Source organism: Triticum urartu, chromosome 2A (genome assembly GCF_056163025.1).
Source record: "Triticum urartu cultivar PI428250 chromosome 2A, HENAU_Tu73, whole genome shotgun sequence".
Taxonomy (NCBI): Eukaryota; Viridiplantae; Streptophyta; class Magnoliopsida; order Poales; family Poaceae; genus Triticum; species Triticum urartu.
In genome coordinates, this window is record NC_141874.1 from 763,992,183 (window position 1) to 764,136,361 (window position 144,179).

The following is a 144,179-nucleotide window of genomic DNA, read 5'->3' on the forward strand; positions in this document are numbered from 1 at the left end:
CTGCCACCGAGCTACCGAAAGTTCCTCGATGTCATTCCTGATGCAACCGTTGAAATCCTCGGAAAATTGTACGATGGTAGGATTGCTCGGGATCTGGCACGGTGTCATCACAGGGCCTCTGTAGGGTGCGGTAAAAGTTTGGACGCGTTTCGTGAGAGATGACCCCTGAGGCCGCTTGTAAACCGCACTATCTTTGAGGTAGTATGTGGGTATCAAGAGGGAAGGTGTCCGGTTTGTGCAGGAAGTGCTGGTCCTATTTCTCTGTTGGCCTCGAATCTTCTCGTGCTCTAAGAGGGGGCAACCACGTGCCACAGCCTCGCATTATCCGGGGACACGTGCAATATTTGAGAAATTTATTGCTCTGCTAGGGTTTCATCATCGGGAATTGCAGATCAGCAAGGCGGCACATGAAATCATGCCCAGTAGCGGCATGGGAAATCATTTGTGATGTCCTTGTGGCATGCCTAGGCCCTATATAAACTAGGGAGGATGGGCATTTTCGAGTGTTGCTCTCGCTATGTGTGACATTTTCGAATGCAACTCTCGGCATAACGTAAACTAGATATTAGGTTATATCCTTTACCGAGCGCGACTCTCGGATAAGGTGAAACCCTAGATCTAGGTCTCGTGCCTTTACCGAGATCCACACCGACAGATTCTCGGTAAAGGTCGGCGGACAATTAACCCCGCACGCGGTCTCTTCTTTTTCACTTCTCTGTCTTTCCCACCGGCACCCCCCACCCCGCCGGCGCCCTCCGCCCCGGCCAGCGCCCTCCCCCTCGACCGGCCCCTCACCCCACCGGGGCCGCCCCTCCCCCCGCCCCACCGGTGCCCACGACCCCCCGGGCGCCGCCCGACCCCGCCTATGCCCCCTTCGCCCCAACCACGCCGGCGCCCCCCTCCCAACCCTGTCGGCGCCCCACCCAACCCTGTCAGCACCACCTCCCCCTCTCAGTGAGCTTCGTCTTCCCCTCCCCGATCTTGTATGTATGCATGAGTGTATGTATGGATGCATGGATTTTTATATGGATGCAAGGATTGATGGATGCATGGATGTATGAATGTATATATGTATGTATTATTGCATGGATTGATGCATGGACTTTTTTTGTAGTACATTTTTTTGTAGTTATTTGTATGTATACTTGTTAACTTTATTGTATAGAAAATTGTTGATTCATCCGTTAGTTCTTGTTGTTTGAATGGATGCTATGGAGGTCACCCCGATGATATTTGACAGGTGCCGATTGTTGTCGTAGGGGGTCGCGCTTCCTCTGTTCCTCCTCTATGGTCTTTTCATAGTAGGAGAAACAAAGGAAGAGCAGCGATCTCTGATAGTCGATGAGAGTTGTTTTTGGAGGAAGAAAATCGACTTTTGACGATGGCTGCCAATCTGGGCGAGTTCTTATTGAAGGAAACATGCCCTAGAGGCAATAATAAAGTTGTTATTTATATTTCCTTATATCATGATAAATAGTTATTATTCATGCTAGAATTGTATTAACCGGAAACTTAGTACATGTGTGAATATATAGACAAACAGGGTGTCCCTATTATGCCTCTACTTGACTAGCTCGTTAATCAAGGATGGTTAAGTTTCCTGACCATAGACATGTGTTGTCATTTGATGAACGGGATCAAATCATTAGATAATGGTGTGATGGTCAAGACCCATCCGTTAGCTTAGCACTATGATCGTTTAGTTTATTGCTATTGCTTTCTTCATGACTTATACATGTTCCTATGACTATGAGATTATGCAACTCCCGAATACCGGAGGAACACTTAGTGTGATATCAAACGTCACAACATAACTGGGTGATTATAAAGATGCTCTACAGGTCTCTCCGATGGTGTTCGTTGAGTCGGCATAGATCAAGATTAGGATTTGTCACTCTGATTGTCGGAGAGGTATCTCTAGGCGCTCTCGGTAATGCACATCACTACTAGCCTTGCAAGTAGTGTGACTAATGATTTAGTTACGGGATGATGCATTACAGAACGAGTAAAGAGACTTGCCGGTAATGAGATTGAACTAGGTATGATGATACCGGCGATCGGATCTCGGGCAACTAACATACCGATGACAAAGGGAACAACGTATGTTGTTATGCGGTTTAACCGATAAAGATATTCGTAGAATATGTAGGATCCAATATGAGCATCCAGGTTCCGCTATTGGTTATTGACCGGAGATGTGTATCGGTCATGTCTACATAGTTCTCGAACCCGTAGGGTCCGCACGCTTAACGTTCGATGAAGATTTGTATTATGAGTTATGTGATTTCATGACCGAAGTTTGTTCGGAGTCCCGGATGGGACCACGGACATGACGAGGAGTCTTGAAATGGTCGAGACGTAAAGATCGATATATTGGAATGCTATATTCGGACATCGGAAAGGTTCTGAGTGGTTCTGGTATTTTTCGGAGTACCGGAGAGTTATGGGAATTCGCCGGGGGAAGTATTGGGCCTTCATGGACCTTAGTGGAAAAGAGAGAAGGGCCAAAAGGGGAGGCCACGCCCCCCCCCCTTGGGCTAGTCCGAATTGGACTAGGGAGGGGGCGGCGCCCCCCTCTTTCCTTTCCCTCTCCTCTCCTTCCTTCTTCTGCTACTTGGAGTAGGAAAGGGGGAAACTTACTCGTACTAGGAGTAGGAATCCCCCCTTTGGGCGCGCCCCTTGTGGCCGGCCCTTCTCCTCCTCCCCTCCTTTATTTACAGGGAGGGGGGCACCCCATAGACACACAAGTTGACCTTTAGTCGTGTGCGGTGCCCCCCTCCATAGTTTTCCACCTCGGTCATATTGTCATACTGCCTAGGCGAAGCCCTGTGTCGGTAACTCAATCATCACTGTCACCACACCCACTAGTAGAAAAAGGGTCAAACGTGAAGCACATTAGTGCCGGTTTGTATTTGAGCAGGTACTAATGGTACCATTAGTGCCGGTTTGAACGGATTTGCATTAATGCCGGTTCGTGTTGAACCTTTAGTACCGGTTCGTGGCACGAACCGGCACTAAAGGGGTGGTGGCAGGCTAGCGTCAGGCCGGGGCCCCACGATCACCTTTAGAAATGGTTCGTGGCACGAACCGGTGCTAAAGGTCTAACCTTTAGTACGGGTTCGTTCCACGAACCGGTACTAAAGGGGTCTAACCTATAGTACCGGTTCGTGCCACGAACCGGTACTAAAGGTCCCATTTTCAAACTCTACCCCCTACCCCCCCCCCCGGTGGATCGCCTTTTCAGTTTAAAAAAAATAAAAGAAAATAATGGAAATGTCGAAAAAATAAAAGAAAATAAGTTTCTCATGTGATATGTGGTCTAGTTGTTGGGAAAATTTGCAAATGTGAATTTTGACTTTATTTGCAAAATCTCTCTGAAATTTGTAAAAATGGGCATAACTTTTGCATACTAACTCGGATGAAAAAGTTTTTTATATGAAAAATCATCTACTCGAAAAGTTACATCCAAATTTAACCGGGGTACCCCGTTAAACATTTGCAAAATCCTCAAAAACCTAACAGAAAAAAAGTTACGGGGCTTTTAAGATCTAGAGTGGAAAAAATTGAAAAATATTCAAACAGTGGGCAAACTGTGGTCAAACAATGGTCAAACTAATTATTCTAGAATATTAGTGTTACTAAATAATTATTTTAGTTATTTCAATTTTGGTCAAATCTGGTCAAAATGTGGTCAAACAATGGTCAAACTAATTATTCAAGAAATATTAGTGTTACTAAATAATTATTGTTTTTAAAACAATAGTTTCAAACTCAAACAGTGAAATGTGTCACTTCATTCTCAAGCAAAATTCCTGAAGGTTAATAGGATTGACATCTTACTATTGTCAGGAAAACAACAAGTGCAGACTCAGAAACGAAGGAGAATAGAACCTGAAAGTTAAGCGTGCTCGGGCTGGAGTAGTGAGAGGGATGGGTGACCGGTCGGGAAGTTAGATGATTTGGAATGAGTGATCCACACTTGAGCAGTTAAGAGAGGTGATTAGAGACTAAATCATCAAATAATTCAGAAAAATTAAAAATCAAAAAATCAAAAAAATTCCAAAATTTTCAAAAAAAAGTTTCAAAAAAAAAACCTTCAGTACCGGTTGGTGTTACCAACCGGTACTAAAAGTCCCCCGTACCAGGGCGCGAGCTCACGCCACGTGGTGGCACTTTAGCGCCGGTTCGTGCCGAACCGGTACTAAAGGGGGGGGGCCTTTAGTGCCGAAATGTTAGTGCCGGTTCCATAACCGGCACTAAAGGCCCTTACAAACCGGTACTAATGGTTCGTTTTCTACTAGTGACCATCATGCTAACAAAACTCCCCCTCGACCTCAGCTGGATCTAGAGTTCGAGGGACGTCACCGAGATGAACGTGTGCAGATCGCGGAGGTGCCATGCGTTAGGTACTTGATCGGTTGGATCGCGAAGACATTCGACGACATCAACCGCATTACTCAACGCTTCCGCTTTCGGTCTACGAGGGTATGTAGACATACTCTCCCCCTCTTGTTGCTATACATCTCCTAGATAGATCTTGCATGATCCTAGGAAATGTTTTGAAATACGGCATTCCCCAACACTTGTGATATACATTTGTCACATCTGATGGACTCGCCCAGCTTGACCATCACAGAAAGTCGAAATATCTGTGAGATAGTGTCGACCATATATACCACCACCAGAGAGAGTTCCACCATATTGTTGGGAAACGTAGTAATTTCAAAAAAATTCCTACGCACACGCAAGATCATGGTGATGCATAGCAATGAGAGGGGAGAGTGTGATCTACGTACCCTTGTAGACCGACAGTGGAAGCGTTAGCACAACGCGGTTGATGTAGTCGTACGTCTTCATGGCCTGACCGATCAAGCACCGAAACTACGGCACCTCCGAGTTTTAGCACACGTTCACCTCGATGACGATCCCCGGACTCCGATCCAGCAAAGTGTCGGGGAAGAGTTCCGTCAGCACGATGGCGTGGTGACGATCTTGATGTTCTACCGTCGCAGGGCTTCGCCTAAGCACCGCTACAATATTATCGAGGATTATGGTGGAAGGGGGCACCGCACACGGCTAAGAAAACAATCACGAGGATCAACTTGTGTGTCTAGGGGTGCCCCCTGCCCCCGTATATAAAGGAGCAAGGGGAGGAGGCCGGCCGGCCCTATAGGCACCCCAAGGAGGAGTCCTCCTCCTAGTAGGAGTAGGACTCCTACTAGGAGGGGGAAAGGAAGTGGGGAGAGGAAAGGAAGTGGGGAGGGAAAAGGAAAGGGGGGCGCCGCCCCCCCCCCTCTCCTAGTCCAATTTGGACCAGGGGGGAGGAGGCGCACGGCCCACCCTGGCTGCCCCTCTCTCTCTCCACTAAGGCCCATATGGCCCATTACTTCTCCCGGGGGGTTCCGGTAACCCTTCGGCTCTCCGGTTTTCTCCGAAATCACCCGGAACACTTCCGGTGTCCGAATATAGCCATCCAATATATAAATCTTTATGTCTCGACCATTTCGAGACTCCTCGTCATGTCCGTGATCACATCCGGGACTCCGAACTAACTTCGGTACATCAAAAACTCATAAACTCATATAACTGTCATCGAAACCTTAAGCGTGCGGACCCTACGGGTTCGAGAACAATGTAGACATGACCGAGACATGTCTCCGGTCAATAACCAATAGCGGAACCTGGATGCTCATATTGGCTCCCACATATTCTACGAAGATCTTTATCGGTCAGACCGCATAACAACATACGTTGTTCCCTTTGTCATCGGTATGTTACTTGCCCGAGATTCGATCGTTGGTATCTCAATACCTAGTTCAATCTCGTTACCGGCAAGTCTCTTTACTCGTTACGTAATACATCATCTCGCAACTAACCCATTAGTTGCAATGCTTGCAAGGCTTATGTGATGTGCATTACCGAGAGGGCCCAGAGATACCTCTCCGACAATCGGAGTGACAAATCGTAATCTCGAAATACGCCAACCCAACATTTACCTTTGGAGACACCTGTAGAGCTCCTTTATAATCACCCAGTTACATTGTGACGTTTGGTAGCACACAAAGTGTTCCTCTGGCAAACGGGAGTTGCATAATCTCATAGTCATAGGAACATGTATAAGTCACGAAGAAAGCAATAGCAACATACTAAATGATCGGGTGCTAAGCTAATGGAATGGGTCATGTCAATCACATCATTCTCCTAATAATGTGATCTCATTAATCAAATGACAACACATGTCTATGGTTAGGAAACATAACCATGTTTGATTAACGAGCTAGTCAAGTAGAGGCATACTAGTGACGTTTAGTTTGTCTATGTATTCACACAAGTATTATGTTTCCGGATAATAAAATTCTAGCATGAATAATAAAAATTTATCATGATATAAGGAAATAAAATAATAACATTATTATTGCCTCTAGGGCATATTTCCTTCAGTCTCCCACTTGCACTAGATTCAATAATCTAGATTACACGGTAATGATTCTAACACCCATGGAGCTTTGGTGTTGATCATGTTTTTGCTCGTGGAAGAGACTTAGTCAACAGGTCTGCAACATTCAGATCCGTATGTATCTTGCAATTCTCTATGTCTCCCACCTGGACTAGATCCCTGATGGAATTGAAGCGTCTCTTGATGTGCTTGGTTCTTTTGTGAAATCTGGATTCCTTTGCCAAGGCAATTGCACCAGTATTGTCACAAAAGATTTTCATTGGACCCGATGCACTAGGTCTGACACCTAGATCGGATATGTACTCCTTCATCCAGACCGCTTCGTTTGCTGCTTCCGAAGCAGCTATGTACTCCGCTTCACATGTAGATCCCGCCACAACGCTTTGTTTAGAACGGCACCAACTGACAGCTCCACCGTTTAATGTAAACACGTATCCGGTTTGCGATTTTGAATCGTCCGGATCAGTGTCAAAGCTTGCATCAATGTAACCATTTACGATGAGCTCTTTGTCACCTCCATATATGAGAAACATATCCTTAGTCCTTTTCAGGTATTTCAGGATGTTCTTGACCGTTGTCCAGTGATCCACTCCTAGATTACTTTGGTACCTCCCTGCTAGACTTATAGTAAGACACACATCAGGTCTGGTACACAGCATTGCATACATGATAGATCCTATGGCTGAAGCATAGGGAACATCTTTCATTTTCTCTCTATCTTCTGCATTGGTCGGGCATTGAGTCTTACTCAATTTCACACCTTGTAACACAGGCAAGAATCCTTTCTTTGCTTGATCCATTTTGAACCTTTTCAATACTTTGTCAAGGTATGTGCTTTGTGAAAGTCCAATTAAGCGTCTTTATCTGTCTCTATAGATCTTAATGCCCAATATGTAAGCAGCTTCACCGAGGTCTTTCATTGAAAAACTCTTATTCAAGTATCCCTTTATGCTATCCAGAAATTCTATATCATTTCCGATTAGTAATATGTCATCTACATATAATATCAGAAATGCTACAGAGCTCCCACTGACTTTCTTGTAAATACAGGCTTCTCCAAAAGTCTGTACAAAACCAAATGCTTTGATCACACTATCAAAGCGTTTATTCCAACTCCAAGAAGCTTGCACCAGTCCATAAATGGATCGCTGGAGCTTGCACACTTTGTTAGCTCCTTTTGGATCGACAAAACCTTCCGGCTGCATCATATACAACTCTTCTTCCAGAAATCCATTCAGGAATGCAGTTTTGACATCCATCTGCCAAATCTCATAATCATAAAATGCGGCAATTGCTAACATGATTCGGACAGACTTAACCATCGCTACGGGTGAGAAGGTCTCATCGTAGTCAATCCCTTGAACTTGTCAAAAACCTTTTGCGACAAGTCGAGCTTTGTAGATAGTAACATTACCGTCAGCGTCAGTCTTCTTTTTAAAGATCCATTTATTCTCAATTGCTTGCCGATCATTGGGCAAGTCAACCAAAGTCCATACTTTGTTCTCATACATGGATCCCATCTCAGATTTCATGGCTTCAAGCCATTTTGCGGAATCTGGGCTCACCATCGATTCTCCATAGTTCGTAGGTTCATCATGATCTAGTAGCATGACTTCTAGAACAGGACTACCGTACCACTCTGGTGCGGATCTTACTCTGGTTGATCTACGAGGTTCAGTAGTATCTTGTTCTGAAGTTTCATGATCATCATCATTAGATTCCTCACTAATTGGTGTAGGTGTCACAAAAACTGGTTTCTGTGATGTACTACTTTCCAATAAGGGAGTAGGTACAGTTACCTCATCAAGTTCTACTTTCCTCCCACTCAGTTCTTTCGAGAGAAACTCCTTCTCTACAAAGTTTCCGAGTTTAGCAACAAAAGTCTTGCCTTCGGATCTGTGATAGAAGGTGTATCCAATAGTTTCCTTTGGATATCCTATGAAGACACATTTCTCCAATTTGGGTTCGAGCTTATCAGGTTGAAGCTTTTTCACATAAGCATCGCAACCCCAAACTTTCAGAAACGACAACTTTGGTTTCTTGCCAAACCACAGTTCATAAGGCGTCGTCTCAATGGATTTTGATGGTGCCCTATTTAACGTGAATGCGGCCGTCTCTAGAGCATAACCCCAAAATGATAGCGGTAAATCAGTAAGAGACATCATAGATCACACCATATCAAGTAAAGTACGATTACGACGTTCGTACACACCATTACGCTGTGGTGTTCCGGGTGGCGTGAGTTGCGAAACTATTCTGCATTGTTTCAAATGTACACCAAACTCGTAACTCAAATATTCTCCTCCATGATCAGATCGTAGGAATTTTATTTTCTTGTTACGATGATTTTCAACTTCACTCTAAAATTCTTTGAACTTTTCAAACGTTTCAAACTTATGTTTCATTAAGTAGATATACCCATATCTGCTTAAGTCATCTGTGAAGGTGAGAAAATAACGATATCCTCCACGAGCCTCAACATTCATCGGACCACATACATCTGTATGTATGATTTCCAACGAATCTGTTGCTCTCTCCATAGTACCGGAGAACGGTGTTTTTGTCATCTTACCCATAAAGCACGGTTCGCAAGTACCAAGCAATTCATAATCAAGTGGTTCCAAAAGTCCATCAGTATGGAGTTTCTTCATGCGCTTTACACCGATATGACCCAAATGGCAGTGCCACAAATAAGTTGCACTATCATTATCAACTCTGCATCTTTTGGCTTCAACATTATGAATATGTGTGTCACTACTATCGAGATTTAATAAGAATAGACCACTCTTTAAGGGTGCATGACCATAAAAGATATTACTCATATAAATAGAACAACCATTATTCTCTGATTTAAATGAATAAGCGTCTTGCATCAAACAAGATCCAGATATAATGTTCATGCTTAACGCTGGCACCAAATAACAATTATTTAGGTCTAATACTAATCCCGAAGGTAGATGTAGAGATAGCGTGCCGACCGCGATCACATCGACTTTGGAACCATTTCCCACGCGCATCGTCACCTCGTCCTTAGCCAATCTTCGCTTAATCCGTAGTCCCAGTTTCGAGTTGCAAATGTTAGCAACAGAACCAGTATCAAATACACAGGTGCTACTGCGAGCATTAGTAAAGTACACATCAATAACATGTATATCACATATACCTTTGTTCACCTTGCCATCCTTCTTATCCGCCAAATACTTGGGGCAGTTCCGCTTCCAGTGACCAGTCTGCTTGCAGTAGAAGCACTCAGTTTCAGGCTTAGGTCCAGGTTTGGGTTTCTTCTCTTGAGTAGAAACTTGCTTGCTGTTATTTTTGAAGTTCCCCTTCTTCTTCCCTTTGCCCTTTTTCTTGAAACTAGTGGTCTTGTTGACCATCAACACTTGATGCTCCTTCTTGATTTCTACCTACACAGCTTTCAGCATTGCGAAGAGCTCGGGAATAGTCTTATTCATCCCTTGCATATTATAGTTCATCACGAAGCTCTTGTAGCTTGGTGGCAGTGATTGGAGAATTCTGTCAATGACGCAATCATCTGGAAGATTAACTCCCAATTGAATCAAGTGATTATTATACCCAGACATTTTGAGTATATGCTCACTGACAGAACTGTTCTCCTCCATCTTGCAGCTATAGAACTTATTGGAGACTTCATATCTCTCAATCCGGGCATTTGCTTGAAATATTAACTTCAACTCCTGGAACATCTCATATGCTCCATGATGTTCAAAACATCGTTGAAGTCCCGATTCTAAGCCGTAAAGCATGGCACACTGAACTATCGAGTAGTCATCAGCTTTGCTCTGCCAGACGTTCATAACATCTGGTGTTGCTCCAGCAGTAGGCCTGGCACCCAGCGGTGCTTACAGGACGTAATTCTTCAGTGCAGCAATGAGGATAATCCTCAAGTTACGGACCCAGTCCGTGTAATTGCTACCATCATCTTTCAACTTTGCTTTCTCAAGGAACGCATTAAAATTCAACGGAACAACAGCACGGGCCATCTATCTACAATCAAACATAAACAAGCAATATACTATCAGGTACTAAGTTCATGATAAATTTAGGTTCAATTAAACATATTACTAAAGAACTCCCACTTAGATAGACATCCCTCTAATCCTCTAAGTGATTACGTGATACAAATCAACTAAACCATGTCCGATCATTTCGAGACTCCTCGTCATGTCCGGCTCTCCGGTTTTCTCCGAAATCACCCGGAACACTTCCGGTGTCCGAATATAGCCGTCCAATATATAAATCTTTATGTCTCGACCATTTCGAGACTCCTCGTCATGTCCGTGATCACATCCGGGACTCCGAACTAACTTTGGTACATCAAAAACTCATAAACTCATATAACTGTCATCGAAACCTTAAGCGTGCGGACCCTACGGGTTCGAGAACAATGTAGACATGACCAAGACATGTCTCCGGTCAATAACCAATAGCGGAACCTGGATGCTCATATTGGCTCCCACATATTCTACGAAGATCTTTATCGGTCAGACCGCATAACAACATACGTTGTTCCCTTTGTCATCGGTATGTTACTTGCCCGAGATTCGATCGTTGGTATCTCAATACCTAGTTCAATCTCGTTAACGGCAAGTCTCTTTACTCGTTACGTAATACATCATCTCGCAACTAACTCATTAGTTGCAATGCTTGCAAGGCTTATGTGATGTGCATTACCGAGAGGGCCCAGAGATACCTATCCGACAATCGGAGTGACAAATCGTAATCTCGAAATACGCCAACCCAACATTTACCTTTGGAGACACCTGTAGAGCTCCTTTATAATCACCCAGTTACATTGTGACGTTTGGTAGCACACAAAGTGTTCCTCTGGCAAACGGGAGTTGCATAATCTCATAGTCATAGGAACACGTATAAGTCATGAAGAAAGCAATAGCAACATACAAAACGATCGGGTGCTAAGCTAATGGAATGGGTCATGTCAATCACATCATTCTGCTAACAATGTGATCCTCTTAATCAAATGACAACACATGTCTATGGTTAGGAAACATAACCATCTTTGATTAATGAGCTAGTCAAGCAGAGCCATACTAGTGACGTTTAGTTTGTCTATGTATTCACACAAGTATGATGTTTCCGGATAATACAATTCTAGCATGAATAATAAACATTTATCATGATATAAGGAAATAAAATAATAACATTATTATTGCCTCTAGGGCATATTTCCTTCACATATATACGTCAGAGAGCTGAGAGTTGTTGGAGGAAGAAATTCGACTTTTCACGATGGCGATCGATCTGGGCGAGTTCGTCCTATGATATACATTTTTCACGCACGATGGACTCGCCCAACTTGACCATCACCGGAAGTCAAAATATCCGTGAGATAGTGTCCATCATGATTAATTTGCTTAGAAGTAATCTTTGATGTTTGCTTCTTATGCTATTTTTCATTGTGTGATGAAAGGTGTTAGCACCAATCGATTTCGCGGCTATGGATTCCTCCGACGGTGCATCTTCCATTAGGGTCGACTACTGGTCAAGGAGAAGCTCGCCGACGACCTCTTGGCAGCACTCATTGAGAAGCACATGCACCTGATCCTAATAAAGTATTTTGAGGATCCGGGCAAGAAGAATCCGCCACCTAAGGAGAAGAAGGCCTCACCAGGTAAGGAGTGTGACGACTCGATGCCACTGAGTCCACTGACGTACATTCGCGACGATGCTTGGTCCTCCACCGTGGGGGATGCCCCGACGTGCTCTGACTCCACGATAACCGGTTTCACCGACTACACCACCAAGTAGTCCACCTAGATAGTTTGGCATTGATTTAGTGATATAGTCATGTAGGTGTTGAAATGGACTTCTTAGATTGCCACATGCGATGATTTTGATTGTATTAGTGATGAACGCTTTACGTGGATTATGTATGATGTGATATTTTTAACCTTGCATTCCTTCTCTGCCTTTTTTCTCTATCTTTTGTAGATGAAGTGGTCTACGGTGTGCAGAGGTATATGTCCAGGAGTCTACGATTCATGGTCTGATTGCAATGAAAAATTGATTTACTATGAAGGTAGCTCCCACGACTCATTCAATAGCAGAGAGAAGGCAGGGTATCATTACAATCAGTATTTGCTTAAGCAGAAGAGAAAATCTGAATTAGTGGGTTCAGTGGATGGGTTCACTGGATGTGCTAGCCAAAAACGGCTTAACGGGTTCGGTGGATGGAAGAACTTGATAATTCTTCTTCAGTTTTTGATAATTGTGGTGTTGCTTTTATCTTGATGGTTCACTGGATGTGCTAGCCAGAACTTTATTGTTTAGTAAGTAGGCATTTGTACTAAAGAGCTACCTTATGATCTCAAAAGAAATTTGTGTGAACTATTTTATGTAATGGTTATGTGATTTTTTTGTTAGACATTGAGACTTGAAATGCTTGCTTGTATATTGTATATATACTTTTGCGGCGGGGATCCGAAGAAAAGGAGTAAAAAGTTGTCTGGGAATGTATCTTTGTTGAGAGCAGCTCTCGTCAAAGTGGCACGCTGATAGTTGGTTGTGGCATGTTTGCCGAGAGACACTCTCGGCAAAGTGGCATGCGCTGGCGGTTGGCTATGGCATCTTTGCCGAGAGTTACTCTTGGCAAATAGCTAACGGAACCAGTCGACGTGAAAGTCACTTTATTTTGCCGAGTTATACTGTTTGGCTCTCGGCAAAGTTTTTGCCGAGTGCCCGTATCGTAGCTCCGGGCAAATTCCTGTTTGCCTGAGAGGTGTACGCCGGGTGGCTTTTGCCAAGTGTAGCACTCAGCAAAGGCTTTGCCGGCGTGGATAGGCCCTTTGCCGAGTGTCGGTGTCAAAACCGGCGGATCTCGGTTAGGGGGTCCCGAACTGTGCGTCTAGGCCGGATGGTAACAGGAGACAAGGGACACGGAGTTTTACCCAGGTTCGGGCCCTCTCGATGGAGGTAAAACCCTACGTCCTGCTTGATTAATATTGATGATATGGGTAGTACAAGAGTAGATCTACCACGAGATCGAGGAGGCTAAACCCTAGAAGCTAGCCTATGGTATGATTGTTAATGTGTATGTTGTCCTACGGACTAAAACCCTCCGGTTTATATAGACACCGGATAGGGTTAGGGTTACATAGAGTCGGTTACAATGGTAGGAGATCTTCATATCCGTATCGCCAAGCTTGCCTTCCACGCCAAGGAAAGTCCCTTCCGGACACGGGACGGAGTCTTCAATCTTGTATCTTCATAATCCAGGAGTCCGGCTGAAGGTATAGTCCGACTATCCGAACACCCCCTAATCCAAGACTCCCTCAGTAGCCCCTAAACCAGGCTTCAATGACGACGAGTCCGGCGTGCAGATTGTCTTCGGCATTGCAAGGCGGGTTCCTCCTCCAAGTACTTCATAGAAGATTTTGAACACAAAGATAGTGTCCGGCTCTGCAAAATAAGTTTCCACATATTCCCATAGAGAGAATAACATTTACACAAATCTAATCTGCTGACATATTCTATAGTGTGACATCACACCACGGCCAAGCTTTTATTCCAACCATTTTACTGTCCCATCTTAGCGCGTTATGCGAGGCGATTTCCTTGGCACGTCTTGTTAGAGCAGAGATTGTGTCCCCTTATTCCGGGATTCTCATCAATATGGGCGTGGGTAACCCAACCACGCCATTGATTACGGCGCTTGGAGATAAGCGAGTTTTACCAGGCTGGTGGGGACACGTAGTTGCGTCCACCCATATAAGGGGATAAGGTTCCACCTTTTCACCTACACCTTCTTCCTCCTTCGCCTATCCATTCTTGCGCACTCGAGCTCCAGCACCCAAGTCCGCACTCCCCACCTCAACCTTCTCCAGCCATGTCCGGAGCGGGAGGCAAGTGGATGGTCTCTTCCGTCATGGAGGGACACATCAAAAAGCTGAGGAAGGTCGGATACCTGTCTAACGACATCGCGTACCAGCTTCCCGAAAAGGAACAGCTCATCCCCACCCCTAGGCCCCATGGGAGGGTGGTGTTTCTCCCCCATTTCCTCCGCGGACTGGGCTTCCCTCTCCACCCATTTGTCCGAGGGCTCATGTTCTACTACGGCCTGGATTTCCACGATCTGGCCCCGAACTTTGTCCTCAACATCTCGGCGTTTATCGTCGTGTGCGAGGCCTTCCTCCGCATCCGCCCCCATTTCGGCCTATGGCTCAAGACTTTCAACGTCAAGCCGAAGATGGTGTGCGGTAGCCAGGCGGAGTGCGGAGGTGCCATGGTGGGCAAGATGGCCAACGTCCTCTGGCTCGAAGGCTCCTTTGTGGAGACCCTGAAGGGGTGGCAATCGGGGTGGTTTTACATCACCGAGCCGTGCGACGCCGAATGGGTCGCACCCCCCGAGTTCCGGTCCGGACCCCCAATGCGGCTCACGTCCTGGAAAGAGACGGGCCTGTCGTGGGGTAAAAAAGGAGAGCTGACCGGACTCCAAACATGCGTCAAAACCCTGGTGGACAAGAAGCTCAAACTTGTCAATGTAGTCCAGGTTATGCTCATCCGCTTGATCCTCCCATGCCAATAACGGGCTTTCAACCTGTGGGAGTTCGACCTGGCGCGGCACCAGACTCTGAACAGGCTCTTCGACACGACGTACGAAGATGCCTGGAAGGTGATTTTCAAGGGCGCCGAGGCTCCCGCATCCGCTACTGAGGATCGCGGATTCAGTGCGCAGCGTCACGCTCTCTCGGTAAGCTGTTTTTTCCTTTTACAGGGTGTCAGTTTTTCATAGTTTGACTCCATGCGGGATCTAAACTCCCTTACCTTTGATAGGATTGGCAGGTGACGTCCAGACAGATCAACTGTCCAGCTCCTTTGCCCGAAGGCCCAGCGGACGCTCTCTTGGCGAAGCTGCCGGTTCCGGCACCCTATGTGGTGCCGGAGAAGAAGGTCAAGAAGAAGGCCACAGGGACTCAAAAGAGTGCCCGACACCCGGAGGTGTCGGATTCATCATCCGACGAATCCAAGACGCACTCCTCCCATGAAGACGAGGAGGAGGAAGAAGAGACCCCTCCCCCTCCAGCGGGGGAAGGGAATAAAAGGAAGGCCGCCCCAACTAGGGAGGCCGAAGGGTCCAAGAAGGGGAAAACCCTTCCTCCGGACTGCTCCACCGACGCCGACGGCGGCGGAGAGGAGTGGGCGCCTAGGGCCAAGCCCCTGGCAAAATCGTAAGTATCCGGATACCAGAGTAATTCATAGTATTCATTTATTGCACAGCTTCCCCTTATGTCGAATATGTTTATGCAGCCCACCCAAAGACCGGCTCGACGCGTCGTCGAGCGGCTCACTGGACTCGTCGGATGTGAACTCGCTTCCGACGGCTTCCTCCCCCCGCCCTGCGGACGACACCAAAGTGTTGTCCCAACAGGTCCCAATCCGGGAGGAGGTGGTCTTGGAGGCGCCGCGAGGCGACCTCCAGGACTCCACGAGTAAAGGGGATGAAACCCCTCATGGCTCCAAGTCCGGCTCTAGGACGGACACAGCTCCGGAACCTTCAAAGGTTCCAAAGTCCGGCGGGGGACCTCCTTCCAAGAGGAGCAAGTCCACCGTGCCGGCGGCCCCCGTCCAACCGGAGGCGCCGGACAATATGTTGGAGGCGCTCCAAGGCGCCTCCATCAACGAGGAGCACCACACTATTATGCGTGCGGTGGTCCAGAAGGTTCAGTCCGCCAAGAGCGGACTGACTGAAGCTTGTACTGGCCTTTTGACAGGCTTTGAGGTAAGTAAAGAATGTGTAAATAATAGTACCACATAGATAGTAGCCCCTGATGCTCTGTTTAGCGTTCGGGAAGAAAAGCCGAATAGAGGATCAAATATAATTCGTAGGAGTCTAACAAAAATGAGTCATATGCAGGCGTGCCTGCTTGCGTCCACCGCACTGACTGTGGAGGTGGACACGCTAAAGCAGAACCTCGAGCGGTTCGAGCAAGAGCTCGGTCGTGCCAAGAAGCAGCTCGAGGACAATGAAGGTAAGAAATACCTTGTTTTTGAATATATATAAAAAGGTGCAATTGCAAAAAAAATGACAGGATTATCATGGCTAATGTAGGGGCCACGTCTGAGGTGGCGACCCTTAAGCAAGCGATGGTCGAGGCCGAGAAGAGGGCGGCCTTGGAGCGCACCGAGCGGGAGAAGTGTGAGGCCGAGGTTGGCAAGGTGCGGCAAGAGCTCCAGGCTCTCATGGAAAAACATGAGAGTTTGGAGCTTGACTCAAAGACGCGAGCGTCCGAGCCCGCGGTGGCTATTGAAAATGCCAGGTCTGCCAAGGCCAAATCCCAGAAGACCCTCCAGGAGTTGGATGAGGTGAAGAAGTTAGCGGTGGGTAAGGCATTCTTTATGCAAAGCAAACACATAAACGTGAGTTATTTGTTACTTACCCGAATCCGGAGCCCTCCAGGAGCGTTCCCAGATCTCCCCCGGAGTGTGTCCGATGCCGCCGCATTCTATCGAGCCGAGGAAGGCAGCTCGACAGAGAAGGTATTCTGGTCTCAGTATGCTGAGGCCGGACACCCCGTTAAACATTTGCAAAATCCTCAAAAACCTAATAGAAAAAAGTTACGGGGCTTTTAAGATCTAGAGTGGAAAAAATTGAAAAATATTCAAACAGTGGGCAAACTGTGGTCAAACAATGGTCAAACTAATTATTCTAGAATATTAGTGTTACTAAATAATTATTTTAGTTATTTCAATTTTGGTCAAATCTGGTCAAAATGTGGTCAAACAATGGTCAAACTAATTATTCAAAAAATATTAGTGTTACTAAATAATTATTGTTTTTAAAACAATAGTTTCAAACTCAAACAGTGAAATGTGTCACTTCATGCTCAAGCAAAATTCCTGAAGGTTAATAGGATTGACATCTTACTATTGTCAGGAAAACAACAAGTGCAGACTCGGAAACGAAGGAGAATAGAACCTGAAAGTTAAGTTTGCTCGGGCTGGAGTAGTGAGAGGGATGGGTGACCGGTCGGGAAGTTAGATGATTTGGAATGAGTGATCCACACTTGAGAAGTTAAGAGAGGTGATTAGAGACTAAATCATCAAATAATTCAGAAAAATAAAAAATAAAAAAAATCAAAATTTTAATCCAAAATTTTCAAAAAAAATTCAAAAAAAAAAACCTTTAGTACCAGTTGGTAACACCAACCGGTACTAAAAGTCCCCCGTACCAGGGCGCGAGCTCACGCCACATGGTGGCACTTTAGCGCCGGTTCGTGCCGAACCGGTACTAAAGGGGGGGGCCTTTAGTGCTGAAATGTTAGTGCCGGTTCCATAACCGGCACTAAAGGCCCTTACAAACCGGTACTAATGGTCCATTTTCTACTAGTGACCATCATGCTAACAAAACTCTCCCTCGACCTCAGCTGGATCTAGAGTTCGAGGGACGTCACCGAGATGAACGTGTGCAGATCGCGGAGGTGCCATGCGTTCGGTACTTGCTCGGTTGGATCGCGAAGACATTCGACGACATCAACCGCATTACTCAACGCTTCCGCTTTCGGTCTACAAGGGTATGTAGACATACTCTCCCCCTCTTGTTGCTATACATCTCCTAGATAGATCTTGCATGATCCTAGGAAAAATTTTGAAATACTGCATTCCCCGACACTTGTGATATACATTTGTCACATCTGATGGACTCGCCCAGCTTGACCATCACAGAAAGTCGAAATATCTGTGAGATAGTGTCGACCATATATACCACCACCAGAGAGAGTTCCACCATATTGTTGGGAAACGTAGTAATTTCAAAAAAATTCCTACGCACACGCAAGATCATGGTGATGCATAGCAACGAGAGGGGAGAGTGTGATCTACGTACCCTTGTAGACCGACAGTGGAAGCGTTAGCACAACGCGGTTGATGTAGTCGTACGTCTTCACGGCCCGACCGATCAAGCACCGAAACTACGGCACCTCTGCGTTTTAGCACACGTTCACCTCGATGACGATCCCCGGACTCCGATCCAGCAAAGTGTCGGGGAAGAGTTCCGTCAGCACGATGGCGTGGTGACGATCTTGATGTTCTACCGTCGCAGGGCTTCGCCTAAGCACCGCTACAATATTATCGAGGATTATGGTGGAAGGGGGCACCGCACACGGCTAAGAAAACAATCACGAGGATCAACTTGTGTGTCTAGGGGTGCCCCCTGCCCCCGTATATAAAGGAGCAAGGGGAGGAGGCCGGCCGGCCCTATAGGCACCCCAAGGAGGAGTCCTCCTCCTAGTAGGAGTAGGACTCCTACTAGGAGGGGGAAAGGAAGTGGGGAGAGGAAAGGAAGTGGGGAGGGAAAAGGAAAGGGGGGCGCCGCCCCCCCCCCCCCCCTCTCCTAGTCCAATTTGGACCAGGGGGGAGGAGGCGCACGGCCCACCCTGGCTGCCCCTCTCTCTCTCCACTAAGGCCCATATGGCCCATTACTTCTCCCGGGGGGTTCCGGTAACCCTTCGGCTCTCCGGTTTTCTCCGAAATCACCCGGAACACTTCCGGTGTCCGAATATAGCCATCCAATATATAAATCTTTATGTCTCGACCATTTCGAGACTCCTCGTCATGTCCGTGATCACATCCGGGACTCCGAACTAACTTCGGTACATCAAAAACTCATAAACTCATATAACTGTCATCGAAACCTTAAGCGTGCGGACCCTACGGGTTCGAGAACAATGTAGACATGACCGAGACATGTCTCCGGTCAATAACCAATAGCGGAACCTGGATGCTCATATTGGCTCCCACATATTCTACGAAGATCTTTATCGGTCAGACCGCATAACAACATACGTTGTTCCCTTTGTCATCGGTATGTTACTTGCCCGAGATTCGATCGTTGGTATCTCAATACCTAGTTCAATCTCGTTACCGGCAAGTCTCTTTACTCGTTACGTAATACATCATCTCGCAACTAACTCATTAGTTGCAATGCTTGCAAGGCTTATGTGATGTGCATTACCGAGAGGGCCCAGAGATACCTCTCCGACAATCGGAGTGACAAATCGTAATCTCGAAATACGCCAACCCAACATTTACCTTTGGAGACACCTGTAGAGCTCCTTTATAATCACCCAGTTACATTGTGACGTTTGGTAGCACACAAAGTGTTCCTCTGGCAAACGGGAGTTGCATAATCTCATAGTCATAGGAACATGTATAAGTCACGAAGAAAGCAATAGCAACATACTAAATGATCGGGTGCTAAGCTAATGGAATGGGTCATGTCAATCACATCATTCTCCTAATAATGTGATCTCATTAATCAAATGACAACACATGTCTATGGTTAGGAAACATAACCATGTTTGATTAACGAGCTAGTCAAGTAGAGGCATACTAGTGACGTTTAGTTTGTCTATGTATTCACACAAGTATTATGTTTCCGGATAATAAAATTCTAGCATGAATAATAAAAATTTATCATGATATAAGGAAATAAAATAATAACATTATTATTGCCTCTAGGGCATATTTCCTTCAGTCTCCCACTTGCACTAGATTCAATAATCTAGATTACACGGTAATGATTCTAACACCCATGGAGCTTTGGTGTTGATCATGTTTTTGCTCGTGGAAGAGACTTAGTCAACAGGTCTGCAACATTCAGATCCGTATGTATCTTGCAATTCTCTATGTCTCCCACCTGGACTAGATCCCTGATGGAATTGAAGCGTCTCTTGATGTGCTTGGTTCTTTTGTGAAATCTGGATTCCTTTGCCAAGGCAATTGCACCAGTATTGTCACAAAAGATTTTCATTGGACCCGATGCACTAGGTCTGACACCTAGATCGGATATGTACTCCTTCATCCAGACTGCTTCATTTGCTGCTTCCGAAGCAGCTATGTACTCCGCTTCACATGTAGATCCCGCCACAACGCTTTGTTTAGAACGGCACCAACTGACAGCTCCACCGTTTAATGTAAACACGTATCCGGTTTGCGATTTTGAATCGTCTGGATCAGTGTCAAAGCTTGCATCAATGTAACCATTTACGATGAGCTCTTTGTCACCTCCATATATGAGAAACATATCCTTAGTCCTTTTCAGGTATTTCAGGATGTTCTTGACCGTTGTCCAGTGATCCACTCCTAGATTACTTTGGTACCTCCCTGCTAGACTTATAGTAAGACACACATCAGGTCTGGTACACAGCATTGCATACATGATAGATCCTATGGCTGAAGCATAGGGAACATCTTTCATTTTCTCTCTATCTTCTGCATTGGTCGGGCATTGAGTCTTACTCAATTTCACACCTTGTAACACAGGCAAGAATCCTTTCTTTGCTTGATCCATTTTGAACCTTTTCAATACTTTGTCAAGGTATGTGCTTTGTGAAAGTCCAATTAAGCGTCTTTATCTGTCTCTATAGATCTTAATGCCCAATATGTAAGCAGCTTCACCGAGGTCTTTCATTGAAAAACTCTTATTCAAGTATCCCTTTATGCTATCCAGAAATTCTATATCATTTCCGATTAGTAATATGTCATCTACATATAATATCAGAAATGCTACAGAGCTCCCACTGACTTTCTTGTAAATACAGGCTTCTCCAAAAGTCTGTACAAAACCAAATGCTTTGATCACACTATCAAAGCGTTTATTCCAACTCCAAGAAGCTTGCACCAGTCCATAAATGGATCGCTGGAGCTTGCACACTTTGTTAGCTCCTTTTGGATCGACAAAACCTTCCGGCTGCATCATATACAACTCTTCTTCCAGAAATCCATTCAGGAATGCAGTTTTGACATCCATCTGCCAAATCTCATAATCATAAAATGCGGCAATTGCTAACATGATTCGGACAGACTTAACCATCGCTACGGGTGAGAAGGTCTCATCGTAGTCAATCCCTTGAACTTGTCAAAAACCTTTTGCGACAAGTCGAGCTTTGTAGATAGTAACATTACCGTCAGCGTCAGTCTTCTTTTTAAAGATCCATTTATTCTCAATTGCTTGCCGATCATTGGGCAAGTCAACCAAAGTCCATACTTTGTTCTCATACATGGATCCCATCTCAGATTTCATGGCTTCAAGCCATTTTGCGGAATCTGGGCTCACCATCGATTCTCCATAGTTCGTAGGTTCATCATGATCTAGTAGCATGACTTCTAGAACAGGATTACCGTACCACTCTGGTGCGGATCTTACTCTGGTTGATCTACGAGGTTCAGTAGTATCTTGTTCTGAAGTTTCATGATCATCATCATTAGCTTCCTCACTAATTGGTGTAGGTGTCACAAAAACTGGTTTCTGTGATGTACTACTTTCCAATAAGGGAGTAGGTACAGTTACCTCATCAAGTTCTACTTTCCTCCCACTCAGTTCTTTCGAGAGAAACTCCTTCTCTAGAAAGTTTCCGAGTTTAGCAACAAAAGTCTTGCCTTCGGATCTGTGATAGAAGGTGTATCCAATAGTTTCCTTTGGATATCCTATGAAGACACATTTCTCCAATTTGGGTTCGAGCTTATCAGGTTGAAGCTTTTTCACATAAGCATCGCAACCCCAAACTTTCAGAAACGACAACTTTGGTTTCTTGCCAAACCACAGTTCATAAGGCGTCGTCTCAATGGATTTTGATGGTGCCCTATTTAACGTGAATGCGGCCGTCTCTAGAGCATAACCCCAAAATGATAGCGGTAAATCAGTAAGAGACATCATAGATCACACCATATCAAGTAAAGTACGATTACGACGTTCGTACACACCATTACGCTGTGGTGTTCCGGGTGGCGTGAGTTGCGAAACTATTCTGCATTGTTTCAAATGTACACCAAACTCGTAACTCAAATATTCTCCTCCATGATCAGATCGTAGGAATTTTATTTTCTTGTTACGATGATTTTCAACTTCACTCTGAAATTCTTTGAACTTTTCAAACGTTTCAGACTTATGTTTCATTAAGTAGATATACCCATATCTGCTTAAGTCATCTGTGAAGGTGAGAAAATAACGATATTCTCCACGAGCCTCAACATTCATCGGACCACATACATCTGTATGTATGATTTCCAACAAATCTGTTGCTCTCTCCATAGTACCGGAGAACAGTGTTTTTGTCATCTTACCCATAAGGCACGGTTCGCAAGTACCAAGCAATTCATAATCAAGTGGTTCCAAAAGTCCATCAGTATGGAGTTTCTTCATGCGCTTTACACCGATATGACCCAAACGGCAGTGCCGCAAATAAGTTGCACTATCATTATCAACTCTGCATCTTTTGGCTTCAACATTATGAATATGTGTGTCACTACTATCGAGATTTAACAAGAATAGACCACTCTTTAAGGGTGCATGACCATAAAAGATATTACTCATATAAATAGAACAACCATTATTCTCTGATTTAAATGAATAACCGTCTTGCATCAAACAAGATCCAGATATAATGTTCATGCTTAACGTTGGCACCAAATAACAATTATTTAGGTCTAATACTAATCCCGAAGGTAGATGTAGAGGTAGCTTGCCGACCGCGATCACATCGACTTTGGAACCATTTCCCACGCGCATCGTCACCTCGTCCTTAGCCAATCTTCGCTTAATCCGTAGTCCCTGTTTCGAGTTGCAAATGTTAGCAACAGAACCAGTATCAAATACACAGGTGCTACTGCGAGCATTAGTAAAGTACACATCAATAACATGTATATCACATATACCTTTGTTCACCTTGCCATCCTTCTTATCCGCCAAATACTTGGGGCAGTTCCGCTTCCAGTGACCAGTCTGCTTGCAGTAGAAGCACTCAGTTTCAGGCTTAGGTCCAGGTTTGGGTTTCTTCTCTTGAGTAGCAACTTGCTTGCTGTTCTTTTTGAAGTTCCCCTTCTTCTTCCCTTTGCCCTTTTTCTTGAAACTAGTGGTCTTGTTGACCATCAATACTTGATGCTCCTTCTTGATTTCTACCTCCGCAGCTTTCAGCATTGCGAAGAGCTCGGGAATAGTCTTATTCATCCCTTGCATATTATAGTTCATCATGAAGCTCTTGTAGCTTGGTGGCAGTGATTGGAGAGTTCTGTCAATGACGCAATCATCTGGAAGATTAACTCCCAATTGAATCAAGTGATTATTATACCCAGACATTTTGAGTATATGCTCACTGACAGAACTGTTCTCCTCCATCTTGCAGCTATAGAACTTATTGGAGACTTCATATCTCTCAATCCGGGCATTTGCTTGAAATATTAACTTCAACTCCTGGAACATCTCATATGCTCCATGATGTTCAAAACATCGTTGAAGTCCCGATTCTAAGCTGTAAAGCATGGCACACTGAACTATCGAGTAGTCATCAGCTTTGCTCTGCCAGACGTTCATAACATCTGGTGTTGCTCCAGCAGTAGGCCTGGCACCCAGCGGTGCTTCCAGGACGTAATTCTTCAGTGCAGCAATGAGGATAATCCTCAAGTTACGGACCCAGTCCGTGTAATTGCTACCATCATCTTTCAACTTTGCTTTCTCAAGGAACGCATTAAAATTCAACGGAACAACAGCACGGGCCATCTATCTACAATCAAACATAAACAAGCAATATACTATCAGGTACTAAGTTCATGATAAATTTAGGTTCAATTAAACATATTACTAAAGAACTCCCACTTAGATAGACATGCCTCTAATCCTCTAGGTGATTACGTGATCCAAATCAACTAAACCATGTTCGATCATCACGTGAGATGGAGTAGTTTCATTGGTGAACATCACTATGTTGATCATATCTGCTATATGATTCACGCTCGACCTTTCGGTCTCCGTGTTCCGAGGCCATATCTGTATATGCTTGGCTCATCAAGTATAACCTGAGTATTCCGCGTGTGCAACTGTTTTGCACCCGTTGTATTTGAACGTAGAGCCTATCACACCCGATCATCACGTGGTGTCTCAGCACGAAGAACTTTCGCAATGGTGCATACTCAGGGAGAACACTTCTTGATAATTAGTGAGAAATCATCTTAAAATGCTACCGTCAAACAAAGCAAGATAAGATGCATAAAATATAAACATCACATGCAATCAATATAAGTGATATGATATGGCCATCATCATCTTGTGCTTGTGATCTCCATCTTCGAAGCACCGTCATGATCGCCATCGTCATCGGCGCGACACCTTGATCACCATCGTAGCATCGTTGTCGTCTCGCCAATCTTATGCTTCCACGACTATCGCTACCGCTTAGTGATAAAGTGAAGCATTACAGCGCAATTGCATTGCATACAATAAAGTGACAACCATATGGCTCCTGCCAGTTGCCGATAACTTGGTTAAAAAACATGATCATCTCATACAATAAAATTTAGCATCATGTCTTGACCATATCACATCACAACATGCCCTACAAAAACAAGTTAGACGTCCTCTACTTTGTTGTTGCAAGTTTTACGTGGCTGCTACGGGCTTAAGTAAGAACCAATCTTACCTACGCATCAAAACCACAACGATAGTTTGTCAAGTTGGTGCTGTTTTAACCTTCGCAAGGACCGGGCGTAGCCACACTCGGTTCAACTAAAGTTGGAGAAACTGACACCCGCTAGCCACTGTTGGGAAACGTAGTAATTTCAAAAAAAATCCTACGCACACGCAAGATCATGGTGATGCATAGCAACGAGAGGGGAGAGTGTGATCTACGTACCCTTGTAGACCGACAGCGGAAGCGTTAGCACAACACGGTTGATGTAGTCATACGTCTTCATGGCCCGACCGATCAAGCACCGAAACTACGGCACCTCCGAGTTTTAGCACACGTTCAGCTCGATGACGATCCCCGGACTCCGATCCAGCAAAGTGTCGGGGAAGAGTTCCGTCAGCATGACGGCGTGGTGACGATCTTGATGTTCTACCGTCGCAGGGCTTCGCCTAAGCACCACTACAATATTATCGAGGATTATGGTGGAAGGGGGCACCGCACACGGCTAAGAAAACGATCACGAGGATCAACTTGTGTGTCTAGGGGTGCCCCCTGCCCCCGTATATAAAGGAGCAAGGGGAGGAGGCCGGCCGGCTCTATAGGCGCACCAAGGAGGAGTCCTCCTCCTAGTAGGAGTAGGACTCCTACTAGGAGGGGGAAAGGAAGTGGGGAGGGAGAAGGAAAGGGGGGCGCCCCCCCCCACTCCTAGTCCAATTTGGACCAGGGGGAGGAGGCGCACGGCCCACCCTGGCTGCCCCTCTCTCTCTCCACTAAGGCCCATATGGCCCATTACTTCTCCCGGGGGGTTCCGGTAACCCTTCGGCTCTCCGGTTTTCTCCGAAATCACCCGGAACACTTCCGGTGTCCGAATATAGCCGTCCAATATATAAATCTTTATGTCTCGACCATTTCGAGACTCCTCGTCATGTCCGTGATCACATCCGGGACTCCAAACTAACTTTGGTACATCAAAAACTCATAAACTCATATAACTGTCATCGAAACCTTAAGCGTGCGGACCCTACGGGTTCGAGAACAATGTAGACATGACCAAGACATGTCTCCGGTCAATAACCAATAGCGGAACCTGGATGCTCATATTGGCTCCCACATATTCTACGAAGATCTTTATCGGTCAGACCGCATAACAACATACGTTGTTCCCTTTGTCATCGGTATGTTACTTGCCCGAGATTCGATCGTTGGTATCTCAATACCTAGTTCAATCTCGTTACCGGCAAGTCTCTTTACTCGTTACGTAATACATCATCTCGCAACTAACTCATTAGTTGCAATGCATGCAAGGCTTATGTGATGTGCATTACCGAGAGGGCCCAGAGATACCTCTCCGACAATCGGAGTGACAAATCGTAATCTCGAAATACGCCAACCCAACATTTACCTTTGGAGACACCTGTAGAGCTCCTTTATAATCACCCAGTTACGTTGTGACGTTTGGTAGCACACAAAGTGTTCCTCTGGCAAACGGGAGTTGCATAATCTCATAGTCATAGGAACATGTATAAGTCATGAAGAAAGCAATAGCAACATACTAAACGATCGGGTGCTAAGCTAATGGAATGGGTCATGTCAATCACATCATTCTGCTAATAATGTGATCCTCTTAATCAAATGACAACACATGTCTATGGTTAGGAAACATAACCATCTTTGATTAATGAGCTAGTCAAGCAGAGGCATACTAGTGACGTTTAGTTTGTCTATGTATTCACACAAGTATTATGTTTCCGGATAATACAATTCTAGCATGAATAATAAACATTTATCATGATATAAGGAAATAAAATAATAACATTATTATTGCCTCTAGGGCATATTTCCTTCACATATATACGTCAGAGAGCTGAGAGTTGTTGGAGGAAGAAATTCGACTTTTCACGATGGCGATCGATCTGGGCGAGTTCGTCCTATGATATACATTTTTCACGCACGATGGACTCGCCCAACTTGACCATCACCGGAAGTCAAAATATCCGTGAGATAGTGTCCATCATGATTAATTTGCTTAGAAGTAATCTTTGATGTTTGCTTCTTATGCTATTTTTCATTGTGTGATGAAAGGTGTTAGCACCAATCGATTTCGCGGCTATGGATTCCTCCGACGGTGCATCTTCCATTAGGGTCGACTACTGGTCAAGGAGAAGCTCGCCGACGACCTCTTGGCGGCACTCATTGAGAAGCACCTGCACCTGATCCTAATAAAGTATTTTGAGGATCCGGGCAAGAAGAATCCGCCACCTAAGGAGAAGAAGGCCTCACCAGGTAAGGAGTGTGACGACTCGATGCCACTGAGTCCACTGACGTACATTCCCGACGACGCTTGGTCCTCCACCGTGGGGGATGCCCCGACGTGCTCTGACTCCACGATAACCGGTTTCACCGACTACACCACCAAGTAGTCCACCTAGATAGTTTGGCATTGATTTAGTGATATAGTCATGTAGGTGTTGAAATGGACTTCTTAGATTGCCACATGCGATGATTTTGATTGTATTAGTGATGAACGCTTTACGTGGATTATGTATGATGTGATATTTTTAACCTTGCATTCCTTCTCTGCCTTTTTTCTCTATCTTTTGTAGATGAAGTGGTCTACGGTGTGCAGAGGTAGATGTCCAGGAGTCTACGATTCATGGTCTGATTGCAATGAAAAATTGATTTACTATGAAGGTAGCTCCCACAACTCATTCAATAGCAGAGAGAAGGCAGGGTATCATTACAATCAGTATTTGCTTAAGCAGAAGAGAAAATCTGAATTAGTGGGTTCAGTGGATGGGTTCACTGGATGTGCTAGCCAAAAACGGCTCAACGGGTTCGGTGGATGGAAGAACTTGATAATTCTTCTTCAGTTTTTGATAATTGTGGTGTTGCTTTTATCTTGATGGTTCACTGGATGTGCTAGCCAGAACTTTATTGTTTAGTAAGTAGGCATTTGTACTAAAGAGCTACCTTATGATCTCAAAAGAAATTTGTGTGAACTATTTTATGTAATGGTTATGTGATTTTGTTGTTAGACATTGAGACTTGAAATGCTTGCTTGTATATTGTATATATATTTTTGCGGCGGGGATCCGAAGAAAAGGAGTAAAAAGTTGTCTGGGAATGGATCTTTGTTGAGAGCAGCTCTCGTCAAAGTGGCACGCTGATAGTTGGTTGTGGCATGTTTGCCGAGAGACACTCTCGACAAAGTGGCATGCGCTGGCGGTTGGCTATGCCATCTTTGCCGAGAGTTACTCTTGGAAAATAGCTAACGGAACCAGTCGACGTGAAAGTCACTTTATTTTGCCGAGTTATACTGTTTGGCTCTCGGCAAAGTTTTTGCCGAGTGCCCGTATCGTAGCTCCGGGCAAATTCCTGTTTGCCTGAGAGGTGTACGCCGGGTGGCTTTTGCCCAGTGTAGCACTCGGCAAAGGCTTTGCCGGCGTGGATAGGCCCTTTGCCGAGTGTCGGTGTCAAAACCGGCGGATCTCGGTTAGGGGGTCCCGAACTGTGCGTCTAGGCCGGATGGTAACAGGAGACAAGGGACACGGAGTTTTACCCAGGTTCAGGCCCTCTCGATGGAGGTAAAACCCTACGTCCTGCTTGATTAATATTGATGATATGGGTAGTACAAGAGTAGATCTACCACGAGATCGAGGAGGCTAAACCCTAGAAGCTAGCCTATGGTATGATTGTTGATGTGTATGTTGTCCTACGGACTAAAACCCTCCGGTTTATATAGACACCGGATAGGGTTAGGGTTACATAGAGTCGGTTATAATGGTAGGAGATCTTCATATCCGTATCGCCAAGCTTGCCTTCCACGCCAAGGAAAGTCCCTTCCGGACACGGGACGGAGTCTTCAATCTTGTATCTTCATAGTCCAGTTGTCCGGCTGAAGGTATAGTCCGACTATCCGAGCACCCCCTAATCCAGGACTCCCTCAGTAGCCCCTAAACCAGGCTTCAATGACGACGAGTCCGGCGCGCAGATTGTCTTCGGCATTGCTAGGCGGGTTCCTCCTCCAAGTACTTCATAGAAGATTTTGAACACAAAGATAGTGTCCGGCTCTGCAAAATAAGTTTCCACATATTCCCATAGAGAGAATAACATTTACACAAATCTAATCTGCTGACATATTCTGTAGTGTGACATCACACCACGGCCAAGCTTTTATTCGAACCATTTTACTGTCCCATCTTAGCGCGTTATGCGAGGCGGTTTCCTTGGCACGTCTTGTTAAAGCAAAGATTGTGTCCCCTTATTCCGGGATTCTCATCAATATGGGCATGGGTAACCCAACCACGCCATTGATTACGGCGCTTGGAGATAAGCGAGTTTTACCAGGCTGGTGGAGACACGTAATTGCGTCCACCCATATAAGGGGATAAGGATCCACCTTTTCACCTACGCCTTCTTCCTCCTTCGCCTATCCATTCTTGCGCACTCGAGCTCCAGCGCCCAAGTCCGCACTCCCCACCTCAACCTTCTCCAGCCATGTCCGGAGCGGGAGGCAAGTGGATGGTCTCTTCCGTCATGGAGGGACACATCAAAAAGCTGAGGAAGGTCGGATACCTGTCTAACGACATCGCTTACCAGCTTCCCGAAAAGGGGCAGCTCATCCCCACCCCTAGGCCCCATGAGAGGGTGGTGTTTCTCCCCCATTTCCTCCACGGACTGGGCCTCCCTCTCCACCCATTTGTCCAAGGGCTCATGTTCTACTACGGCCTGGATTTCCACGATCTGGCCCCGAACTTTGTCCTCAACATCTCGGCGTTTATCGTCGTGTGCGAGGCCTTCCTCCGGATCCGCCCCCATTTCGGCCTATGGCTCAAGACTTTCAACGTCAAGCCGAAGATGGTGTGCGGTAGCCAGGCGGAGTGCGGAGGTGCCATGGTGGGCAAGATGGCCAACGTCCTCTGGCTCGAAGGCTCCTTTGTGGAGACCCTGAAGGGGTGGCAATCGGGGTGGTTTTACATCACCGAGCCGTGCGACGCCGAATGGGTCGCACCCCCCGAGTTCCGGTCCGGACCCCCAATGCGGCTCACGTCCTGGAAAGAGACGGGCCTGTCGTGGGGTAAAAAAGGAGAGCTGACCGGACTCCAAACATGCGTCAAAACCCTGGTGGACAAGAAGCTCAAACTTGTCAACGTAGTCCAGGTTATGCTCATCCGCTTGATCCTCCCATGCCAATAACGGGCTTTCAACCTGTGGGAGTTCGACCCGGCGCGGCACCAGACTCTGAATAGGCTCTTCGACACGACGTACGAAGATGCCTGGAAGGTGCTTTTCAAGGGCGCCGAGGCTCCCGCATCCGCTACTAAGGATCGCGGATTCAGTGCGCAGCGTCACGCTCTCGCGGTAAGCTGTTTTTTCCTTTTACAGGGTGTCAGTTTTTCATAGTTTGACTCCATGCGGGATCTAAACTCCCTTACCTTTGACAGGATTGGCAGGTGACGTCCAGACAGATCAACTGTCCAGCTCCTTTGCCCGAAGGCCCAGCGGACGCTCTCTTGGCGAAGCTGCCGGTTCCGGCACCCTATGTGGTGCCGGAGAAGAAGGTCAAGAAGAAGGCCACAGGGACTCGAAAGAGTGCCCGACGCCCGGAGGTGTCGGATTCATCATCCGACGAATCCAAGACGCACTCCTCCCGTGAAGACGAGGAGGAGGAAGAAGAGACCCCTCCCCCTCCAGCGGGGGAAGGGAATAAAAGGAAGGCCGCCCCAACTGGGAGGCCGAAGGGTCCAAGAAGGGGAAAACCCTTCCTCCGGACTACTCCACCGACGCCGACGGCGGCGGAGAGGAGTGGGCGTCTAGGGCCAAGCCCCTGGCAAAATCGTAAGTATCTGGATACCAGAGTAATTCATAGTATTCGTTTATTGCACAGCTTTCCCTTATGTCGAATATGTTTATGCAGCCCACCCAAAGCCCGGCTCGACGCGTCGTCGAGCGGCTCACTGGACTCGTCGGATGTGAACTCGCTTCCGACGGCTTTCTCCCCCCGCCCTGCGGACGACACCGAAGTGTTGTCCCAACAGGTCCCAATCCGGGAAGAGGTGGTCTTGGAGGCGCCGCGAGGCGACCTCCCGGACTCCAGGAGTAAAGGGGATGAAACCCCTCATGGCTCCAAGTCCGGCTCTAGGACGGACACAGCTCCGGAACCTTCAAAGGTTCCAGAGTCCGGCGGGGGACCTCCTTCCAAGAGGAGCAAGTCCACCGTGCCGGCGGCCCCCGTCCAACCGGAGGCACCGGACAATATGTTGGAGGCGCTCCAAGGCGCCTCCATCGACGAGGAGCACCGCACTATTATGCGTGCGGTGGTCCAGAAGGTTCAGTCCGCCAAGAGCGGACTGACTGAAGCTTGTACTGGCCTTTTGACAGGCTTTGAGGTAAGTAAAGAATGTGTAAATAATAGTACCACATAGATAGTAGCCCCTGATGCTCTGTTTGGCGTTCGGGAAGAAAAGCCGAATAGAGGATCAAATATAATTCGTAGGAGTCTAACAAAAATGAGTCATATGCAGGCGTGCCTGCTTGCGTCCGCCGCACTGACTGCGGAGGTGGACACGCTAAAGCAGAACCTCGAGCGGTTCGAGCAAGATCTCGGTCGTGCCAAGAAGCAGCTCGAGGACAATGAAGGTAAGAAATACCTTGTTTTTGAATATATATAAAAAGGTGCAATTGCAAAAAAATGACAGGATTATCGTGGCTAATGTAGGGGCCACGTCTGAGGTGGCGACCCTTAAGCAAGCGATGGTCGAGGCCGAGAAGAGGGCGGCCTCGGAGCGCACCGAGCAGGAGAAGTGTGAGGCCGAGGTTGGCAAGGTGCGGCAAGAGCTCCAGGCTCTCATGGAAAAACATGAGAGTTTGGAGCTTGACTCAAAGACGCGAGCGTCCGAGCTCGCAGTGGCTATTGAAAATGCCAGGTCTGCCAAGGCCGAATCCCAGAAGACCCTCCAGGAGTTGGATGAGGTGAAGAAGTTAGCGGCGGGTAAGGCATTCTTTATGCAAAGCAAACACATAAACGTGAGTTATTTGTTACTTACCCGAATCCGGAGCCCTCCAGGAGCATTCGCAGATCTCCCCCGGAGTGTGTCCGATGCCGCCGCATTCTATCGAGCCGAGGAAGGTAGCTCGACAGAGAAGGTATTCTGGTCTCAGTATGCTGAGGCCGGACACTCCGTGCCCTTGAGCGACCAGCTGAAGCAACTGGTCGAGCTCCACAAGGCGACCGAACAGGCCATGAAGGGCCTCATAGTTCGGCTATGGCCTGGAGAGGCTCTGCCTGGGAGCTATTTCGGGCTGGTGCGGCGGCTGGTGGAGGCCTGTCCGAGGCTTGAAGGTGCCCGTAGGGCCCTTGCCCGTGCTAAGGTGCACTGGGGCAAGCTAGATGCGGAGAAGCTTGTGAAGGACAGGCCACCACTGGGGAAAGAGCGTCGCAAGCCCGAGAATTATTATAAGGATGTTCTGAAGGGTGCCCGCCTTGTGGCGGATGAATGTTCTATGGATGTAATTTTTGAGTAAAACTCGCTCGTTTTGTCCTGTGCGCTGAAAACTTGTTCATATGCGCTAAGCAATGCTGTTTGGAATTTAAAATATTACCTTCTGTGCGGCTGTTTATCAATTCTAAGAGATGGCGAGTTGTCGGCTTCTGCCCCCGTGCCGCTAGTGCTGGGGTGTTCGGGGATAAACCTGAGCACTCTTTTTCCCATGTTTGCGTCCTTCGAGGGAGGCGCTCAGCCCAACGAACAAGGCAATCGGACTATAATGCGTGAACACTCTCACTTAGCCATAGAATTCTATAATTATAAATTTCGGCGAAGCCCCTAGTATTCGGAACACCGAGTTCGGGGCGCTATCCACGCCTTGGCCGGACAGAGCCGGCTCCTCGCCCTAAGCGGCATAAGTCTTTAGGGACTCGAAAAAACCTCTCGAACAGCGACCAGCTCTTGCTTCATCATGACAGTCAGTTTTAGCTTTCTCCACTGAGGTGCTCAACCCAGCTCAACCGGGGCACAATCGCAGTGGTTCTCCTAGTGCTACCATAGCCGATATAGCGGAACGTAGGAGCCGGGCAAACCCAACTATTGACCCAAGACATGATTCGGAGTCGATGCATATAATGCTATAAGTTCGGGGTGCCGCACTTGTTAAAGTGTTTGGACTTCTCACACCATATTGAGGGGTACGAAAGCCCCTGGCGTATTTTGGCCGTACCAACGTGTACGGGTGCAACATGTCGTTAAGGAACATATAAAAAAAGGTAATGCAAAAATAGATGAAAGCTATGCATTGTTTATTAAAGAGGACTGCAATCAAAGCAGAACGATACAAATAATGCGATAAGCAAAAGGTTGGACTATCTAACATGTCCGTTCCAGGGGCAAGCTGCGGAATAGTATGCGGAACGGGTATACTGCTCGTGATAGAGACCACCTGGGAGTTCCATAGTGCGGCGTGGCTTGTCTGCTTCCCTGGTTCTTGTATTGGTTGTGCGGCAATTGAACTACCGAACAGGCCTTCCGAAGGATGAAGTCTTGAAAGTAAGAGAAAATTACAAAATCGACAGCCCGTGCTTCGGGCGTGCCGTGATGGTGCCCGTCCCCCTGTACCCATGGTATCTCTAGGGCGTAGTTATGTACGCGAAGTACTTGCGTGGCCTTTTTGCGAGGGTTGGGGTTGGGGCCGCATTGCTACGCCTGCTCGGATCGTGCCAGGCGGTCTTGTTGTAGGTTACTCTGGGCGCGCTTGACGGTGTCCAGTCGTTTAGTGGCCGGACTGGAGAACTGCCTGGAGAGGCTGCTTTGTACTTCCGCTGCAAGGGCCGTCGTGTGCTCCTCCGTTCGGAGGGAGCGTTCGGTGTTTCCATTGACCGTAATTACTCCTCGAGGTCCTGGCATCTTGAGCTTAAGGTATGCGTAATGTGGTACCGCATTGAACTTAGCGAATGCGGTTCGCCCGAGCAGTGCGTGATAGCCACTGCGTAATGGGACTATGTCGAAGATTAACTCCTTGCTTCGGAAATTATCCGGAGATCTGAAGACCACTTCAAGTGTGACTGAGCCTGTACAGTTGGCCTCTACACCTGGTATTACGCCTTTAAAGGTCGTTTTGGTGGGCTTAATCCTCGAGGGATCTATGCCCATTTTCCGCACTGTATCCTGGTAAAGCAGGTTCAGGCTACTGTCGCCGTCCATAAGGACTCTAGTGAGATGAAATCCATCGATAATTGGGTCTAGAACCAATGCGGTGAATCCGCCATGATGGATGCTAGTGGGATGGTCCCTTCGATGAAAAGTGATCGGGCAGGAGGACCATGGGTTGAACTTTGGGGCGACTGGCTCTACCGCGTATACATCCCTTAACGCACGCTTCCGCTCCCTTTTGGGGACATGGATTGCGTATATCATGTTCATCGTCCGCACTTGTGGGGGAAAACCCTTATGTCCACTGTTGTTCGGCGGCCGGGGCTCCTTGTCGTCATCGCTATGCAGCCCCTTGTCTTCATTTTTGGCGTTTAACTTGCCTGCCTGCTTGAACACCCAACAATCCCTGTTGGTGTGATTGGCTGGCTTTTCGGGGGTGCCATGTATCTGGCACGAGCGGTCGAGTATTCGGTCCAAACTGGACGGGCCCCTAGGATTCCTTTTTAATGGCTTTTTCCGCTGACCGGATGTAGAGCCTCTGAATCCGGCATTAACAGTCGTATCCTCAGCATTGTCGCCGTTAATGCGGCGCTTCTGCTTGTTGCGACGCGACCTGCCACTACTGTCCCTGGTGCCCGAATTACCAGGGTTCTTGGTCATATTGTTGCTACGAGCAAGCCAGCTGTCTTCTCCCGCGCAAAAGCGGGTCATGAGTGTCATGAGTGCTGCCATAGATTTCGGTTTTTCCTGTCCAAGGTGCCGGGCCAACCACTCGTCACAGATATTGTGTTTGAAGGTTGCTAGGGCCTCAGCGTCCGGACAGTCGACTATTTGATTTTTCTTTGTTAGGAACCGTGTCCAGAATTGCCTGGCCGATTCCTCTGGCTGCTGAATTACGTGACTTAGGTCATCGGCGCCTGGGGGTTGCACATAAGTGCCCTGGAAATTGTCGAGGAATGCGGCTTCCAGGTCCTCCCAACAACTGATTGATCCTGTTGGCAGGCTGTTAAGCCAATGCCGAGCTGGTCCTTTAAGCTTGAGTGGGAGGTATTTGATGGCGTGGAAATCATCGCCGCGGGCCATGTGGATATGAAGGAGATAATCCTCGATCCATACCGCAGGATCTGTTGTGCCATCATATGATTCGATGTTTACGGGTTTGAAACCCTCGGGGATTTGATGATCCATTATTTCGTCTATAAAGCAGAGTGGGTGTGCGGCGCCTCTGTACTGGGCTATATCGTGACGTAGCTCCAATGAGCCTTGTCTACTATGTTCGGCTCCGCCGAATTTGTGGCCGGCATGACGGTTACCGTCTCGAGCCATGGGGCGCCCACGCAATCCGTAGATCGATCTTGTTTGCCTTGCCTTGTCCTCCAACATATCTCGTAAGTCCGGCGCATATTCCCGTGCCTTGGTACGGGGTGCGGCTTGAGTGGAGGGCCGAGAGGCCTCTCTGTCGCAACCACGAGGTGGCCGGTTGGCCGCATCAAGTGCTTCCTCCTCTAATCGGGGTAGCAACCTGCGCTTTGGGTAGCTCTTGGAGGGGCGTTCGAGTTTATGCTCTTCGGCCGCGAGGACTTCAGTCCATCTATCGACTAGCAAATCTTGATCAGCCCTAAGTTGTTGCTGTTTTTTCTTGAGGCTTCTTGCCGTGGCCATAAGCCTGCGTTGAAAACTCTTTTGCTCGACGGGATCCTCTGGCACGACGAATTCGTTGTCGTCGAGGCTTGCCTCGTCTTCGGAGGGAGGCATATAATTATCGTCCTCGACCTCTATGTCTGTCGCTCTCTCATGAGGGCTGGTTTCTCCATCCTCCTGTGCTAAATCTTGTTGGAGGGGGTTTTCTTTGGCGCTTTGTGGAGTATTATTATCTCCCGTGCTGGAATCACCTTGTTTGTTTTGGTGGGATTTTGAGCGGCGCCGCTGACGCCGGCGCTTAGGCTGTTTCTTGGAGGGGTCATCCTCCGCTGTTCCATCGCCATCTCCCTCTTTTGGGGTGTCCACCACGTATATGTCATATGATGAGGTGGCTTTCCAAGGCCTGATAGGCGCTGGTTCTTCATCGGCGTCCATACCGTCGATGTCTTCGGAGTCGAAGTCGAGCATGTCGGTTAAGTCGTCGACAGTGGCTACAAAGTGGGTGGTGGGTGGGCTTTGAATTTCTTCATCGTCCGAATCCCAACCTTGCTGACCGTAGTCCAGCCAGGGCTCTCCTGATAAAGAGAGAGACTTCAGTGTCTTCAGAATATCGCCGAAAGGCGAGTGCTAAAATATGTCCGTGACAGTAAACTCCATAATCGGCGCCCAATCGGATTCGATCGGCAGGGGTGCGGAGGGTTCGGAGTCCGGAGAGGAGTCCGGCTCCTTGGAGTCATGAGTCTCGCAGAGTGCGGGGCTGGTGTTCGGCTCGATCGCCATTGGGATCGCAGCCCCCGAGGCGGCGTCCAACCACCCATCCTCGATCGGCGCAGTTGGCTCCAAATTAAGGGTCGAAGCCGATGCGAGCGCGGCCTCCAGGGCACTGTTCGGCGGCAGAGCTAGATCATGCTCGTCGTGACAGTGCGGCGCGCTCGGCAGTGGCTCGAATCCGTCAAAGATCGAGTCCCCGCGGATGTCAGCCGTGTAGTTTAAACTTCCAAATCTGACCTGGCGGCCAAGGCATAGCTTTCGATCTGCTCCAGATGGCCAAGTTAATTGGCCCGCAGTGCGAAGCCGCCGAAGACGAAGATCTGTCCGGGGAGGAAGGTCTCACCCTGGACTGCATCGCTATCGATGATCGTAGGAGCCATCGAGCCTGACGGCGACGACACAGAGGAACTCCCAATGAAAGCACCAATGTCGGTGTCAAAACTGGCGGATCTCGGGTAGGGGGTCCCGAACTGTGCGTCTAGGCCGGATGGTAACAGGAGGCAAGGGACACGAAGTTTTACCCAGGTTCGGGCCCTCTCGATGGAGGTAAAACCCTACGTCCTGCTTGATTAATATTGATGATATGGGTAGTACAAGAGTATATCTACCACGAGATTGGAGAGGCTAAACCCTAGAAGCTAAACCCTAGTAGGCGCTGGTTCTTCGTCATCTCCTTCATCGGCGTCCATACCATCGATATCTTCGGAGTCGAAGTCGAGCATGTCGGTTAAGTCGTCGACAGTGGCTACAAAGTGGGTGGTGGGTGGGCTTTGAATTTCTTCATCGTCTGTACCCCAACCTTGCTGACCATAGTCCGGCCAGGGCTCTCCTGATAAAGAGAGAGACTTCAGTGACTTCAGGATATCACCGAAAGGCGAGTGCTGAAAGATGTCCGTGGCAGTGAACTCCATGATCGGCGCCCAATCGGATTCGATCGGCAGGGGCGTGGAGGGTTCGGAGTCTGGAGTCTCGCAGAGTACGGGGCTGGTGCCTGGCTCAATCGCCGTTGGGATCACAGCCCCCGAGGCGGCGTCCAACCACCCATCCTCGATCGGCGCGGTTGGCTCCGAATTAAGAGTCGAAGCCGACGCGGGTGCGGCCTCCAGGGCACTGTTCGGTGGCATAGCTAGATCATGCTCGTCGTGACAGCGCGGCGCTCTCGGCAGTGGCTCGAATCCGTCGAAGATCAAGTCCCCGCGGATGTCAGCCGTGTCGTTTAAACTTCCAAATCTAACCTGACAGCCAGGGGCGTAGCTTTTGATCTGCTCCAGACGGCCAAGCGAATTGGCCCGCAGTGCGAAGCCGCCGAAGACGAAGATCTGTCTGGGGAGGAAGGTCTCACCCTGGACTACATCGCTATCGATGATCGTAGGAGCCATCGAGCCTGACGGCGACGACACAGAGGAACTCTCAATGAAAGCACCAATGTCGGTGTCAAAACCGGCGGATCTCGGGTAGGGTTTTACCTCCATCGAGAGGGCCCGAACCTGGGTAAAACTTTGTGTCCCTTGTCTCCTGTTACCATCCGGCCTAGATGCACAGTTCGGGACCCCCTACCCGAGATCCGCCGGTTTTGACACCGACACCGAGTGTCCGTGGCACTCGACGTATAACTCGATTCCAGTAGTGCAACATCCATAATCTCTTTTCAACATTAGCACTACTAGATAAGTAGTAATTCTGAAAATCTTTGTAGCTTGCAAAAACCATATTGCAATTAATCCTGATGAACATCTTTGTAGCTTGCAAGAACCAGACTGTTGCTGGATCTTCATCGCTGTGTAACCCTATGCTCTTACAAAAACAACATCCTAGTAAATGCTAGCCTTTTTATAAATATTTGGGCTTGCAATTCTGCTATATTTCAATGAACGAATGCTCATGATCCTGCTATATCTAGATATCTACAATACTAGTTCTTTTGTAGAGCAAGTAGTTCTTTTATTGTTCATTTTTATTGATTTATGCTGAAATGCTAATTGAGGCTTAGCACACTATAGCTGGCATTTCATATCTTTTGGCCGAGCCACCGTTTAGGGCATCTCCAATGGTTGTAAGATAGTTGTTGGTAGATTTTGCCACATAGGATTTTTGATGATGTGTCATACTGTCAGGACCCCGACTCCAAGTCACATCGGTCTAGCCGGTAACACCTCATATCACTTTGCGGCCTCACGCACGGTATTCCCATGGGTGTCGCATTACCATGGCCCGGGACAGGTTGCGCCTTTTGGCTCACGTATATGATAGTGTCGCTAGCATCCATATGACAAAGAACCCGGGCCGACATGACTAGTCATGAACCCAAAGTGGCACTAACTTACAGGGACAGGCATACATGAATCAACATCGAGCATGTTGGTCAGCAGCGTGCGAATCTGGGCTGTAGCAATGGGCTAATAGGACTCCGGTGAACCAGGCTGTAGCAGGCTAGGCAGGACTCCGGATGTCACCACGTGACATTTCCCCGAAGGGACAGACACAGGAACGAAGTGAATCACATGCCGGCCAGTCAAGTGTTCCAGAGCAGTAGTGCTGGGCTAGCAGGACTCCGATGAACCGGGCTGTAGCGGACTACTATGGCTCATGGAAGCACAAGACTACATTTCCCCATAAGAGAGGCTACCAAGGATAAACAACTAGGTTGTCGGATCCCACACATACCAAGCATTTCAATCATACACACAATATGCTCGATATGTGTAAATACAACATGGCATCACAACATAACTCTATGACTGAAGTATTTATTCATTAAGCTCCGAAGAGCCAGATAATACAAACATGGGTCTCATGACCCAACATTTAGAGCATACAAGTCAAAGCACATGCGGAAGCTTAACATGTCTGAGTACAAACATCTACAAATGGAAAAGGCTTAGAAGCCTGACTATCTACCAGATCTTGCCGAGGGCACAAGATCGTAGCTGAGGTATCAAGCTAAACGTCGAAGTCCACACGGAACTACTAGCGAGATTGATGTCTCTCTCTGCAAAACATAAAATAGGCAAACGTGAGTACAAATGTACCCAGAAAGAATTACATCAGAACTAGCTACATATGCATCAGTATCAACAAAGGGGGTGGTGGAGTTTGACTGCAGCAAGCCAGCTTTGACTCAGTGGCTATCCTAAACTATGACTGCAAGTAACTCTTTGAGGTGGCGCACACGAGTCCACATATTCACCATATCAATACACCACTATGGATCTGCTCCCGTCTCCCTACGAGAACGCCATCCATAGCACTCACGCTTATCTTGCGCATTTTAGAGTATCCACTTTCACTTGTCTATGAACTATGCAAGGGGTCCAAGTTTCCATATCCGAGGAATCCGGCTATTCGAATAGATAATGATAACCCTGCAGTCGTGTACTTCTTCACACACGCTCTCACCACTTACCACCATGCACACGTCGTGTATCTCGGCAACCTTCAAGCGGAAGCCTGGTGAGGGAGTCGGCCACGACCTGACTAATCACACAAGTCTCTCGTCTAGGTTTATCGCCTATTCGGGTTCCATCCGCAAGGAGATCCGTGCGGGGTGTCGCTCACGGCCCCAAACGATGTGTACAGGGTTCCCAAGTCCACCATCTGGGTGCCACTTGGTACACCGGGCCACTGTGCCTAGTCTGTCCCAAGCCCACCTGTACCGGGTGCCACTTGGTAGACTACTAACACTACCTACAAACACTAGAAATTAGTTGCAACTCCTGGACAGAGATCAGGTTGATTAATAAGTCGAGAGGGGCACTTAAGCATTCCAATGCGTGGTAGTAGATGTTCATGGATCACAAACACAGAACTCAGTTCCTAAGGACGGCTGCAATGAGACAACCCAACATGTACTCCTGCATGGCCTCTCACCGCTACCTTTACCAAATCATGTTCACACACTTAGCTCTCAACAGTAGGACATGTTCACCATGTTCCAATTCACTCCCGATGAATCAGACCTGACTCAACTCTAAGCAGTAGCAGGCATGACAACAAGCATGAATGAGTAGGCACATCAGGGCTCAAACAACTCCTACTCATGCTAGTGGGTTTCATCTATTTACTGTGGCAATGACAGGTCATGCAGAGGAAAGGGGTTCAACTACCACAGCATGTAACAGTTGAATCGGTGTTGTCCTAATGCAGTAAAAGAGAGCAGGAGCGAGAGAGTGGGATTGTATCAGAATGAATAAGGGGGTTTTGCTTGCCTGGCACTTCTGAAGACAGTATAGTTCTTCATCGGTGTCATCGAACTCATCGTCGGAACGTCGTCTAGTGAGAGGGGACAAATACCGGCAACACAGAAGGAAATACAATCAATGCAAATGCACAATATGATGCATGATCAAGACATGGCAAAATGCTGGTGTTTGGGCTAATGCATCTAGCAACCAGATTAAGTGAAGTTGGTTTGAACCAAAGGTTCAAATTCAAACTCCATATGTGAAATTCAAATGCCATTTAATTGATTTGACCTGATCAGCAGGTATAAGTTGATCAAACATGCATGAAAATAGTACAGATGGATAGATTGGATTTTTCTGATAATTTTTCATATATAAATTATTTCATTTGGAGTTATGGTTTATTTTCTATGATTTTTTGAAGTTTAGGATATTTTCTGAATTAAATAAATCATTTCTGATTTATTTAAAATCTGGAAAAGCATTACTGCGTCAGCATGACATCGATGTGACGTCATCAGGTCAACAGCGGCTGACCAGGGTCAAACCTGACCCATGGGTCCCACACGTCAGTCTCATAGTGCTGGCTCGAGTCACAGACAGGTGGGACCGATCAAAAGCCACGTCAGCAAAGTCAATACTGACAAGTGGGTCCCACTGGGTTATGAACTAATCTAAACAAAAAATTAAACTAAACTAAACAGGCACAGGGCCCACATGGCAGTGGCACTAAGGGTGTTTAGCCGGGTCATTAGTGCTAACTAATCTAGCGCCACGTCAGCAGTTGACGCCGGCGACCAAACGCACGGCGGTGGCACGCCGGAGTTGCTGGGAACGGCGCTACAAAGCACCGTTTCGCGCGTGGTTTGCGGCTATGGCGAGCTGGGGGTGTGGCGCATCTTCTGGGGCAATCTCCAGGAGCCGGGGTGGCCTATAGAGACGGCAGCGACGACGGAGGCGGCGGCCGGAGTTCGGCCTCCAGCGGGCGCAGCGTTGCAGCTGGCTAGCGAGCGAACGGAGGGGCGTGCGGGGTTCCTAGACGCTCCAGAGGGACTCTAGGCAGCACAGAGCGACTAGGGGAGCTTGGCGACGACGCGGTCGTCGGCCATGGCGGACGGCAGCGCGGGAGCTCGGTGTGCAGCAGCTACGGGACGAGCTAGAGCTTGGAGGCAGGGGTAAACGTAGAGGAGCTCACAGAATCTCGAGGGCGTCGTCATCGGGCTCGGGGAAGGTCTGGTGCGGCCGGAATGACGACGGCGATCTCGGGCGGCCGACGATGAAGACGACGGCGGTGGCGACGTTCCAGGCCCTCCCGGCTCGCGTGGCTCGTCGAGGACGAAGAAGACGACGTAGCGGAGCTCTCAAACACGACGGGCGGTCGAGGGGACGGCGGGGAGCGCGTGGCCAGTGAACGGCGGCGACGGCGACGTTTGGTGGTGCGCGCGAGAGGGACAGCGGAGGGAATGAGCACGGGGGGAGGAGTGAAAGGGGCCCGGGGTGGCGTGTGGCGTCGTCCAGAGGGGTCGGGGAGGCCAACCAAGCAGGAGGTGGCGCGCGCGTGTGCGCGCACGGCGGGCACACGCCCTCCTGCCCACTGGCAGGAGGTTGAAGACGGTGGAGGGCCTGGTGTGTTGGGCTGGTCAAGCTGGGCCGGCTATAGGTAAGATTCTGCTCTATTTTATTTTTCTGTTCTGTTTTCTTTATTTATTTATTTACCACTGTTTAAATTCAAAATAGAACTTAAACTCATGCCAAATTTTTCTGAAATATTTTATGTTGCAGAAATGGACCTAGCCACATGCCCATAAATTATTTCAGGAGCATTTGAAGATATATTATAGTTATATGAATATAAATTCAAGTTCAAAATACAATATGATTTACAATCAGTGCCCAAAATTATTCTTCAAAAATGTTCATTATTTTTGTTTTGGATCAAGACCATTGCCAAATATATTAAACATCATTGAAGAGCATTTTGGGTTCATTGAATGCAATTTTTAGGGTTATTTGCCCTTCTTTTAATTAAATTTTTGAGGCTTTAAAATTTCCTCAGTTCAAGTTTCAAAAATTTAAACATGATACAAGCAAGATGCAAACACTAGGCAGCACCAGAAGCTAGGGATGTGACACATACAATAAATGAGGGAAGAGAGAAAGGTTGTATGTGCATGAACCAAAACCCTTTGCACAAGCTCTAATGTAGAATGAGAGAGCACCTTATTTATTATTTCACATCCTACTGGGCAAACTACATACAACACATTGGAGTTGTTATATGTTAAGATATTGGTTGATGACATGGCATATTTTACCAATAAGCTAACATATAAATTGTTGGAGATGCCCTGAGAGGCTTAGTGCGTTATTTAAAGCTTTGGTTCTTATTGTACACACGTGAAACCAACTCATGGCCACGGGTAGCTTTGCTATCTTCGCCTCCTCTCCATTCGTTGCACTGCTCGAGGATTAGACTTCTTGCTGCTTTCTCCGAGGTGAGGAGACTGAAGGACCCGGAGCGGATCAAGGACGTCAGTTTGAGGACCCCAACTAGTCGCAGTGATCGTCCGTCGATGGGGGACTTCGTGGGGCACGCGCTGCCGGGCTCGCTGCTGCTGCTGGTGGGCCTGTGGCGGGTCTGGGCGTCCATCGTGCGCTTCGCCGCCGACTCAACGGTGTTCCATGTCCGTGCCTGGAGCCCCTTCTCAGCGGGGCCGCAGCTCCTGGAGCTGTACGTGGTGACCGGGGGCGCCTTCCTGGACATGTGCATTGAGCTGTTCTACTCCAACCCGCTCCGCGTCCTGACCGGTCGCGGGGTCGACCCGGCGCACCTCAACGGCCTCGAGCACTCCGGCATGCTGCTCATGTTCTTCCTCTTCGGCGCGCTCGCCCTCCTCTCCCACACGACGAGGTCAGTTAGTCATCTTGGCACACTATTCGAGGTAGCATAAGCTCTCAGCAATGGAAATCAGTGCAGGTACCTGCCGCTGTCGGACACCGCACTGGGCCTGGTGTTTGCAACCGCTTTCACGTCGGAGTTCCTGCTCTTCTACTTCCACTCCACCACCCACGTTGGCTTGGAGGCCTACTACCACCGCCTCCTCCTCCTCCTCATCGGCCTCTGTATCGCAGCCATTGTCCTCGGTGCGCTCCTGCCAACCAGCTTCCCTGCGGACCTAGGCACGGGCGCCCTCATCGCGGTCCAGGGTATGTGGTTCTTCCAGACTGGGTTCACTCTCTACGGTCCTACGCTCCCTGCTGGTTGTGCCCGCAGCTTCGCCGCCCCTGGCGCCGACGCCCACGTCGAGTGCCCCGACGGCGCCGTGCTGGAGCGTGCCGAGCAGCTGGCAAACTTGCAGCTATTCGGACTCGTGTTCCTTGTGTTTGTGTATGTGCTCGGGTGCTACAGCGTCGCCACGGCGAGGTTTGGGGTACCCGGACTTGAAAACGACGACGAATGACAAGCACGTCGGGGATATTGAATGCTGCCGCTGAGGAGAGCAAGATTTAGTGGGCAATGCTGCTGAAGTTCTAACTTTTGGATTTGGTGCACGAAACAAAGAGCAAGTATAATAAGATGATATAAGCGGGCCACAAGGATTTATAATATTTTTTTGAGTTAAAAGAGAGATGAGTATAGAGAAAAGAAATGGGTCGTAGATTTACAGCCGGCTATAGAACAGACTCCGAAAAAAATTAGGAGAGTAAAATGTACGCCATATCTTAATAGAGTAGTATTTCCTTATAACTAGCTAATACTATACATGCTGATATTAAATCGGCTTTGTTTATACTCCCTCCGTTTTTAAATATAAGTTTTTTTAGACATTTCAAATGGACTATAACATACGGATGTATGTAAACATATTTTAAAATATAGATTCACTCATTTTGCTTCGTATGTAGTCATTTATTGGAATCTCTAAAAAAAACTTATATTTGAAAACGGAGGGAGTAAATGACATGACAACATGCTATATATACGACTAGCCACAGTGGGAGTAAGTTCATCAGTAACATCGAGTCCAACTCAGCAAATTTGCTTACGTGGCAATGAGTTAATGAGGAGAGAGATAGTTACAGTAACTTAGCTAGTTACTGTAACATCACATGTCCCAAAGCAATACGAGTCTATAACCTAATAACTGAATGTTTGCACGTTATCACACTTATGTTACTACCCACTATAAAGATAGTAATATAGTCTAGGGATATGTGTATGTTACTAGTGTATATTACTCTACATTGTGGCTAGTCTACATGCTCTACGTACATGCCAGAAATGAATGGGCGGGCTGTTCAAGAACTACAGGCTGGATCGCAGCATCTGGACAAGTGTATATATTTAATTACTTGACTGGCGACTAAGTAAATTATTTTGGACTCGACTCATTCCACCATTGAACTGGAGAATATTGTGGTTATATTTCCTTTTGATTCTCCTGTCCAGAAGTTCTGTCGCTTGGGTTTGTTCATCTTGCATGTCCAGATCTTAGTTGAGTATATGATCGCAATACCCTCCTGCCGCATGCACCGCTTGCAGGCAACCTAGCTAAGAGCTAAAAACTAGTGACAAAAATCAAGGCCAAACCAGCAGCACAGAGGATTTATCTTACAAGAGGGATAACCACAACACAGTCATCAGCACACGCAGGCGCAAACCCCAAGGTAAAGGCTGAAGTTCTTCCTTGATTTGGTGTACGAAACAAAGTGCAAGTATAATATGGTGATATAAACGGGCCATAACGATTTAAATATTTTTTTTTGTTGAGTTGGAAAAGAGACGAGTATAGAGAACAGAAGTGGGTTGTAGATTTACAACCGGTTATAGAACAGGCTCCAAAAATCTTTATGAGAGTAAAATGTACGCCATGTCTTAATAGAGTAGTACTTCTCCTTATAGCTAGCTACGATACATGTTATTACATCGGCTTTATTTATATATGACATGACTAGTCATACCTACTTATTTGGCGACCAGACACTAGTAGAAAAGGGGGCTTTGGTCCTGGCCGGGTAAGCCCATTAATCCCGGTTCAGTCCAGAACCGGGACCAATGGGTGCATTTATCCCGATTCGTGCGGCTAAGGCATTAGTTCCGGTTCACCTGGACCCTTTAGTCCCGGTTCGTGCCACGAACCGGGACTAAAGGATGCGATGCCCATTAGTCCCGGTTGGTGGCACCAACCGGGACTAAAGGGACCTTTAGTACCGGTTGGTGGCACCAACCGGGACTAAAGGGACCTTTAGTACCGGTTGGTGCCACCAACCGGGACTAATGGGCTTTGAGGCATTAGTACCCGTTCATGGCACGAACCGGTAGTAAAGGTCCCATTTTCAAACTCCCCTCCCCCCCGGACCGCCTTTTCAGTTTTCGAAAAAACAAAAGAAAATGATGGAAATGTCAAAAAAATAAAATAAAATAAGTTTTCCATGTGATATGTGGTCTAGTTGTCGGGAAAATTTACAAATATGAATTTCGACTTTATTTACAAAATCTCTCTAGAATTTGTAAAATGGGCATAACTTTTGCATACGAACTCGGATTAAAAAAAAATTTATATGAAAAATCATCTACTCGAAAAGTTACATCCGATGGAGACTGCCTATAGCCTGTTTGCAAATTTGTAGAATCCTCAAATTCCAAAAGGAAAAAAAGTTATGCTCAAATTTCAGTTTTTTTAAATTTTCATTAAATCTGGTCAAACTATGGTCAAACTACTTATTCAAGAAGTAAGTGTTACTAAATAATTATTCAAGAATATTAGTGTTATTAAATAATTATTTCAGTTTTTTGAATTTTGGTCAAATCTGGTCAAACTATGGTCAAACTATGGTCAAACAATGGTCAAACTACTCAAGAAATATTAGTGTTACTAAAAAATTATTGTTTTTTAGAACAATAGTTTCAAACTCAAATAGTGAAATGTGTGACTTCATGCTCAAGCTAAACTCCTGAGGGTTAATAGGATTGACATCTTACTATTGTCAGGAAAACAACGAGTGCAGACTTGGAAACGAGGGAGAATAGAACCCGGAAGTTAAGCGTGCTCAGGCTGGGGGAGTGGGAGGATGGGTGACCGTCCAGGAAGTTAGATGATTTGGAATGATGAGGGGTGATTAGAGATTAAATTGAGCAGTGATGAGGGGTGATTAGAGATTAGAGGTTAAAATAATTCAGAAATTTGAAAATAAAAAAAATTCAAAAAAAATTCAAAAAGAAAATCAGAAAATTTCCTTTATTACCGGTTGGTGTTACCAACCGGGACTAAAGGTGGACCGGCCACGTGGAGGGCCTTTAGTCCCGGTTCCTGAACCGGGACTAAAGGGTCGGCAACCGGGACAACAGGCCCTTTTTCTACCAGTGATATCGTAATGGTTAGCTGACTTACAGTGGCTAGTTGTCAGCCAACCCAAGTATCCGGGACAAACACATTAATTCATTTTTGGTCTGAGTAAGGTATCATCTCTTCATGAAATGCTCCTTAGCCAGAATGTTGTGAAATATTATAAAATGTGCTTTCAATTTGATTGATATTCCTTATAATGCTGATGCTTTGCTCAACACTTGGATAAATAGATTTGGAGTTGATGATAAACATGTGATCTTTACTAGAGTAGCTGTGGTCTTCTGGAACATTTGGAAAATTAGAAAAAAAAGTACTGTTTTAACAATGCTAAAACTACTAACCGTTGTGTCCCTGTTAATATGATCGCTAGATGGCTAAGTGATTGGAGTGTTTTCCAGAAAAAAGCATGAAAAATGAAGAAAGTTTAAATGTGCGTAGAAGTGCTAGAACAAAGTGATGGAGCTTTATTGCAAGGTCTTATGGAGAAGAAAAAGTTGTTCATAGCCTTTCTGTTGTTCTATAGTTATCATTGAACTGTTTATAAGCATAATAGCTAAAACCTTTGGTCTTATAAGCAGTGTCTCAAAGATTGCTTCTCTTTGCCTGCTGAAGATAATATGAAATTCCAGGTGGATTTCATTAGTGAATCATGGTTAAGTTTGCCATAGTTTAGGGTGTTGTAGGCTATGAATTTTTCTCTTTTTTTGTTTAGTAATTTGTAAAACTTGATGGTTTCTGTTAAATGAAATCGGAGGGAGCCCCCTCATTATAAGAGAAGGTGGTGCTCCATGGAAAAACTTGTATGTAGCTACTAACTTAAGTACTAGAAGGGTTGGGCGCGCTTTGCCGCGCTATCGTTGTTGTTGGGTTTCTTAACAAAATTACTCACTATGTACAAAATATAAGGTGTATTACTAATTTTAAAACTCAGACATCTCAGCGTTTGATCATATTTGTAGATAAGTATATCAAAATTCATAATATCAAATCGGAATTATTAGATTCATCATGAAATGAATTTCCAGTTTTTTTATATCGTGGATGTCAATATTTTTGGCTCTGAACTTGGTTAAAGTAAAAGAAATTTGACTTCCCAAAAACTAATACCACATATATTTTCAAACTAATGAAATATTAAGTTTGGCGGGTGGGGGAGATGATGCAGTTGTTTTATTTTTATTTATAATGCGGTGATTTTTTGGGCCTTTCACGGTGTGTTACTGTGTTATCCGCTAATTAATTCATACTTATTTGGCAAAAATTTCACGTCAGTGGCTGCATGTACTACATTGGTGCTAGAGTATCATATGGCGGTGTTTCTTTTTTCTAGATGGTGCGAAGGATTGATAAGTTCTTATAGCCCGGTTGCTGCTGATTGATTTTAAAAATCGTTGGCCCGATCAAACTCCTGAACCAAATTCAAAATTTAATACCTCAATGAAATGGAAGAGGAACTCTTAGAGAAATTGTTGACCTAGTCAAAATCGGATGACCTAAATTCAAATTGAAGACCTGAATTAATTGTGACATTTAAAAAATTAGAAAACATAGTCTATATTATAAAAATATTGAGTGAGAGAACTTTACAAATTGTTGACCCAGTCAAAATAAGATAGATGATCCCGCTCTAATTGGAGAGCTCAACTAAATAGATATATATGTATCCCTTCCCTTCTGCTCCACTCGGGAGAACAAACCAAAAGCAGGCTGTACGTTCTCTCCATCCAAGAGCAAGCTCGTCTATTTTGAGCTCCCAAACGCCGGCCGGCCGGCCAGGTAAAATCACATAATGGAGGTCACTGTGCACTCGTCCATGCCCGTGAAACCTGACTATGGTGACCACGGCGGCCCCTCCACCGACGTCGTCCCACTCAGCGTATTTGACAAGGTGAGCTACGACGAGTACGTCACCGGCCTGTGCGCCTTCCACCCGCCTGCACCGGCCAACGACGTCCTCGTGGCGGGGCTTGCCAAGGCGCTGGCCGAGTACCGCGAGTGGGCCGGGCGGCTCGGCGCGGATGCCGATGGCAACCGTGCCATCGTGCTCGACGACGCTGGCGCGCGGTTCGTCGAGGCGACGGCCGACGCCAAGCTCGCCAGCAGCCTCATGCAGCTGACCACGGGGGACAAGCTGCTTAGCATGTTCCCGCGCTGCTACGGCGCCGACGAGCTGCTGCTGGCCCAGGTCACGCAGTTCCAGTGCGGCTCCATCATTATTGGCGTCAGCATGCATCACAAGGTGGCCGATGGGCACGCCATCTGGACTTTCCTGTTCGCGTGGGGGCAGGCCACCCGCGGCGTCGCCATCAGCCCCGTCCCCGTGCACGACCGGACGTCACTGTTCGCGCCGCGGGACCCGCCGCAGATCGAGTTCGACCACCGCGTCAACGAGTTCAAGTCTCACGGCGACAAGTCGGGAACCCACGCCGGCGATGAGGCGGTGCTGATACACAGGGTGCACTTCAGCCGGGAGTGGATCATGGCGCTCAAGTCGAAGGCGTCGGAGGGCGCCGCCAGACCGTGCACCACGCTGCAGTGCCTGGCGGCGCATCTCTGGCGGTGCATCACCAAGGCGCGCGGGCTGGACGCGGGCGCGACCACCAGGATGCGCATCGCCGTTAACGGGCGGACGCGGATGAGCGGCCCGCGGGTGCCCGCTGGGTACACGGGCAACGTGGTGCTCTGGGCGTGGCCGACGACCACCGTGCAGGACCTGGTGGGCCGGCCATTCCGGGACGCCGTGGAGCTCGTTTCCCGGGAGGTGGCCCGCATGGACGACTCCTACTTCCGGTCGTTCATCGATTTCGCGAGCTCCGGGGAGGTGGAGAAGGAGCAGCTGGTGCCGACGGCGGACTCGCTGGAGGTAACGCTGAGCCCGAACGTGGAGGTGGACAGCCTGCTGGGGATCCCGTTCTACGAGACGGACTTGGGCGGCAGCCGGCCCTTCTTCTTCTTGCCCGGGTACAGCAACGTGCCGGTGGATGGATTCATGTATATCGTGCAGTCCTTCGAGGGTGATGGGAGCGTGGACGCCTACGTGCCCCTCTTCGGCCGCACCATGGAGGCCTTCAAGAAGTGCTGCTACTCCTCCATGCCGCCCATGGCCGACGAAGAAGGTGCTTATTAGGTGCATGCATAGGCGCCGGTTGTGTTACGTTGTACTTTGTCAATCCCGGCGGATCTCAACAATTGTTTTGTACTCTATCTATTGCACGAGCAATTGGTAGATGCAAATTCAGAATATATGTTGGAGAAGCTTCTTTATTGAAATGTACTCCCTCCGTTCCGAATTACTCGTCGTGGATGTATCTACTTCTAGATACATCCATTTCTGCGACGAGTAATTCGGAACGGAGGGAGTATCTTCTTAATCTTTACATGTGGCGAACACGGGTGCGTCAGACAGCGTGAGCAATGCTATACTTACGTAAATAATGTTACGTGTTTTACATAAAGTGCAACGTGGGTAATTAGTATTGGAGAAGGAGGAGGAAGGGGGCCCTACCCACCTAAAAATCACGGGAACAAAGAATGAACTTCGCAGTGTAAAAAAGGAGATGGAGGAGGTCTCGAGGCAAGAACTGTCCAGTGAAAATGTAGCGAGGCAGGAGGAACTAGCAATGGAGATAGAAAAATTACTAGAGATGGAAGAAATGTATTGGGCTCAACGAAGCAGGCTGAATTGGCTGCGGTTTGGAGACCATAACACGGCGTACTTCCAGAACTTTGCCTCAGCAAGACCTCTGAGAAACCGTATTAAAAAACTAAGGAATGCCCAGGGTGTTTGGCAAGAAGGTACGGCATATTTGAATCCTCTAATTTCAGATTATTTTGCTGGTCTATTCTCTACAGAGATTGAGGAACCGGACCCGGTTTTCATAAATCATGTCATGCCTTGTGTTACAGAAAACATGAACAATGAGCTTCTGAAACCATACTCTGCGGAGGAGGTGAAAAAGGCTTTATTCTCTATAGGTGACACAAAAGCACCAGGTACGCATGGATTGCATGCCGTGTTCTTTAAAAAATGTTGGCACGTTTTTGGAGATTTACTTACAAGTGAAGTGTTGAGCGCAATAAATAATAAAGTTATTCCTGATGGTTAGAATGATACTGTGATAGTTCTAATACCTAAAGTGGATTCCCCAGAAAATATATCACAGTACAGGCCTATCAGTTTATGCTATGTCTTGTATAAAATCATCTCTAAAATGATAGCTTTTCGTTTAAAGGCTATTTTGGATGAAGTAATATCTCCTGTCCATAGTGCTTTTGTACCTGGGAGATCAATCTCTGACAACATTCGCTTTGCCTATGAAAGTATGCATACTATAAAAAACAAGAAGAAGGGCAAGATAGGATATTGTGCAATAAAGCTTGATATGCACAAGGCATATGACCGCATTGAATGGATCTTTTTGGAAAGAATGTTGAGTAGGCTCGGCTTTCATGGTGATTTTATTGACTTGTTGATGGCATGTGTCAGTTCAGTTAAATACAGAGTTAGATTTAATGATCAAGAGACAGATATGTTTGTGCCAAGCAGGGGCCTCCGTCAAGGGGACCCGTTATCACCTTATTTGTTTCTCTTATGTGCAGAAGGGCTTTCAAGTGCTCTAGCTCAACAAGAGGAGGTTCGTGGCATAGAGGGTGTTCGGGTGTGCAGAAATGCACCATCAGTATCTCATTTACTATTCGCTGATGATTCCCTTATACATATGAAGGCAGATATGATTAATGCAACCTCGTTGAGATCAGTGCTTGATGCTTATTGTGCTAATTCAGGCCAGCTTATTAGTGAAGCTAAATGCAGTATTTTTTTCAGTCCAAATGTTGATGTGGAAATAAAAGCCCAGATGTGTACTGAACTTAATATCCACATTGAAGCAATTTCTGAAAAGTACCTGGGCCTACCCTCTATGGTGGGGCTGGATAAAAGTGATAGTTTTGTTTATTTGCTTGAAAGGATCATCGAAAGATTGAAGGGATAGAAGGAGAAGCTACTTTCCACAGGGGCGAAAGAAATTCTCTTGAAGGCAGTAATTCAGTCCATTCCAGTGTTTGCCATGGCTGTTTTCAATATCCCCAAAACATTATGCAAAGAGATGAATGATGCTATGTCTGCCTTTTGGTGGGGAGATTCTGAGGATCAAAAGAAGTTGCACTGGTTTTCTTGGTGGAGAATATGTGTTCCAAAAAAGTTGGGCGGCATGGGATTTCGAGATCTATTTTCGTTTAACATGGCTATGCTCTCAAAACAGACATGGAGATTGCTAAATAATCCTGACTCACTTTGTGCTCAAGTTTTGAGAGCGAAATATTATCCTTATGGGAAATTACTTAATGCAGGTCCAAAAAAAGGCTCTTCTTACACCTGGCAGAGCATTTTTGCAGGACTATAAACTTTTAAGCGTGGACACATTTGGAGAGTTGGCTCAGGAGAAAAAAATTAACATTTGGGAGGACCATTGGATCCCAAATAGTCATTCCAGGAAAGTTTTTACCAGGAGGGGAAACTGTATTTTGCGTACTGTTGATGAGTTGATTGATCAACATAATGGTAGCTGGGACGAACAACTTATCAAAGATATTTTCTTACCCATTGATGCAAACAATATTCTTGCAATCTCGTTGAGTCCACTTCTACAGGAAGATTTTGTGGCATGGCATAAGACAAAAAACTTTTTGTTCTCTGTCCGTTCTGCCTATCACATTGAATGGGATCATCAGTTCGGCGCACGAACCAGAAGAGAAGACGGGCAAGGCTCTGCTGAACCGAACCCGGTGTGGGACATTTTATGGAAGCTAAAAATTCCAAGTAAGATTAAGGTGTTTCTATGGAAGGCTCTGCATGGTACATTTCCAAGCATGGCGATCCTTGCTTCGCGACACATACCCGTCTTACCACAATGCTCTATTTGTCGGTCGGGTCCGGAGAATATCCGACACTTGTTATTTACATGCACTCGTGCACGGAAGGTTTGGTCTGCGCTCGGGCTCCTGGATATCATTGATGATGCATGGATTGCAGACATGTCAGGATCAGTAGTACTTGAGCATATTATTTGCAACCCAAACAGGAAGTCGCCGGTCCTGGGTATGTTAGGATTGCAGGAGTCAGTAGCCGTTGCGTGTTGGTATGTATGGTGGCAAAGGAGGGAAGCAAAGGGCGAAACTGTAGCGGATTCCCATTCCAGTAAACCACATGAAATAACGTGGGAAAAGCCAAGCCGACGATGTTATAAATTAAATACAGAAGCTGCTTTCCGTCAAGATGGTTCGGGTGCAGTTGGGGTCGTCATACGTAATAGCGCAGGTGAGGCTGTGGCAGGAGCTGCAAGTCCTTTTCATACGGCCTTTGATATTGCCTCGGCGGAGGCCCTTGCACTGCTAAAAGGACTAGAATTAGTTGAGAAGTTGGGCTGCACCCATATCACATGTGAGTCCGATTCATTGGAGCTCATTCAGGCATGCAATGGGGAGCTGGAGATGATAGCTGACTGCTTTGAGAGAGCCAAGATGATTGATGGAGTTTCTTTCTCCCACTGCCCTAGGGAAGCCAATCAAGTTGCTCACCATCTGGCGAAGCACTCTTATGATACTCAGTCTGCTTTTGATTGGGATGGAGATCCACCCAATTTCATTCTTCCTTATGTAATAAATGATGTAACTCTTTTGCCCATGAAATAAAACACCGATAGGCTTTCAAAAAAAAGAAGTCTTTGTAGGCCTTACGTAGATGTAGGATTATCGGAAAATTACCGGTGCAAACAGGAGGAGTCCGGTCACCACGGCAAAGAGGGCAGCCTATCCACATCAAATTTGGAAACTGCCTAGAGCCTTCGGTCGCTACACCCCTTGCCGTCCACACAATCAAGAGTAAAGCCACCATGGAACCTGTCAGAAAGCAAACCGGGAAGCTCGACATTCGGGTTCGCCGCACCAGCATCCCCTAGACACCGTCAATCATCCACTTCACTGCCACACAACCATAGCAGGAGGAGTGAGAAGCACCTCCTTCCACTCCTTGCCCAACTTTAGCCATTGGGTCTGGGTCGGCGCTTCCATGAAAAAAGTGCCTACACATGAGTCTCTATCAGGGACGGTGGACCCGGATGATACAACCTAGTGACCACCGACAGCCGCCACGTAGCATGCTCGAATGCCTTAGTGGTCAAAGGCTTTGATCCGGTTGACGAACGGGCCACACGCAAGGAAAGCACAACGCGAAGGAGAGCACCAACATAGACAAGTCGGCCCCCATACTTGCGCGATGCCGGACGTCGTCCATGCTGCCCGCCTCAGCCAGCGGGCCTCCACTCTGATATAATTCCATATTAAAGTTATGAATCCACACGGATTAATAAAATAGCCGGCCTCAATACGTGGATATTCAAGAGCCTCCCCTCGTCGTGAAGTGGATTATTGGATGGCCCTTTTGTCGGGCCCTGTTATGTTCTTCTGAAAGCATGATTCTGGACCATGGCAACAACTGGTCTGGTCAGCAGAAGTCTACATGTGTTGAAATCAAAAGGTGTAAGAAGCTTTGTATGTGGTGGCTCGACGTGCCGTGTTAGCTTGGCTGCATGCGCTGTAGCTCTGTCCGCAGCGCCGGCAGGCCATGGCCCTTCGAAGATGCTGAAGCTGGCATCTTAGATTTGGACATGCATGTGATGTTGACGTATTGATCTTCCTCTCAATGGCTTCGGTGGCCGGCCAAAAATTGCCAAACAATTCCAACTCACCTTCTACCTACAAGCTGTCGCCGGTGTCACGCTCTCTGTGATGGTCACTCGGTGGTAATAAAAAAACAGTGCAAGCATGTATACATGTTATTATTGTCAGAGGCTTACGGTCGATCCTACAAAAACAAACAATCACAACACGATGGCAATATTTGTTAACGAGGTTCAACAATCCTGCCTACTCTTCGAAGCATGCTTAACGGGTGCTTCTCCACATATATACTAATCAACATAGTACAACTAGCCGGCGACAAGCCCAGGGAGGCTAACCATTGTTTTAAATACCTACAACTGTACATGAATCCTATAAACCCCTATAGCGAGCTATAGCCGGCTATTTAAAACTTTAAAGCTAATAAACGCATCAAATCTACACGACATGCCGGTCCGGCCGCCGCTGCCGCCTTTTTGATGCCAATAAATCAAACGGCAACGCAAGCATATTCCCTAGATCCCATGTTGATGACCATATTTGAGTTTATTATAATGAAGCGGCCAATACATATATCATCCTACTCTGTGATCACCGTGGAGTAGTTAGTAATGAAGATCACCGTGCAATCATCGAAGTCCGTGAAGCCCGACTACGGCAAAGATGGTAGCGCCGGCGGCAACGTGATCCCACTGAGTGTGTTCGACAGGGTGAACTACGACGAGTACATCTTCTACGTGTACGCCTTCCACCCGCCCGCGCCACCCAGCGTCGCCCTCGAGGCGGCGCTCGCCAGGGCGCTGGCTGCGTACCCCGAATGGGCAGGCCGCCTCGGCGCCGGCCCCGCGATCGTGCTCTGTGACGCTGGCGCGCGGTTTGTCGAGGCTATGGCCCACTCCGAGCTGGGCAGCGGCGCCGTCGCGCTGCTGGCCGCTGGAAGCAAGGTACTGAGCCTATACCCTAGTTGTGACGGCGTCGAGGAGCTGCTGCTGGTTCAGGCCACGCGGTTTCTCTGCGGCTCCATGGTCCTGGGCTTCACCATGCACCACAAGGTGGCCGACGGGCCCGCCATGTGGAATTTCATGGTCGCGTGGGGTCAGACCACTCGCGGCGTCGCCATCGACCCTGTCCCGGTCCATGATCGTATGTCGCTCTTCGCGCGACGGGCCCTGCCGCAGATCAGATTCGAGCACCGTGGCGTGGAGCTCAAGCCTCGTGACGAGAAGCCGGGAACCCGTGGCGACGGCATTGTCCACGCCGGCGACGAGGTGGTCGTACACAAGGTGCACTTTAGCCGGGAGTGGATCATGGAGCTGAAGTCGCTGGTATCGGACGGTGGCCCCCGGTCTTACACCACACTGCAGTGCCTGGCGGCGCACTTCTGGCGGTGCCTCACGGAGTCGCGTGGGCTCGAAGGGCGGCAGACGACCAGGATCCGCATCGCCGTGAACGGGCGAAGGCGGATGCGCCGCCCACGGGTGCCGGAGGGATACACTGGCAGTGTGGTGCTCTGGGCGTGGCCGACGACAACGGTGCGGCAGCTGCTAGACCGGCCTTTGCGGTACGCCGTGGAGCTCATATCACGGGAGGTGGCCCGGATGGACGACGCTTATTTCAGGTCGTTCATCGACTTCGCGAGCTCCGGGGCGGTGGAGGAGGAGAAGCTGGTGCCGACGGCGGACGCGGTGGAGGTCCGGCTAGGCACCAATGTTGACCTGGACAGCCTGCTAGCGATCCCGTTCCCCAGGCTGGACTTTGGCTGTGGAGCACCCTTCTTCTTCAGGCCCTGCTACAGTCCTGCGCCGGTGGACGGCGCCATCTACGTCGTCAAGTCCTTGGTGGGCAACGGGAGCGTGGACGCCTACGTGCCATTGTTCAGCCGCACCATGGACAACTTCAAGAAGTGCTGCTACTCCCTGCCGGTGCCGCCGCTGGAGGCCGCACGGCTTTAGGTGCATGCGTGTCTCTACCGTATCATAGGGCAATAGCGGTATTAATTTGCATGGTAACGTTGTTAATCCGTTGCTAGACTTGACATGGGCACCAGGGCATTCTGATAGACTTATTCTTGCATATGTTATAATTTGTTCAGAAATATGTGTGCCCATGCGTTGCCACATAATACCAAACAATATATACATATTTCTCAAAAAAAACAATATATACATACATGTGACTATTATTCTAATTCGGAATATGTGTCGAGCATGTACATGATTTCCATTTGTATAAGGACAAATGCAGATTTAGATTTGTTGGTAGTCATCATGACTCCATGCAATTGTAAATGCCACCCTCTTCTTGCAATTTTATTGTTATTATCTGCTGGCCCTCTAGGCAAGCTGCCCATGCAACACTTTCTTTTTCATGTTAGATTGAATAGCACTACTTTCACATTGTGAATTGGATCTCATCACCCTCATGAGCTTCACATTTGTTCTATATATCCAAAGAGAATGAAATATTGAAGGTGACTACATCTGCTCTTTTTGTCATACAAAACATAATCAAATTCATGTTTTTGCTCATACAACACGAAACTATTTCAAATACATAGAAAGGAGAAATTATAGTTGATTGAATTGCTATTCGGAGAGAAAAGATTTGTTGCACAACCATGTAAAATAGCACTACGTTTGGCTGAATCTGCATAACAAAATACTATTGTAGGCTCAAACCACGAAGATAATGATTCTGAATAGGACTAAAATAAGAATATATCTGCCATTCGTGTATTTGACTGACTAGCCAATATTTTTTTAACTAATGATATTATTATGCACCCATCTTCTGAAAATATAGTACTATCAATTTGCGGATTGATATCAATGGACCAATATTCACTCAAACTTGAAAAACAAAATCATGATAGAAAAATAGAAATAAAAGTAGTCCAAGTTATCAAGAGATTATCAAAGAAAAAATCTCTGCAATTTGAGTATTCCTTAAATAAAGTGATTTGTAGCCTTCATCTGAAGATATATACTACATTTACCAGAAACTTATGAAGATAGTAAGCACTCTCAGATTTGAGGTATGGATGACTGAAGAAGAAACAAAACATCTGCATTGAGTACTCAAAACTAAGGAAAGGAAGCCACGTGATCTTAGTAATACAAAATTATTATATGCAGATCTAGAGCATGTATGTTCACACGCATGCCACCAGAAATTGTTTTGCATCTTCTTGTACAAATTTTCACTATGCATAATTAGCACAAATTAAGCTAGCTAGGAAGGAAGCCACATGGTCTTAGCAATACAAAATTATTATAAACAGATCTAAAGCATGTATGTTCACACACTGGCTATTTGAAATTACTTTGGATCTTCTTGTAACCCATGTGGAGCTTGACGCCAGCGACCAAAATCCGCAGCACAGTCCACATGGGTGGCCATGACAGCAAAGGGGTTGAGGGCATCAGGGGCTATCCCTAGATCTACCGCCTCTTGGGAGACCAACAAGGAGGTCGTGAGCCGGCCGCAAGCGTTAGGGACAAGGAGCCCCACGGCGGTGTAGCCATGGCCTTGACCGGATGGTGCATACAACATGACACGGGGAAGTAAATAGTGGGGAGCTGGTGCTCCTAGGAACACGCGGAGTTGCACCTCCACAACGGCGAGGAGGCACACCGACGACATGAGCGACGGTTGGCGAGGGCAAAGGGGTGGCAGCTAGGGATTTTAGGGTGATTGAGGAATTTGGACAAGCCCCCTGCACCCCCCCCCCCCCCCCCCCACACACACACACACACTACTGGAATTATGGAATTTGCCATCAGCCAGTTCTTTGCCGTCAAGCTGATGGCAAAGACCGCTAGCGGACGGCAAAGAGTTGGGTGGGGTCCAGTGGACGACACTACTGTAACGGCCCACCACCCCCACCTCTTTGTAAAGCCTCTTTGTGATACGACCAATTCTAGTCTTAGTCTTAGTGACTATAGCAAGGATGTACAAGACACGACTCAGGATCAAGATACCGCAATTCCTATAGTCGTTATTGGCGATGCATTTATTCTAAGAGATTTATGCATGAACTACAGTGATAAGATGGCACTAGTCAATGTTACACGCATGCATGTTGATGCATTGCACATGCAATGTATGGACGTGGGATTTCTTGTACTTAACCAATCAAATAAGGAATTTGCATGCTCAAATATGTACGGGAGAGGTAAGAAGGCAGTGCATCAATTTAAAAAGGAAGTCCATCAAGGTAGCTACGCTGATCAAGGGTTTTACTTTAGCTGGTCACGGACACTAGATTCTTGGACGCGCAGTTGGAAGAAGTTTTCAACATGGACGTCAAGATGCATGCACCCTTATGTGTTGAGCCAGATGCAACTAATTAAAAGGAAGCATATGATTTGCTTCTACTTCTTTGGACGACCACGACCACCAGAGAGACGCGCGTGAGAAGGTTTCTCACGTGGGCTTATAGATGTTTAAAGGAGAATGGATGGGGCCCACCAAGCTTGCCGGTAATTTAGTTAATTAGTTTAAATCTACAAAGAGTCCAGATTAAAAGAAGTATTTGTACGTGCGTCTTTAGGAAAGATTTTAATTGTGCGTGTCTTCCAAGTCGGCTACTTCTATAAAGCCTATGTGTGCGTCGTTGTAAAAGGAGGTTATTTTTTGAGATGAAATAAACAGATGTGTTTTCGAGGGTAGACACCCGTATCAAGTTTTTGAGGTAACTTTAGAAAACCTCTTTGTTGCGATTTCTGCGAGGAAATTGTTTTGCGCGTGAGGTGCCGTCATCCAGATTGTTTCTCTCGTGCTGAGCCGCAAGGTTCAAAACCCTCTACTTCGTGTGCATCGCGTGCGCGGGTGAGAGGCTACTACTACTAGAGGTGGAGTACCGTGAAAGATCGGGCCGCAACAACCGATCGGATCTCACCACGAGGTTCGGTCTACATCACTTTGTCGTCCGTTAGCAGACAGTAAAGAGGTTAATACATAATGGCTAATAATGACGCACCCCCACGCCTCTCTCTTCTCTCTCTGCTCCTCCGACCCAACCGCACCGAGCCCCACCGCCGACCGACCACCGCCCCGCCTTCGACCCCCACCACGCCCCCGCCAGTTCTGACCCCCCCCCCCGCCCCGCCCCCGACCCCCACCACGCCCTGACCCCCACCGTGCCCCCGCCGCCTCGTCCCCGGCCCCCATCATGCCCACGCTGCCCCTACCCTCCCACCGCCCCGCCTCGCCGCCCTGCTCCCGACCCCCACCGCGCCCCCGCCGCCCCGACAACATCGCCCCACCGCCCCGGCCACGACGCCCCTCCCCTGCGGTGGCCGCCCGAGCCCCGCCGTGAGGAAGGTCGCGTCGCCGCCCCCTCCCCTGCGGCGGACCTCCTCCACCGGGCCGCCCCCCTCCTCCACCGGCCACCCCCTCCCCTGCGGTGAGCTCCTCCTCCTCCTCTTTTTTCGGTTTTTTAGTTCTAGGTTTATATTTAGTTTATATTTAGTTTTAGTTTCAGTTATAGTTTTAGGTTTATGTTTAGTTTAGTTTTAGGTTTAGTTCTGAAAAAAAGAAGAAAATAAGAAGAAAATAAGAAGAAGAAGAAGAAGAAGAAGAAGAAGAACAGCTGCAATAGCAACAGAATAGGTAAGAGGAAGAGGAAGATGAGGGATGATGAACTTTCCCCATTCATCCATTTAGCTCTTAATGATGTGTACTGTCATTTGATAGTAGCTAGGATGAACCTTACTCCCTCCGTCTAGTTGTGTAAGTCACATTAGGAAGAGCACCGCGACCTAGGTGGATTGAGATTGGACGAGAAGAAGCACGACAAGCAGGGAATCTTCCTATCACAGCGCCGGTTTAAAACAGAAATAAAATCAGCATTGAATACATGAGTGCATGCAAAACAACCATCAATCCCTTGCCTAATCAAAGTCCAGCCGCGATGCATGCACTGGCTGGCACCTCCTCTTCTCTCCTGCACTTATTCTACGTGGGCAGTAGTACGAGGCTGGGAGGGGAACGAGAAAGAAATTTAATGCAATGCGCCTAGGATTTTTGGGAATATTTGATTTTTGTAAGATGACTTACACACCTAGACAGAGGGAGTAATTTGTTTCGTAGCTAGGAGTGAACACGTGGGTGAGAACCGACCGGTGGTGAAGAAAGAGAAACATGGGTGGAGAAGAAAGACAAACATGAGAGAGAGAGAGAGAGCACGGGGGGCGATGCCAAGGTGTAATGCTCGTGTGGTATTTCTACCATAAGTAATCACAACTTTAGGTCTGTAGAGACATACCCTTCGATTTTAAGTGAAGAATCCGCGGAAGCCAACCTTGGGTAGATTTCCCCTACTAGCGGGGTTGGTGATACTAGCAAAAGGTCCCGTGCATTGCAATGGGAAAAAATCATCAGCTCCAATGGCCATGATCACATTTTGCTGCACCACCAAGATACACTATCACTCTCAATTTCGTGAAATCAAAAACATTTTTTAAAACTCATGTACATATTTCAAATCATGAACATCTTTCAAATTAATGAACACATATTTACTAATTTTCGAATATTTTCTAAAATCAAGAACATTTTTTGAATTCATGAACATTTTATACTATTTGCAAACATTCTTTTTAAAATTTTAACAATGTTCTTGAATCGCGAACATTTATAGAATGGACGAACATTGTTTTGGAAATTGGTGGAACAATTTTTGAAATTCATGATTTTTTTTATTTAATGAACATATTATGAAATGATTGATCAGTTTTTGAATCAACGAACATTTTATGAGTGAATAAACTATTTTGTAAGTCACAAACAGTTTTTTAAATTTTTAGGATATTTTTCCATTCATGAACAGTTTTTGAACTGGTGAAACTTTGTTCAATTTCATTAACATTTTTTAATACATGAACTTTTTAAAAATTATAAACATTTTTATTTGCTGAATATTTTTATATACAATTTTTTTATAAAATCGCATAGTTTTTGAATCCATAATCATTTTATGATTTATTAAATATTTAATTCCAAAATTTCCAGTTTTTTTTATTTTCCAATCTTTTTTGAAGTCCCAAATTATTTTAAGTAGAAAAAAATAAAAACAGAAAAAAAATGAAAGGTAAAAATGAAGACAGGCCGCCTGGACATGGGCCGGCCCAAACAAGCATGCTGCATCTTTTCCCAAGGCACAGAACGCAGTATAGGCGGGGGATTCCTCTGTGTGAAATGATGTTTATCACTTACATGTGGCATTGATGGGTAATATTTTACAAGTCTGGGGGCAATTTCCGTTATGTACCGCAAGAAGCAATAGCCCTTTTATTATTAGGTATAGATATAGATATAGATTAGCAGAGAAAAAAATCTAGAGGGATGGTTTATTGTCAAATAAGGTTGAAGAAAAGCTACTGTTTTTGTTAGCTTTCGGTTATTTCTATTTATAGCTCTTTATTTTTTTTTACAAAGAAAATTTCTAACTCTTTTCAGAAAAGAGCGAGATGTCTACCTATATAGATTTCAAATTTTGTGAAGCAGCCTTTTTTAGGGGCGTGAAGAAACCTATATATACATATGGTTTTAGACAAAAAACTATGTTTTTTAGAAATACCTGTAACTTTATTCATACTCGTAACAATTACAAATACACTGATTTGGACCTAAAATCCAAGAAAATACAAAATAATTCTTATAACTAAAAATTACAATGAAATCTCTTGAAAACACCTTCTTCATGGTGTCAATCTCTGCTCGAAGAAATACTCTAAATATTCTATAAAGAGTGTGCAATTTGACTGGAGCAACGATGTTGTCACTTTTTTACCCGCACGAACATTAGCAATAATGGGTTTTGAAAGCGCCTTGAGTCGCCCATTCAAAGAGATGGGAAGCCTTGATCGATGAACGTACTTGGGTCGGGATTGATCCCCTAGAAGTGCTGGCCGTCGAATCACTATATCTTCACCATGTTGTCGATGAAAGATTTCACCTCCACAAAGAATCAGATCAACAAAAAAAGCTTGACACAACAACATAAACTCATCAGATCTGAATAATTGGATCTGAGATGAAAGAAAACTATCTAACCTCGTGCACCGCCAAAAGAACGAGAGGAAATGTATTCTCACAAAAACTATGATGATCACTAGATGATGATGAAGAACGTAGAGGTCTTGAAGATCCGAGGTCCCCCCAGCTCTCAGTACCAAATGGCAGCCGGAGGCGAGTGGGCCTAAATTTCTTAGATCACGACGGTGGCCACGCAAGAAACCCTAGTTTGGGAAAAGAAGGAAGGACACAAACTGGGCCATACTTGGACTAGCACACTTCAAACGCAGGCCCGGCCACAATGTGTCGGCCTATATGACATAAGTAGTATTTCTCCGGGCTGGGCCAGGGCCGCTCATCGCACTTTGTGTGGAACTATTGTGCTGATCGACCGGTTGCTCTTTATTCTCAGAAACAAAAAAAACCCTAAGCTAGGCGGCGGCGGCGGCGGCGGCGAGCCCTTTTCTTAGCCAGATCTCAATACGGGAAGGCGAGTGGCGGCGGCGGGCGGCGAGCGGCGAGCCCTTTCTGCCAGATCCCAACAAGGAAAGGCGAGCGGCCGGGGAGAAGGCGAGGCGAGGACGCCAAGTGAGATGGAGGCGGAAGGGGATTCCGGCAAGTCCCAAGTTCTCCCTGGCCCTGGGAACCCCGATTCTCGTGGCACCAAGAATCCCAGAAGGGATCAAGCTCTGCTCAGAGAACTCAGGAAGGAGTAGAAGGAACTCAAGGACGAGGAGAGACAGCTGATGCAGGAGAGGTTAGATTTGTCCAGTTCGATTAAGCAGAGTCGAGATTTGTTGGATAGGATCGAGCGCAACGCACAGCGGCAACTGGTTGTTACGAATGAAATCAGGCGCTTGAGCGAGCAGATGAGGGCTGTCAAAGCCCGCAGCCTGACGGATATTCAGGGCGTGGAGCACAAGACTGAAGAAACTGCAGCAGCCTTGAATGGGCATGAGGCTGCTAATGGCGGGGAGCACAAGATGGAAACTGACGCCTTGGATGAGCATGGTGATGCAGCTAATGGCAGGGAGCGGATGGTGGAAACTGCCGCCTTGGATGTCGACGGCGGTGGTGATGAGGAGCACATGGACTGCGACATTTCATCCATGGCGGACCAGGTGCCGAGGATCGACTCCAAATCAGAGCCAGAGGCAGAGGCGGCGACAGGTCCAGATACCAATGTGACGACGATTGAATCAAATCTCTCAGCATCAGACAAGTCAATACCCAAACCTGCAGATCATGTTCCCATCAACAGAGGCGATGATGTTGTTGAGAAGATGGACAGAGGCAAATCTGCCCAACAATTAGCCAGTGAGGCTGAGAAGATGGCCGCCAAACAGAAGGAATTTGCTCAGTACGCTGATGCCTGGGATGCTAAATGGGGTTCGGCAGGGTTCGGTCTCTTCCATTACATGAGTGAGTAAACATACATGCATGCATCTTGTTTATCTTACTCAATTTTGTTTAGTTAGTTTCCTTACTCTCTTTTCTTACCTTGGGTCCTATGTCTTTCTATAAGGGAAGGGAAGGGAAGGGAAGTGAAGGGATTTACTTTGCTGCTTATCTACTACTTGTTCATGTTACCAAAATTTTAACACCTGCTTCCATTGATCGATTTCTGCAGCGACGGTCAGTTCCATGCAATATACACACTTGATACCCGGGAGCGCCCCAAGGCAATATTGTCGAGCCGCGCCTAGCCTCCAGGTCGTCTCCATCAGACTGGCAGAAATTCAAGGTGGTCTGGAATGGCCGTTGCCAGTGTATGGTATGATTGCTGTCAGAGACCACGTGGATCACAATCGCAACCTTCTGTTTGCCTGCTATAGGAGCAGGTGTCAGATACTCAAGGAAAAGGTATGTATACCATCTTAATATACATACCTTTGTTAATAAGGTGATATTGTTTGCCTTCCTGGGCCTTCATATTTGTCAGTAGCTAATAAGGTGATCGATGATGCTTGCAGGAGCCCTTTTTGGCCTTGACTGGCCCCTCCCGTGCAATTGTGTGCGAGGAATCGGTTGACTTTGAAATCCAACTGAAAGTAAGAGGTACAACAGAGTCTGAAGATAGAGCATTGATCACTGGTGTGTGCACTTACAACAGAGGGGATGATACTGTTTGCTTTACCAACTGCTTCTGCACCGTAGAGTTTAGATTGGAGGTACTTCAGGAAGCAGTCCAGGCCACTGTTTTGGGCGTCCGTGTCAAAGACGGGTCATGGCCTTCTGGATGGGGAGGCCGAGTCGCTTGCTCAGTCATTGATGGTGAAATTGACATCACATCCGGGCAACTTGAGCTGCTTGTTTCTCGTGGAAGTGCCATGCCCGTGACTTCTGAGGGTTACCTTCTTCTGTCAAGGAATGTCGTTTCTGTAGATGTTAACAGGAGCCTGAATTTTCTCCTAGAGGCCTGCTTACCATCTGGTGATACCATTGCACAAAAAGAATTGTCCTTCGAACCCAAACTTTGCAACATAAGTCAGGATAGTTGTGAACTTAAGGGTATTGAGTTGGAGATCACTGTTGCTTGGTCTAGTCTTGTTTCTGAGAAGCGGGGTATTTCGGTACAAGGATGTGTTGGTGACGAGGAGCAGGACTGGGACGTTGCATCAATGGAGCAGCAAGTGCCGAAGATAGACTCCAAATTGACATCGGAGATGAGTCTGGATACCAGTGAATTGGCGAATGAATCGAATACCTCCATGTTCGTACCAGACAAGTCAATACTTGAACCTGCAGATTCTGTTGCCACCAACACAGGTTATGATGTTGAGAAGATGGATAGAGGCAAATCAGACGAACAATTAAAAATTGAGGCCAAGGAGATGGCTGCCGAACGGAAGCGTTTTGCCATGTATGTTGATGCCTGGGAAGGGACATGGGGGGGTTCTGATGGGTTCGGTTGCTTCCGAGACATGAGTGAGTAAACATGCATGCATCTTGCTTATCTTACTGAACTTTGGTTAACTAGTTTCCTTCCTCCTTTTTACCTTTGGTCGTACTTGTTTGCATAAGGGAAGTGGAGGGAAGGAATTACTTTGTTGCTTATCTATTAGTACCTGTTCATGTTACAAGATTTCTAACAGCTGCTTCCACTGATCTTGTTCTGATGCATGCAGCGGCAGTGAGTTCCATGCAATACACACACTTGATACCAGGGAGCACCCCGTTGCACTATGGTCGAGTCGGGCCTAGCCTGCAGATCTTCTCTGTCAAACTCGCAGAAATACGAGGTGGTCTGGAATGGCCGTTGCCAGTGTACGGCACGGTCGCTGCCCGAGACCATGTGGATCACAATCGCAACCTTCTGTTTGCCCGCAACAGGAGTGAGTGCCAGATACTCAATGAAGAGGTATCTATCTCTACCATCTTAATCTTATCAATATGCTCTTCGTTTGATTTTGGGGATATTGTGGACATGCCTGCCTGGCCTGGGCCCTCTTGTTTATCAGTTGCTAATAAGGTGATTGCCGATGCTTGCAGGATTCCTTTTTGACCTTGACTGGCCCCTCTCGTGCAATTGTCAGCGAGGAATCTGTTGTCCTGGAAATCCAACTAAAAGTAAGAGGTAGAACCAAGTCTCAAGATAAGCCACTGATGAATGGCGTGTGCAGTTACTACAGCAGAAGAGAAGGCCCCGTTTGCTTTAGGAACTGCTTTTGCACCCTAGAGTTAAGTTTGGAGGGACTTCAGAGAACAGTCCAGGCGACTATTTTGGGCGTCCGTGTCAAAGAGGAGGGGTCATGGCCTAAAGCATTCGGAGGTCGAGTTGCTTGCTCAGTCACTGGACCTGACGCCAGTCCTCAGGAAATTGAGCTGCTTGATTCTCGTTATACAGCCATGCCGATGACTTCTCAGGGTTACCTTGTTCTATCAAGGAATGTTGTCTCTGTAGACTATCGTGGAAGCCTGAATTTTGTCTTGGAAGCCTACTCAGATTCCGGTAATAAAGTTGCACAAAAAAATGAGACCTTCGAGCCCAAGTTTTCCAACATAAGCCAGCAAACATGTATACTCACTGGAGGCATTGAGTTGGAGATTACTGTTGCATGGTCCAGTCTGGTTTCTGAGAAGTGGGACATCTCGGTACAAGGATGTGTAGTATTATAATAAGATATATGGTCCTTTTGATTTGTTGTATTTTGTGAATTTAGTATTTTCTGTACCAGTCCAACTATATTTGGTGGACTTTAAGGATATATCTCGTGTGAGTTGTTGGTGTTTGTTTGGTTTTGTGAATTTAGTATTTTCTGTACCAGTTGCTGTGCTGTCGACTAAAGTTTTGTGAATGTATTTTCTGTACCAGTTATGCTGTACTCGTGTGGTGTTTGTTTTGTGAATTATTTTTCTGTACCAGACAGATATGCTGTCCAACTATGTTTCTGTTAATCTGGTAAGATGTTTCAATGGCACTCAAAAAATATTTGAAATTGCTCTTATGTGCTTGTTTCACGATCAAGCATACCAATTACACAAATTTGCACGATTAACAGAATTTCGTGCCAGTTTGTGTCTGTTTCTGTTAATCTGATAAGATGTTTCAATGGCACTCAAAAAATATTTGAAATTGCTCTTATGTGCTTGTTTCACGATCAAGCATACCAATTACACAAATTTGCACGATTTAACAGAATTTCGTGCCAGTTTGTGTCTGTTTCTGTTAATCTGGTAAGATGTTTCAATGGCACTCAAAAAATATTTGAAATTGCTCCTATGTGCTTGTTTCACGATCAAGCATACAATTACACAAATTTGCACGATTACAACACATGGCGATTGCAGCAAAGGAAATCAACCGCATCATGAGGGGACAAAAGACGCAATGCATATTCAGTTAACAAACTCAGATTAACAGAAACAGACACAAACCGACACGAAATATAGTTGGACAGCATATCTGGTACAGAAAAATAATTCACAAAACAAACACCATGGACAAAGGAAAGCAACATATTCAGTCGGCAAATATGTCAACCGCATCATCAGGGGACAAAAGACGCAATGCATATTCAGTTAACAAACTCAGAGGGAGAGCACCAAAATTCACACCCACACCTAAGACAAAGCTCAGAGGGTGGGTACATGGATTTGGATTGAGCACAACCAGTTATACACATATGTTACGGTAACTCACTCCCATGTTGCTTAGTAGCTCTGCTGTTCGAAGGTTTGAGTGGTTTGCCAACGAAGCCGACAAGTTTGTTAGGGACATGGAATCCGGATGTTCACTTTCTCACTATAGGTTTCTCAATCCTCTCATCAGGCATCTTCTTGAAGGCAAGGGTCTCTCCTATGAAGTGGTGCGAGGAAGCCAAACCTGTTCTCTTTGTATATTGCCGGCTTATGCAGAAGGATATGGTAGTGTCGCAATCATGGTTTTCAATTTCAGTTTCAGAAAAATTTCAGCACCAACCGAAATTACTGAAATTCAGTGAATTTCAGTGATTTCAGTTTCCATTTCAGCCAAATGACCGAAATATTCACTTGAATTCAATTCAAAATTTGATAATTTTGAAAAATATTTTGAAAAATATTGAAATGGTTGTGCTATACTGAAATTGCTGAAATATTTTGGCCGAAACGTAATATTTCAGTGTCTGCTGAAATTACTGAAATTCAGTGGATTTCACCGAAATCTCACTGAAAGTGAAAACCATGGTCGCAATGCTAGAGTTTTGATGAGAAGACCACCAGGCACCACTTAAAAGTTTTGTTCTACCGTTGACTCTAAGACTACAAGAAAGCACAAACATAATTGGAGTTATCGCAAAATGTCTGACTTCACTTGGACCTCAATTTAAGTCTGCGGCTGAAGTCGCTATGGGACAACTCACTCAAATACCTACACAGGATGTTTCATATTTTGATTCACTAGCCATGCCAGTATTGTTGGAAAGCATGGTGCAATTTATTACAAGCTGGAGTCCAGATCCATTGTGTTGCATATCAAATGGACTCGGCAAGCCTTGTGCAGACAATATCATCGCATCTGACTTAACAGGAAGATTTCCACAAGAAGTCATGGCCGTTGCTTTTCATTACCTTTTTTCAGCTTCTGACTACTGCTTGCGCAGCTTAACTAGTAAAGCCCTGATGCACACCATACAAAGTTGGCCACCTCTAGAGATGGCAGTTGTCTTCGGACCTCATCTTTCGCTCCATTTGAAGGGTAGCTTACACCAAAGAGAGACGGTAATACAAACAAAGGCAATAATTTATTTCCTTATTTGTCAACCCAACAGAACACAATATGATATGTCTTGGGACTCGGCACATGGTTTTGCTACCTTTCATGTTTCTAAGCCAAATCCGATCACCAAAGATAGCAGAACGCCTTCGGTTTGGGAGCTCAGGCTTTGGAGCAGAGAAATGCCTTCTGTTTTCGAAAAGAGTCCTTATTAGATGGTTTGTTGAGGTACTATATATCCTCGTCTTTGTGCTTAGATACTAGTCCCATATATCGGATGTAATAATGTCTTATAGGAGTATTATGGGACGGAGGGCGTATTACTACTTCGTTAAACACTGTGATGTGGCTTGTAAACAAGGATATGCTCAATATTTGGCTATGTTTTGTAAGCCTGCCGGCACAGGATCATGTACTACTAAGCATTCAACCCATCTTTATCTATTTTCTTTGGAAGCATGGCTTGCAATTATTCTGAACTGGAACTAAGATCAGTCAATTCTTGCCTCTGACAGATATGAATGTCACAGTAGGTGTTGTGTTGTGTTAAGGATCTCTGTTTGTACTCTGAATTTGTTGTCATCATCGTCAAAATCTAGTTAATACACATACTCTGTCAGCTCTGCTCTTTATGGTAGATATACATTGCATATGTTCGGACAGAATCATGCAACCCCCTGTAATGGAGGATTCAGCAAGAGATGGCCTCGCCTCGTGGAGTAAAGCATGTTCAGAAAATGGGCGCCGCAATAGGATTATGATTGCAAGTTCTGTTTTTTTAGCAATACGGGTTTTCCCACGGTCCCATTAATATGAAACCATAGAGTTAGGCAAAACTTAAGTAGCATGTCCGGCAGATTGCAAGCTCTGTTAAATGAATGAATAGTGGATGCATTTACCTTGAGCAGAGCAGCAAGTGCAGACTTGAATTTGGTCCTCACGGCATGAAGATCATCCATTGCGGATTCATCCGGCCGCCCACGTGCACTTTCTCTCGGATGCCAACTGCCAAGGCTGAGGTTGGGTTTCACCGTGTTTACCCATTCCGCATGGTTTGCTTTCAATTTGGACCCGAAAATATTGAGTGGTACACACCTTTCAAAAAAAATAGCCTTGTTTTGAAATGACTACTATCAATGTTAAACCGAAGAACGAACCTTTGGAGGACTCACATGACGTGCAAGATGGCCGATAGATGATGATGATGCAGACGAACCGTCATTCAAGAACATCCCAATGCTCGGAACATGCTGGACACGAATTCACACAGGTTACTATCGTCTACTGCATCGCCTGCCAGTCAGTCACCAAACAAAAGCAGAGCTTCAAAAAACTTATACTCCATGTAATCTTGCTCTGTTCCACTCTGCAATGATGGTGAGTTGGAACAAAACATACCCCCCGCTCCCCTGTGGGAGACCGAGGGAAATCCCTAGAGCCTCACCGCCAATTTCCCCTCCCCTTCTTCACCGCCACCGCCTGGCAAAGCCCAATCGACGTAGGTGGCGGCGGGGCTCTGGCTCCTTTCCACTCGAGGCACAACTAGCACGGGATAGCTTCACAAGCAGGGGCGGACGGCTGGCGCGGGCGGATCTTTTGCGCGTGCGGCGAACGGCGGCGCGGTGGTGAGCTGCTGCTTGGCCGAATTGCGGCGGCCGCGAGGATGTGTGCTCGGACGGGTGTGCGCGCCTTGCTCCTTACCCTAGTCCGGCCGGCTTTGGTGCAGGGCGGCTGGACCGTGGCGCGCGAGGAGCATGGCCTCTGTGGGTGGTGTGTTGCGTCGAGCTTGGAGCGCCGGGGGTTGGCTTGTGGTGGTGGAGGCCGGCTGGTTCTGCCCAGATCCAGGTTTTCTGTACAACGGGGCCTCGTGGTGGCTACTAGGCCGGCTGATGGTGGCAGGGGCACTCCAGTGGTGGAGGCAGGGGGCCTAGTCGTTGAGTTTCGGTGAAATTAGATGGCTCTTCACGATGGTCCTTGTCACTGGGGGTGTGGTGGTGTGGCTGCGGTGGCCTCGGCAGCTTCTGACGACCTTCCTTGCTAGGACACCTCCCTGTCAAGGGGTGCGTTTGGGGTGGAAGGATGGACAGTCTTGGATGTCAGGAGACGGCCTTGGTGTTGGGAGCTGTGGTGCTCTTGGGCGATGCTCTTGGCTCGGGTGTGAGTTAGTTTCCATGGTCGTCTCGACAGCGTGGTGGCTAGTGTGCGATGTTCGATGACGGTGGTGCAACAGTGGCTGTAAGCCGTCTTGAAGGTGAAGAGTTCCGATCGTGGTCAAAACTCGCTCTAGTTCTGCAAGACCGACAATGCCGACACTTATGGGATCATCCCATCTCAGGCATTGTCGTGGTTCTTCGTTGTCCACTGTGCGACTCCGCCGTAAACGCTAATCCTGTGATCGGGCGGTGGCGGCACTCAGGTGTTGTCTGCTTCTTGAAGGCGCCTTCTTGGAGTCCATGATCCATCGTGCTTCAGCATCCATTGTATCTTGCTCTAGGTACGTGTGGTGTGGTCAAGTTGTATGATGGTTGTTGCTTTACATATAAAAGGGGCACGAGCCCTTTTTGAAAGAAAGACACAAACTACAGCTGCGGTTCTAGCTGGGAGAACACACACACACACATACACTAGGTAAGTTCACTCGTAGTAGTACTTTCCTTTGAAGCATGAATGCATTATTTACAGCGATGGGTGTGATTTCTTTACATAGGATCTTGAACCGACTTGGACCTAAAATTGACTATACAAATAGTGCTAGTACGTAAGTGTGAAAATGGACTTTCTTCAGCCCAAAATGATTTACAACGATGGATCATGTATGAAGTCGTAGAGGAGATCGATGTGCTTGCTGCAGTCATGAAGTACCTGATTCTTGCATACTGAGATGGGAGATTTGTTTTCTATGTAGAGGATCATGGGGCAGTGTCTCGATTTAGTAGCTTCCAGAGAAGGCGAGCTAGCAAGATCCCATGGCACAGCTGCAATGTACTCTGCTTCACATGATGAGGTGGCAACAACATTCTGCTTCAGTGACTGGCAGCTGTTGGACTACTCCTGAGGAGAAAGATCATGCCTGAGGTGCTTTTCCTGGAGTCCACGTCGCCGGTGTGGTCGGAATCGCTGTAGCCGTCTATGGACTCGTCGTCGCTACTATTGAAAATATGCCCTAGAGGCAATAATAAACATGTTATTATCATATTTCCTTGTTCCTGATAAATGATTATTTTCCATGTTATAATTTTATTGATCAAAAAATTAAATACACGTGTGGATACATAAACAACACCGTATCCCTAGTGAGTCTCTACTAGACTAGCTTGTTGATTAAAGATGGTTAAGGTCACTGGCGGAGCTAGGATTGGAGCAACCCCCGGGCTCCATTTTTTATGGCCGCGAGAGAAAGGCTTACCGTCCATATGGCCTTTAGCTATCCTAAAAGACACCCATCCAAAATATGGCTCAATTGCATGAAATATTTAGAATTTAAACTCTTTGCTTAACGATACAACAAAATACATAAAAATATGACAAAACTACAAAGAACAGTACATGATAAAAGATTACCAAATCAATGGTTTGCTTAATCAGTACCTTGCATAACCACTTATCAACGATGGAAGAAGAGCTAGTACCTTCGAAACATCAAAAGCAAAAATTCATAAATGTAAATGCCCTCTGCAAGACCTATATGATTAAAAGTGATATGAAATATCATCATCATCATCATCATCATCATCATCATCATCAATACTTGCAAATACAACACGCCCAATATAGCAAACCATCCTATAATTCAGCAATCGGTGCCCATCAGTGAAACACATCTTTTCATCGTCTTTTTCTACAATATGAAATAAAATGAGCAATTACATCAATTTAAGTTCAATAATACCCTAGATATATGACTGGATACATACATACACACACATTATTCAATTAAATTTCAAATTGGATCAGTTGATACATTGATACAAGTAGAACAAGGTAAAAGTGTAAATCAGCAGGGCCAGGAAACAAGAAAAATATCAAAGAAAAATACATGGCCCTATAGCTGGCAATGAAGCAGCCAGCAAGTGATGGCGCGCCACACAAGGTCGCGGGCGCACGATGCATAGGAGGAGGGCGGCGTCCGGGAGCCGGGGAAAATTGGGGGCGGGCGGAGGCTGTTGATGGATGACGCCATGGCAGCAGACAGTGGCGCGAGCACTGGAGATTGATCGTGCCGTCCTGCGTGTGTGCGACTCGGCGGCGGCTGCGCTGGCACTGCGTCTCCTGTGCCTCGAGTTCGTTTTGGGTTTTTTGTTTTTTGAGAAAAAGTTCAATCGTGGGGTGGAGCACTGTGTCTCCTGCATGTTGTGCATGTGTCCGTTTCCACTAAGACAACCCAAGACTTTGGGCCTCATTCCCTTTGCTACCCTGCATCCCTGGCTTGCAAAAGTACACACATAATAATAGCCTGTTAGGTTTTCCATGCGCCCTGGGTGCCCGAGGCCCAACTTTGCCCCTAGTTAAGGTTTACTAACCATAGATATGAGTTGTTATTTGATAACGAGATCATATCATTAGAAGAATGATGTGATGGACAGACCCAATCATAAGCTTAGCATCTGATCATATCACTAAGTTCAATTTGACGTTGCTTTCGTAATATCAAAGTATCTGTTCTTAGACTATGAGATCATACCACTTTCTGATACCGGAGGAATACTATGTGGGATATCAAACGTCACTCCGTAACTGGATGATCATAAAGGTGCTTTTCAGGTATCTCCGAAGGTATTTGTTGGTTGCATGGATTGAGACGGTGATTTCTCACTCCGTGTGACCGAGAGATATCTGTAGGTCCTCTAGATAATACAACATCACAAGAAGCATGCAAGCATGTGATTAATGAATTTAGTCATGGGGAACTTGTATTACGGAACAAGTAAAAAGGCTTGCCAGTAAAGAGATTGAACTAGGTATGGCGATACCGACGATGGAATCTTGGACAAGTAACATATCGTCGGACAAAGTAAATTGCCTATGGGATTAACTGAATCATTAACATCATGGTTCAATTGATAAAGATCTTCATTAAATACGTGGGAGTCAATATGAGCATTCAGGTCAGCTATCCGGTTGTCTAGATAGGGATTGCTGGGGTGGGGTTGCTGGTGTATCTTTTGCTTCATTTAGACGTCCGCCCACTCGAAAGTTTTCTAAAAAATAATACTCTCACTGTTCACGTTTACAAGTCCTTTCAGTCAACTGATATTGAGTTGTTCTACATGTTATCTAAAATATCTACAACACCTTATAAAAATGAACAAAAGGAGTAGTAGTTGGACACCACTCTCCATTATGTCAGTATTGAGACTGAACAAGATTCACGCACAAACATAAGACAGCAAGATTCAACGCCCATATATACACGCACGCGCGCGCCAGACCTCTCCGGTACAGACTAGTCAGTCAATGGGTGAGATGGCGGTGGATGAGCACGGCAAGGAGCCGGAGGAGGAGACGTCCCCGATCGAGGAGGTGCGGCTGACGGTCCCCCGCGGCGACGACCCGACGCTGCCGGTGTGGACGTTCCGGATGTGGAGCATGGGGCTCTTGTCCTGCGCGCTCATGAGCTTCCTCAACCAGTTCTTCTCCTACCGGACGGAGCCTCTCATCGTCACCCAGATCACCGTGCAGGTGGCGTCGCTGCCCATGGGCCACTTCCTGGCCCGCGTGCTGCCGCGCCGGATGTTCCGGGCGCCGGCGATGCTCGGCGGCGGGGAGTGGACCCTCAACCCGGGGCCCTTCAACATGAAGGAGCACGTGCTCATCTCCATCTTCGCCAATGCCGGCTACGCCTTCGGCAACGGCCATGCGTACGCCGTCGGGATTGTCGACATCATCCGTGCCTTCTACGGCCGCTCCATCTCCTTCCTCGCCGCCTGGCTCCTTATCACTACCACCCAGGTATACGTACTACTCTCATTCACGCCCGGACTGGATTTCTTTCTTGTTTCGTGTGGCATCCAAAATAAACCAAATCGATCCAGGTGCTTGGGTACGGGTGGGCCGGGCTGATGCGCAAGTATGTGGTGGAGCCGGCGCACATGTGGTGGCCGGGTACGCTCGTCCAGGTTTCGCTCTTCCGGTGAGCACCGCACTGCCCACTATACTCCTCTGTCCTTCCCTTGGACTGGTTGCTTTCTAGCGTTGTTAAATTTTGGTTGGATTGCTACTATATTTGTCATTCCGGTGACCAGCGAACAAAGTGTTGCGATCATAAAATTTCCCTACTGCAATTTCCATGTTTCCTTCGTTCTGATTTTTTCTTTCTTTTTAGCCCATCACACCAAAGCGTATTTCGTTATGATTTTTTCTCAGAAATGTAGGGGCCCTTTCTTCATGTGCATTTATTTTAAGAATTTTGTTAACATCAAAATGATATTTTTGTTTTTTTTTCAAAACCCGAGCTGACGGGAGCAAGAAATCCACTCTCCTTTGATAGGGGTTATCTATGCCGACTGATTGCGGTGCTCTGGAAAACTAGTATAGTAGGTTATGGGCTTATTTGATTCCAAAGGGCAAAAATAGGAAGAAATGATCGTAGCGCCACACCCTCAGTTTTTACCCTCAGATTCTCAGAGGGTCTCTTTGATTCAAAAGATTTCCAAGGAATTTTTGAGAAATGTAATTCTTACCAATTTTCTTAAATTAGTTGTTTGATTTGTCTGCTTGTAACACATAGCAATTTTTCCTTAGGATTGATTCATTTGTACTAGATTTATAGAAAATTTTCCGACCTCATTAGAAGAATCCTACGTTTTTCTTTCTCCGCACAATTAAACAAGCTTTTAATAGTTTAATATGTATTAAAGATGATGTACCAGTCTAATTTTAGGGTTTTCAAATTTTGAGAATCATTTGAATCAAATAGGCCATAATGAAAATGTCGATGGATGTTGAACTTTGATTTTCAGATGATTGCATGACAGATACAGTTAGGACTTTGGGGGCATTTAGATTCCGTCGAGTACGTCCACTGAGATGAGACGGATGGTGATGTTTGGATGCATCCATCCGGACAGAGGAATCGCTCTTGCGTTGCATTCAGATTCAGACGGAAAATTGGCGATATGCGACGGGCGTGATGTGAACGGGTGTTCAAAATTTTTTTTTTGAAACAGAGATAGTAGTAAATGTGATATGCCATTGAATCTTGTTTTGTTTGTGAATCATGTGAATCAAAGAAGCCATCTAGAAAAGGTTGATCGATGTCCATCTTTCATTTAGATTATTCGAGCGATTACATGACAGGTACGATGAATATATATACTAGTCAGGCCCTACGCGTCATTTCACCTTTCTAGACAGTTTGGACTTGGGAGCACATTTAGATTCTGTCGAGTACGTCCACTAAGATGGGACGGACGGCGACATTTGGATGCATGGTTGTGTTTTGTCCTCCTCAAGCGTGGACAAATAAAAGTCGCTCTTGCACTGCATCCAGATTCACAAGTTGTGACGGAAAATTGGCGGTACGTGGCGGGCGTGATGTGAATGCATGGCTAGTCGGCTGCGACACATAGCTTGCATCACATAGTTTTAATGGAGAGGGAGAGGGGGACCGCACGCGCTTGAAATTTGTGTCCAACTAGATGGATGGATTAGTATTGTATTCCCGTGGTCCAGGTTCACAAAAGACGTGATCCTGCCATGACGACTACTACCTCACATAACGAAATATAAGACGTTTTTGCACTTCAATTTAAACTACAAAATTGTCTTATTATTTAGTAATGAAAGGTATAGTTAGTAACAATCAATTGTTATCCCGTAAAACAGCAGACACAAAACAACCTGTAAAAATAAAATAAAATTGTCAATCATATCGGTCGTCTTCTTCCTTCGCTTGCTCGCCTCTCGTCTGAAGTGATGAATCAATTCTTTTACATGTCAACCATTCGAATCCATAAAATTATGAAACTTCTTCTGTACTACTAGGGCACCCTTATGTATGTATGTATGTATGTACGTACCAGGGCACTGCACGAGAAGGAGGAATCTCCCAAGGACTCATGGCAGATCTCCCGCTCCAAGTTCTTCCTGGTGGCGCTCATCTGCAGCTTCGCGTGGTACGTCGTCCCGGGCTACCTCTTCCCGACGCTGACCTCCATCTCATGGGTGTGCTGGGTCTTCTCAAAGTCTGTGACGGCGCAGCAGCTCGGCTCGGGCTTGAAGGGACTGGGCCTTGGAGCTTTCACACTTGACTGGTCGGCCGTCTCCTCCTTCCTCTTCAGCCCGCTCATATCGCCATTCTTCGCCACTGCCAACATCTTCGTTGGCTATTTCTTATTCCTTTACGTTTTTGTGCCCACGGCGTATTGGGGAATGAACCTCTACAATGCCAAGACGTTCCCCATATTCTCCTCACACCTCTTCATGTCTAATGGATCCGCCTATCAAATCACTGACATTGTGAACCAGAAGTTCCAACTTGATACGGATGCATACGCAAAGCTCGGAAGGATAAACCTCAGCACCTTTTTTGCACTCGCTTATGGGCTCAACTTTGCCACCATCGCCTCAACCATCACACACGTCGGCATCTTCTACGGAAAGTAAGGACTATTCTCAACTCTGTAAGCTATGAATACATGTGGTTCTGAGCTGAAAATGCAAAATTGACATCTGCATGCAATGTGACACCAATGTACAGAGAGATCTACCACCGGTTCCGTGCTTCACAGACGGAGGTGCCTGACATCCACACAAAGCTGATGAGGAAGTACGACGACATACCAGCGTGGTGGTTCTATTCGCTCATGGTATTGTCGATGACAGTGTCCCTCATCCTCTGCACCGCCCTCAAGGACCAGGTTCAGCTCCCATGGTGGGGCCTCCTCTTCGCCTGTGGCATGGCCTTCGTCTTCACACTCCCCATAAGCATCATTACTGCAACCACTAACCAGGCAAGAATATTTTAGAATTTTAACATTTCTCCTTTTTCATGATTTCTGCAAGAAAAACTGACAAAATCCTTAAATTATGGATGTGCAGACTCCTGGTCTGAATGTCATCACCGAATATGCTATGGGTTTAATAATGCCTGGATACCCAGTAGCCAATGTGTGCTTCAAGGTGTACGGCTACATGAGCATGTTGCAGGCAGTTGCCTTCCTTTCAGATTTCAAGCTCGGACACTACATGAAGATACCTCCAAGATCAATGTTCATTGTTCAGGTAATTAAACCACCAAATCTGCTCCCGTTGTAAGCGAATGAGTGATATGCAAGGAAATAAATTTACTGACATTCGCTCACTATTTATCCAGTTTGCCGGTACACTAGTGGCCGGGACTGTCAACCTCAGCACGGCATGGTGGCTACTTGGCTCCGTCGAGAACATCTGCCAGGACCAATTGCTGTCACCAGACAGCCCATGGACGTGCCCCGGTGACCGTGTCTTCTTTGATGCATCGGTTATCTGGGGCCTTGTTGGCCCGAAGCGCATTTTCGGCACACATGGTAACTATGAAGCTGTCAACTGGTTCTTCCTCATTGGCGCAGCAGGCCCTGTCATCGTGTACATCTTCCACAGGATATTCCCCAGCCATAAGTGGATACTCATGATAAACCTGCCAGTGCTCATCGGCGCTACAGCCCAGATGCCAGCAGCAACAGCCATGAACTACAACTCGTGGCTGCTCATAGGCACCATCTTCAACTTCTTTGTGTTCCGGTATAGGAAGATGTGGTGGCAGAGGTACAACTACATCCTCTCTGCTGCACTTGACGCAGGTGTCGCGTTCATGGCGGTGCTGCTGTACTTCACACTTACCATGGAGAACCGGACCGTCGACTGGTGGGGCACAGGCGGTGAGCACTGCCCTCTAGCCTCATGCCCAACTGCAAAAGGGGTAGACTTGGGCCCGGATAGTGTGTGCCCTGTGTTCTAAGCTAAATCTCTTTCATCCTCAAGGTACAGGTACAACTACAAGATTAGTCATGATCCATTCCAGTTGTGTTAGCGCCATATTATGATCATAAATTTGTATTGTACTGTCCACCAAAAGAAATATCCATATGTGTAAACTGTAAAGGTTGTATCAGCCACACAAATTAAAGAGAAAAGACAAAGACTATCTCAGCATGCAGCAATGGTGCGATAATCAGTTATTTAGGCAACACAAAATGCATGCTAGTTCTGGAATCCTATAAACTTTGACACTTGCTGCAAAAACACCTTGTAGAGCAGTATTGAACATCTCAATTGAATTGGAGAGTAATGACACAAAGAGCTGTTCATCAACAGCATTCAGTGATAGCAAAGTCAAAAGGTAGAATTTGAAGTCATGCGGAGAATTTTTATTTGTTATGGTCCTGTAATATCTGTATGGTTTTGAGCTACCCGCGGCGAGGTTAGGACTTTGCTACGTACTTCCTCTCTAAGGGAGGTGGACGATACTGAGGCGGTCCTGGCTGTTGAGCAGCTACCTCTCCTCGGTGGCGAAGAGGAAGAGCGTGCAGCACTCCACCTTCTTGGCCAGCCATGCCGCATGGCCCAGCGGCAGCGCCGGCCAGTTTACCGCTTGCAGGATCTGCATGTACATCTACAGCACAGCCCATTTCGTGCCAAATCCTATACCGTCGCCAAGATCCGGTCTTCGCCATCCTCCACCACCTGGCCTTGCGGACCAACCCTGTTGTATCACACTGAAATGAGAGACGCTCTGGCGCGGCTGGAGGCCGGAGAGAGAGCTCCTATGTGACGCCTTCTTGGAGGCCGGACCATTACGGCACACCATTGTTAAACGTGACATAATATTGTGCGCATTGCCCTTAGTGTGTACGGCAAGGGGATCTTCGCTATGTCAACCGAAGAAGGAGTAGTTAGACAGGATACTCATGTAATCTTTATATTTTCTTATCTCTTGTATTCTTTTCCTCCAAGATGTACTCCTCAACAACCTGTACGCGTATTTGGGCACGCACCCCATCTATATAACAAGAACCACGTCGGCCAGGATAGGCAAGACGTTTCCCGTATAGTCGCACATGGTATACAGAGCAATCTTCTTCCATCAATCTAGCTAGTCCATCTCCACCAAAAGTGCGCAGCAGGCAGCAGCCATGTCTTCATCAGCCTCCTTCCAGCCGACGCTAAGTGGTGGAGTCCCGGAGAAACTCTCCCGCACCAACTACGTTCTGTGGCGAACACAGATCACGCCGCAGCTGCTGGGCGCCGGTGTCTTCCACTACGTCGACGACACGGCTACCGAACCGGTCAAAGTCCTTGTCACCAAGGACGCCGCTGGGAAGGAGACCTCTAGGCCGAATCCTCTCCATCCGATCTGGGTGAGGGAGGACCAGCAGGTCCTTGGATACCTGCTCCAAAACCTCTCCAAGGAGGTGCTCGTCATGGTGACCATGATCACCACAGAGTGGGAACTCTGGGTGGCACTGGCGAGCATGTTCTCGTCGCAGTCACTCAGCCGCGTCAATAACACCCGCACATCGCTAATCAACGCGCACAAGGGAAATCAATTGGTGGTCCTCCTACTTCGCCGCCATGCGAGGTCTCGCCGCGGCCGGCAAGGCCATCCCGGATGACGAGCTCATGTCCTACATCATCCACGGGCTGGACCAAGATTACTAGCCCCTGATCTCTGCTCTGGACGCCCACGCTACTCCGGTAACCCTTGATGAACTTTTTGACATGCTCAGTAACTTTGACCAGCGCATGGCTGCTTCCAGGGGCCGCGGTGGCGGCCCTCATTCGCGTGGCTCTCCCCGTGGCAAGGGGAAGTCTGAATTCGGCGGTGGTGGCTACTCCAACAACCCTCGCGACGGCGGACACTCTGGCAGCTCCAAAGGACGTCGCGGTGGCGGCTCCAACAAATCCCGTCCGGACATGCCTTGCTGCCAAATCTGCGGCAAGCCTGGTCATATGGCGAAGGACAGCTGGTACTGCTACGAGGAGGATGATGACTCCTCACAAGATGAAGAAAAGGTTGCCGCGGCGGCCGATGGCTCCTATGGAGTTGACACAAATTGGTACGTCGATAGTGGCACCACCAACCACATCACCAACATGCTCGAGAAGGTTACCATGAAGGAGAAATACCATGGCAAAGATCAAATCCACATGGCCAGTGGTGAAGGTATGGGTATACGTCACATTAGCCATTCAATTTTTAATACCCCTAGTTGAAAAATTCATCTCAAAAGAATCTTGCATGTTCCTAGTCACAAAAATCTTCTTTCCGTTCATTGAATTGCCATTGACAATCATGTTTTTCTCGAGTTTCCTCCTTATTTCTTTTTGATCAAGGATCAGGCAACGAAGAAAATCCTCTATCGAGGTAGATGTGTTCGAGGGCTCTACCAGTTGATTCTGGAGTTTAGAAGATTCAATAAACAAGCTTGTGGTGCTATATCAAGCTTTCGTCCACACGATGGCACAATCGTTTAGGACATGCCTCTTTTTCTTTGGTTGAAAAATTGCTTAGGAAAAATAAGCTCCCGTTTGTTGGTGAGCGCAATATTGAAACTATTTGTGATTCATGTCAGTGTGCTAAGAGTCGTCAATTACCTTATCACATATCTACTAGTGTCTCCACCAAACCTTTGCAATTGATTTTTTCTGATGTGTGGGGACCTGCTCGCTCCTCCGTCGGCAGACACACATATTATGTGAGTTTTATCGATGACTACAAATTTTTTTCATGGATCTACCTTATTAAGAAAAGGTCCGATGTGTTTCAAGTTTTTCAAAACTTTCAAGCACTCGTTGAAAGAAAGTTTGACAGCAAGATTATAGTTGTCCAATCCGATTGGGGGGGGGGGAATACGAGAAACTCAATTCCTTCTTCCAAAATATAGGCATATCTCACCATGTATCTTGCCCACACGCTCACCAACAAAACGGGTCAGCCGAACGCAAGCATAGGCATATAGTTGACGTCGGTTTGGCTCTCCTAGCAGGTGCCTCCTTGCCTCTCAAATTTTGGGATGAGGCCTTTATTACAGCCGTTCACATCATCAATATGTTATCTAGCCGTGTCATCCACAATGAAACACCCATAGAATGTCTCCTCCACGTCAAACTAGACTACATATCTCTCTGTGTCTTTGGCTGTGCTTGTTGGCCAAATCTCCATCCTTACAACAATCGCAAGCTCATGTTTAGATCGAAGCAATGTGCTTTCCTTGGGTATAGTGCTCAACACAAAGGTGTCAAGTGCCTTGACATCTCTACTGGTCGGGTATACATCTCTCGCGATGTTGTTTTCGATGAGACCAAGTTCCCCTTTGCGGATCTCCATCCTAACGCCGGTGCCCTCCTCCGCAAAGAAATCTTGCTTCTACCATCTCATCTCTCTGGCAATGACCAAGGGGGCATTAATAATTGTGATGATCATATGTTGACTAACCCTCTTACCAGCCTTCATGAGCCTTTTGATGATGCAGAAAACAGCAGTGAAAAAATTGCAGAAAATGGTGCGGCAGAACGATATTTCATGTGCCCTGGCCCGGGGGACAAATATTCCCCGGGATCTGGTCAGGAGTTGCAGCACAGCCGATCTCCTTCGGGATTTGCGCCTGGCAGCGAATCAGCCGTGACAGGCACAGGCGGGCGTGCGGGCACGACAGCCGCAGGTGGGCATGCGGGCGACTCCGCGTCAGCCACGCGGCAGGCCCTGGCGGGCCGCGGCACCTCTCCTCGCGCACGCGAAAAGCCACTCAACAGGTGGCAGGCCGGCGCTGGCTCGAGCCGCGCACAGCTTGAGGCCTAGCCGCGGGTGTACAAGCGGCGCACTGCGGTTCACCTGACGGATGCGGGGCCAGATCATGCCGATGACGGGCCCAGGCAATCACGGGGGCATGATGACGCACTCCAGCCCAGATCTTCTGTGGCCCAAACACCATTCGCGCAACCGTCGGCGGCCGTAGAAGATCCGGCCTCGACTGCGAACGCGCCAGCTACAGGCGACGCGGATTCTGGCGTGGTGGACGGATCCTCCTCGGGATCAGGAGAGGATCAGCCTGGCTAAGGCTTGGGATCTTCTGTGCCGACGGTCTCTGCAGAAGCTCCTATTATTGCTACTCTGCATCGTACACGGCTACAACAAGGGGTAATTAAACCTATTGATCACAAACATGTTACAAAATATGGGCTGGTATGTTCGACAGGTGAACCAGGAGAACCCAACACTCTTGAAGAGGCTCTTGGTGATGCAAGTTGGAGAAAGGAAATGCATGATGAATTCGTGGAACTTAAGAAAAACAAAACATGGCTACAAGGCTTCAGGATGAAAAGGAAAGCTGATGGAACCATTGATCACTACAAGGCTGACTTGTTGCAAAGGGCTTTAAATAATGGTATGGTATTGACTATGAGGACACGTTTAGTCCATTTGTTAAAGCTTCCACCATCCATCTTGTTCTGTCTATTGCTGTGTCCAGGGGATGGAGTCTACGACAGCTAGATGTACAGAACGAGTTCCTCCATGGTGTTCTGGAAGAAGAGGTTTACATGAAACAACCTCATGGGTTTGTGAATGCACGTGCACCTACTCATGTGTGCAAACTTGACAAGGCCTTGTACGGACTGAACAGGCTCCAAGAGCATCGTATTCTCGTCTCAGTAAAAGGTGCAAGCACTTGGCTTTGTTCCTTCAAAGTCTGACACCTCGTTATTTATTTACAACAAGTCAAATATATCTATATTTGTTCTCATATATGTCGATGATATCATTTTGACAAGCTCATCTGATGAAGCAATAACAGGACTGTTGAAGGATTTGAGTGCAGAGTTTGCTCTCTAGGATCTAGAAGATCCACACTATTTTCTTGGTATTGAGGTCAAGCAGCACAAGGATGGCCTTCATCTCTCTCAAGAAAAACACAACAAACCTAGTAACAAAGGCTGGTTTGCAAAGTTGTAAGCCTGCACCCACTCCTTCATCTAGCACAGAAAAGTTATCTCTTGCTGAAGGAGAGCTTCTGGACTCAAAAGATAGTACAAATAAGCCTAGTAGGTGCACTTCAGTACTGACACTCACCAGACCAGGCATTTCATTTGTTGTTAACAAAGTATGTCAGATCCTCCATGCACCTACTACTGTTCACTTAACTGCTGCAAAACGCATAGTAAGATGTGTGAAAAATACCTTGAGCATTGGCCTAAATTTCAGCAAGTCATCTTCTACACTTATCAGTGCTTTCTCTGACTCAGACTGGGCAGGATGTCTGGATGACAGACGGTTAACTAGTGGTTTTGCAGTATTCTTTGAACCTAACTTGATATCTTGGTGTGCAAGGAAGCAAGCCACTGTTTCCAGGTCCAGCACAGAAGCAGAATACAAGGCATTGGCCAATGCAACAACAAAGATCATATGGATGCAGTCTATTTTGAAGGAACTAGGCATGAAAAGCACTAGAGCTCCATGCCTATGGTGTGATAATTTAGGTGCTACCTATCTATCAGCAAATCCAGTCTTTCATGCTAGAACTAAACACATTGACATAGATTTTCACTTTGTCCGAGAAAGAGTTGCAAATAAACTCTTAGACACTCGGTTAATTCACTCCAAAGACCAAGTTGCAAATGGTTTCACCAAGGCTCTACCCACAAGAAGTTTTGTAGACTTCGATCATAATCTCAACTTGATAAAGTTGTGATTAAGGTAGAGTGTTAAACGTGACATAATATTTTGCGCATTGCCCTTGGTGTGTACGACAAGGGGGATCTTCGCTATGTCAACCGACCGAGGAGTAGTTAGACAGGATACTCATGTAATCTTTATCTTTTCTTATCTCTTGTATTCTTCTCCTCGAAGATGTACTCCTCAACAACCTGTATGCGTATCTGGGCTCACACCCCATCTATATAACACGAACCACGTCGGCTAGGATAGGCAAGACGATTCACGCATAGTCGCACAACCATAGGGTCTGTGATACTGTAGTGGCTTGGTCTGGTTTAATATAGCGACTCAGTCCGTGATACTGTAGTGACTCTGTCCATGATACTGTAGTGACTCGGTCCATGATATTGCTCGTAACGACTAGGAAACTGACCTTAGTGCCCAATCTTTAGCCCCCCACTGCGTGCCAGGAGGATGAAATACCATTCAGGGAGGATCTTCCTGCTGTCAGGAATGAATTCAAATCTGCACTAGCCGCGCTGCTCAATGTAAATCCATTCACCATAATTCTTCAGGAGAAAAGTCCACATGTTTACAATTCTGTAGTTGCCACCATGTTTAAGATTCAACCCTCAACTAACCACTAAGTTCATAAATGAATCCCCGCCCGGTTTTGACTCACAAAAACGGTTTTGACTACTGAGCCACGTCAGCTTTGCATCCTTACATTTGGAATCTACCCAGAAAAGCAACCCCCCCCCCCCATCTGTCTCTAACCAGAGCTCCTCCCTGACATTGGTGCCGTCAGAGATAAGGTCACCACCCCTGGAGATCAACGGTGCTTCCCATTGGAACCGCGACTACCGCAGGAATGCCAGGAGTGGCGGACGCTAAAATGCCATCAGTGGTGGGTGAAGCTATCAGCAGCACCCGCCACAGATCTCCCGCCGCCGCTAGTAGGTCAGACATGGAGCCAGGGCAACCTCCACTAGTAACTAGGTCTCAAAATCAGTATGTTCCGTCCAAAATGTGTGTAGGGGTCTTACTAACCCGAATGGAGGAAGTGACTTGCTATGTGGAGGCAAGCACTTAAAATTCATTGGAAGTTAGAATGGCAGCCAAGGTTGGCGAGTTTTGATATCTATGGGAAGTTTATTTTATTTTATTTGGTAACCTCAGCCAATAACGCATAGCCATTACACCTCCGACTAGACAGAGAAGGGATCTCATCGCCATATGTGGGCGACTTAGCTCCCAGTCGTCGGCCCATAGGTCGCCCCAGGTTCGGCGACGTTCCTTACAGAATATATGCAAACTCGGTGTTTTCTGCATGAACTCGGCGAAACTACATTGAAATTTGTACAAAAAACACGAAACATGCAAACTACGTCTGAACTACGCCTAAACTACGCCAAACTAAGCCTAGCCGCCACCGCCGCCACCGTCGCCGTCGTCTACATGCCGAGAAGCCTGTAGAAGCGGGTGTAGTCGCTGCAGTCGCCATCGTCGTCGTTGTCGTCGTCGTCGGGCGGCTGGCTTGGGCCGACGCCGTCCCTGCTGCAGCCCTGGCCAGGGTCGCCGAGGAGCGGGGGCGCGCTGGACGACCCGGCCTGGTCCTCCTTGTTGCTGTCGAGGACGATGGTGCCGCCCTGCTCGCGCCCGCGGTGCCGGGCCTGGAGCTCCGCATATGCCCGACGCTGGCGGCGTACCTGCTCCCGGACGTAGTCCTCCTTCTCCCACTTGAGGGAGGACTCGTCGTCGGGGGCCGCCATCTCGACGTGCTCCGGCTTCACTGGGAGCAGCCCCGCCTCCGGCTTCAGTCGGACCAGGCGGAAGGAACCGCGCGGGGAGGGCCGGGCACCCTAGTTGATGACGAGGGCACCGTTGCAAGTGCGGCGCCCGAGCGGCGTCTCCTCCGGCTCGGGCTTGACGGGGCGAAGCGTGGCCGGCGAGCTAGAGCACGACAACGAGGACGACCCCGGCTCCATCCGGCGCGGCGTCCAGGAGCTACCACGGCGGTGAGAGAAGGACGACCGCGGCGGGTACTCGAGGCGTGGCACGTTGCTGGTCTCGATGTGGTTGACGACGGCCTCGAGAGTGCGGCCTGGCACGCCCCACCACTCGCGCCGCCCATCGGCGTTGAGGCGGCCCCGCGGGATGACGTCGTTGGTGGAGGCGATCTGCTCCTCGCGACGACGTTGCAAGTACATGGTCCAGAGGCCGTGGCTGTCGGCGGCGTAGCGCAGCTCGTTCCGCTGTTCCTCCGTCAGGGACGAGCGAATGCGGGTGATCTCAACCCGCCACGCCGCCCCTTCGGGCACCCGGTGGCACCAGGCCGCTGCCGGCGGTCAGCCTCCACGTCCCCGGCACCCAGGAGCGAAATTGGGCATGGGGCAACTGGGGCTGTAGCCCCAGGAGTTACCCAACTAGCCCTTATACATATAGCAGCAAATATTAGGATGGTGTGCCTCTCCCACCCTCCCCTTCCCCTTCCTCGGGCGACGATAATAGAGTGAGACAAAATCCCCAATCCGCTCGCCCCCTCCACCTACCCCGCATCAATTCGAGCTCTCCCCACCCCCAGCTTCCACCTACCAACTCTCATGGTGGGGGCGCGTCGCCGAGGGTGCAGCTGCCCCACCGTCGTCAGTGAAGGACCCGACACCTCTGCCCATCCTACACCAGCGTCGCGCCATCGATCCCCCTCGCCGGGTGAGGGAGGTTTGCATTCGATCCGCCTGTCCTCTGCATTTCGTTCTCGCTTGTTTGCTTTGCATTCACGGAGGATTCAGTCCAAAGTTTTGAAGGAGAGTTCAGCAATTCAGTTAGTTGATTTGGTTAAATCTAGGGTTTCCCCTGATGTGTTGATTGATTCTACTGAAGCTGTTGTTGTTTCTACGGCATCTAAGTCTGAGGTTAATTCGAATTCTGGTGATAGCCTGTTGAACAACAAGGCGACGATAAGTCAAAAGCCGTCCTCTCTGCCCAATCAGGTCGTGACAGGTCTCGGTTTCAAAATTCATGACCCTGGTAGGAAAACGCATTCTCAGGTTACGCGTCCGCGTAGACAAGGTGACCTAGAAACTAGAGAAGAGCACTTTGGCCAACTCTGGCTCATTCCTTCCCCTCCCCGCCGCCGCCTACCTCCACCACCACCACCCCCTTGAACTACTCCTCCTTCCTCTGGATTCACTTGTTGGATCCGGAAGGATTTGATCGCCTCTCGTTCGTTCACGGCCGTTGATTTCCACCCTGCCTCTGCCGCGTCTTTGATCCAATCCCAAGGACCATCAAGGTTTCAAGGGAGGGTATGTGCCCTGGATCCCTCTCTTTCGCAGCCGTTGTGAAGCGAGGATTGGCGATGTCTGACCGTAGGAATGCTGTTGCGGGATCTGGCGCAAGCGGCCCTTCGAAGGCTGCCACTTAGAGAGCCAGCTCGCAGGGAGGGAGGAGGCAGCCATCTGCCCCGACCTCTAAGGATTTGGCACCGACACCAAAGCCTACCAGGTCCACAGCCTCTATGGCTGCCTCGTCCGAGGTACAATCTTCTCAATCCGTGGAGGTGGAGATGGAACAAGTTTTAGATCCTAGGTACAAGGACATGATCTGTTTCGACTGTGGAGGTCCAGGGCATTATGTTGGAAATTGTATCAAGCCAAAAAACATGCTTTATCTGTCAGCAGAATCACAACGTGAATAACTATGCTGCCTGGACTAGGGTTCAGCCAACTGGTGCCTTTTTTGGTAGTGGTGCAAATGGACTTGGTTTTTACCCTGTGGCCTGTTGCTAATGAATCCAATTGGCCGAATTTCCAAAACTGTGCTGTAGTCAATATCCTTAAAGGTGATGTGGAAAAAGAGATGTTGCTGAGTCTTTTGACTGCTACTTTCTGTAAGACTAGACAATGGCCTTGGCAGATCAGGGGCCTATCCAGCAAGACATTCCTAGTGAGATTTCCTCCTTGGAAAAAAAGTTGAGGATCTCATTGAACTGCCTGGTTTTTCCCTGCCCCAGGATGTGTCTATTACACTAACTGAGTGGAAAGGGGCATGTGAACCTTTTGGGGAACTTATTGAGGCTTGGGTGTTAATTAAAGGAATCCCTCCTAAGTGGTGCACATGGAAAGTCTTTGCTCAGATTGCTTGTTTGTTTGGTGTGCTTACTGATGTGGACTGGAATGGTATGTTTAGGACTTTCTTTGAGAATGTTAGAATGAAAATTGCCTGCAGGGATCCTACAAAAATTCCATTTGAGAGACTCATTGAGATGAAGAATAAGTTATTTTTACTCGGCTTTACTGTTGAAGGTTTTGAGCAAGTGGGTGGTGTTGATTCTGTTAATGATATTGAGGATGATGAAGATATAGAAGGAGAAGGTGCAGCTGAGGGACAGGAGGATGAAGGTGTGAATGCTCAGAAGGATGGCCTATCTGAAGACTTGCTAGATAGTGAGGAGGCAATTGATGAGTTTGATAAGGCTAATTTAGCTAATCAGGAAAAGAACAAACAGAAGGGGCCCCAGTCTGGCATGTTTTGCTCTGATTCTGATCATGAAAACTTTATCCTAGAGTGTGCTGCTGCTGATAAGGAAGATCAACTTATAGATGAGAAAGGAAATGACTCTGAGGATGTGTATCCTTCTGGATTTCTAAGCTTCACTCCAACAAAACCCCTTGTGGGGAATGCTGAGGGGACAACCAACTCTAGTGGTAAACTTGAAAGTATGGAGTATTGTGAGAGTATTCTTAGATCTGTAGACTTTTGTGAGTCTGATGAAGAAGAATCCAAGGGTGATGAACTAGAGACTCTTCCCCCTGAAGCTGTCCAGGCCATACAAAATATCTCTTTGAAGAGATCAGTGCTGAAAACCCTTGATCATGCTCGGGATCAGGGTCTGCTCACTTGGAAAAACAAATGGGGGCATGTTCTGGTTCAGAAACCTGCTACTAGGGGACATGGCAATGTGAATATCATGGAAAAAGCTGCTGCTTACAAGAGGAAGCAGAATCAGTAAATCCTTCACTAACACTGATCATAACACTTTGTTTGACCAAATGAGTAAAATTGATTTATGCATTGGGGGTGATGATGCTAATAAACATGAAACGATTCATGATTAGATTGCTGGGGAAAAAGAGAGATGCTTGGCTTTTGCCAAGAATAACCCTGAAATTGTTCTTCCAGATAATCTTGCATTAAACTAAGATGATTTGTTTGGGACCCCTTTGGATGGTTGCTCTCTCAAGCCAATGGGCACTGCTGATGCCTTGACGAGAACTCCAAAGGTCTTAACACAAGTTAGGCCTTTTGGTTTGTCTCACCCTTTCAAAGTTTCTTAAATGATAGGACTTATTTGGAATATTAGAGGTCTTGGTCAATCTGGGAAAGTTCAGTGCCTTTGTGATACTATTGCTCGAACTAATCCTGATTTTATTGGGTTTCGAGAGACTAAGAGAGAAATTATTTCTGAGGGTTTCCTCAAGGCTATTGGTAGGACTAGTAATTTTGAATGGCATTATTTACCTGCTATTAAAACTGCTGGTGGGATCCTTTTGGGTCTTAGAAAAAGTTTATTTGAAACCATTGGTTTTGTTAATCATGAGTTTTCTATTAAGGCCACTATTAAAAACAAGGAGGATGGTTTTGTTTGGAACTTGGTGATAGTGTATGGCTCTACTTACCCGGAGTTGAAAATGGATTTTGTGGCTGAACTTCATGATATCTTAGGCTCTGCATCCTATCCTATTTTAATTTGTGGTGACTTCAACCTCGTTAGGAATGAGAGTGAGAAGAGTAGTGGGTTAGTTAACTAGCATATCACCTTTCTTTTTAATGATTGGATTAATAGATGGGGACTGCTGGATATTTCTATCTCTAATAGGGGCTATACTTGGTCTAATAATCAAGATAACCCTATTTTTGCTATGTTGGACAGAGTTGTTGCCTCTGTGGATTGGGATTCTCACTTCTCGATGTCTTCCCTAACTGCTCTCCCTAGAGTCGGGAGTGACCATACTCCCTTAGTACTAGACACTGGAGGGAGGAAATCATCTAGTCCTAAGATGTTCCATTTTGAGAAATGGTGGATGCCACAAACTGGCTTCCACCAGATGGTTCATGAGACTTGGTCGACTGCTTCTTCCACTATCTCTTCTCTAGATAACTGGTTATCCAAAACCAGACTGCTTAGGAAGAAGACAAAAGGCTGGGCCATTAATATTGAGGCTGCTTTAAGAAAAAAAATAAAAAAGCCCTCCTTATGGAGTTTGACCTGCTTGACGTTCTATCTGAATCCTAGCAGCTATCTGCTGCTGATCATGATAGAATGAAAGATGTGAAAACAGAACTGGAAGAGATCTGGAAAAAAGAGGAAACGACCTTGTGGAGGAAATCCAGAGACAGAAAAATTCTTGAAGGGGGTTGTAACAATGCTTATTTCCAAGCCCTAGCAAATCACAGGCATAGGAAGAACCATCTTTCTGAATTACTAGGCCCTTCTAGACCTGTGACCTCCACTGATAGCATGCTGGGAGTAGCTACTGAATTTTACAAAAATTTATTTGCTTATGAACCTAAACCAGATTTACACTTAGGAACTGGTTTTTGGTCTGAGACAGAAATGATTAGTGAGGATGAACGGAGAGACTTAGAGAGATCCTTTTCTGAGGAAGAGATTAAAGAAGCAATTATGAGCTCATATGCTAGTGGGGCTCCTGGCCCTGATGGGCTATCTTTCCTTTTTTATCAAAACTTTTGGGATCTAATTAAAAATGACTTTATGTGAATGATCAGGGATTTTGAAAATGAGGATTTGGACATCTATAAGCTTAATTATGCCATTATCACCCTTATCCCTAAAATTCCCCAGGCCAGAGAGATGAAAATTTTCAGACCTATTAGTCTTAGTAATTGTGTTGTGAAAATTTTCTCCAAATCCATGAATACTAGGGTTTCCCCTACTTGTGCTAAAATCATTTCACACAACCAGACTTCTTTTATTAAAAGGGAGGTTTATCTTAGAGAGTGTGGTAATTCTAGTAGTTTGATTCTTAAACTTGATTATGAGAAAGCCTATGATAGAGCCAGCTGGGATTTTCTACATGAAATGCTTCTTTCTAGAGGCTTTGGGGTTAAATGGGTTGCCTGGGTTCTCAGCACCTTGAAACTTGGGACTTTCCAAGTTAGAATTAATGACACTAATGGGACACACTTTGTGGGAAAAAAGGGCTGAAACAAGGTGACCCTCACTCCCCCCTATTATTTAACTTGGTGGCTCATGTCTTTTCTAAGATGCTGGTGAAAGCTGTCAATAATGGGTTAATTGGTGGGCTCCTCCCACATGCCATCCCTGGTGGGGTGGTTAGTCTGCAATATGCTGATGATACCATTTTGTTCATCCAGGATTCTGTGGAATATACCAAGAATTTGAAATGGATTCTGACCTGTTTTGAAAAGATTTCTGGCTTAAAAATCAATTTTCATAAGAGTGATTTACACACCATTCATGTTTCTCATGCAATGTCCAGAGAATTTGCCCAGATTTTTTCTTGTTAATTTGATGATTTCCCCTTCAAGTACCTTGGTGTGCCCCTGCACTATAAAAAACATAGAAGCGAAGACCTGCAACCTATCATTGATAGGATTATTAGGAATATTGATGGCTGGTTAGGGAAGCTCTCTTGGCTTCATGGGGAAAAAGATTCTATGATGGGAGGGTGGGAGATTGGAAAAAACTTCTATGCTTTAAATATGCTACTGACAAACCAAATATTTTCTATGCTAAACCTGCCTTGGGATCTCCATTTTGGAGAAGCATCTCCTGGGCTTTTGCTGCTGCAAAAAACTTTTGAAGAGGGAACCCTGGGAATGGTGAACATATTGCTTTCTGGCATGATACTTGGGTTGGGGAATGTTCCCTTAAAACTGCCTTTTGGGATTTGTATGCTATCTGTCAACAACAGGATGCCACTCTGTCCCAGGTTTGGGATGGGGTACAACTGCGTCTCACCTTCAGGAGATGCGTGGATGAGTCCATGTTACGCAAATGGAACATGTTAGTTGACCTGGTTAAACAAACTACTTTATCCGTCCAATCAGATAGCCCCGTCTGGGGCTTGGAGTCGAATGGTCAATACTCTGTTAAATCCTTTTACAAGTTGATTAACTTTGGTGGGGTTCCCTCTGATATTAGAGATTTCATATGGAAAATTAAAGTCCCCCGAATATCCATGTTTTCTTGTGGCTGATGTATAATAACAATAGCTTGACTAGAGATAACCTTGCCAAAAGAAGACATGTAGAAGATAAAACTTGTTTTTTTTGTGCTGAACCAGAATTCATTCAACACCTATTGTTTGATTGCATTGTTGCGACCGAGATTTGGGCTGTGATTGCTGAAGCCTTTAACACAACCCCTCTTGTGTCTTTTGAATCTTTATCTTCCTTCTGGAAGAAGAAGAAACAATGTGAAGCTATTAATACTGCCACATCTGCTACCTTGTGGTGCTTATGGAGTTTGCGCACTGGTTTTGTCTTTTAGGGAAGAAGCTGGCGAGATATGCGATGTGTGTTGGATCAGGTGGGGGAAACAATCAGGCAGTGGAAAATCTTATGTTCAGAGGTCCAGGGTGCTCTACTTCTCCGGTGCTTAAGGCTTTTGGATCGGCGAAGAGGGGAACTGCTTAGAATCGCCTGGATTAGCTAAATGAACAAATAGACTATCTATCTTGCAATGGAAAAACTCTCTGTGAGAGATGTAATAGGGCTGTAGCTTTAAGACCTTGATGTATGTTCTGTGGCAGCTACTTTTGGTTGTCGCCTGGAGGTGTTAAACAGTCTGGTTCTATCGTGGTTGCCTTGGCTTTAATAAAAATTGGGGCGGGGGCAACCCCTTTCTTTAAAAAAAAATAGACGATTAGCCCCAGGCTTCACGTAGATGTGCAAGGCTTCAGCCCATTAGCCCGACTCAAGTGGATCGATCAGAACAGAAAGAAGGAAGTATACTTTTCCCAATCAAATCTGCCTCCATGGATACCGCTCAAAAAAAATATCTGCCTCGATGGATCAAATTCCCCCTGAACTCTAAAACCGGATCAATCACTCCCTGAACTTTGCAAAACCGGATAAATGTCACCCCTGAGCGGTTTTGAAAGGAACTGAAGGTGGTTTTCTTACCAATGATCTGACTGGGCAGCGGCAAGGAACGGTTTGGGGTTAAATTTCCCCATTTGCTCGACCTTCTTTTTTGCCTCTGTTCGCCGGCGGCGGACGTCAAATTCCTAACCACCGTTGCTTCCCCGACCGCCTTGACTTCGCCTACGAGCTCCTGGTGAGCGGGCGCCCCTCTTACTTTCTTCCCCGTCCGATTCCCTCACAGCGTCGCCCCGCTCGAGCTCGAGCTCGGCCGGCATGGCCATGGCCGAGATCGGCCGTGCACGCGCCCGCCCAGCCACACCGCGCGCCTAGCCTGCAACCGCCCTTGGCCGACCCCGCAGCTTCACAAACGCGCGCGCCCTCCCCTGGCCGGTCCTGTCGCTGCGCCGGCCGTGCTCGGGCGAGCGTTGCTTTCCTGGCAACTCGTACGGTGCCGGGCGGAAAGGAACAAGGATGACTACATAGTGAACAAGTGGGACTCTGCAAGTAGTAATAGCACTTGGAATTGGTTGGGATCAAAATCGCATGATGAAAATTACGTGAATCCTAGACGCCTCACATGAACAACAAAATTAACAGGGAAGCAAAGACCGGATTAATAGAATGACAGTGCTCAGATTGGTCAGAGAATCCCAGCTAACTTAGCTCATAGGCTCGAGGAGTTGAAAGAAGGGAAGGCGGAAAGATGCAAGTAGCGGCCGGAAGCACGACCGGGGTGGGCGCCGTACGAGTTCCTCCCGGCAGTGTGCGACCTCTGCCGCCGCTGTCGTGCGCGAGAAGATTTACAAGGAGGCTGTCGGCGACAAGATGCAGCAAGACAGTGGCAAGAGTGACGACAACGGCGACGTCTGTGTTAAACAATGTACATACGGTATATCTATAAACCGTATATTGTATGTGTGCGTGTAGATGTTGTGCTTGTGTTAGGTTGTTGCGATTGCATCTTATCCTAGCCTATGACTTGGAGATCAATCCGTGACCTAACAGACTTGTAATCCTTGTAATCTCGCAGCCCTTCGTGGCTATATTAACACGCACGCGTCCCTGCTGATAGGTATACGCTTGAGCCTCTCTTTCTACATGGTATAAAGAGCCTAACCCTTCCAACACATCTAGGTCATGTCTTCTTCCTCCGCTCCCATCGCCATGGCCTTCCCTTCCCTCGCATCGCTTGGACACACGATCACCGAGAAGCTCACCAGGGAGAACTTCCTGGTGTGGAAGGCGCAAGTCCTGCCGCATATCAAAGCGGCAGGGATGATGGGCTACCTCGATGGCTCAATCAAGGAGCCGAACGCCGCCCTCCTCTCTGAGAAGGAGATCGGTGATGGGAAGAAGGAGACCGTCACCACGCCCAACCCGGAGTACGCCGTCTGGGTAACGCAGGATCAACAGGTTCTCACGTTCCTGATTGCCTCTCTCTCCCGCGATGTTCTCATGCAAGTTTCAAATCACACCACTGCTGCTAGCATCTGGCAAGCCTTGTGCCAGAGTTTTTCTTCGCAGTCCAGGGCACGCACCATCCAGCTCCGCTCAGCCCTGGGGAACACACGCAAGGGGGATCTCTCGGCCGCTGCCTACTTCACCAAGATGAAGGGCATCGCCGATGAGCTCGCAGCCGCCGGCAAGCCCCTTGGAGAAGATGACCTCGTCGACCAGATTCTCCAAGGCCTGGTGCATGAGCCGGAATACAACGGCTTCGTCTCCGTGATCTCCACCCGTGCTGCCATGGACCAACAGATTGGGCTCACTGAGCTCTTCTCGTTGCTCTTGGCAGCCGAGTCACGCATCCTCGCCCAACAGGCTGCCTTCTCCCCCAACCACTCCGCCAATCTTGCTTCCCGTGGTGGTGGCCGCGGTGGTCGTGGAGGTGGCAGCAGTGGCGGACGAGGTGGCTACAACAACAACTCCGGCCCTCCTCGCTACAACGACAACTCTGGTGGTGGTGCACCGCGCAAGCAAGGTGGTGATCGCGGCGACCGCGGTGACCGCGAACGCTGTCAGATCTGCAAAGAGGACGGCCATGGAGCGTGGCGATGCAGGAAGTGCTACGACAAGGGCTACAACAACAATGTCCGAAACCCTGCAGGAGGCGGTGGTGGCGGCAACAATGGTGGCGGCGATGGTGGCAATGGCAGCCAACACCGGTCTGCCAACGCTGCACACTCATATGGTGTAGATACCAATTGGTATCTTGACACCGGTGCAAACGATCATATCACCGGCGAACTCAACAAACTTGCTGTTCGGGACCGCTACACTGGCAACAAACAGATTCATACCGCTAGCGGGCAAGGTATGGCCATTGCACACGTTGGACATTCAGTTTTATCTACTCCCTCCGGGTCATTGAACTTGAATAATATTCTTCATGTCCCTAAATCTGAGCAAAGCCTTCTTTCTGCCTATCAACTCATGAAAGATAATGACGTGTTTATTGAACTTCATCCTGAAACTTTTCTTGTCAAGGATCAGGCTTCCCGGAGGGCCATACTTCAAAACAAGAGTAGATGGTGTTTGTTCCCGGTGACCGGGCGCCACAGTGCTCCCCAACGACAAGTCTTTGGAGCAATCAAACCATCTACATCCCGGTGGCACAAGCGTCTAGGACATCCCTCTCTTCCGGTAGTACAGAAAATTGTTCGAGATTTTAATCTTCCCGTGTCCAATAAACAAGATCACCTTCTAGTGTGTGATGCATGTCAGATGGCCAAGATCCACCAACTTCCCTATACCCGCTCAGTTAGTGAATCCAAAGCTCCTTTAGAGCTTATTTTTTCAGATGTTTGGGGTCCTGGACCCATCTCTGTAGGCAGACAAAAATATTATGTCAGTTTCATTGATGATTTTAGCAAATTCAGTTGGATCTATTTGCTTAAGAACAAGTCTGATGTGTTTGAAAAATTTCATCTCTTTCAAGCTCATGTTGAATGCTTGTTTAATCGCAAAATTATTGCTATGCAAACAGATTGGGGTGGTGAGTACCAAAGTCTGAACTCTTTCTTTAAACGCATTGGTATCACTCACCATCTCTCTTGCCCTCATGCACACCAACAGAATGGATCTGCCGAGCGGAAACATCGCCACATAGTGGAAGTTGGCCTCTCCCTCCTGGCTCATGCTTTTATGCCTCTTAAGTTTTGGGATGAAGCATTCCTCACAGCGGTATATCTCATTAATCGTGTTCCTAGTAGAGTTATCAAAAATCAAACTCCACTAGAATGCCTCTTTGGCACCAAACCCAACTATAATTTTCTCCGTATTTTTGGTTGTGTTGTTTGGCCTAACCTGCGCCCGTTCAACAAACACAAACTTGAGTTCCGCTCCAAGCAATGTGCCTTCTTGGGTTATAGTAGTCTCCACAAAGGGTACAAATGCCTAGACATATCCTCTGGGCGTGTCTATATTTCTCGCGATGTCGTCTTTGACGAACAAGTTTTCCCTTTTGCTAGTCTTCATCCCAATGCCCGCGCACAACTCCGCAAAGAACTTGTTTTGTTACCATCCCATCTTTTTGTTGGAATTTTGCTAATAGGCCTTTGGCCCAAAGCCCAACTAAAATTCTGAAATTCTCTTGGCCCATTCATGCACACATGTGAGTGGAGTGAGTGAGGCTAAAGTTTAGTCCCACCTTGGAAGTTGAGAGAGAGTTGCACCTCTTTATAAGGTGAGCTCTTCTACCACTTGTATGAGCATGAGAAGAGGAGACCTACACGCGCGCTCCTCCTCCTCGCTCGCCTCGCCAGGCCAGCGCCGGCGCCGGGGGTTGCGGGATTGAGCCGAGCCGAGGACAGAGCGATGCACGTTGTATATATTTTTGCTGCATGGAAAAATTAGCGACGACTTCGCGAACGACGACTTCTTCCCCGACCTCGGCAACCTCATCCTCGACGACATGGGCGACAACATCAACGCCGGCGGTGCTGCACCCACTGCACCGTATGTGATTCTATCCTTCCTGTTCGAGATCGTGGTAGAATTCATGTTTCTAGTATGTGCCATAGATGTGATATGTTCATCTGCTATGCTAGTTAGCATGATTAGTTTAATCTCTGCTGCTGTGGTCATGATTTATATTCTATTTATTCGGATTAAATCTCGTAGTAATTTGCTCATATTTCCAACAATCCAAAAACCTGATTATAGGCAATTTACTCCGAGTGGTTTTGCTACGCATCTGAAACCGCCTGCCTTTAAGGGGGCGCAATATAAGAGGTGGCACACGAGAGCAGTCTACTGGTTTCAGACCATGGGCTGTTATGATGCCACCAAGGGCAAGCCTGAGGGCGATGTTAATCCAGCACAGCTGGAAGCTTTTGAGAAGATCGATACCCTCTTTAAAGGCGCTCTTCTGAGTGTTCTTGATGACTCCATTGTGGATTCGTATATGTCGTTTGACAACGGCAAGGACATGTGGGCTGCGCTCGAGGCCAAGTTTGGTGCCTCGGACGCCGGCAGCGAGTTGTACGTCATGGAGCAATTCTATGACTACAAGATGACTGATGAGCGCCCTCTTGTACAGCAGGCTCATGAGATACAGTCACTCGCAAAAGAACTTGAGTACTTCAAGTGTGTGTTGCCGGACAAATTTGTTGCCAGAGGCATCATTGCCAAGCTTCCACCTTCGTGGAACAATTTTGCTACTTCTCTGAAACACAAGAGACAGGAGTTTTCCGTTGCGGATCTCATTGGTACTCTTGATGTTGAAGAGAAGGCGAGAGCAAAGGACACACGTGCTCGAGTTGCTGAGGGAGGTTCTAGTGCCCACATGGTACAGAAGAAGAACTCCCAGCCCAACAAGTACAAAAACAATAAGAACAAAACTCAGGGCAAAGGCAAGTTTGATACAAAGAACAAGCCATCACATTCTACCAACTTCAAGAAGAATTCTCATAAGAAGGGGAAGGGACTTTGCCATGTCTGCGGTGATCCTAATCACTGGGCTCCGAAGTGTCTTAACCGCTTTGAGGAGCGCGAACATGAGAAGAGCGGCAAGTCCGCTAATGTTGTCATCGGTGATACTGATATGAAGGAATCAGGGTACGGTATTTTTCCTACCATCCTTTCAGTATTTCAATCCCCTGATTGGTTAATTGACACCGGTGCCAATGTACATGTTTGTGCTGACGCCTCCATGTTTTCTTCTTACCAGGCAACAGGGACCCGTGCTGATGGGGAACGGGTCACATGCCATCGTTCGAGGTGTTGGTACGGTCGATCTGAAGTTTACTTCGGGGAAGACTGTGCGTCTGAAGAACGTTCATCATGTGCCGTCCATCAATAAAAATCTCGTTAGCGGTTCCTGTTTATGTCGAGATGGTTTTAAGTTGGTTTTCGAATCCAATAAAGTTGTAATTTCTATGTGTGGACAATTTGTTGGAAAAGGCTATGAGTGCGGAGGCTTGTTCCGCCGATCTTTGTCAGATATTTGCACTAAAGTTATTAATAATGTTTGCCACAATAATGAGTCTGATATTTGGCATTCACGACTCTGTCATATTAACTTTGGTTGCATGACGCGGTTAGCCAATATGAATTTAATTCCGAAAATCTCTACTGTCAAAGGCTCCAAGTGCCAAGTATGTGTGCAAGCTAAGCAACCTCGCAAGTCCCATAAGACTGCAGAGGCAAGAGACTTGGCGCCACTAGAGCTTATACATTCTGATCTTTGTGAGATGAATGGCGTGTTGACGAAAGGTGGAAAGAGATACTTCATGACGTTGATTGATGACTCCACTAGATATTGTTATGTGTATCTTCTGAAATCAAAAGATCAGGCTTTGACTTTCTTTAAAAACTATAAAGCTGAGGCAGAGAACCAACTTGATCGAAAAGTTAAACGGCTTAGGTCCGATCGTGGTGGAGAGTATTTTTCCAATGAATTTGATCTGTTTTGTGCGGAACATGGTATAATCCATGAGAGGACGCCTCCCTACTCACCACAGTCAAATGGGGTAGCCGAAAGAAAGAACCGAACTCTAACTGATATGGTTAACACCATGTTAGACACTTCGGGTCTATCCAAGGAATGGTGGGGGGAGGCGCTAATGACTGCGTGTCATGTCCTAAACCGAATTCCCACAAAGCATAAGACCATGACTCCGTTTGAGGAATGGGAAAGGAAAAGGTTGAAACTCTCTTACCTACGTACTTGGGGTTGTTTGGCGAAAGTCAATATACCAATTCCCAAGAAGCGCAAGCTTGGACCAAAAACCGTGGATTGTGTTCTTCTGGGCTATGCTTTTCATAGCATCGGCTATAGATTTTTGATAATAAAATCTGAGGTATCCGACATGCATGTTGGTACGATTATGGAATCAAATGATGCAACTTTCTTTGAGGACATATTTCCTATGAAGGATATGTCGAGTTCATCAAATCAGGAGATACCTACTCCATCTAGCGAGGAATTCACTGTAATTCCTGAACCCACCATTGCGATGGAACACGTTGAGAATCCTGTTGAGGGTAACAATGGAACTCCTATGAGGAGTAAGAGACAAAGGACTGCAAAGTCTTTTGGTGATGATTTCATTGTGTACCTCGTGGATGACACACCCAGGACTATTTCAGAAGCCTATGCATCTCCTGATGCTGACTACTGGAAGGAAGCTGTACGTAGTGAGATGGATTCCATCTTAGCTAACGGTACCTGGGAGATCACTGACCGTCCATATGGGTGCAAACCTGTAGGATGTAAGTGGGTGTTCAAGAAGAAGCTTAGACCTGATGGTACGATTGAAAAGTACAAGGCACGGCTTGTGGCCAAGGGTTATACCCAGAAAGAAGGTGAAGACTTCTTTGATACTTACTCACCCGTGGCTAGACTGACCACAATTCGGGTGCTACTATCACTGGCTGCCTCACATGCTCTTCTCGTTCATCAAATGGACGTTAAGATGGCTTTCCTTAATGGAGAGTTGAAGGAGGAAATTTACATGGATCAGCCAGATGGTTTTGTAGTACCTGGTCAGGAAGGAAATGTGTGCAAGTTATTAAAGTCTTTATATGGCCTTAAACAAGATCCTAAGGAGTGGCATGAGAAGTTCGAAAGAACATTAACTGCTGCCGGATTTGTAGTAAACGATGGTGACAAGTGCGTGTACTATCGCTATGGTGGGGGTGAAGGAGTTATTCTTTGTCTGTATGTCGACGACATATTGATCTTTGGAACCAAACTTGATTTAATCAAGGAGGTTAAGGATTTCTTATCTTGTTGTTTTGAGATGAAGGATCTAGGAGTAGCTGATGTTATCTTAAACATCAAGCTGTTGAGAGATGAGAATGGTGGGATCACACTGCTTCAGTCTCATTATGTGGAAAAGGTCTTGAGTCGTTTTGGGTATAGCGACTGCACGCCTTCTCCAACTCCATATGATGCTAGTGTGTTGCTTCGAAAGAATTGACGGATTGCTAGAGATCAACTGAGGTATTCTCAGATTATTGGCTCGCTTATGTATTTGGCGAGTGCCACGAGGCCTAACATCTCTTTTGCTGTGAGCAAGCTGAGTCAGTTTGTGTCAAAACCGGGAGATGATCATTGGCATGCGCTTGAGAGAGTTATGCGCTATTTGAAAGGCACCGCGAGCTATGGGATTCACTACACCGGGTATCCAAGGGTACTGGAGGGTTATAGTGACTCGAACTGGACATCTGATGCTGATGAGATTAAGGCCACAAGTGGTTATGTTTTTACACTTGGTGGTGGCGCTGTTTCCTGGAAGTCTTGCAAGCAGACCATCTTAACGAGGTCAACTATGGAAGCAGAACTCATAGCATTAGACACTGCCACTGTTGAAGCAGAGTGGCTTCGTGAACTCTTGATGGACTTACCTATGGTTGAAAAACCAATACCCCCTATCCTGATGAACTGTGATAATCAAACTGTGATCGTCAAGATAAACAGTTCTAAGGACAATATGAAGTCCTCAAGGCATGTGAAGAGGAGACTAAAATCTGTCAGAAAATTGAGGAACTCCGGAGTTATTACGTTGGATTATATCCAAACGTCGAAAAACTTGGCAGATCCCTTCACAAAGGGTCTATCACGTAATGTGATAGATAATGCATCGATGGAGATGGGTTTGAGACCCACCGCATGAGTTGTCCATAGTGGTAACCCACTCTATGTGATCGGAGATCCCGTGAAGTAGAAGTGGGAGACAAGCTGTTGGTCAGCTGGGAGGAGAGTATCCCTATATTAATTATCCCACTCCATGAAGATGCAATACTCTCCTGATCTGCATGGAAGGTTGATACTTATCTTAATGTGTTCCAAGTGGCTTATTCGGGTAAGCAGAGATGTTGTCCTGCAGAACATCTTCTGAGGAACACACCTATATGAATTTGACTGTCAACGTCGCAGTCTGTGAGAATTGGGTGTTCTCTAATAAATTCATGAAAGGCCCTGGAGTATGACGTATACGCTCCACCCACGGGGAAGCCTTGCGGCAGCCCAGTATCGGTCAAGAATTTGTGTGAAACTAGTTTCACAGAAAACATGTAGTTCAAGGCATAGTCCATTATTTAAGTTGTGATCTAGTGTAGCATAAATTTCTAAGTGGAAGTTCAACTTCACAGTCTCCACTAAGCACCCATATATAAAACAATGTTTTGGAACTAAATGATGAGATGTGCCAATGAGACTTTGTGGGGGATTGTTGGAATTTTGCTAGTAGGCCTTTGGCCCAAAGCCAACTAAAATTCTGAAATTCTCTTGGCCCATTCATGCACATATGTGAGTGGAGTGAGTGAGGCTAAAGTTTAGTCCCACCTTGGAAGTTGAGAGAGAGTTGCACCTCTTTATAAGGTGAGCTCTTCTACCACTTGTATGAGCATGAGAAGAGGAGACCTACACGCGCGCTCCTCCTCCTCGCTCGCCTCGCCACGCCTCGTCACGACGCGCCGCGCCGCGCCGTGCCGCGGGTTGCGGGATTGAGCCGAGCCGAGAACAGAGCTATGCACGTTGTCTATATTTTTGCTGCATGGGAAAATTAATGAGTCATTAATTAATAATTAACGGACGCGTTAATTACTGAACCATTTCCGATTCTTTTGGATCGTGACGACTCGGACGTGGGGTTTACTCCCACGACCTATCCGGCCCACAATATATAGTCAGGCAGACGTCTACCCTAGCCGCCGCTTCGTATGGTTTCTCATCACCGCGTCTACCCTAGCCGCCGATTCGTATGGTTTCTCATCGCCGTTCCAGATCATTGCGCCGCCAAGCTAGTCTTCTCCATCCCTCCTTCCGGCATGCACCGCGAGAAGGGACACTAGGCCTCCGGAACCCCGCCTCTCGTGATCCTGTACGGGAGAGGGGCGATCAGGTTTTTGGGGAGCGCACTCGCGCGACTGCTGGCAGCGACGACTTCGCGAACGACGACTTCTTCCCCGACCTCGGCAACCTCATCCTCGACAACATGGGCGACAACATCAACGCCGGCGGTGCTGCACCCGCTGCACCGTATGTGATTCTATCCTTCCTGTTCGAGATCGTGGTAGAATTCATGTTTCTAGTATGTGCCCTAGATGTGATATGTTCATCTGCTATGCTAGTTCGCATGATTAGTTTAATCTCTGCTGCTGTGGTCATGATTTATATTCTGTTTATTCGGAATAAATCTCGTAGTAATTTGCTCATATTTCCAACACTTTTGCCTTCACCCAATTTTGTTCTAGGGGGAGTCGATGCTACTGGTCCTGTGTCTCTGGCTAATACGTTTGATGAAGGGTCTGCTAATAGTGTGCAGGAAAAAGGGCTGGAAATTCATGAAGAAACTGGTGAAAATTCGCATGATTTTATGCAGCACACAGATGATCCAGGCGCAGCTCTCGATGCTGATTCTGGCGGGCGAATCCCATCGGGATCAGGCGCTGCAGGCGCGTCAGGCGGATCCCCCGTGGGATCGGAGCCCGCAGACGTGCCAGGCGGTCGGCCAGGCGGGCCCTCTGTCGCGCTGTCCCCTGGTCGGGCTACCCGCGCCCGGGCGGATTCCCCTTCTGCGGTCGAGCGCGCTCCACATGGCCGGCCTGACACGCGCACTGGCCCGGGTGAGCTGGGCGCACGCACTAACTCGGGCGGGTCGGGCTCCTCCCAGCCAACCGCGTCGAGTCCACCACGACCAAGTGGCGGGTCTGCACCAGGCGTTGCGGCTGGATCGGCCGAATCCCCACAGGAGTCCTTCCTCGGATCTGGTGCGGCTGACTCCGGATCTTCTGTGGCTCCTTCGGACTCTGCAATTTCTGCTTCATCCAACAGACTGCAAATTCAGGTTGCTCGACCACCTCCGCCCCCTCCTGCTCGTACACACACCAGGTCTCAAAGTGGTATTGCTACACCAAAAGTTTACAACGATGGGTGTGTTCGCTGGGGGTCTTTTGCTGTTGCAGGTGAACCTAGGAACTTGCAAGATGCCCTTGATGATCCGAAGTGGAGGAAGGCGATGGACGCGGAGTACTCTGCTCTCATGGACAACAAAACTTGGCGCCTAGTTCCACCTGTCAAAGGGAGGAACGTGATTGACTGCAAATGGGTTTACAAGATAAAGAGGAAGTCTCATGGCACCATTCACAGGTATAAGGCACGATTAGTTGCCAAAGACTTCAAGCAAAGGTATGGAGTTGACTATGAAGACACTTTTAGCCCTGTGGTAAAAGCTGCTACTATCCGGTTAATTCTTTCCATTGCAATCTCTCGAAATTGGTGCATGCGTCAACTAGATGTAAAGAACGCGTTTTTGCACGGTGTTCTGGAAGAGGAAGTCTTTATGAGGCAACCTCCTGGGTATGAGAGCTCAGTCTCACCACGACACGTCTGCAAGCTTGATAAAGCACTATATGGTCTGAAACAAGCGCCAAGAGCCTGGTATTATCGCTTGTACTCCAAACTTCGGTCACTTGGTTTCTTTGCCTCAAAAGGAGACACCTCGTTGTTTTTCTATCATCGGCATGGAGTCACCACTTTTATGCTCATATATGTTGATGATATTATTGTTACAAGTTCCTCGCCTAAAGCAGTTGCAGCTCTTCTTAAGGATCTGAGTTTGGATTTTGCATTAAAAGATTTAGGTGCATTGCACTTCTTTCTTGGTATTGAGGTGAAAAGTGTTGCAAGCGGAATTCTTCTGTCACAAGAGAAATATGTGCAAGAGATCCTTCAACGGATGGGAATGACAGGATGTAAACCTTCTCCTACACCTCTGTCCACATCTGAGAAGTTATCTCTTTGAGATGGAGATCTTCTTACTTCTGCAGACTCCACTCGGTACAGGAGTATTGTGGGAGCATTACAATACCTCACATTGACTCGTCCATATATTGCATATGCTGTTAATAAGGTTTGTCAGTTCTTGCATGCTCCTACTACTGTTCATTGGACTACTGTAAAGAGAATACTCAGATATCTTCAAGGAACACAGAGTCATGGACTTAAACTTTATAAGTCAGACTCCATGCTTGTTAGTGCGTTTTCTAATGAAGATTGGGCATGCTGTCCTGATGACAGGAGGTCCACAGGTGGTTTTGCAGTTTTCCTTGGAGGTAATCTGATTTCATGGAGTGCTCGCAAGCAGGCTACCGTCTAGCACAGAGGCCGAGTACAAGGCCTTAGGTAATGCCACTGTTGAAGTAATCTGGGTGCAAAACATGTTGAAGGAATTGGGTGTTCATCATCCCAAGGCAACATCATTGTGGTGTGACAACTTGGGTGCTACGTATTTATCTGCCAATCCTGTTTTTCATGCTAGGACAAAGCATATAGAGATAGATTATCACTTTATTCGAGAACGGGTAGCCAACAAGCTGTTGAATGTTCGCTTTGTTCCTACTGGTGATCAAGTCGCAGATGGATTTATTAAACCGCTTTCTTTGAGGCAGCTGGAGGCATTTCGACACAACCTCAACTTAGATAAGTTGTGATTGAGGGGGAGTGTTAAACAATGTACATACGGTATATCTATAAACTGTATATTGTATGCTTGCGTGTAGATGTTGTGCTTCTGTTAGGTTGTTGCGATTGCATCTTATCCTAGCCTATGACTTGGAGATCAATCCGTGACCTAACAGACTTGTAATCCTTGTAATCTCGCAGCCCTTCGTGGCTATATTAACACGCACGCGTCCCTGCTGATAGGTATACGCTTGAGCCTCTCTTTCTACAGTCTGCATCGCGAGATCACCATGGGACTTGCAGCATTGATCTGAACCTGTACGACGTGGTGGAGCTTGATGGATTGCTCAAGGACCGGATTTCATGGCGAATCTTTCACTGCCACGTCAACATCATTACTTGCCTAGTTAGTGATTATTATCAGCCCAGTCAGCATCCTTAATAAGAAAACCACCTTCAATTCTTTCCAAAACCGCTCAGGGGTGAAATTTATCCGGTTTTACAAAGGTCAGGGGGTGATTTATCCGGTTTTGGAGTTCAGGGGGGATTTGATCCATCGAGGCAGGTTTGAGGGGGAAAAGTATACTTTTTTCGAACAGAAAATAAATCGCGCAGCCAGAAAATCTATCGATCAGAACACGTTGACGCTTCGATCTGTCGCTCGTTCGCCAAGAAAAAGAAATCCCTCTCCCGATCGGCAACAGAGAAACCCTCGCCTCTCTCAAACGGAGCGCCGCTGCGCGGCTGTGCCGCCACCGTCGTCAGCCGTCAAGCGCGATTCCCCGCCGCGCCGGCTGCAGGATCCGGCGTCCTAACCACCTGCCTCTCCTATCCTCCTTCTTCTGATCTTCTCGAACTATTGCTAAACTACAGTGAACGCACAGGTAATAAGTAATCGGTAATTCTGTATCATCTACTCCTTCCGTCTCATAATGTAAAATGTTTTTTTACACGTCAAAAAACGACTTATATTATGGGACGGAGGGAGTAATTCTTTTCCCTAGTTTCTTTATATCAGGCAAACACAGTGAATAGGTGGTGTTAAATTATATTGCTTAGTCAGTTTTATTTCATTGTCATAAGGAGATTAGAAATCCAAGATGAAGAGGAGTAGAGGACCCGTACAATAGAAGCATTGATGATATTAAGATTATACAGTGCTATCAAAAAATGAGAAAACACAAGGGGCTACTACCTCATGCAGTGGCGGAGCTTGGCCAAAAATCATGGGGGGGCCATTGGCTGGGGGGGCAAACAACATAACTATATGGTGATTTCTAGTGAAAGAATTGGTCTAATACATAGATATATACACAAAATTTTCTTTGAGCTGGGGAGGCCACCGCCCAGGTTGGCCCCCATGAAGCTCCGCCACTGACCTCATGCACTTCGTGTTAATGGTATAATATTTGTTTTTTGCAAAATTTCATATGAACAATTGATTTATTCTATGCCCACTATCTTGATTTTAAATACTTCATTTTATGTTTGCAGATTCAGGTCCTTATACTATTGTCGGTGAAGAAACGATGACCTTGAATTAAGCAAGTCTTCACTAATTTGGTACCAAACAATTTTTTGCAATGATGCACTTCGTTAAAATATTTTTTTAATGGAATTTCCTCTCATGATAATAATGAATTTATTTTTGTTTTGAATGTGATTTTGTGGCATACATATAATGCACATTGATGTACGTGGTATTTGACATTATATATAATCAGCTAGTTTTAGCCCTAGGCTTTAACAAATCCTGGTTCCGCCTTTGCCGGCACCCGCATGTCCGGGGGCGCCGGGTACTCGGCCTCATAGAGCAGGCGCGCCTCCGGCTCTTGGAGCTGGCGGCGGCCGAAGCCGTTCGCCGCCGCGCCGTCGCCTGGGCACCTCTCGGCCATCTTTCTCGTCGGCGGGAAGAGGGGAGAGTGTTGCTTTCTGCGCCGGAGAGGGGGGAAATGAGAGCTGTGGCGTCCACCGGCGGGAAGGTCGCCTTTTATAGCCGTAGCGGGGCGGCGACGGGCTGCATGCCGGGAGACGCGTGGCTGGCGCGCCGCCCATGAGGCATCAATGGAGGTTGACCGGCGCGGCAGCGCGGCAGCCTTCACATTGATTCCCGTGGGAACCAAGGCGATGAGGGCAACGAAGCGGCATCTCGTTGACTCGGCGGGCCCATCCAACGCGGAAAAAACGCCTGGGGAGGGCCTGTTGGAGGCGCGGCTGGAGATGCTCTAATATAGAGCATTGTATTCACAAATTGCATGCCTTCATTAAAGCATACTTTACTTGCACATACTTGTCGAGCAAGTAAACAATAACTATATTCATTGTGCCATGTTAAATAATGGTACATGTGAGCACACGTATAAAATGCAGCAATATTGCACACTTAAAAGACGCGTGATGCATATTCCACTCCAAAATTATATAATGTGTACATACGGACAATGAGCTGAAATGTCAAATCATCTTGGTAAAAAATACAATATTCCCTGTGTTATGCTCACGAAGATTTGACATATTTATCTAGTCAGCTGGACTAAAGCAAATATTTTTAGTTCAGAAAAATACAACACAAATTATATAAGAGTTTTTTATTCACTTTTCTTTCTAAAATAAACATTGCTGTAAAAATGTATGAGTAAACATGGGTATACACTCAATACCAGAAATGACAAAGCCATGTTTGCATGAGAAAGAAAATCAGCATTCTCTTCACTTTTCAGACTACCCCCTGCACGACGAGAAAGAAAATTGACAGCAAAATAGGAACAAGAGCCGAAAAGATTGCCTAGAGGCTTAATTAAATGACCATGGCACATATAAGGCCAACGCGAAGAATCATCATCTCCCTCAGCAGACGCATCTCCTAGTGACACTCTGGTATATATCTATCCATAAATTGGTACTTGCATTAAAGAGAAATCAAATGCACTCCATACATATATGAAACAGAGAAAAATTATTGGTCCTCTCATTTGTGTTCACTACAAATTGCTAGAAACCATATAAACATCGAACATTTATTAGTTCTCCGGTCCCTACTTTCCCAACGAATCAAATTTTCAGGAAACGACACCCAACACCAGAGCAACCACGTGCAGGCGTTACCACAATCACCTGGCACGCACTGCTCATCACACCCAACGGCAACCATCAGAACGAACACCTCGTGTTCACCGCCATCGTTACCTGCTTGCACCTGAACTCGTCCTCCCCACTGGGGGCGTCGTGTATTTTGGGGGTGGGGGTGGGGGGGGGGGGGGGGGGGTGGAAGGCGGGTTTTTTAGGGGCGCGACGGCGCGGGCCACCAGCTCCTCCGGTTTGGAGGACGGAGGAGGATAGGGGTCCGCGGAGACGGGGCAAGGCTTCGGCCGGTTGTTTGCCGCCGCGGTGTCCTCCATGGTAGTTGTGTGGCAGCGGCGGGGATTTTTTCACCTTAAACCCCTTTTTGGGATGGAAATTTACAGAAGGTGAAGGGCCAATGCTAGAAATATTTATCTTTCAAAACCCGAAAAAAACTTGCCAATCAGCCGGCTGACCTCTTGTGCACATCGACCGCCTCAAAGACCGCCCGATGGCCGGTAGCAACCCTGGCCGAAAGGCTAGGTTTTGCAGCATTATCTTTGTTGCAAACCCTTTGAGCGCAGTAGCCAGTATGTTGCTGAGTGGCTAGGGAGATGGGCGCGGCTCGATCCACATTTGGAACAAAATATTGAGCCATGATTTTGTGCCACAATTCGAACAAAATGTTGTGCAAGATATACTGATTGTAGGTGTGCAAACCTTCCTACTGAGGAATGATGGATGTTCGTGATCTTCGTGTGCAAAACACCGGCCTCCCTATAGAAGTTTCTCTCGTGCATGCATGACTCGTCGGTACCTTCTAGCAACGATACTTCATTGTGCTTTATGTGGCACGACATAGGTAATCTCAACGGGCATGTCCCCGCCCCCCCCCCCCCTATACCCATGTGTGGGAAAGCCTCACATCGTGTTCGAGCCAACTTTCCTTGATGCCATGTTGGTCTCTGTCAATGATAGCAACTATTCATCCTTCGGGCTCGATGCCTCAATAGTTGGGTGTCGTCATTTGGAGCCCTGGTGATGAGCTTCCACTAGTGCAGAACCGGGCTTTAGTCCCGGTTCGTAAAGGCCTTTAGTGCTGGTTCCATAACCGGCACTAAAGGGTGGGCACTAAAGGCCCCCCTCCCCTTTAGTACCGGTTCGACACGAACCGGCGCTAAAGTGCCACCACGTGGCACGAGCCAGGCCACGGGTGCGGTAGATCATTAGTACCGGTTGGTAACACCAACCGGTACTAAATGTTTGTGGGTTTTGGTTTTATTTTTTATTTTCTCTTTAAATTTGTGTTATCAATTTAATTTAGGATTGTTTTACGTTATAATGAGTTGTTAAATCATTAGGTGAAAGTACCGCAGATTAGTTTCGACTGGATGCATATGTGGATTAGCTAGCTGAGTGATCAAGTATATGCCATATATCCATATATATTACTTGATCACCTGGATATGGCATATATATATATAATTGATCACTTAGCTAGGATCCATCCAGTTCAAACTAATTTGCGGTTTCTTTCATAAATGATATATATAATAACTCATCATCATCATCATCACCATCACCACAAATTAATATATAAACTCTTGCATCATATCATCACCAACAACAGTATATACTAGCTAGCTAAAAATCATCGTAGTCGTCACTACCACTATTTAATCATGATAGTCATTACCTCTATCTAATCACCACCAACACTAGCTTAAAGAAAAAACATTCATTTATAACATAAGCAAAGATATCATCGAGTTCAACATGCTCATGATATTATAAGCATTCACAAGCAAATCACTCTTTGAGATTAATTAAGTTCAGGACGAGAATACGGACATGAGAGGACAAGTACTAAGAGCATGAACTAGCTAAATCACTCCAGCTGCTCCCTCTCAGGTAAAATAGCATAGAACATGTATAGCTCTCCTAATTCATCATACTGGAGCATACAGATGAATCTGTCTCCTAATCGTGGGATGCGCTTCTCCTTGCTGCCCCCTAGTACTTCTCTGGGATCGTTAACAATTTTGCTCAAATCTTTCACTATTAAGCATTCATCGCTTTCAAAAATCCTGAATGCACTCATGTGCAATGTAGAACATCTTGGTCGTAAGCTAACCATTAACATGCGACCTTTTGTCTCGATCCACTGAGGCACAACTGTCATCAGGAGTCCCTGTTGAAGAACATCGTATAATAATTAATATACTTAGCAATAAAAGTTTAGCTTCAAAAATAATGTATGCAAAAGATGCACTAAGGACAAATAGTAAAAATCTTACCATCCTTCCATTATAGATGTGACCGTAGTTCAATACGATCACTATTGGTCGCACGTTTTGAGTACTAACATTTCTAAGTGCAGGAAGAAAATTTGTCTTGACAGTATGAAGATCCTCAAGCCATGAAACATAATGACTTATCTCCTCGCAGTTTAGTTCAGCCCCGGGACAGTAGTAGGTCCTGTCTATCAAGCGCCGTACATGTTTGCTTGAACCGAAATAAGCTGACAATAGAAATTAGTTGTCAACTATTTTTGAATAAACAATATCAAAGACATAAACATGGTTGAGAAAAACTCACATAATGGTAGAAGTGGAGGCGCCTGCACATCAACCCAGATGTCTCTATTACCTTCAATATCATCTTCCGGACGAATATCAAAGGTGATAACCATATCGGGCTCAAATGCATAAGCCTTGCATAGTGCTTGCCAAGTTTTGCATTCAAAATGGGTGTATGTGTTTGCATTGTATAATTTGACGTTGAAAGTATACACATGCTCGGTCTTCAAGTAAACTCTCTTTACCTCCATATCATTCATCGCACTGAAACCTATCTTATCCAAAACAAAAATTCGAGCATGGCAGGGGATGCGCTAGTAGAATAGTGAAAATTTAAAATTATAAGTTCAAGCAAATGAAGCATAAGTCATGCTTTATTACGAAAAAATACTTGCCGTTGTGACTTAGTGTATCCACTTCGAATGTCTCATCCAGCTTGATGCTGAAGCGTCTATTATCAACAAGGAAATTTATGTCTATAGTGTTCGCGTTGGTCTTCACAGTGTTCGCACATAATGAAATCTTTTTCATCGTCAGACGACATTTCCTATGTTCATATAGGTAAAACATTAAACACTTATTATCTAACATTAATTAATATCTAGTTAATTCTAATATTCATCTAACATTTGACATTAATATCTAACATATATTTCTATCTAATTCATCTAACATTTGACATTAATCTAACATTTATATAAACTAAATATATATATATATATATATATATATATAATTAACATCTAGCTAGTTAAGTTCTATATATAGATGAAACATTACTAGTTCTATTATTTCAACTAATTCAACTAGTTCTATTAATTCAACAAGTTCTATTAATTCAACTAATTAATTCAACTAAGCATTTACTAAAATAAACTAGTTATATTAATTCAACTAGTTCAAATCTCATATACCTAATTAATCTCTATAGCTAATTCATCTAACAATTGACATTAATATTTAACTTTTCTATATCTAATTCATATCTAACATTTCACATTAATCTAACTTTCTTATCTAAGTAATTCATCTAATTAACAATTTGACATGAATTAATCTAAAAAACAAAAAACAAAAAATAAGTAAAAAAATTGTGTGTGTGTGTACGTACGAGCGGGGGCGGCGGCGTATGGGCGGTGGCGCGAGACGGCGACGACGGGGACGACGCGACGGGGGCGGCGGCGTACGGGCGGCGGCGCGACGGGGGTGACGACGGGGACGGCGCAACGGGGGCGGGGACGGCCGGGGCGCGCGCGACGACGGGGGCGGGGAAGGCCGGGGCGCGCGCGACGACGGGGGCGGGGAAGGCCGGGGCGCGACGACGGCGACGGGGACGGGGCGGCGACGAAGATGAACAGAGGAACTAACTGAAATTTTTCGTAAGTGTTGTATATATAGGAGAGGCCTTTAGTACCGGTTGGAGCCACTAACCGGTACTAAAGGCCAACTTTGGCCAGGCCAAGAGACGGGAAGAGCAGGCCATTAGTACCGGTTGGTGGCTCCAACCGCTACTAAAGATCACCCTTTAGTACCGGTTGGAGCCACCAACTGGTACTAAAGGTGGTGCGCTGCCACCATAAAGTTTAGTCCCACCTCGCTGGGCGAAGGGCAGCCGCACTGGTTTATAAACCCAGCTGCAGCTGCCCTTTCGAACTCCTCTATAAAGCAAGCTTCTGGGCCTAACTACGGCGCGCTGCCCTGTGAGTCTGTTGGGCCTTGTGGGCCTGAAATTGCACGCCCGTGGTCTAGCAGGCCCACAGGGCAGCGCCCCAAATTTTTTTATATAGTTTTTTTCTTTTCTGCTTTATTTTTTTGTATTTATTTCTGAGTAGTTTTTTTCTGTTCTGCTATATTTATTTTCTTCTATTTATTTCTGAGTAGTTTTTTTATATCTTTTTCTCTTTTCTGCTATAGTTTTTTTTCTTTTCTGCTATAGTTTTTTTCTTTTCTGCTATTTTTCTTTTCTGCTATTTTTCTTTTCTGCTTTATTTCTTTTCTGCTTTATTTCTTTTCTTCTATTCATTTATTTTTATATACCATGCCAAGTTGATGGTTGAAACTTGATGGTTCAAAGTCTAGAGTTATAATAAGTTTAAAAAAATGAAGTGCCAGTGTAACAGATGAGTTTTCGTCTGAAACCGGCCCTGATACTTTAAAAGAGATTGTCCAGTTTGTACACAAAGTGCATCCAATTTTTGCCGTAATAGAAGAAGTCCGGAGTTGTAATAAGTTATTAAAAATAAAAAAAGAGGTGCAATGCTCGTTAATTAGCTTCAAGCCTTTTGGAATAGTGTAAACTGCATTGCACATAGCTCCGTGCAGTCTACCATATTCCTCAAGGGCTGAAGTTAAGCAACATGAGCATTGAGCCTCTTCTTCATCGTCTCTGCACTCAGGGCTTATAAACCGCTCCTAGTGCCTCTCTCTTCGCGAGGTGGGACTAAAAAACAGCTTACTAAGAAACTGTAGTACTGGTTCATGCCATGAACCGGTACTAAAGGTGCTCGTGGGGCCCCAGCCTGACCTGACACAACCTCATTAGTACCAGTTCTTGGCACGAACCGGTGCTAAAGGTTCACCACGAACCGGTACTAAAGAGCTCCTCCCGCCTAGCAGTTGGAACCAGCACTAATGGACACATTAGTGCCGACTCAAATTCAAACCGGGACTAATGTATCTCATTTTGTAATGCTTTTCAATTTCAGGGTCATTTAGCTCAAAACAAATCATTAAATGCATGAAAAATAGCAAATGAAGGCAGAAAATGGTTGAAAGTTGATGGCGTCGCTTTGAATGGTGCATACTGAATGCACAAAAAGTCCGTAGTTGTAATAAGTTTTAAAAAATGAAATGCCTTTGTAACAGATGAGTTTAATTTCGTCAGAAACCCGAATACTTCGAAAGAGATTGTCCAGTTTGTAAACGAAGTGCCTCCAGTTTTTGCCGTAACCCTCTCTACTTTTTTGCACATGCTATGTGGGTGAAATGATGATACCATGCCAAGTTTCAACTTTTTCAGAGTTCATTTGTAGTGCTTTTCAATTTTAAGGTCATTTAGCTCTCAAAATAAATCATTAAATGCATGAAAAATAGCAAATGAAGGCAGAAATGGTTGAAAGTTGATGGCGTCACTTTGAATGGTGCATACTGAACGCAAAAAATATAAGAGCATTTAGATCATGATCTTATATTTCTTTACAGTCTGAATTGTCAATATGATCTTATACATCAAAAATACTTTGATCATCAATGATCTTTTTGTGTATAATCTGAATTGTCAATATGAGTTGAAATATAAGAGCATTTAGATCATGGTCTCATATTTCTTTACAGTCTGAATTGTCAATATGATCTTATACATAAAAAATACTTTGATCATCAATGATCTTTTTGTGTACAATCTGAATTGTCAATATGAGTCATCAACGATTTGTAAACCGGTGAAGGCTCATATTGCGGCCACAAATTCTACACTTAGAGTTCAATGAAGACCAAGTGCTTGTGATAGTTTGAGAAGTAACATATTTAAGGTGGTAAAAGCCTTGTTAGGGGAGCGAGGTGGGACTAAAAACAGCTTGCCATAACCTCATTAGTACCAGTTCGTGGTACGAACCGGCACTAAATGGTGATGGTGGGGCCATAACCTGATCGCAGGCTGCCATAGCCTCTTTAGTACCGGTTCGTGGCATGAACCGGTACTAAAGGTTCGCCATGAACCGGTACTATTGATCGCCGCCACGAACCGGTACTATTGATCACAATAGTGCCGGTTCTGTTACAAATCGGTACTAATGTGCTTCACATTTGACCCTTTTTCTACTAGTGTTCACATCCCTCTTCTCCCAGGCTAGTAGAGCCCCACTTGTTCCAACTCAATAACGATCATCGTTGAGGTTGCGTGTAATTGTCATCGTCATCAGTCCTTCTCAAGCCAACAACCTCGACTTTACCATCAAAGACCACCAACCCAGCCACATCTATGTGTGGAGCAACCGCACCCCTCGGCCAACATATACAAAAAATGTTTCTATACATATGCTTTTTCAAATCAAAGGTTAATTAATAGTTGGGTCGATTGTGAGAGGATTAAGGTGAGATGCACAAGTCACTATTATTGTTAGGGTTAATATGCACATTGTATGGAGACTGCAAATCAAACCAAGAAAATAACATCATGCCCGAACAACCATGCATACATGTTACAAGTTAGGATGTTTTACCAACTACAAAACAAGCATTGTTATGCCAAATTCATATCAAACTAAGAAAAGAACTAGGCACATTTGAGCTAGTTGAGTAGAATGATGTTAATTGAATAGAAAGTGTGAATTATGCCCATGATGCAAGCTGGCCGTTGAACCCAAGAACATGACATGCCTATTTGGCCATGGACGAATCAATTAAAAAAAGGCAATGCAAATTTTTCAGAAAGTATCCTCATATATATTTTCATGTGTTATTTTTTTCCATTTAGTTGTAGATAACTATCCCCTGTTCTATTAGCACACAAAATAGAGCGACATGCACCCTAGAAACCTCGATCAATTTTGTAGCTCCCTTCCATGATATATAATTAGTATGTCACAATCCTTATAATATATGCTTAAATTTTAGTGAAAATGTATTTTCCATGAATGACCCTAAACTATAATAAATATTGTATTTTATATTTCATTTGTATCTTTGCGGATTTGTGAAATATAAATTAAAAAGTTATAATGAAGTAAAAAGGTTTGCGAAAATGCAATTAAAGATGAAATAAACAAACACTACAATTACTTATAAACTAACTAATGAGAAAAAAACATTAAGAACACTCACAGCTTCATATGATGAGAGTCATATTTCATTGGGTTGCATTTTCCCAATATACTAGACACCTCCTAACAAAAATGTGCCAGTGAGTTTTGTCTTTGGTTTCGATGGTGAGATATACACAAGGCCCAATAATTTAATTATTATTAGCGTATTAAAATCTCTAAGATGGCTCTATCATCAAATTGTATTAATATAAAGTGGTATGACTACTTGTCAGGCTAAGAAAAATATGGAATATAAATTAATTCGCCATAACAACATGAAGAGATCATTGAGTTGTCATTGAACACATAAAAAATTATGGTAGTATATCTTACTGGTAGTTTGGGTGACTGGAACCTTGATCGTAGTTTTCTCGTCCTCTTTTGTAATTTAAACGAGGAAAAAACTATTAACATACTGCTCATGCCGCAACTAGTACAGATGCCATAAACTTGCTCAGCTCTCGATCAGCCTGCTTCATGCTATCGAACATGGTAGTGGTAGCTAAGTAATAATCATATATTAAAATCGCGGGAGAAACAATTTCGCGGCGGCCTCTCCCAGCAGCTATAGCGGCCACCATAGCGGGAAATCGCGGCAAATAGCGGAAATTTTTCTGGTGGAAGAGATGATTTCTAGAGGGTTTTGCTCATTGTTGAGCCATTTAGAGGGCTTTGTGGAGGATTTCACGGCAGCAGTCATAGCGTAGCGGCGAGGCTCCCGCGCAGCTATAGCATAGCTATCGCGGTCATTTCGCCGGCTATTTTAATCTACGGTAATAATAGATAATAAAATATGGCAAAAAAACTGCCGAGGAGAAATCGGCAAAGCAGCACTCAACTATGTACTACACTAAACCCAAACTGAATAAGAATTGAGAAGTACAAGACGTTTTACTCCTGTGATCTTTATTACAAGGGTGCTAAACAAGGGACACAATTGGGCAAATATCCTAACGTAGCACAAACAAAGAGTTTTATTGAACAAATTTTCGGGAAATAGATACGCCAGGACTGAAACGGCACTCAACACCAAAGCAACTACGTGTAGGCATTACCACGAGCACCTGGCGTACACTGCTCATCACACCCAATGGCAACCATGAGAACGAACACATAGTGTTCACCACCATCATTACCTTTTTGCGCTCACTCGTGAACTTGCGCTTTGACTTCTTCTCGAGGGGGGCGGTGCCGTTGGCCCTGCCCTCCTCGCTGGGACGTCACAGACCAGGAGGTGGGGTGGCAGAGGAAGACAGGCTTGACAGGCGCGACAGTGCGGGCCACCAGCTCCTCCAGAATGGAAGGTGGAGGAGGAAAGGGGTCCGCGGCGACGGGGCAATGCGCCAGTCGGTCGATTGCCGGCACGGTAACGGCCATGGCAGCTATGTGGCGGCGACGGCGAGGGTTTTATGCCGCGGTGCCTATTCTCAGTAAAACCTTTTTTGGATGACAATTTACAAAAGGTGGACAATGCTCAAAATATTTTATCTTTTGAATCCAAAAGCAAAACTTACGAAATTCCTTACGGAAACGCTCAAGTTCAGCCGCCTGATCTCTTGCGTGTGTAGACCTCCTCGAAGAACGTCCGATGTATCATAGTAAAAAAACCTAAGATAATGGAGACATGGCTTTCCCTAAGATATATAGTGAGGCTATTTCTTCTCCAGCGAGCTCAGGATGAACTAAGAAAAAGTGACTGACGCTTTGAAAAAATTTAGGCACCTGAGGAATAGCAAATCTGCATATTTTCACATTTTTCTACTTCGGCATCAAGTAGACTACACACAGTTGGGATGATGGACCAAGGACCATGATTACATTTTTACATACATAAATATATGGTAATAAGAATTTGCCAACTACTGTATGATTTACTGATGCATATCTAGATGACTAGCTAGATGGAAGTTGTTTGAAGAATTAATCTCTTGCTCTCACTTATGATGACGACGAGGATGGTGATGAAGTGTTGTTGTCGTCGTCGAAGTGTAGGTGGAGCGGGACGCCGGGGTGGGCTCGACGACCTGCGTTTGGGGGAGCGCGTCGGCAAGCAGGTCCCTGAAGGCTTCCACTAGTGCAGAACCGGGCAAGCCTTCAGGGACCTGCTTGTATGTCATGCCAACTGGGCAAGCAGCCACGGCTGCCTTTTCCTCATTCACATTCCTTTACTAGTGCCCCCTTTCGATTATACATTGTGATTTGTGGACCTCTCCTATTAGTAGCTTTTCTGGTTTTCAAACTTACTTAGTGATATTAGATGACTATTCCCACTACTCTTGGACGTTTCCCCTGCGCCACAAATCCGACACCGTCGACGTGCTTCACCGCTTCCATGCATACGACCTCACCCAGTTCCACGCCTCCATCCAATGCATGCAGTGCGATAACGGGGGTGAATTCCTCACCACCTCCCTCCGTGATCTCTTCTCTCGCTATGGTGCATCCTTCCGTCTATCGTGCCCCCATACATCACCACAAAACGGCAAGGCCGAGCGCCTCATCCGCACCACCAATGACATTTTGCGCGTCCTCCTCATCCACGCCAATCTACCCCCCGCATTCTGGGTCGAGGCCCTCCACACTGCCACCTACATCCTAAACCAGCGGCTGTGCTCTTCCATTACCTCCGAGACGCCCTATCATCGTCTCCTCGGCAAACATCCCACGTACAATCACATGCGCGTATTCGGGTGCTTGTGTTTTCCCAACACCGTCGCAACCAGCCCCCACAAACTCTCTCCTCGCTCCTCCCGGTGTGTTTTTCTTGGCTACCCCCTCGAGCATAAAGGGTACCGATGCTTGGACCTCTCTACGCGCAAAGTTATCATCTCACGTCACGTTACCTTCGACAAACACGTCTTCCCATATTTCTCTGGCGATACACCATCTACAGCCCTGCGTCGCACGTCCATAGAAAATCCTGAGCTAGAAATCTTTCCCAGATCCCGAACCACGCCTACCTCGTACCAGCTTCCTCCACTTCCGGTGGCAGCCAATCGCTGTGAACCCGCTGGACCCGCGCCTTCCAACCAAATCCCACCACCCGCTCTCGGATCCCCGCCCGATTCCGCCCGCTCTCCGCGCGCGCTACCGGCCACCGCTCCCCGACCCCACGCATCCCCCACGCGCTCCCCGATGCATGCACGTACGCCACCACATGCACATACACCATCGCTCGCCCGCACGCCCCCGCCCATCTCTGCGTCCCCACACCATGCAGATCACACGCCCCCCAACGCTAGTGGCCCCACGCCACCAACCTCCCATGCAGACTTCACGCCTTGCACGTCTACAGTACCCACGCCTTGCACGTCTCCGCATGTATCCACGCTGCCTCCTCGTGCCATCCCAGTTACGCCTCCGGTTAACCTTCACCGCATGAGCACGCGAGCTAAAACCGGGTTTGCTCAGCCCAAGGCTCTCACCACCTCCTCTCCACCCCCGACCACCATCAGTCCCATCCCATCTTCCTTCCGGGTAGCTCTTCGAGACCCCAATTGGTACAACGCAATGAAGGAAGAATATGATGCACTGATGCGGAATAACACTTGGAGTTTAGTGTCGCGTCCTGCAGGTACCAACATTGTCACGGGCAAGTGGATATTCGGCCACAAGTTCCACTCCGACGGCACACTTGCTCGCTACAAGGCGCGATGGGTGGTCCGTGGCTTCACTCAGCGCGCTGGAGTCGACTACGACGAGACTTTCAGCCCCGTCGTCAAGCCGGCAACCATCCGCACAGTTCTCGGTCTCGCCACCGGGAAGGGCTGGCCCACCACCAGCTGGACGTCAAGAACGCATTCCTTCACGGACATCTCGCGGAGATAGTCTACAGCGCCCAACCATCCGGCTTTGTCGATGCTACATCACCCTCGCACGTCTGTCGGCTGAACCGTTCCCTCTACGGCCTCAAGCAGGCGCCGAGGGCATGGTTCCCGCGCTTCACCACGTACATGCACTCCATCGGCTTTGTCGCATCGCAGGCGGACTCGTCGCTGTTTATTCTCCACCGTGGCAGGGAACTCGCCTACCTCCTGTTGTACGTGGACGACATCATCCTCACCGCCAACACTGTCACCGTCCTCAACTCCGTCATCTAGGCACTCCATCGCGAGTTCGCGATGACTGACCTCGGTGCGCTCCACCACTTTCTCGGGATCAACGTCACCACCTCCCCGCGCAGCTTGTTCCTTTCTCAGGAGCAGTATGCGTTGGAGATCCTCGACCGTGCCGAGATGCTCAACTGCAGGCCGCTCTCGACGCCCGTGGACACGCTCGCCAAGCTCTCCGCCGACTCCGGGCCTATTTTCCACGATCCATCACTCTACCGAAGCCTGGCTGGCACGCTGCAATACCTCACGTTGACACGCCCCGATCTCTCTTACGTCGTCCAGCAGTGCTGCTTATTCATGCATGCGCCGCGTGACTGCCACTTTCAGCTTGTCAAACGCATCCTCCGGTACCTGCGAGGGATGACGCACCTCGGGCTCCAGCTCCATCGGGACACCTCCATCGAGCTCATTGCCTACTCCGACGCCGACTGGGCAGGTTGCCCCGACACGCGCAAGTCGACCTCCGGCTTCCGTGTCTTTCTCGGCAGCAACCTTCTCACATGGTCGTCGAAGCGGCCGAGTACCATCTCACGGTCCAGTGCCGAGGCCGAGCACCACGCCATGGCAAACGCCGTCGCCGAGACGGTGTGGCTACGTCAACTACTCGGCGAACTCCATCAGCCTCCCGCGCGAGCTACGGTGGTCTACTGCGACAACGTCAGCGCCGTCTACATGTCCAGCAACCCAGTGCAGCACCAACGAACGAAGCACATTGAGATCAATCTCCACTTCGTTCATGAACGCATCATGTTAGGCGAGCTGCGTGTTCTTCACGTCCCCACGAGCTCCCAGTTTGCGGACATCTTCACCAAGGGGCTGCCTACACGCGTCTTCAACGACTTTCGGTCCAGCCTCAACGTCAGTGAACCCCACGTTTCGGCTGCGGGGAGGCGTTCGACGGCACGTCTACAGCAGCTCCCAGGTGGCTAACCCACCTCGCCGAGTCTCTAGCTAGGCCAACTGCCCACGCTCTTTATGCGCCTACATGCGCCCGCATGCCCTGCATGGCAGGGGTGCCGTTGTACACTCTCTCCCTCTCTCCATGTACTCCTCCTATATAAGCCCGTCGTGGCCAATGTAATCTGTGTGCGAGAGTAATACAACTTAGCTCAAACGACATAAATGAGACAAGATGACTATACACCGATCTTAGGCTCTACCCCATTTAGTCATGTCCCAAATAAAGTGATAATGCTATTAGGAGGACTGACATTAAAGGCCACATCTAATATACACCAGAGTAACTTGGCTAGTGGGCGTTTGAGAAAAAGATGGTGTGTAGGTTCATCATGATCACAAAAATAACACCGTTTACTACCCTCCCATTTATGCTTTATCAAATTGTTCTTAGTCAAGATCACTCATGAACAAACCATATAAAGACCTTTATTTTTAAAGGCACCTTAATTTTCTAAATGTACAACGACTTTCGGATTAGACCAGTGTTTATCAAATCTATATACATAGATTTCAGTGGAAGTACCCGCGGCAGCAAATGTTTCAAGTGTAGTGTATCTGGCTTACCAGACAAGTGAACGTAAATCAACCTAGACAAAAGATGTAGCCATATATCCCATCGTTCCCTACCATGGATCTCCTGAACTGAATATTTAAGGGAACTGATCCTGGTATTGTACTTACGAAAGCATCTTTATGTTGTACAATATTTGTAAAGGGTTGGATATTATATGGCCAGTGACGTCTTCTCTAGCCATGTATCTTGACCTGCAATGAATTTGGTCCTATAAAAGGCAACCTTTTTCTGCGTCGGCCCCTTCCCAGAAAGAGAAATCATTCGGCTGGCCCGTGACTTATGTGAGGGTCTTTGATTACAGATACTTGTTACGCAATAACTATATCCACACACCCTCCCCATCTACTGGTAGCTTGTATAGCCATTTACTGAGCAGTCACATATTCTTTACTTGAAGGTTTTCAATCCCTAAACCCCCTTTGTTCCTTCGACCTACAAATTATATCCCACTTGACCAACATGTACTTGAATCTATTTTCTACGCTTTGCTAGAAAAGAACATGATCAATAAAAGGCCAACCTTTTTCGTACCCCCACAAGTACTTTGAAGAAGAACAATAGAAACATCGACATCCTCGTAAGCATGGAGTTTATCTGAATTAGCTGACTCTCATAAGGATAAGCTTGCGCTTCCAGCAACTGAGCTTCTTCTCAAATCGATCCTCTATGCACTTTCATTCTTTGCTGGTTCAGTTTTTGTTATGAATTAGGATTCCCAAATAACTAAACGGTAGTACCCCAACTCACACCCAAACAACTGTCTGTAATTTTCTTGTTCTTCCTTGGCGCACCCAAAATAAAATAGTCCGCTCTTGTTGAAATTTATTTCCAAACCAGGTAGTTATTCGAAAAGACACAAAACCAGTTTCATATTTCTAGCCTTTGCCAAATGTGAGGAGCAGGTCAACGACGGCGAGGTCCTGAAGGTCTTGGAGGCCGTCTTCGGGGAGGGTCTTCTTGGCACCATCGAAGAGCCATCGCATTGCTGAAGTCGAGGTTGCCGATGAGGAGGGGATCGACGGGGATGCATAAACCACCGCCGTCCAGCTCCGACAACCACCCCTTGAGCTCTAGGTACTCCAGCTTCACCGTTGTTGCGGTTTTGGTGGTGGTTGTGGTGGAGGAGGAGGACATGTTGTTAATGTTGCTGCTGCTTATGATTCTCATGGTGGCACAGTGGATTGGTGGCAGTCGATGAGATGACGGTGATGGAGGAGCATAGATCGGTAGATGGACGGAGGAGGAGGCCGGAAGAGGCCTGCCATGGGTACGGGAATGGGCATGGCTGCTCTCTCCATCTGCATTCGTCGATGAGAAGAGGTGGCTTTTGTCCTGGTCGATTTGAGCAGGGAACCTTTCATGTTTTTTGTTTTTTATTACTAATTAAGGTAACATACACGTGTCCCTTTTATTTTGCACGGTTCCTTTCGTGTTTGTATTCATCTGTGCCTGTGAGTACAAGGACGTCCAACTCATAGACACTGTGGAATGGAAGGAACCAGAGGGACAGCTGGCCCATCAACTTTACACTACAGAAACTGCAATGAAAGCATGTCATCTTCTGTGTCGTCCAACCAAGAGTAGCACCATCACAAACTTTCCGCCGCATAGTGAAGAGGTAAGAGTGACATTCTGGTTTTTATGATAGTGATTCAGGTGATGTAACCATGGAGTTAAATTTTTCGGGATTCCTAAATCACAGTCGACTGAGCCTTAATCAAGCCTCAGTCGATGCGTTATTCGTAGGATCTTACCTAGAGATCTGTATAAACTTTTCATTTTAGTTTTTCTTTGTTTTTTCGTAGGATCACTTGACTAGGACTTGGTTAAATCTCAATCGACTGATGATTAGTCAACGAGCAAGCAAGAAAGGTCGGGCATCATCCCCCGTATTTAACAGACTACACTTTACACACGAGGTAAATACACCGGGAGTCCTAGAACTTGCATGTGATGTTCAGTTTAGTGCACAAACTTGTAAAATACGTGATTGTGGTCATCAAACTTGCACAGACGTTCATATACGGTGCTTCCATACATACCACGTGCGCCCATCGCTTGTCAGCGTGGCAGAGGCGCTTGGTCTTAGTGCATGTGGCGTTTTATTTGCAGAACCCCCTGCCTCACAGGGTTTTTTTGGAAATTACATTTCTAGATTTGTGGGACCCACCTGCCAGTGGGGTGCGAAAGAGTTGAAGATTTAAAATAATGCAGCATGTGAAGATTCCAACCCACAGCCGCTCCATTTCCATTGCGCAAGCTAACCATCAGACTGGACAATCATTTTGCTGCTAGGTAAATAGACGCAGGTCCTATTCTATTGCCAAACCTGACGAATAAATTCAAGGGTAGGTGAATTTTTTTAATTTCACTCGAAAAATTATGTTACATTCAATCTGAATTTTTATGTACATACATTCATTCAAAACTATTTACTTTTGCCTACATTTTAAATTTTAAATTATTTGAATTCAAACAAAAAATTCGTTGACAATCATTTTGCTGCTAGGTAAATAATTTACTTACATTCATTCTGAACTATTTATTTTTATCTAAATTTCTAATATTTTGACTTATTCCAATTCAAAAAAATATGTTGATTTGTCCGGAAGAATTTACGTTCATTCATTCAAATCTATTTTTTCATCTAGACTTTTGAATTGAAAGTTAATTGAATTCAAAAAAACATTGATTTGTCTGAAAGAATGCACATATATTTTTATCTAGATTTTCAATTTTAAATTATTTGAATTCAAACAAAAATTTGGTTGATTTTTCCGAAAGAATTTAAGTTCATTCATTCAAACCTATTTTTTCATCTAGATTTTTGAACTCAAAATTCTTCGAATTCAAGCAAAAAATTATTTTATTTTTTCGAAAGAATGTACATATATTTTTATCTTGATTTTCAAATTTTGAATATTCGTATTCAAACAAAAAATCTGTTCATTTGTCCAAAATAATTTACGTACATTGATTCAAACATTTTATTTTTATCTACATTTATAAATTTATAATTACTCGAATTCAAACAAAAATTAGTTGATTTTTCTGAAAGAATTTACTTACCATCATTCTGAACTATTTACTTTTATCTAGATCTTTAAATTTAAAATTATTTGAATTCAAACAAAACATTCAGTGACCCGCAAAAAAACCATTCAGTTATTTGTCTGGAAGAATTTACGTACATTAACTCAAAACTATTTATTTTTGTCTATATTCTAAAATTTCAAATTTATTTGAATTCAAAAATATATATTTGCTGATTTTTCTTTAAAAGAATTACGAAAATTCGACCTTTTTTGGGTGAGTGAAATTTTTGGCATCATCTTTAGCGTGCAGGTCATTGACATTTTTTTAACAGGGATCTCATAGCGCTCGTTCTAGAGGATATTTGAATTGAATTGCGCCGTGCCGATCTCTAACTCTTGGGTTGGAGGAAATAAATTTCATGACAGCAGGAACAAAACCAACATGTCTTCGTTGTATACTAGTCGGAACTAGAAGAACGCCCGTGCATTGCAACGGGGTCACATTAACTTTAAGAGTTCAATATTAATATTCTCATACATATCAATCCTTCTCCTCCTTCCGTCTGCCACCGAGACAGGGACCTAGACTTTGTGCTGCTCTTATTGATTTCAAACCCAGGTGAGATGGGGTGGTGGGAGGGGGGACGAAAAACCCAGACGAAACAAAGGAGAAGGAGAGCCTCATCAGTAGCATCATGGTGGATTTCAAACCTAGCGTTGTGCTCCGCCCAACGAACATGGACGCTGCCGGCGGCGGCCCGGTGGAGCTCGAACCCAAGAGACTCTGCTGCTTGCTGGGAGGGGTCGGGGAGGGTCGGAGCACAGGAGCATTGACGTGAAGACAGAGTAGGCCGGGGAGATTACTGTGCACGCCGCACAGCGACTTGGACCTCGGAGGGCCTTGGCTCTGTCAGGAGGAGGTCCCGAGTTCCTTCCGAGGACAGCCTGACGGGGGAGACGCACGGCCGCTCGCGCTGCCCGCAACGCGACCACGCCCTGCCCTAGGGTTCTGCGACGGCGGCAGTGTCGTCCACAGCCACACCCTCCCTGAGTCCTGCCCTGAACTGGGGTTCCGAGATGGCGGCGGTGGCGGAGGTCTCTGAGGTTGGAGAGGGGCAAGATGTAGGACGGCGGAGGCTGGAGCCTGGAGCGATGGCGGCGTTTCGGGATTGCAGGCAGGGGGACGTGCGAGGTGAGTGTTTTTTTACCGGTTTATGTTGTGTTGCCTGCACGGATATATAGGAGAACAAATAGGTGGATTATAATTCCTTCCATTGTATCAGTGCTGGGAAAGGAAGCGAGGGACAAAAATCAATCGAGGGGCCTTTAAGAGTAGAGATTAGTTAATTGGATTTTTCTTTAAAGTCTGTTATTTGTTTCCTTAAAATTTATTATATGTTTCCTAAATCAAATTGCATTGATGGGATAGATCGATTGATTTGGATAGTCTATTATTTGTTTCCTTCACATCCATTATATGTTTCCTAAAGCAAATTGCATTGATGAGATGGATCGTTTGATTTGGATGGATCGATTGATTTGTTTCCTTAAAATTGGATTTTTCTTTAAAGTCTGTTATTTGTTTCCTTAAAATTTATTATATGTTTCCTAAATCAAATTGCATTGATGGGATGGATCGATTGATTTGGATAGTCTATTATTTGTTTCCTTCACATCCATTATATGTTTCCTAAAGCAAATTGCATTGATGAGATGGATCGTTTGATTTGAGTAATTTAGTAAAGTTAGATTTGTGTCTTTTTGTACGGTAGGAAAGTGTTTGTTTAGAAGGAAATAGTGAAAAAATAAACCGATGGGGTGGTGGGAGGGGGGACGAAAAAATTCAGACGAAAGTGGTGGGAGGATGACGAAAATAAAACGGAAATGGGAGGATGACGAAAAAAACCAGCGAAAAAAAACCGCGCAGACTATTCACCAAGTCGTCCACTAGGAATAGAGATTGTTGCCAAAGTAAATAGTTCGGTTTGTCTGCATACTGGAACATGCATGTGGTGTGGTGGCAAGCTCTGTATCTTAATGCTCAAGCATCATAGTACAAATCCACAAGGCCCTCTTTTATCTTTCTCGATTTATCCCGTCCCAACACGTGCTGAAAAATGGACAATGCAGGCTTTTACATAATTAAATTAAAAGTGAGGGGTGTTTCTGCCAAAAAAATAACATGTGCGCATCACTCCAGCCTGTTCTAGTCACTGCCAATGGGCCATAGCCACACTAGCATGTCACACAAGCGTGAGATACGTCTAGATACGGATTTTGTGACCGTATTTGCACGCCGGCTCAAGTTAGATGACTTCAAACATGTATTTTATAAGTTTATGCACCAGACTGACTGCCCGATGCAAGTTCTATGACCACCGATGTATTTACCTCTTTACACGCTGTCAAAAAAAAGACTACACTTAACACTTTACATGCATGCATGCTGCCTAGCTAGCTGGAATCTTCACGTTCGTAAACGCATGTATCGGCAAACATACCTACATCCTTCCTTTTAATTGTTTATTTGTATAAATAGCAAACAAAATCGAGGGATATATATTAATATATTAACCAAACAAAAAAAAAACCAGCGTCCTGTCCGACTTGCACTCCGACTCGGTCACTCGGATCCATGCATGCCTTTTACAGTATAAGTGTCGACCAGGCAAAGCCAACCCAACCCAATTAACAGCTCCGACGTCTACTCCATTGTACGTACATCGATCGACCGAAGGAAAAAAAACAATCTCCATCCACCCATCGGAGAGGTCGACGACGGATCAAACAAGACAACCATGGAAGCGACGATCGAAGAGGAGTATGTGGAGGCAACGACGGGTCGTCTCGAACCGGCAAGCCGTCGACGCCCACCTCGCGGATCACCCTCCGGACGTCGTTCCTGACTTCCTCTACTTCTTGTTCGACGATGATGAGAACGTACGACGCAGCCTTCTGATCAACGGTCTAAATTTGTTTGCATATATAATTGTCAAAATCTACCCACGACGCACACTTCACAGTATATAAAAAAATTCAGAATTTTTTGAATTTTTCAATTACTTTTCGATTTTACTGTTCACCCGTGCTCATATGCGCTCGGGCTAAGAAACTCCACGTCCGGTCTAAATTTGTTTGCACAATGGTCAAAATCTACTTACTGGACACTCCGTCAGCTCTGCTCTTCATGGTATATACTGCATATGTTCAGATAGAGTCATACAATTTCCTGTACTGGAGAATTCAACAAGATGTGACAGAATTGGGCTAAGCTGATGAGCCCCAGGCTGCTGCGGCCTCGGCTTGGAGTGCCTCATGGAGCTCCTGGGCTACAGAGATGACAAAACGGTCACCGCCGTGCCCCGCGAGCAGCGAGACTGACACCGGGACGCCGTCACGGGTGCCCAGAGGGATGTTGAGAGCATCTCCACCTGTCCCCAGAAAGGCCCTCAAGAGCACTTTTCCAATGGCGGCGGTCAAAAAATGTTTCTACTCGCGCCCCCATGAGCACAAATATTGTCGGATTTGGCCAAAACTACGGCTGGCGCTACCACCCCAAACTCAGGATCCGGGGGGCAGCTGGGGGAGGAGGGAGACTGCTTTGCATGCCTTGGGCCTGCCGTCAGCCTCCCACCTCCACTCTCCTCACTTTTCCTCCGGGCCCACCCACATGCTTCTCTCTTCTCTTCTCCCTCTCTCCACCCACGGGCGCAGCATGGCGGGCAGCCACGGCGGGGTGCGGGACGCGAGGTGCGGGGTGCAGGCCAGGGGCAAGGCCACGGCGGACGGTGCGGGGAGGCGGCGGACGCCCTCAACCTCCTCGTTGTCTCCCCCGGCGACGATGGCGCCGCGCACCGCCACGGCCTCCGGGAGCCGCGCCGTCTTGTGCACGTGGATGTACTCCAGCGTGGCGAGGCCGACGTCGGCGCCCTCCCTGGCGAGGTCCACGACCTGCCCCGCCGCGAGCCCACCCGCGCCCACGGCGCCCGCGAGCTCCGCCACGCTTCGCACGCCGCGCTCCGCACAGCCCCGGGTCCTCGAGGTGTCCAGGTGAGCTGCGGGGGGAGCAGCGAGCCGTGCGGCTCGCACTCGTCGGTGCGCACGCAGCCCACCTCGTCGAGCGGCGGCTCACAGCCGCGGAGGAGCCGTCCTCGTCCGAAGAAGAGGCGACGTTGACGGGGTCCCTGGGGCGGAGCACAGGCGAGCCCAAGGCTCGTCGAGGCCCATGCTCCAGGGTGGCGGTCGGGGCGGCGACGAGACGACCAAAGAGGCGGCCGAAGCGCGGCCATCATCGGTTGTGGCGGGGCGGTGGTGCCGGCGTTCGCCATCCCTGCTCCAAGGCGGAGCCCAGGCGGCCACGGACACGGCCGGGCAAAGCGCGGGAAGCGCGGCCACGACCTGGCGCGTGCATGGAGCACGACCTCGCCGGACGGGGCAGCGTGCGGCGTGAGCGCTTCACCCTTTCTCCTCAACCTTCTCCACCACCGCCCGTGTGCTCGGCCGCGAGGGCCGCCACGACGTCGTCTGTGACCTGCTCGACGAAATGCCGCTTCCTACTTGAGCCTGAACACTGTTTCCGGGGGGCGCAACGAGTGGAAAAATTTGCACACCCAGGCGAAAATTTTCGCCGGCAGCCCCCCAGGCGGCGAAAAAAAAGCCTCCTGGGGGTGCCAACGAGTGGAGATGCTCTGACCTGGCAGAACCCCGACAGGCCGGCGGTGGACAGCAGCGAGAAGGCCCTCGCCCGAAAATCCTCCAGCAGTGCCGCGTCCATGCATAGCTTCGGTGGCGCGCCGGGGACCGTAGGGATCACCAGGACTCCATCGTCCTACAGAATGCAAATTCATTAAAACGGAGCAAAAATATATAGGATTTCATGTTCAGAATGCAAATATATCAACTCCTACTACTGCATGTTCAGAAATTGTGTGCAGCAATGGGATATTATGAACGGTGTATGAGTTTACCTTTAGAAGAGTGGCTAACGCAGATTTGAGTCCTGACGGCATGAAGATCATCCATGGCAGATTCATCCTCCGATGCGATGGCCTCCTGCACCTGCTCTCGGATGCCAGGGCCGAGGTTGGGCTTCACCGTGTTCACCCACTCCGCGTGGTTTGCTTTGAATTCAGAGCTGAAAACACACGGTACATTTATTCTCATCCGTGTGCATAAGTACAATTTGGACTGAACTGCTGGCATTTACATTACAAAGGCAACTGAGTTCATCTGACTGATGGTGGAATCATGGTAAGGGCACAATTTTATGATATCACATGTGATTAAATAGGTAGGTATGTTGTGATTGCACACCTTTGAAGGACTCGCATGACACGTGAGATGGCAGACAGAGGCGGCACACACGACGATGATGCTTCGACCGCGGACAAGTCGGTCATGAACTTGCCGATGCTCGGAACATTGCTGGAGACAAAATCACCAAGGTTTCCATTGTCCACCACTGCATCACCTGCCAAACACACCTCACAAGTTTCAGACACTTCTATATGTAAGCTGCCATGCCCTGCTCTGCTCTACTATGCATCAAGGGATGGCATGGCAAGGATGAAGCTTCAGAAAACCTATACTCTGCACTATCCTGCTCTGCTCCACTCTGCAATGATGAGTTAGTGTTCATGGTAGCTACTTACTTCTGAATACCTTGGCCGCTGAAGCGTTGAGGATCTCGTAGGTGTGGTCATCGTCAAAGGAGCCCAAGATCTTGAAACAGTCTGCAGGAATGATGACACGGCTCGGTAGTCGTCGTATCTCGGCATCGGCATCGGTGGCAGCCGGCACCGGCGGCAGCATCACGTCGGTGACACGAGATAGCGTAGGCAGATCTCTACCAAACCATCCTGTAAGCATAATTACACTCGGATGTTCAGACACTTATACAACTGAATGAACAGATGGATAATGTGTCTGCTGAACACTGACAGAAGCAGGGCTAGACTGACATCTGCGTCATGGTGACGACGTTCTCGGTGGAGACCAGTCCAGCGGCGGAGCTGGAGCTGGGCCTAGGCCCGGGGCTTGGAAAAATTAATAGGCTATGAGTATATTGGCTTTTTTTGCAGGCCCGGGACGCGGCCGGGGCGCAGGGGTTGGCGGGGGTGCCGTAGTGCGCGTTCTCGCTGATGATGTTGTAGGCCATCTCGTCCATCACCGTCTTGCCCACGCCCGTGGCGCCAGCGACCAGCATGGCCAGCACGGCGGCCGCCGTGGTGGCGGCCGGTGCGTGCGTCCGCCGCCAGTCTGGGGTGCCGAATCCGATGACGCGGCCGGCGATGTCGAATTTGCTGCCAATCGATGGATCCGTCAGTCAGTCGGAAGGAGTGGAGGGAGGGAGGGAGCGAGGTCGTGCACGTCCTTGATGGCGAAGGTGAGGCCTTGCGAGGGGGGCTGCTACTGGTGGTCGGAGGAAGGAGGCGGCAGCAGGACGAATTTCTCGATGAAGGCGTCGTGGTCGTCGCCGTTGGCCTCCTCAATGGCTCTGCCCTCCGACATGGATAATTCAGTTAGGCCACGTAAACATCTCATTTGAAACTTTTTTAATACACTTGAGAGCGTATAATTGCATTGATATGATTGCATTGATAGAGGAAAGAAATTACAGGGTAGCGTCCTGGCCACGTCAGTCTGACAAAGAAGATGCCCAGCCCCAACAACGGTAATTCAAGTTATTGGGATCAACAAATCCAGTCCTTTAGCTCCAGCAGTAGCAGAGGAGTGAGCCTCCTCCTTCGCATCTACAAGTGTCGAGCAAGAGGGTGTGATCTTGTGTAGATTACAGCATTATGGTGCCGCCCAAGTGACTAGGCAGTTAGGTGGCAATGGTTGCCGTGCCACGCCGTAGAGGTGTCGGAGTAGTGTCTAATATCGTGGACATCAAGTCAAAGAAGCTCAAGGATCCATCCGCGCGGGAGAACCATAGGACAACACTAAGGGAGAATTTAATGCCCAGTAACACAAGCGAAGACGCAACCTACCACGATGTGGATCAGCGTCTTAGGCTTCCAGGAGCAGAGGAAGAAAGCTGGCTCATGGGGCAGTCTGCGGCGGACCAACATCTGTTCTGGGAGTCCAACCAGATGAATAATTTGACCGAAAGGGGGCACAAGTCTTCCAAACTAGACGCCAATGCTCAGTCGAGGTAAAACCCAAGAAAAGCGCATTGTAGCACGGGATAGCCAAGTAGACGCCTTTGTCACTCCGTCGCCATTGAATCGTGTCTGGCTGCAAGGTGAGCACCACTTGTGGTAGTTGGCGCCAAATGTCAACATGAATGATAGTGATGGCCAGCCCAAGTGATCATGAAGAGCATGGGTAACCGTGCGGGAGTGCCTCCTCCTACTTGGCACAAGTGCCACAAGAGTGGGTGTAATGTCGATGATGGAACTGCCCTCAAGACATGGGCGACCGAAAAACGGCCAGAGATGACGTTGCCAATGGTCGATGCCGTCAACGCCCGGAAAAACTATAGAACCACGGAATCGGACGGAGGCTGAAGATTAGGCCAAGGTCATGAATTTGATTGCCTTGATGGTACCTACTGATAAAGTTGTTCTTGAGAATGGATATTTGAGGTGATCCAGGTTATGTTAAAGCTTGTCCACAATAAAAGAAATCATGGCGCTTCAGCTTCTCCCTGGTTTCATGTCTTGTCACTATATATGGCTTTACATGGGTAAATGTGAATCTATCAGTGCTCTTCAGTTTGTGCTATGATTGTCCGGCTTTCTCTTGAGCGATATGTACGTGGTAAAAACTGAACACTGAACACTGATCACTGCCCTCGAAAGAGACAATTTTGTTGGTCCATAGTGTACAAATTTAAGCCACAAGCAAAAACCCATTGCATCTATCACCTTTTGACATAACCCCGTCACCAAAGATTCAAGTTATGACAGAACAATCACTAAGGGAAATACTTGAGAGTCATGGTTCAGAGGGACTAGTGGGTGTTAATGAGACACTTGAATATTATATTTTTCTTCTAACCAAAATCCCTTTGTTGAATTTCTGTTTGAAAAGGCTCCAATGAAAAATTAATTCTCTTGATAGAATAATTTTTCGCTTGCTTCGCACCTAGTTAACTATGAAGGTTTAACTTGAGAATTATAACTAGTGATACGAAACTATATGTGGGTAGACAGCAAGCTTAAGTGCATTACTAATAATATGTTTTACTATTTTCCTTGTTTAATTGTGTGTGTTATTATTGTGAATAATCACTAGCCCACGCAAAATTAAAATTGTGTATGCTATTGAATTACCAACTAGCTGGATGTTACCCAAAAAAATACACTCAATGGTCTATATATATATCAATGCATATTATCTTTTAATTGGACTACAACTCACATATTTCTATTGTTCCGTGCATTTTAAACATCTACATAGTTATTTCCTTAATATGGATGGGCGCAACAAAGCGCAGATTTATGTTCTAGTATCATGTAGGTAATAGCTAGAGGGACAACACATGTGTTTAGTGATTTCTTCTTGGATTAAGAAGAGAAGAAGATAAGAAGTTGTAAGTCCTGCATGCAATTTGTAGAGGTTTTGTCCAAGCAACTGCTAAAAGTTTCTGCAGTATATGTACCTGATCGCCAGGACGCATGGACCATATATGATTGTTAGTTGGTAGAAGACTAGAAACTACTATTAAGATATTGGCTAGTGTATATGATTCAAAAATATCTACCACAATATTCAATAATACATATGTATCAACACATGCATAATTCTGCAAATATATGTGTATACACTACATACTTTATGTAATAACCAAAAATAAATTCAAAATAAATTTTCCAAACAAATAATGTAACATCAATAATTTAAATCTCGCAGAAGAAATGTTTGAATGAAATACATTCCAACGGCATAACAAAAAATAATATAATACTATTTAGAAACATTTTAATATGCTAACTATGATAGCTAATTACTAAAATAAATGTACTAATTGAAATTAATATGGTAATATTAACATAAAAAACATAAAAGTTTAGTATAAATAGATTATAGTTTTATATCACTTTAGATATAAAAATTCACAGCCTAGAACTTCTAACAGGGCTTCGGATTGTGGTCCCTCACTCTCATATCACCTTTGCTTGATCTGGCCATGGTGCATCATACTGACCACCTTCCCGTATAATTTTCTTTGCGGCATAATTCTTCATCATGCTTAACCAACAGAAGCTCCCCAAGCAAGAATGACAGATCAACCTCCACGGTTGGGCTTGACCGGAAGCATAAGTTCGCCCTGTGGTGCTCCTACTCCTTACCTACACATGCTTCTTTCGCCACCCTGACATCACTTTCATATGGATTAACGTAGCCAGCTTGATGCTCATATCTTTCTTTGTACTTGAACAACAGCTTCCTTTCCTCCCACATAGCAACATATAACTTCATTCCTGTTTTTGACAACCCTCTTCCAATCTCCGAATAGTTTAATTAATGGAACACTATGGGTCAGTGCAATGTCATTGTCAACAGCATCAAGGACCCACTGCCTGGCCTTGGCAAACCTTTGTACTTCGGCAAACAGGATGAAGAGCGTGCAAACAAATCTCTGGCCTTCGTCTGTGACTTCTTGGTCAGGATGGTGTTGAAGTTCTTTAAGAAAATTGAAGATTTTCAGGAGTACTCTGGCCTTCGTCTGTGACTTCTTGGTCAGGATGGAGTTGAAGTTCTTTAAGAAAATTGAAGATTTTCAGGAGTATTCCTTGACCAAATTGCACCTTTCCACTATAAAAATAGCATGAAAATAAATTAGATCGATAGAAAAAGTCATAGAAAGTCACAAATGTGAAGGATAGGCTGGTTTGACATACAAATACGGAAAAGGAAACTAAGTAGGCACATGTAAGGTTTACAAGAGAGAATAAACAGATAATGGACCTCTATATGAAAGATTACAGTCAAAAAATAGGTACACATGCATTTGTTTGGTGAACAGAAGGGTTAATGGAGCTGAGCAGGCCCCATGTATATTATGGTTGTTAAAAAAGACCCATTCGAGAGAGGATAGAATTTATGTATATCACTAGTAAATTGTCCAGCACCCCCTCCCAAATGTTTTAAGCCCGAATGATCATGCAATGTAAGGTTTAGAGAAACATGAGGGCAGCGCCGGGGGCGCAGGGGTTGGCGGGGGTGCCGTAGTGCGCGTTCTCACTGTTGATGTTGTAGGCCATCTCGTCCATCACCATCTTACCCACGCCCGTGGCGCCGGCGGCGAGAGCGGCCAGCACGGCGGGCGCCGTGGCGGCAGCCGGCACGTGCGTCAGTGCCCAGTCCGGGGTGCCGAAGCCGCTGATGCGGCCGACAACGTCGAAGCTGCGGCCAATCGATGGATCCGTCAGTCAATTGGAAGGAATGGAAGTGGGGGAGGGAGTGAGCGAGGTCGATGTACATGTTGGAGGAAGGAGAGGAGGGAGGCAGCAGGAGGAATTTCTCCATGAAGGCATCGTGGTCATCGCCATTGGCCTCCTACATGGCTCTCAGCTGCTGTACCTACGCTATGGGTAACAACAGGATATGGTCGACTAGGACCGAGTAGGTGCGTCTTATCTTTTGATTTGATTGAAGGGACGGGGTGCGTACGCTTTTGCACCTGGCTCCCTCCATTGCCTTAAGCTCCTCCATCTCAGGCTTACCACTACTCTCATGGAATTAAGATTACCTCCACCAACGCTGCTGCATGCGCTTGGTCCGGCAGGCAGCAACCTACCTGTCTTTGTCGTGGATGATCGTATATAGCGAGGAGATGAGATGGCATGGATGTGGATGCTATGCATGGCAGCTCGTGATGAAGAAGGAAGGAGAGAAGATGACCGCACCTACCTGTCTTTGTCGCGGATGGATGGAAGGAATCAGTCACCGCCGAGAAGGTCTCCTGCACTCATCTGCGTCTCCTCTTCTCGCCTCGCCTGTCGTCCCAAGTCCTAAGTCACACGCGCACCCCGCACGCGGATGAATCACCACTTATGTATATATATAGACATATGATCTTGGTAGATAGAAGGAACAGGGAGTGGTCCATGCCCAAAGGGAAGGCCATGGCGCGGATCACTAATGTGGCACAATCTAGACCATGGATGGCTGGCTGACAATCTAGACCATGGCTGGCTGGCTGGCTGATGGGTTACTCATGGGAATTAACATTAAGTGGAAACGGATTCAATTCCAAGAAAGTGAGTTAAGTGGCACAATTTCTTCACCAGTACGTCGTTTAGTGGCATGATGAGGATGATGACACCGCCTCCTCCTTGGGAGCTGCTTTGTGCAATTTGCTTGCAATTCATTCATATAGTAACTATTATTAATTGTTCTAGGAACATCTCAACTTTCTTTCCAGTGTTCAAGCCTTCTCTGATTTGGCATGGGCAACCTCTGTGCTCTTATTTCATCATCTCAATGAGAATGGGCATGGCCCCCTCTTTTCTCTTATTTCACCATCTGAAAGAGAAGTATATCTATTTGATTCACAAGAAGAACATGTCCTGCTTCATTCATCTATCCACCTCCAAATCAACAAATAATCAAACTCATGCAAAATCAGAAATTTTATACCAACGCAATAGATACGTTTGTCTGTTAAACTACAAGAATCTTTGCTAGTAGAAATTTGGGCATCATAACAGCCTGAAAGAAATACATGCACAGAGGCACTACAATCTCTACACGGCGATTTTCTATTTCACATGAAAGAAAAACACTAGAACAGCTCTGCCATCAGCTCTTTAATTATAGTATAGAGGTCAAGCATGCAGGTTGACGCCTAACACGATTGTACAACAACCAATCTAGTCTATTACACCAAGAAAAGAAATGTCCACTGTCATGGGCAGCTCCACGTCCCATATCCCTTGTAGAGGCCAGCCAGCCTAGCTGCTCTTGGTGATGCCTCTGCCTCTCAAGTGTCCGAATACCTTTCTATTCTTGCGTTGACTTGGCCACCAGAGCTAATCTTAAATTCGGAGAGAGGACTATCTTCTCTTGCCTTCCACGGACCTTCATCTAAGAAAAACATAGAAAAGAACTGCCAATAAAAAAACCATCAAAAGGATCAAGATAGTCACAAATAAGTCACAAAGTTTTCATAATGAATTAATGTGTTCAACATCACACTAGTAGAAAACCGGCCTTTTGTCCCGGTTCGTAAGGGCCTTTAGTCCCTGTTCGCGAACCGGGACTAAAGGGTCGTTACTAATACCCTCACCCTTTAGTCCCGGTTCAAACTAGAACCGGGACAGATGGGCCTCCACGTGGCCTGCGCGCCGAGCCCAGGCAGGAGGGCCTTTGGTCCCGGTTGGTGGCACCAACCGGGACCAATAGACCTCCACGCGTCAGCATTTCTGTGGCTGGGGTTTTTGGTTTTTTTTGAAAGGGGGGGGGGGGTTTGGGGGTTTTGGGGGGTTAATTTAGGTATTTCATATATTGTGTTAGATAGCTAATTAATAGAGAGAAGTGTCCTCTCTTATGTCCGTGCTTGGTCGACGCTACGTACTATATATACATATGTATAGAGAGGACTAGACACGCTAGCTAGCTAGTAAGCAAACGAAGGAAAAAGAAGATCGTCATGAACATATATGCATACAGAGAGAAGTGATATCGACCACCTCTCCTTCTCCGAGAGATTGGTCGAACAACAAGTTCTCGTATATCTATCGTCCGACACTACCGGCTACATATATACAATAATTATCTTTTACAAATATAATCTCTTAAATTATGGACGCCTGGTCCACATAGTATTCTCCGTCTTCAGCGATCACGTGGTCAAGAAAGAATGCCGCCAATTCCTCTTGAATTGCTCGCATGCGATCTGGTCCTAGGAGTTCATTCCGCTGTCGAAACATCTAATTTGAAGAAGGGGGTCAATACATATATATATATACATATATATATGAATGAATGAAACTCAACACAAATGATGGTAATAAACAAAAATTGTGAATATTATTTCTTACGCACTTCATATTGTTTCTCAGAGTACCCGCCCCGCTCACAGGTCGTGTGGCGGATGGACTCGCAGACGTAGTATCCACAGAAATCATTCCCTTGTTCCTACCACAACCACTTTACAAGAAATAGAGGTCAATCAAACAGATAAACAAGAATGCCAAATGGTATTGATGAAACTAGCGCTTGAATCAATAGCTAGGAGACGCGCGGAACATGGTACTATAGTACTTATTTTGGGGTATCTAAATTCCAGCTCCTTCGGGAGTCCCGGGGATTTTGTGCTGAATTTTCTCCAAACACTGCCAGACAAAAGAAAACAATTACTTGATATCAGGAAATGAACAAATTTGCTGATATGGTGGATAATGATCGATTTAACTTCTTGAGGATTTCAGTCATGTCCGCATACTCCGGGGGATCTTTTCGTCTCAAGTCCAAGACAGTTAGTACTCCCTTCTCAAGCCTAATCTCCAGGAGAATATAGTGGAAACTGCGCACGCATGCATAACTCATCAATTACATTATTATAATCTGGACTAATATATAAGGGAAACCGAATATGCACAAGACAACACTCACTTGAAGTTGTAAGGAAAGAGTATTATATCTTTGTGTTCATTTATTTTGAATGATCGTAGCAAGTTGGCCTCAGTATCTGCGGCATGATCTTTAACCTGAACTGCATCTATGAGATTTATGTTAATGAACCCAATATCACCGATTTGTCTTTTCTTCAATTCGGCGATCTTCAATCTGCATAATATAGTGAGGATAATTATAAATACATGCAATGAAAGAGCTGAGCTATATAGAGAGACTTAATGACAGAAGTAGTAGTACTTACAGACAGTAGCAGGTGACCGTTGCTTTATCGAGGGCCAATTGATTGAAAAACTGATAGAACTCCTCAAATGGAATATGCAACAGTTCAATTCCAACGAGGTCATGCTCCGGTTTAACTCTCATATACAAAGTATCCCTCCCCCCAGACTCTGCAGGTTTTCATGTACCAATCATGCAATCTTCGCATCATCGTTGTTAGAGATATTTCATCTTTGACGAGAGGCTTCCCGTACTCGTATCTGTGTATCTGCATGTCCAGGAAATCATAATCTACATCGTCGGGCAGGTAATCGTCAGGATTGTTATAACCGGGCGCCATCCTCGGATCAACGCTAGGCACCTTGAGCGGGGGGCACGATTGCTTTGCTTGTTCGCCGAGCTGGGCAATTTGTTTCCCAGCTGCTCGTCGTTCTTTCAGCCTTTGATCACTGACTGTACTTCCCGACCGCGACGCTTCGGCCCATGTCTTTGCAATAATACGCTCATAGTTGCCTTTCGGCGGAGACTTGGGTGGTTTTGCCAGGGCAGCCAGAGTGCACTTCACTTTCACCGGATCTAGCTTCTCCTTCGGAGGTGGATTTCTCTTTGCTTTCAACCCTTGAAACCAGTCATCCACCTCGGTTTGCGCCATCCTCGCGTTCTCCTCTAGGGTCATCTCGTATGGTAACTTCTCTGGAGTCTTCAGAGAAGGACCGAATCTGTATTTCCTCCCGCCTCTGGCTGTATTGCTAGACGCCGGCAGAGCAGATGGAGCGGCAGTCTTTTTGACTTGCTTACGAGGCGGAGGAGAAGGACTACGACGCGCCGGAGCAGCTGCCGGAGCGGCGGCGGGTCTCTTCCGCCCTTTGCTGACGAGGCGGAGAAGGAGTAGGCTGGCTGCTCGGGCGCGCCGGCGCAGGCGAAGAAGGCGGCGGAGTGCCGCCACGCGCTGGAGAAGGAGCACTACACCACAACACTGATGCAACGGCATGTAAACTGCCGTGAGAAAGCACTTCAAGCGGCACACTATCTGCCGGGACAGTATTTCTCTCGGCAGATAGAACCGCCACGAGAACGGCTGCCGGGGATTACTTGTCCCGGCAGATAAAATATTCCCGGCAGTCCTACTGCCCTAGTGCATTTATTTGCCGGCAGTTTCGTTTCTCCCGGCAGATTAGCCAAGACACGTGGAATATCAGTTACTGGCAGTCAAACTGCCGGCAGAAGAGTGTTGACCCGGCAGTTATTTTGCCAGTATGTAGATTTCACTACCTAATTGTTCTGGGCATCCCCTATGTAATATCCATTTAGTATGTTCAGTCAATTAGGACATATCACACGTACAATTTATATACTTCAATCAAAGTCGTATATGTCTCATCCACACACTTCAATCAAAATAATATCAGGCCTCATCCAGAACCTTAAAACGTCATTGGATAAACATATATAACCATAATATACATATAAGGAGGTTGTGCCACAAAAGGTACAGTGCAGATATGTTTTAAAATGTGCCACACAACCAACAAAAGTAAATAGTACGACAAATGGAGAAGTACATGTTTCTGGGTGTGCCACACAACCAAAATGAGCAGAACGGCTTAACAACCAGCAAAATGAGCGGAGCAAGCGTGTCCAGGTTTCACAAAGTAAACAAGCATATATTACATAAACACTCCACCAACTATTGTAGGTCTTCCAAATCTTCAGGAGCTTGAAAATCTTCCAAACCTTCATTTGACTTGTGTACCTTTGGGAAACCTGCAACAGATAGGATACTCAATAGGGAGCTCTCGTTTGAGAATTTAAATTAACATTGAAGTTGACATGCTACAGTTAAACTCAAGGAACATTTACAACGACCTGGAGAGTAGTCATTCTTTGCATCTCAAGGAATAATATGACACATGTACAAAAGAATACACCATAGTACAAAGTGGCAATTTTTTGACAAACCAAACTATGCGCCTATGCCTCGTCTAGTATACAGGAACACTAATATTGCTCACGTGCAGCCAAGTATTATCGAACAAAGCATGAAGGAATCAATATTTCAGTAGCAAATTACCAAAACAATCTGATATAGTCACATCATCACAGCAGTACAGGACAATAATACAATAGAACAATCACGTCAGAGATACTAATAACATCATCTTTGGATGGTAAACTATTCACAGGTTTCAAAAATTGGATGCATCTAACATGCTATACACACTGAAGATCTTGATTAGCTAAACCAACCAAAGAACAACAGGAGGCTAGGAAAGCTACCCCTAAGAAAGCATCAACTATGTCAACTGCCAAGAAAAATAAGAAAGCAAAGGCTGATGATTCTGCAAGTATTGGGCTTGATAAAGGGAAGGCTGATGATTCTGCAAGTAATGGGCTCGATGCCATTCCAGAACAGGACATAAGCAACACGTATACCAAGTTAACATGCAATTGTTGGAAAGGGTAAATATAAACCTCACTCCAGAGGTAGAGGTAAACATGTATACCAAGTTATCGACTAAAGTGACCACTTATCAAGAATTGGCAGCATCTATCTATTATATTATTAAACCAAAATGAAGATTTTTCAACCTTAAGTTGTGAAACTTTAACGGAGACTGATCAGTTTAGAAATAAGGTAGAAGTATATACTACTTGGCATGCATCTAAAAAACATGCCATGTGCGATCAGGAACTAAATATGGTCCTGTTGCTAGAATACTCATTCCTATTTGTGAAGGTACCAAACTCCTTGCAATCTGCATCATATAAAAGTGCAAGTCAACATCACCCACATAGCAGCCAAGAGAAACATGTATATTACCTCCTCAGCCTGCTTGTGGTCGCATTCCTGCTTTTTCCATAGACTTGTCCAATTCCAACTGCATACATAGAAGCAAAGCTTTTTCAGCAATCAACCATCATAGTCATTGGTAAGTTTAATCATAAGAAAATAAGAACAAAAGCTCACATGATTGTATGGCCACGCGATACATCGCCCTTGAACTTGCCCCATGGTGGTCATGTTCCCAACACCACGAGGTAGTATAGCATCCCTTTTTATTACATAGTTCACGGCAACCTCACAATATTCAGAGCCAAGCTCCTGACCACCTACCACCTTTCTACGATCAATTGATAGAATGGTTGCTTTTGCCACTGGGATACTATGATCTCGATAAACATTGTACAAGATCACATCCTTTCCTTTCTGAGTAAGCATGAAAAAGAACTCATATAAGCAAAAGTGTCTTTGTCTAAACAAGAAAGAGCAACAAAATATAAACGAGGTAGTACCTTCATGCTCTTCAATGTTATCACTTGGCATGTCATCAACATCTCTAGTCATTTGGGACCTAAGAACTCGAGTTACTTCAACAGCAGGCTTTTCTACGGTGCTCTACACATAACGAAACAAGATATGTAAAACTGAAGTAATAGATGCAATAACCAAATAGAAACATGTTATATCACCTTCTTTCTTTTAGTTTGGCGCTGACTGGCTTTGCCTCCAGAAACTTCATTAGCATCTGCAAATCTGAAAGACCCAAATCGTGCAAAATCCTCACTGTTTCTTGCTTTAAGATTCGCTAGCCTCTCTTCCTCTCGTGCTTCAGCATTGTCTTCGTCTCTTCCTTTTTCCATTTTTTTTCCTGAAAAGAAATTTTATAGCACATTAGAATTGACACATTGGATATCAAGTATATAAGCATGTAACTGAAAAATTTAAGGAAAAGGCACACACTTTGGTTGCTGAACTGCAGGAACAAGTGTTCCATCTATATCCATCCTACTATGAGGTATATTTCTAACATCAACACTAAGATCTACATTGGCATCCAGATCAGCAATTGACAAAGTAGGTGCATCATGGTGGTCAAAATCTTCATCTCCCACTTCAAACATATCATACAGGTCTCGTGGATGAGGAAAGCTTCTAACAGAATACCAATCTTTATCAAGCTTATCTTGCACATAGTACACTTGGGTTGCTTGAGATGCCAAAATGAAAGGTTCATCAGACTTGAGTAAATGCTTGAAGTTCATACGTGTGACACCAAGATGATCGACTTGAACCCACTTGTCTTGTGCACTGTTGTCAACCCAATCACATTTGAAAAGCACAATACTTCCTTTGTTGTTATAATTTAACTCAAGGATTTCAGTTATCACACCATAATATATTTTATTGCTGACCATAAGATTTTCATTATCTTCGCTTGTGGAAGACAAAATCTGAGATACAAGAGCAACCCCGCTGCTTTGGGTAGGTCTACCCTGATCATACGAATTTGTGTGGAAATTGTACCCATCTATGGTATAGCTATTACACTTCCTTGCAGCTAAGAAGGGCCCGTTAGCTAAAGTTTGAATCTCTTCAGAAATATCTTCACCACTCGCAATTAGTTGTGCCACATGGAGCTTAAACCACTCATGGAATTTCACATGGCGAATGCGACTAATCTCTAAGTTATTCCTGTGGCCAATCGAAGTTAAATAGGCATCATACTTGCTGCAGGAGTTAAGTATGCAAATTCAGCAATATGACAAATATCGTTCATAGGCTCAAATGATAGAAATTCTTAGAAATAAAATACCTCAAATATGAATCTATGTTATCATAATTAAACAAAACATATCGATGTGCTTGCAGCCATGACTTGTGATCTAAGGTCACTATATGTTTTCCAGCCAAAAATCGACCCTTGTTGGTAAAAAATGGCATAGTAGATACATTGGTCTCAGGGGCATCATTTCTGCATTTTCTGTTAAATCTAGTCTCACATCCATGTAAATAACGGGAGCGGAATGTAAGGCTCTCATCAAACACATAGCCCTCTGCAATTGACCCCTCGGGGTGGCTCTTGGTACGAACAAACCCCTTTAGCTTCATATTATACCTATATAGTATATAGGTAACATATATCAGATTATTTTGAAGAGTAAGAAACCATATGATACCAAGAAAATAGGTTTATAGGGATGACCTTTCTACTGGGTACATGCTGTTGTACTTTACTGGGCCCCCTAGCCTCACTTGGGTTGGAAGATGAACCATCAAGTGAACCATAAGATCAAAAAATGATGGCAGAAATATGGCCTCAAGAATGCTCAAGGTCTCAGCTATTTCTCCCTCTAGCTTCTCCATGTCACTTATGCTAATGACAGGAGAATATATTTGCTTGAAGAATCTGCTGACACGAACCAAGGCAACACCGACTTCCTTTGGCAATGTGTTCCGAACAGCTAGCGGAAGCAATTGCTGCAAAAGAATGTGATTGTCATGGCTCTTCAGCCCAACGATCTTTTCTGCTTCACAAGGACATTCCGGCGTATATCAGATGCACAACCATCAGGGAACCTAGCTTCCTTACAAATTTCGCAAAACAGTTTCTTCTTTTCATTGTCCATTGCATAGGGTGCAGCAGGCAAATCAAATTGTTCACCTACTGGGACAGGTTGGAGAGCTTTTCTTATTCCAAGATGCTCTAGATCTCTACGAGAGCTATAATTATCTTTTGATTTTCGATCCATGCATAGAAGTGTGTTAATTATATTTTCACATACGTTCTTTTCAATGTGCATTGCATCAAGATTATGAGGCTGCAGCAAGTCTTTCCAGTATCTCAACCTAAACCATATGGATTTTCTTTTCCGAACCATTGGTGGTTCGCCAACCTTGCGCTTCTTGGTGG

At 46.4% G+C, this 144,179-nt stretch overlaps 5 protein-coding genes, 1 long non-coding RNA gene and 4 pseudogenes across 9 annotated transcripts in view; 7 read left to right on the forward strand and 3 right to left on the reverse strand.

The window, feature by feature from the left end:
* The first annotated feature begins 43,137 nt into the window (after positions 1 to 43,137).
* On the forward strand, positions 43,138 to 44,345 carry LOC125534656 (uncharacterized). The gene has a single exon (XM_087540500.1). The coding sequence runs from the start codon at positions 43,207 to 43,209 to the stop codon at positions 43,582 to 43,584; it is 378 nt and encodes a 125-aa protein (XP_087396626.1). The 5' UTR covers positions 43,138 to 43,206; the 3' UTR covers positions 43,585 to 44,345.
* A 4,427-nt stretch (positions 44,346 to 48,772) lies between these two features.
* LOC147988037 (agmatine coumaroyltransferase-2 pseudogene) lies at positions 48,773 to 50,110 on the forward strand (annotated as a pseudogene).
* Positions 50,111 to 55,271: 5,161 nt separating this feature from the next.
* On the forward strand, positions 55,272 to 56,612 carry LOC125538579 (agmatine coumaroyltransferase-2 pseudogene; annotated as a pseudogene).
* Positions 56,613 to 62,229: 5,617 nt separating this feature from the next.
* LOC125540512 (uncharacterized) lies at positions 62,230 to 70,804 on the reverse strand. Its single transcript, XR_015617769.1, has 3 exons — positions 70,048 to 70,804; positions 69,775 to 69,970; positions 62,230 to 62,620 (listed from the first exon to the last, which is right to left on the reverse strand). It is a non-coding gene; the product is annotated as an uncharacterized LOC125540512 (long non-coding RNA).
* On the forward strand, positions 62,663 to 67,004 carry LOC125540511 (uncharacterized). Of its 2 annotated transcripts, none has more exons than XM_048704124.2 (5): positions 62,663 to 64,101; positions 64,310 to 64,542; positions 64,653 to 65,607; positions 65,808 to 66,040; positions 66,172 to 67,004. In XM_048704124.2, the coding sequence occupies exons 1-5, from the start codon at positions 63,426 to 63,428 to the stop codon at positions 66,796 to 66,798; spliced, it is 2,724 nt and encodes a 907-aa protein (XP_048560081.1). In that variant the 5' UTR covers positions 62,663 to 63,425; the 3' UTR covers positions 66,799 to 67,004. The 2 variants fall into 2 exon arrangements, with proteins under 2 accessions (XP_048560081.1, XP_048560082.1); XM_048704125.2 differs by having other exon boundaries at positions 65,814 to 66,040.
* LOC147988038 (uncharacterized) lies at positions 67,052 to 69,880 on the forward strand. Its single transcript, XM_087539398.1, has 2 exons — positions 67,052 to 67,081; positions 68,383 to 69,880. The coding sequence occupies exons 1-2, from the start codon at positions 67,052 to 67,054 to the stop codon at positions 69,088 to 69,090; spliced, it is 738 nt and encodes a 245-aa protein (XP_087395524.1). The 3' UTR covers positions 69,091 to 69,880.
* Positions 70,805 to 74,202: 3,398 nt separating the features above from the next.
* On the forward strand, positions 74,203 to 79,010 carry LOC125540513 (oligopeptide transporter 4). The gene is made up of 6 exons (XM_048704126.2): positions 74,203 to 74,824; positions 74,908 to 75,005; positions 76,897 to 77,475; positions 77,574 to 77,826; positions 77,915 to 78,097; positions 78,189 to 79,010. Exons 1-6 carry the CDS (start codon positions 74,330 to 74,332, stop codon positions 78,810 to 78,812), a joined length of 2,232 nt encoding a protein of 743 aa, XP_048560083.1. The 5' UTR covers positions 74,203 to 74,329; the 3' UTR covers positions 78,813 to 79,010.
* A 10,009-nt stretch (positions 79,011 to 89,019) lies between these two features.
* LOC147988039 (uncharacterized) lies at positions 89,020 to 93,191 on the forward strand. The gene is made up of 3 exons (XM_087542585.1): positions 89,020 to 89,516; positions 89,872 to 90,290; positions 93,046 to 93,191. Exons 1-3 carry the CDS (start codon positions 89,035 to 89,037, stop codon positions 93,189 to 93,191), a joined length of 1,047 nt encoding a protein of 348 aa, XP_087398711.1. The 5' UTR covers positions 89,020 to 89,034.
* A 34,718-nt stretch (positions 93,192 to 127,909) lies between these two features.
* Positions 127,910 to 131,184, reverse strand: LOC147988040 (amidase 1-like; annotated as a pseudogene). The gene is made up of 7 exons (XR_015615470.1): positions 131,042 to 131,184; positions 130,633 to 130,976; positions 130,326 to 130,544; positions 129,988 to 130,144; positions 129,642 to 129,808; positions 129,368 to 129,502; positions 127,910 to 128,094 (listed from the first exon to the last, which is right to left on the reverse strand). The product of XR_015615470.1 is annotated as an amidase 1-like (transcript).
* An 8,721-nt stretch (positions 131,185 to 139,905) lies between these two features.
* The window catches only part of LOC147988041 (uncharacterized), a 5,815-nt pseudogene continuing 1,541 nt past the window's right edge, over positions 139,906 to 144,179 (reverse strand). Inside the window, exons 1-8 of the transcript XR_015617770.1 lie at positions 143,472 to 144,179; positions 143,082 to 143,384; positions 142,229 to 142,996; positions 141,958 to 142,136; positions 141,781 to 141,883; positions 141,455 to 141,694; positions 141,308 to 141,365; positions 139,906 to 140,250 (exon numbers count right to left, since the gene is read on the reverse strand). The exon at positions 143,472 to 144,179 is cut by the window's right edge and continues 1,541 nt beyond it. The product of XR_015617770.1 is annotated as an uncharacterized LOC147988041 (transcript). The remainder of the gene's footprint in view (positions 140,251 to 141,307; positions 141,366 to 141,454; positions 141,695 to 141,780; positions 141,884 to 141,957; positions 142,137 to 142,228; positions 142,997 to 143,081; positions 143,385 to 143,471) is intronic.

Bases quoted from the DNA above. Each gene is read 5' to 3' on its own strand.
- LOC125534656 (XM_087540500.1), top strand. From the start codon at position 43,207: ATGGGGGACTTCGTGGGGCACGCGCTGCCGGGCTCGCTGCTGCTGCTG.
- LOC125540511 (XM_048704124.2), top strand. From the start codon at position 63,426: ATGCAGGAGAGGTTAGATTTGTCCAGTTCGATTAAGCAGAGTCGAGAT. The intron at 64,543-64,652 runs GTATGTATACCA...TGATGCTTGCAG, and splicing joins GTCAGATACTCAAGGAAAAG to GAGCCCTTTTTGGCCTTGAC. The intron at 66,041-66,171 runs GTATCTATCTCT...CGATGCTTGCAG, and splicing joins GCCAGATACTCAATGAAGAG to GATTCCTTTTTGACCTTGAC.
- LOC147988038 (XM_087539398.1), top strand. From the start codon at position 67,052: ATGCTGTCCAACTATGTTTCTGTTAATCTG. The intron at 67,082-68,382 runs GTAAGATGTTTC...GAAGACCACCAG, and splicing joins ACTATGTTTCTGTTAATCTG to GCACCACTTAAAAGTTTTGT.
- LOC125540513 (XM_048704126.2), top strand. From the start codon at position 74,330: ATGGGTGAGATGGCGGTGGATGAGCACGGCAAGGAGCCGGAGGAGGAG. The intron at 77,476-77,573 runs GTAAGGACTATT...ACCAATGTACAG, and splicing joins GTCGGCATCTTCTACGGAAA to AGAGATCTACCACCGGTTCC. The intron at 77,827-77,914 runs GCAAGAATATTT...ATGGATGTGCAG, and splicing joins TTACTGCAACCACTAACCAG to ACTCCTGGTCTGAATGTCAT.
- LOC147988039 (XM_087542585.1), top strand. From the start codon at position 89,035: ATGTTTTGCTCTGATTCTGATCATGAAAACTTTATCCTAGAGTGTGCT. The intron at 89,517-89,871 runs GTAAATCCTTCA...TTGGAATATTAG, and splicing joins TACAAGAGGAAGCAGAATCA to AGGTCTTGGTCAATCTGGGA. The intron at 90,291-93,045 runs GTGAGAAGAGTA...TTTGTCTTTTAG, and splicing joins CAACCTCGTTAGGAATGAGA to GGAAGAAGCTGGCGAGATAT.